General features: G+C 43.2%; 1 protein-coding gene across 1 annotated transcript; it reads left to right on the forward strand.

Annotated features, from left to right (window-relative positions):
* Window positions 1–26,460: 26,460 nt before the first annotated feature.
* On the forward strand, window positions 26,461–100,587 carry LOC126214929 (alpha-protein kinase 1-like). Its single transcript, XM_049941568.1, has 6 exons — window positions 26,461–26,711; window positions 49,240–49,853; window positions 88,437–88,868; window positions 90,069–90,289; window positions 96,855–96,995; window positions 100,192–100,587. Exons 1-6 carry the CDS (start codon window positions 26,461–26,463, stop codon window positions 100,585–100,587), a joined length of 2,055 nt encoding a protein of 684 aa, XP_049797525.1.
* The last annotated feature ends 43,592 nt before the right edge of the window (window positions 100,588–144,179 follow it).

Here is a 144,179-nt window from a genome sequence, read left to right on the forward strand (position 1 = left end):
AAAAAACCGACACTCGGTTATTTCAGGAACCTGTCATTTTAATCGGTTTTACCAGTCAGGTTAAAGCGACGTTGGAAAAAGAAGAGAAAATGTTGATATAACTGAAAGCCAGTTGTTCAGCGATAAGCGCCATCCTAGCCTGACCTACTGAGGTAGCACTGAAACTGCCTATTTTTATAACAAACATCAAAATGGCTGTGCATGATTTACAAAGTAATCACAGATGAGTGTCACAATCAAGATATTTCAAATAACTTCCGGGAATTCAGCCAGGTAACACTTTCAGCGACCGCCGATATTTCGGCGGGAGAACACCCCGCCATTTTCAAGGCAAACTGCAACGGACAGGCGGCGTACATGCAAATTTAATACCTCGGTTCTCGGACAGAAGCAGGAAAGATAACACACACACACACACTGAACACTAGTGCCACCAAAGATGACCAAAGTCAGAGCCATCGATAGTGAGACTATGAACTCGCAGGTGAGGCAGCATTGACTCTGTCCCTCTGTATTTTGACAAGGGGGAGAGCCGGATTCCAAACAGAGTTTAAACAGAAACCTCCATCCCTGTTAACGAGGTTGCTCGCTAATTTAATCTCAACTGCCTCCCTAATGACACTGTCTCAATAGCTCGACGTGCATGCCAATATCTCGGTGTTATTATATAACATGGGGTGACCAGTATCCAAGCAATGTTCGGCAATAGCAGATCTATTTGGCTGCTGTAATGGTGTGTACCGTTTATGCTCAGTACATCTGTCCTCCACGGTCCTCATAGTTTGACCAATATATGCCATGCCGCAGCTACAAGGAATACGATATACACCCGCCTTACGCAGTCCAAGATCATCCTTAACGGAACTCAAAAGTGCTCTAATTTTAGATGGAGGTCGGAAAACACATTTCACATCGTATTTCCGTAAAATACGACCGATCTTATTGGACGTGTTTCCTACGTAAGGCAAAAAGGCAGTAGACTTAGGTGTTGACTCAGAATTATCATCAATCACCCGATGTACAGTTGGTCGATAGCGCAACGCACGTTCAATCTGTCTATCACTGTAGCCATTTTGACGAAATGTAACTTCAAGATGGGACAGCTCAGCTGGCAAAGTCTCAGCGTCAGAAACGACATGTGCCCTGTGTACCAAGGTACGAAGTGCCCCTTCACGCTGAGCCGAATGGTGACTTAGCTTGTAAGTACAAGTCGGTGTCAGTACGTTTCCTGTAGACTGCATGTCCCAATGATCCATCATCCTTCCTCCTAACCAACACGTCGAGAAAGGGAAGGCAACCATCCTCTTCCACCTCTATCGTAAAACGAATGTTCGGGTGGATCGAGTTCAGATGTTCTAGAAAGACATTCAAATTCTCCCTACCGTGAGGCCAAACAACGAAGGTATCGTCAACGTATCTAAAGAAACAGGCGGGTTTTAAAGGCGCCGACTCCAATGCACGTTCCTCGAAGTCTTCCATAAATAAATTTGCGATCACAGGAGACAACGGACTACCCATCGCAACTCCATCTGTCTGCTCGTAATACTGGTCATTAAATAAAAAGCAAGTGGATGTTAACACATGCCTAAAGAGATTAGTTAAATCAGCACCAAACCTGGCTTCAATTAACCGCAACGAATCAGACAGAGGAACACGAGTGAAGAGAGAAACCACATCGAAACTCACTAAAATATCAGAGTCATTCAGCCTCAGTCCCTCCAAACGACGTATTAACGAGGTATTAAATTTGCATGTACGCCGCCTGTCCGTTGCAGTTTGCCTTGAAAATGGCGGGGTGTTCTCCCGCCGAAATATCGGCGGTCGCTGAAAGTGTTACCTGGCTGAATTCCCGGAAGTTATTTGAAAGTTGTATACGCCAGGAGAAACTCAGGTCTCACACAATCAAGATATGCCTACTTAGCAAGTCGGAATCAAACTGACTTTGGTTCAAATGATGCAAATGGTTCTGATCACTATGGGACTTAACATCTGAGGTCATCAGTCCCCTAGACCTAGAAGTACTGAAAAACTGACATCACACACACAGCCATGCCTGAGGCAGGATTCGAACCTGCGACCGTAGCAGTCACGCGGTTCCGGACTGAAGCGCCTACAGACGCCCGGCCACAGCAGCCGGCGATTGACTTTGGTTCTGACTTGCTAAGTAGGCACATGTTGATTGTGACATCTGCAATTACTTTGTAAGGCACGTACAGTGATTTTGATGTTTGTTATTAACATCAGGCAATTTCAGTGCAGCCTGAGTAGGTCACGCTTGAGGATGAACCAGTTGGTTCGAAACTATTTGCCAAAATATGTACTGCTGCTGTGACAGATTTGTTAATAAATGCTTCACAAAATAACCAATTTATGTTCATTTCAGAAATGCTGTCTGCAAGTACACATCGTGTGTGTGCTTCATCAGTATTAACAAACAGAAACATATTTATAGGTTGCGCATAGATGGATAAGTCATAACTCGCCTCATCTCATTCGATCTCGATTTGTTTGTTGCATTCGTTTTAATTGATCTCTTTATTCATCTGAGCATCATGTACATAGCATAATGTCGTCTAGGTAACGTATACAGAATTGTAAGTGCTTTGTACACCAGAATAATAAACGTAGTATTATCGTAACAGTCTTCTGAAATCGTAAGACAACTGCAAATGCGGAGTATAGTTGTGACTATAGTAGTCAATCTTGCACATGAATTAAAGCAGTATCTAATATCTTCAGATGGTACATTCAGTGCGGTTTTGTAAACTATCGCAGCCTTTTTCTTTTTTGCAAGTGATAACAGGGCAACTTCACACTCGTGATTTATATATGTATTAGGAAAAGTACTTGTTAACAACCTCCCACGATGAGAAGAGTGTGCGGGTTGAGTAAAGTAAACTCTAATTTGCATAGGAGAATTACAACTCACTGCGAGGAAAATGAACATCTTCCCTTGCACTAGAAAGTAACTGAAACAACGAGAAAAAATTCCTGTAGCAGAACCAGAATACGTTTCGACTGGTTATGTACATCAAAGTTGTAGATGTAAAATAACTAGATTTTGTTTTATACTATGTAGACGGCTGAAAAATGTTACCTTTCAATTCTTTTTCAAATGTATCAGTCTTTTCTAAGTTTTTCATTCGCACTGGTACCTAATTTATTTCACCTGTTGATCAACGTGTCGTGAAAGTTTACTGGCATCTGCGTGTTTCAAGCTTCATTTGTTCAAAAATGGTTCAAATGGCTCTAAGCACTATGGGACCTAATATCTGAGGTCATTAGTCCCCTAGACTTAGAACTACTTAAACCTAACTAACATAAGGACATCGCACACATCCATGCCCGCAGCGGGATTCGAACCTGTGACCGTAGCAGCAGCGCGGTTCCGGACTCAAACCCTTAGAACCGCTCGGTCACAGCGGCCGGCCATGGTCCATTTCTGAATTATTGACAATGACAGCTCATTCAAAAATAGTTCAAATGGCTCTGAGCACTATGGGACTTAACTTCTGAGGTCATCAGTCTCCTAGAACTTAGAACTACTTAAACCTAACTAACCTAAGGACATCACACACGTCCATGCCCGAGGCAGGATTCGAACCTACGACCGTAGCGGTAACGCGGTTCCAGACTGTAGCGCCTAGAACCGCTCGGCCACCCCGGCCGGCACAGTTCATTCCTGGGAGGGAACGCATATATGTAGGATGTATCTGAAATGAACGTAAAAATGAGAGGGCTGCTAGAGCGGGTCATAGCAAGTATATTTCACATACGAACCAATGTCCGCACCCCTTGGCGTACGGCGCTAGGCGTCGTTGAACATAGTCGCGCGCCGCCAAGAGGGTAGGCACACAACACGCCATCTGAGCCGTGATGGTAGCAGATTTGTAGGGTAACGTTTCGAACATATTTGTGGCGTCAAGGTAAATGAGACGTCGGTCTGAAGTTCTGTTCCTCTCCTGTGACAGCCTCGTCATCTCAGAGCACCACTTGCAACCTGAGTCCTTAATTATTTACTGGACATAATCGATATACGCTACTGGCCATTATAATTGCTACACCAAGAAGAAATGCAGATGATAAACGGGTATTCATTGGACAAATATATTATACTAGAACTGATTGCAATTTCACGTAGTTTGGGTGCATTGATCCTGAGAAATCACTATCCAGAACAACCACCTCTGGCCGTTATAACGGCCTAGATACGCCTGGGCATTGAGTCAAACAGAGCTTTGGCATTCGTGCACCCAGGTTCGTCGTTGAGTACACCATCGCAGGCGCTCCTGTCTGTGACGCAGCGTCAAGGGTAAGCGCAGCCATGCTGCTGCAAACGTCGTCGAACTGTTCCTGCAGATGGTTGTTGTCTTGCAAACGTCCGCATCTGTTGACCCAGAGATCAAGACTTGGCTGCACGATCCGTTACAGCCATGCGGATAAGATGCCTGTCATCTCGACTGCTAGTGATACGAGGCCGTTGGGATCCAGCACGGCGTTCCGTATTACCCTCCTGAACCAACCGATTCCATATTCTGCTAACAGTCATTGGATCTCGAGCAACGCGAGCAGTAATGTCGCGATACGATAAACCGCAATCGCGATAGGCTACAATTCGACCTTTATCGAAGACGGAAACGTGATGGTACGCATTTCTCCTCCTTACACGAGGCGTCACAACAACGTTTCACCAGGCAACACCGGTCAACTGCTGTTTGTGTATGAGAAATCGGTTGGTAACTTCCCTCATGTCGGCACGTTATAGGTGTCGCCACCGGCGCCAACCTTGAGTGAATGCTCTGAAAAGCTAATCATTTGCATATCACAGCATCTTCTTCTTGTCGGTTAAATTTGGCGTCTGTAGCAGGTCATCTTCGTGGCATAGCAATTTTAACGGATACTCGAAGTGGGACAACATTACGGGTTTTCTGCCTGTTACCGGGACGTGAACGCTTTGCTTTTCGCTGAACTCACCCAGATGTGGGATCTAGGCCATAAGTACCACGCGATCATTTCATTTCCTTCTCATCGCTGACGCACTAACTTCAGCACGTGGTTACATTTACGATAAGCATTTTCCTGACACCTGGTCCATATCTTTCGACTTGTTGGGTCCTTACCGACTCGTACAGGAAACCTCTGCATCATCTGTGTCATATTTTGGTTGTTGTGCTTCCATCTGCAGACCCACAAACATGTCACTAAGCGCTTCTCCGGCCGCGCGGGATTAGCCGAGCGGTCTGGGCGCTGCAGTCATGGACTGTGCGGCTGGTCCCGGCGGAGGTTCGAGTCCTCCCTCGGGCGTGTGTGTGTGTTTCTCCTTAGGATAATTTAGGTTAAGTAGTGTGTAAGCTTAGAGGCTGATGACCTTAGCAGTTAGGTCCCATAAGATTTCACACACATTTGAACATTTTTTTTTTTTTTTTCGTCACCAGACACGGCAAGGCCAACAATGAATGGTCAACGTGCAGACTTTAACACATTTTAAATCTATATTCTGCAAACCGCTATACTGTATGGTGGAGTGTACGTTCCATTGTACCACTTATTAAGGTTTCTTCCCCTACCATTCGCGCAAGGAGCGCAGAAGAACGATTGCTTGAATACCTCTACGCGCGCAGTAATTAATTTTGTCCTCACGAACTCTATGAGAGCGATACATGCAGGGTAGTAATATACTCCTGGATTCATCAATTATAGTACCCCGTTAATCGTGCTCGTTAAGGATCCCAAGCACTTGAACAATATTCTAGGATGGATCGCACGACTGATTTGTAAGCACTTATTGCATTTCCATAGTATTCTACCCATGAATTGTAGTGTGCAACCAGCTTTACCTATCACTATTTGGTCGTTCTATTTCATAGCTCTACAAATTTTTGCACCCTGGTATTTATATGAGCCGACCAAATCTAAGTGTCATAGAACAATAAGTCTTTTCGCATTCTGAAATGCACAATCTACATCTACATCCACATCTACATCTACATAGATACGTGGCGGAGGGTACCATGTAACACTATAGCTATTCCCTTTCCACTCGCAAACAGAGCGAGAGGAAAACGATTGTTATATTCCTGCATATGAGCACTAATTTCTCGTATCTTATTTTGGTGGTCGTTACGCGCAATGTACCTTGGCGGCAGTAGAATCGTTCGGCAGTCAGCTTGAAATGCCGGTTCTCTACATTTTCTCAACAGTGTTCGTCGAAAAGAGCGACGCCTCCCCTCCAGGTATTCCCATTTGATTTCCTGAAGCAGCTCTGTAATATGTGCGTGTTGTTCGAACCTACCGGTAACAAATCTAGCAGCCCGCCTCTGAATTACTTCGATATCTTTCGACCTGATACGGATCCCAAACACTCGTGTGCGGTCTCCTTTATAGGTGAATCACTCGTTCCTAAAATTCTACTATTAAACCGAAGTCTGCCATTAACCTTCCCTACCCATATGCTCGTTCCATCTCATATCGCTTTGTAACGTTATGCCCAAATATTTAAACGACTTGACTACGTCAAGCAGGACACTAGTAACACTGCATCCGAAGATCTACATCTGCACGGATTCTCTACAAATCACATTTACGTGCCTGGGTAACACTGCATCCGAACATTTACATCTACAATTACATCGACAGAGATCCTTTCTTTCGGCAGTGCTAGTTCTGCAAGGTTCGCAGGAGAGCTTCTGTTAAGTTTGGAAGGTAGGAGAAGAGGTACTGGCAGAAGTGAAGCTGTGAGGACGGGGCGTGAGTCGTGCTTGGGTAGCTCAGATGGTAGAGCACTTGCCCATGCCGGCACGGTAGTTCAGCGTGTTCGGTCAGAGGGTTAGCTGCCCTCTGTAATAAAAAAACTGAGTGAATGGATCTATAACGAACTTTAACGGGCGTCAGGTGACGTCCGCCAGGAACAATTGCAACAAACTATAACGAACAAAATGAGATTACAAAAAAAAAAAAGTTGGTAGAGCACTTGCCCGCGAAAGGCAAAGGTCCCGAGTTCGAGTCTCGGTCCGGCACACAGTTATAATCTGCCAGGAAGTTTCAGTTACATGGATACTCTACAAATCACATTTAAGTGCCTCGCAGAGGGTTCATCGAACCACCTTCACAATTCTCTATTATTCCAATCTCGAAAAGCGCGAATTAACACCTATATCTTTCCGTACGAGCTCTTGATTTCCCTTATTTTGTCGTGCTGATCGTTCCTCCCTATGTAGGTCGGTGTTTACAAAATATTTTCGCATTCGGAGGAGAAAGTTGGTGATTGGAATTTCGTGAGAACATTCCATCGCAACGAAAAACGCCTTGCTTTTAATGATGTCCAGCCCAAATCCTGCGTCATTTCAGGACACTCTCTCCCATATTTCGAGATAATACAAAACGTGCTGCCTTACTTTGAACTTTTTCGATGTACTCCGTCAGTCCTATCTGGTAAGGATCCCATATCGCGCAGCAGTATTCTAAAAGAGGATGGACAAGCGTAGTGTAGGCAGTCTCCTTAGTAGGACTGTTGTATTTTCTAAGTATCCTGCCAATAAAACGCAGTCTTTGGTTAGGCTCCCCCCAACATTTTCTATGCGTTCCTTACAATTTAAGTTGTTCGTAATTGTGATACCTGGGTATTTAGTTGGATTAACGGCTTTCAGATTAGACTGACTTATCGTGTAACCGAAGTTTAACAAGTTCCTTTTAGCACTCAGTTGAACGACCTCACTCATTTCGTTATTTAGGGTCAACTGCTACTTTTTGCAGCATACATATATCTTTTCTAAATCGTTTTGCAATTTGTTTTATCTTCTGATGACTTTATTAGTTGATAAACAACAGCGTCATCTGCAAACAACCTATGACTGCTGCTTAGATTGTCTCCCAAATCGTTTATATAGATAAGGAACAGCAAAGGGCCTATAACACTACCTTGGCGAACGCCACAAATCACACATTGCAGGTTTGATCTTCCTAATCATCCTCATTAACTTACATTTTTTTCCACATTTAGGGCTCGTTTCCATTTATTACACGAACCGGAAATTTTGTCTAGTCGTCTTGTATATTCGTTACAGTCACTCACTTTCGGCACTTTACCGTACACCACGGCATCATCAGTAAACAACTACAGATTGCTGCCCACGTTCGCCAAATCATTTATGTATATAGGAACAGGTCCTATAACACTTCCTGGGGTACTCCTGAGAATCTGTCTCTGATGAGTACTTGCCGTCGACGACAAGATACTAGGTTCTATTACTTAAGAAGTCTTCGAGCCACTCACATATCTGTGAACTTATTCCATATGCTCGTACTATCATTAGCACCATGCAGTGGGGCACAGTGACAAATGCTTTCCTAAAATCTAGAAATATGTGATCTGCCAGCTGCCCTTCATCCATAGTTCGCAGAATATCATGTGAGAAAAGGACAAGCTGTGTTTCGCACGAGTGATGCAACCTAAAACCGTGGTGATTCGTGGACATAATTTTCTCAGTCTCAAGAAAATTTATTGTATTCGAACTGAGAATATGTTTAATGTTCTGCAGCAAGCAGAATTTAGGGACACTAGTCTGTAATTTTTCGCGTCCATTCTTGACCCAAGCAACTGGAAAAAGGCGCAGGTGACTCCGCCTTTTTCCATTTGCTTGGGTCATCGTGCTGCGTATGCGAAAAATCTGAGTTGACAGCTAATATGTGTAGCAAGGGTCCCAACACACATTTTCCTGTGGTACATCCGAAGTTATTTCTACGTCTGTCGGTAAATCTCCATCAATGATAACTGTCTGCGTCCTCCCTATCAAATAATCCTCAATACAGTCACAAATTTCGCATGATACCCCATACAATTGCACTTTTGGTACTGAGCGTAGATGTGATACTGCGTCAAAGGCTTTTCGGAAATGGAGAAATACTGAATGTACCTGACTGCGTTGGTCCAATGCTTTCAATATGTCATGAGAGAAAAGTGTGAGTTGGATTTCACATGAACGATGAAACTTCCTGGCAGATTAAAACTGTGTGCCGGACCGAGTATCGAACTCGGGAGCATTGCCTTTCGCGGGCAAGTGCTCTACCAACTGAGTTACCCAAGCACGACTCACGACCCGTCCTCACAGCTTTAATTCCGCCAGTACCTCGTCTCCTACCTTCCAAAGTTCACAGAAGCTCTCCTGCGAACCTTGCAGAACTAGCACTCCTGGAAGAAAGGATATTGCGGAGACATGGCTTTGTCACAGCCTGGGGGATGTTTCCAGAATGAAGCTGTAAGGACGGGTCGTGAGTCGTGTTTGGGTAGCTCAGTTGGTAGAGCACTTGCCCGCGAAACGCAAAGGTCCAGGGTTCTCGGTCCGGCAGACAGTTTTAATCTGCCAGGAAGTTGCAGAGTGAAAACTTCATTCTGGGCACATGAACGATGTTTGGGGAATCCATGCTGGTTTGCATGTTGTGTTCGAGATATCTCATTACGTTTACCCTCGGAATATTTTTCTAGTATTCTACAGCAAATCGACGCCAAGGATACTGGACGGCAATTTTGTGGATTCCTTCTGCTACCCTTCTTGTAGTCAGACATTAGCTATTACCCCCGACTCTCCCGCGCCCTGCTGTCTTTGTTTCCCCCCCCCCCCCTCCCCCTCCCCTACCACTTCATCATCAACTTTGGCTCGTAACTAAACTGTAGAATGAAAGACTTTTTTTGGAACACTTGTATTTTTAAAATGATGAAGGATGAATGATATTTAGTTTGTGTGTGTGTTTCAGAATGAATAACCAAGTGCTAGCCACAACTCATTCTCAGATAAGGAAGCTAACTATCGTCAGTGAAGGCAGACACTTCCTATAAAACACCCCCCCCCCCTCCTGCATTAGTCTCTCCATCGAGGCAACTGCTTGACCTGCACACTGCAACCCCATTTAAAGATAACCAAGTTAAAATGTGTGCCCTATACTTATTGATCGTAAATCACTTGACTGCTGCACTCCTTACTACTGAACTGGCAGAAATTGGAAGACTTCAGGCCGTAATGCTTTTGTGTCTGACCACAGCCTCTAGTAGTAATAATTATACTGTGCACAATGCTGTAGTAGCCCTTATGTAGTTGCCGGCCGCTGTGGCCGAGCGGTTCTATACGCTTCAGTCTGGAACCGCGCTGCTACTACGGTCGCAGGTTCGAATCCTGCCACGGGCATGGATGTGTGAGATGTCCTTAGGTTAGTTAGGTTTAAGTAGCTCTAAGTCTAGGGGACTGATGACCTCAGAAGTTAAGTCCCATAGTGCTCAGAGCCTTATGTAGTTACTGCTGTGTCACGCCGTCAATTAATTTATGTATCTGTTTCGAAGCGGGTAATGATGCAGTTTCTGGACTACTGCAGGTACTATCTACAACTTGGAGAAGACATTTTCTTGGGACATTTAGCTATTGTTACGTATATGTCTCAGTTTTATAGGCAGCGATGTACGGGACAAAGCGCGTCATACGTGTGTAGTGGATGGACTGTGTGAGGAACCTGTAACCTTCATCACTTCAATGCTTCTAAATGAGAAACTAATTATCGATAACTTGTATAATCGATATTAGAAGCTTGCAAAAAATTGATAATACTGACGCAGAATCGAATTATTTAGCTTGTTCCCCTCATAAAATTTCATTTTACCCCTCAGGAGGTAATTGCCACTAGGTTGGGAACCATCGTTATAGGATTCCTCCCTACTATTGGGCATCGTTTTTTCTTCGAAAGATCTGCAGTAGATCATAGTTAAAACAGAGGCTATCTCAGCCGGAAAGTGAGTATAGAAGCTCGTAAGGATTCCAGTGGGCCCGGGAGATTTGTTCAGTTTTAAACATTTCATCTGATTGTCACTGGCACTAATATCCATTTCACTTACATTTTCTGTGATACCCGAACCAAACTGGAGCAATACTCTAAGGTTTTCCTTTGTTAAGGAGAGTTTTAAAACGGAGTTAAGCATTTCTGCATTAGCTCTGCTACTCTTTGTTTGTACCCTCTGTGACGTTTAAAGCGATGATTACCGGTATCCAAATGATCAAATTGTGTCACAGAGGGGCACGAAAGCAATTGCAAATGAATTAAGACCTATAAACACAGCTGAAGGTGTCATTTGTACTACGTAGTGGCTGTCGTCCCATTGTAAGTAGGCTGTTTAGGTTTTTATGTTGGTAACGCCACACAGCGCTCTGTATGAAAATCACTGGCTGTGCTGTGTGCAGTCTGTGGCTGGTTTGCATTGTTGTTCGCTATTGTAGTGTTGGGCAGCTGGATGTTAGAGCGTAGCGTTGTGCAGTTGGAGGTGAGCCGCCAGCCGTGGTGGATGTGCGGAGTGAGATGGCGGAGTTTTGAGAGCGGTTGATCTGGAGAGAGACAGTAAATTTGTAAGACTGGATGTCATGAACTGATATATATGACTTTTGAACACTATTAAGGTAAATACATTGTTTGTTCTCTATCAAAATCTTTCATTTGCTAACTATGCCTATCAATAGTTAGAGACTTCAGTAGTTAGAATCTTTTATTTAGCTGGCAGTAGTGGCGCTCGCTGTATTGCAGTAGTTTGAGTAACGAAGATTTTTGTGAGGTAAGTGATAAATGAAAGGTATAGCTTATTGTTAGTCATGGTCATTGTTTTGTAGGGATTACTGAAAGTCAGATTGCGCTGCGCTAAAAATATTGTGTGTCAGTTTAGTGAATGTCTGAGTACGTTCAGCTTTGCTCAGCTCTTTGAAAATCAAATAACGTAAGATCTTTATCAGCACAGTAATTCATTAATTTTTCTAAGGGGGCGTTACATACCATGATTTATCGGAAGATGCTGTCCAGTGCCGGGCGAAAGATTTCTTCAACTTGATGTTTAGCGAGATTCGACCTATTTTTGACGAAGTACTTTTAACGACGGACCCCGCGCATGGTAGGAAAGCCATTAATTTAATTCTGACTGCTTCATTTTCCTCATTCCTTAAATCCACCTTGGCTTTTAGCCGTAGCGCCCTGCGTATCTATTCTGGAGAACAGCAATTTACTTCAAAAACTCCTTTTCTGTGTAAAAGTTTGTCGTGGGGACTGGAATCGCCAGAAATGGTATTTTCCCTATGAACCAAAGTTATGAGGACGCTTATCGCCTGGGAAGGGTGGTGGCAGGTGTTTGCATGTAAATGTCTGTACCATTTTGTTTGTGGCGTCATAGAACGTAGCTAATCAAATAGCAGTAGGCTATGAAATAAAGAGGAGCACATGGAAGAAAATAATTTCTAGAGAAATTATAGCGGCTCCAACATAGCTACAATTTGCTTTCAAAAATACCATCGGCTTAAAATACGTGCCGGCCGCGGTGGTCTCGCGGTTCTAGGCGCGCAGTCCGGAACCGTGCGACTGCTACGGTCGCAGGTTCGAATCCTGCCTCGGGCATGGATGTGTGTGATGTCCTTAGGTTAGTTAGGTTTAATTAGTTTTAAGTTCTAGGGGACTGATAACCACAGCAGTTGAGTCCCATAATGCTCAGAGCCATTTGAACCATTAAAATAGGTACGTGTTTTCGACGTCCCCGATTACAAATTTCGTGCAGCTGTTTAGCATGAAATATCGTGTACGAGGTCTCACATACGGGAAGATGACTGACTTGCAAATACGTGTCTTTAGTATGTTTCCCTATCAAATCGGAACTATTTGATTCCATATATGTCTAAAGTCAAGTCACCGAAGTGGCGTCACATAGAAAGACTTGCACCTGGCTAACGGTCTACCCGACGGGAGGCCCTAGCCACACGGCATTTATTTACAAGTAGACGAAGTTTAGGTGTTATGCTCCCTAGGTAGCAAAAAATGGTTCAAATGGCTCTGAGCACTATGGGACTCAACTGCTGAGGTCATTAGTCCCCTAGAACTTAGAACTAGTTAAACCTAACTAACCTAAGGACATCACAAATATCCATGCCCGAGGCAGGATTCGAACCTGCGACCGTAGCGGTCTTGCGGTTCCAGACTGCAGCGCCTTTAACCGCACGGCCACTTCGGCCGGCCCTAGGTAGCAAAATGACCCATGATGGACGGAGCAAGGACACCGCACTGGAAAAAAGAATACTCCTGGCCAATAGAAGTCTACTAGTATCAAACGTGGGCTTTAATTAGAGAAAAAAATTTCTGGGGATATATACTTGGAGGACAGCATTGTGTGGTAGTGAAACATGCACTGCGGGAAAACCAGAACAGAAGAGGACAGAAGCATTTGAGATCTGGTGCTAAGAAGAACGTCGAAAATTAGGTGGACTGTTAGGATAAGCAATGAGGAGATTGACTCTCTGCAGGATCGGCGAGGAAAGAAATACAGGGTGGTTCATTGAACGTGACCGGGCCAAATATCTCACGAAATAAGCGTCAAACGAAAAAACTACAAAGAACGAAACTTGTCTGGCTTGAAGGGGGAAACCAGATGGCGCTATGGTTGGCCCGCTAGATGGCGCTTCCATAGATCAAACGGATATCAACTGCGTTTTTCAAAAATAGGAACCCCCATTTTTTTATTACATATGAATGTTGTAGTTGGACCACTTTTTTCGCTCTGTGATAGATGGTGCTGTAATAGTCACATACATATGGCTCACAATTTTAGACGAACAGTTGGTAACAGGTAGGTTTTTTAAATTAAAATACATAACATTTTATTTCGGTTGTTCCAATGTCATACATGTACCTTTGTGATCATTTCTGAGAACGCTGGCTAAAGACTTCCAGTTTCCTTAAATAACGTAGCTATCCGGCGAACGGTCCGGGCACTTGGATGATGTCGTCCAGGATACCGAGCAGCATACATAGCACACGCCCATTGGGCATTTTGATCTCAATAGCCATACATCAACACGATATCGACCTTTTCCGCAATTGGTAAACGGTCGATTTTAACACGGGCAATGTATCACGAAGCAAATACCGTCCGCACTGGCGGAATTTTACGTGATACCACGTACTTATACGTTTGTGACTATTACAGCGCCATCTATCACAAGGCGAAAAAAGTGGTCCAACTAAAACACTCATTATTCTTTACGTACTACACGAATATGTAATAAAAAATGGGGGTTCCTATTTTTTTAAAATGCAGTTGATATCCGTCTGACCTATGGCAGCGCCATCTAGCGGGCCAACTATAGCACCATCTGGTTTCCCCCCTCAAGCTCGACGAGTTTCGTTTATTTATTTATTTATTTTTCCGTGGGACCAAATTAAGGAGAAGTCTCCATGGTCATGGAAATATTCAGACGACAATTCGTAAGTTTAAATAAAGAAAATCAACTATGTAAGACTGGAATTTGCTTAATTTTTCAGCTCTTCCAGGGGCTCCTCGACAGATTAGAAGGAGTGAGCCATGAGGAAACTCTTCAGTTTAGACTTAAAAGTGTTTGGGCTACTGCTAAGATTTTTGAGTTCTTGTGGTAGCTTATTGAAAATGGATGCAGCAGAATACTGCACTCCTTTCTGCACAAGAGTCAAGGAAGTGCATTCCACATGCAGATTTGATTTCTGCCTAGTATTAACTGAGTGAAAGCTGCTAACTCTTGGGAATAAGCTAATATTGCTAACAACAAACGACGTTAAAGAAAACATATACTGTGAAGGCAATGTCAGAATTCCCAGACTATTGAATAGGAGTCGACAAGAGGTTCTCGAACTTACACAACACATACCTCGAAAAGCCGGTTTTTGAGCCAAAAATACCCTTTTTGAATCAGAGGAATTACCCCAAAAAATAATACCATACGACATAAGCGTATGAAAATATGCGAAGTAGACTACTTTTCGTGTCACTTATTTCAGATACTGTTCTAATGGTGAATAAAGCAGCATTTAGTTTCTGAACGAGATCCTGAACATGTGTTCAAAATGGTTCAAATGGCTCTGAGCACTATGGGACTTAACATCTATGGTCATCAGTCCCCTAGAACTTAGAACTACTTAAACCTAACTAACCTAAGGAAATCACACACATCCATGCCCGAAGCAGGATTCGAACCTGCGACCGTAGCGGTCTTGCGGTTCCAGACTGAAGCGGCCACACCGGCCGGCCTGAACATGGGCTTTCCACAACAGCGTACTATCTATCCGTATGCCTAGGAACTTGGAATGTTCCGTCTCGCTTATAATATGCCCATTCTGTCTGCTCAAAATATCGGTTCTTGTTGTATTGTGAGTTAGAAACTGTAAAAACTGAGTCTTACTGTGATTTAGCATCAAATTATTTTCCACATGCCACGAACTTATTTCATGAACTACATTATTTGAAACTGTTTCAATATTACACACAAGATCCTTCACTACCAAGCTGGTGTCATAAGCAAACAGAAATATTTTTGAATCACCTGTAATACTAGAAGGCATATCATTTATATAAATAAGAAACAGCAGTGGCCCCAGCACCGACCCTTAGGGAACGCCCCACTTAACAGTGCCCCATTGGGACTGAACATCACTACCACTCTCAATATTGCGGAGAATTACGTTCTGCTTTCTGTTCTTAAAGAAAGAGGCGAACCAAATGTAAGCTATTTCCCTTACTCCATAATGGTCCAACTTCTGCAGTATTATTTTGTGGTCAACACAGTCAAAAGCCTTCGTTAAATCAAAGAAAACACCTAGCGTTCGCAACCTTTTATTTAATCCGTCCAAAACCTCACAGAGAAAAGTGAATATAGCATTTTCAGTTGTTAAACCATTTCTAAAACCAAACTGTACATTTGACAGCAAATTATGTGAATTTAAATGCTTCAGTAACTTTGTATATACAACCCTCTCGATAACTTTAGCAAACACCGATGGCATAGAAATAGGTCTATAATTGTCAACATTATCCCTGTCTCCCTTATTATAAAGTGGCTTCACTATCGAGTACTTTAATCGGTCAGGAAACCGACCACTCCTAAAGGAAAAGTTACAGATATGGCCAAGTAGTGGGCTGACATACATAGAACAATACTTCAGTATTCTGCTAGATACCCCATCATATCCATGAGAGTTCTTGGTCTTTAGTGATTTAATTATTAACTCAGTCTTCCTCTTGTCAGTGTCATGGAGGAGCGTTTCAGTCTCGGAACACTTTTTTCTACGAGCGCTATATGATTCCCTGTTGGGACTAGGTTTCTATTTAGTTCACCTGCAATATTCAGAAAGTGATTATTAAATTCGTTCTTTGTAGTTTTTTCGTTTGATCCTTATTTCTTAAGATATTTGGCCCTGTCAATGGACCACTCTGTATATGGAAAACATGGGCTAGCAGAAGGGAGTGGCTGGTGGGACATCTGTTAAGACATCAGGGAATAACTTCCATGGTACTAGAGACAGCTATAGAGGGAAAAAAACTGTAGAGGAAGGCAGAGACTGGAATACATCCAGTAAATAATTGAGGACGTGGGTTGCAAGTGCTACTCTGTCTTGATGAGGATCGCACGAATTCGAGGTGGGTCACATCAGACCAGTCAGAAAAGTAATGACTCAAAAAAAGGTGTTCATTTCACCAGTACCTGATCTGCTATTAGGGCACGACCCATATGTGGATGTGCATGCTCAACGTTAAGCCCGTATCCAGCATAGTTTCTTAGAAATAAATTTTTGTAGTCAGTGAAATATTTTATTCTCAAGGTACATGTGCTTCAGAGTTTGGGAGACTGAAGCAGACACCGCTAGCCGCGACTGCTGTCACACGGCACTGGATGTTGCAATCAAGAGGGGGAGTCTCCTGAAAGTACCGTTGGGCGTTCCCGCATCTTCTCAGAACCACTCAGGCCTCAGGCCGCTATCCTATCACCCCTGCTGCTTATAGCGGGTGCTCACACTGCACGTTTCGCAAACATCCCGTCTGCAAAGCGCGCATGTATTCTGCCCACCAGTGGCCAGACAGTGTTTCATTCACTTTCTTTGAGTATATTATTTAAAACCCCGCTTTACGTCGAAGGGCAACGTCGAGTCGGAATGGAAATAATTAGCGAACAGTGTCATTAAAATGCGTCCACCCCGTCAAGCATTATAAAAAAAAGTGAAAAATTGAGTCGTACCATCATCATCATCATCATCATCATCTTCTTCTTCTTCTTCTTTACTTCATGTATTAGCCATTTTTTGATTTATATTATTATAAAGCATGTAGCAACCAGTCGCGGAAACATAATTTATTTATCGTGTTGCAAATCATCGGTGCATTTTTCTAACCGATACATGCCATAATTAGAAGTACTGTCCTTGGCACATTTCTGTCATGAAGTAATCCGCCAGGGACAGTACTTCTAATTATGGTAAGTATCGGCTAGAAAAATGCACCGATGATGGCTGATATCAGTCGAAATCGTTTTGCAACAAGATACAGAAATTATGTTTCCGCGACTGGTTGCTACAATATTTATAATTTTACATACCACGGTGACTGCATAGGAAGGGAACCTTATGGAGCCCAACATTCAAAAATTATTTGATTTGTTTTGATTGTTACATTACCTATCGCTTCCTCGATTTTCCTTGACTTCTGCACCTGAGTGAGTTAAGTCTTCTACTCTTGAGAGGCAATCTTCCTCCGTCCATTCTTTCGAGAGATCCGTTCCTGTTTCTTTTATTTTCTCCTAACTTATTTTGCGTATTAAATATATTCAGTTTTCCTCTAATTTCCGAGTTTCAAAATCCATCGTCTCTTGTGCGGTGCCCCGCCGCGCGATTAGCCGAGCGGTCCTAGGCGCTGCAGTCATGCGGCTGATCCCGGCGGAGGTTCGAGTCCTCCCTGGGGCATGGGTGTGTGTGTTTGTCCTTAGGATAATTTAGGTTAAGTAGTGCGTAAGCTTAGGGACTGATGACCTTAGCAGTTAAGTCCCATAAGATTTCACACACATCTGAACATTTTTTTCTTGCGCGGTCATACTCTTAGAAATATCTCTGTTACTTCGATACGACTTTCTCCGCCTTTATTTAAAACCATCGAATCACTTCAGGAAAAAAAGCTTCCGAACTGCCAGTGTCTCATACAATTTCAGGCTTCTTGATTTCCCCGTTTTATTTTTTAGACATCAGTTTATTTTTCCATATATATTCCCAAATTTTGCTAATTTCCTCTCTATCTCTTCGGTATAATTTTATGTGACGTTGCAACCCTAAATAGCTAAAATGTTTTACCTGTTCTATTATTTCATTATTAATCAATAATATTATTAAAAGGATAGATTCTACTCACCATATAGAGGATATGTCGAGTCGTAGGCAGGCACAACGAAAAGACCGCTATACTTTTAAGACTTTTGTCGGTACAGACTGTTTTCTTTTAAAAGGCACTGATATCTTCTTTTCTGAAATGGTCAAATGGTGCTCATCACAAATCTTACCAATTAATGTCTGTGGCGTCGTCTGCGTATAAAAGGGAATTCAAGCGATCATTCCTGTTTAACCGTAATTCTCCTGTTCGAATTTTTTTCCATTTACTGTCTGCATCATCTAAATAAACGTAAAAAGGTGGGTGAAACGCAGCACCCTTGTCTAACTCTTTTGTTTTTGGCTTGAGACTGTGTCAGAATATCATTTGTATCTAAAATTACGGGCGTGTATTCCTACAGGCTCTTTAAAACTTCTGTTAGGTGTTGTGGATACTCTCTTTTTGTCATAATTCTTCAGTTCCTGTCCATCAACATTACCGAATGTCTTGATAAAATTAATAAACGCTAAATCGATTTTCATATTGTCGTCTTCCTGTCTTCCGATTATTTATTTAATAATAAATACTGCCTCTGTTGTCGACCTGCCTCTCCGAAATCCCATTCGTTCTTCGCCATCTAAACTCTCAACTATGAGTTTCAACATTCTGTTTATTATTCTAGCATACATTTTGTATACAGCATCCAGTAAACTGATTCCTCTACAGCTCTTGCCGTTACTACAGTCTGTTTTCTTTAAACGGTAGTATTACCTTCGCTTTTGACAGTGTGTGCGGAATAGCTTCATTTCTCCAGAACATATAGAATAAATGTAATACATAGTCTCTTTTGTAGTAGGGTGCCTCCATATTTTAGCAGTTCAGCGTTTATGCCATACGTACCACTAGCTTTAATATTATTTGTGTAGTTGTCGCCTTTTCTTAGCCCATCCACACATCATTCATCTACATATCCTTTTTTAATTTCATCTTCTTTATTTTACTGTGGAGTAGGTTTCATCATACTACAAGTTCCTGCAAAAAGAGTGCGAAAACTCCACAATTATCTGTAATTACAAAAAATGGTTCAAATGGTTCTGAGCACTATGGGACTTCTGAGGTCATCAGTCCCCTGGAACTCAGAACTACTTAAACCTAACTAACCTAAGGACATCACACACATCCATGCCCGAGGCAGGATTCGAACCTGCGACCGTAGCGGTCGCACGGTTCAGGACTGTAGCGCCTAGAACCGCTCAGCCACTCTGGCCGGCCTGTAATTACAACTGGAGTTAATTACGTTATGCAAGTACTGTGGACTAGCACAATGCGAGCACATGCGAAGCATAAAGTATTATCTTTCTGGCCCCGGCGTAATGCTTCATCTACGACGTACTCGGAAAAGTACAGGAGGTATCACTGAAATACGGTGTAATCTTTTCCGTCGAGTGTAATGCACCCATGACTGCCTTAGTTGAATGTGTATAAATTCAGTCTTGTCCTAGAATATGTACACCCAGGCTACACCTACATTTATACTCTACGAACCACTGTGAAGTGCATGGCAGAGGTTACGTCCCACTGTACCATTTATTATGGTTTTTCTCCTCCGATTCACGCATGTAGCGCGGGAAGAATGCTTGGTAAATGCCTCTGTGCGTGCTGCATTTAAACTAATCTCGTCCTGACGACCCTTGTGTGAGCGTTATATAGCTAGTTGTAGTTTATTCCTAGAGTCATGATTTAAAGGCGGCTCCTGAAACTTTGTTTGTGGACTTTCTCGGGACAGTGTCCGTCAGTCTTCAAGAGTGTGTCAGTGACCCTTCGTGCTGCCCTTCTCTTGATACTTTCAATATCCGCTGTTAGTCCTATTTGGTGGGATACGGTACTATGTTTCTTTTCGTTTTGTGAAGTGCACAATTTTATATTTCTCTACATTTAAAGCCAGCTGCCAATCTTTGCTCCACTTTGAAATGTTATCAAGACATGACTGAATATTTGTACTGCTTTGTTCGAACTGTACTTGATTCCGACAACTTCATCGTCTGTCTACTATCAATACTGTCTGCAAGGTTATTAATGTATAAGATGAACAGAAAAGGTCGAAACACACTTCCCTACGGACATCCGAAATTTCTTCTACATCTGTCGATGACATACCATCCGAGACAATGTGCTGCGTCTTCCCTACCAAAATATGCCCAATCTAGTCACAAATTTCGCCCGATATTCCATACAATATTACTGATGTGTTACTGTGTCAAATAATTTTCGTAAATTGTGAAATTCTGAATGAATTAGTTTCACATGATTTATGTTTCGAAATTCTGGCTTATTGGCATGGAGGAGGTCGTTCTGTTCGAGATATCTCACTCTGTTTGAGCTCAGAAAATGTTCTAAGATACTAAAAATAACTTTGTCTGACCTTCTGTGCGATGACGCTTAAGATCCCGTGGGCCCATCAGAGCTATGGCTCTTACACTGGCTACATATACGTTTTAAATACGAATTATAGTGTCTGAAGCTAACAAAAACGTCACACAGAGTAAATACAAAGATACTACTACTGGTTTCTTTAAACAATGTTGCTGTTTTTGTGATTTTCAGTCTGAAAACTGGTTTGAGGCAACTCTCCATGCTACTCTATCCTATGCGAGCCTGTTAATCTCCGAATAACTAGTGCAACCTACATACTTCTGAATCTGCTTCCTGTAGTCATCTCTCGGCGTCACTCTACAATTTTTGTCGCTCCCCTCAATACGAAACTGGTGAGCCCTTGAGGTCTCAGAATGTATGCTATCAATCGATCCATTCTTTTGATCAAGCTGTGCCACAAATTTGTTGTCTTACCAGTTCTGTTCAGTACTTCCTCATTAGTTACGTGATCGACCCATCTAATTTTCAGCATTCTTCTGTACCACCACACTTGGAAGACTTCTATTCTCTTCCTATCTAAACTGTTTATCTCCCGTCTTTACCTTCAATACATGGCTGCTACCTACGTTACTTTGTTCAGAACGGTACCTATATTGCTGAATATACTCGAAGAATGGAAAGTCCAGCATCTATCGCATAATTTTAAGCTTCTTTCTGTTTAGTATAGCATGTCGATTTCACTGACAGACTGATCATCTTCAGCGCGAGACTAAGTCCAATGGACTCATATAATTATGCACAAAATACAACTTCAGGCTATCGGTTTTAATCTTACGTACTACTTAGCCTGTTCTTCGCCATGAACACCTATGTTTTAGTTAGGAGAAGGTGAATTTCTTAGCCGAGATCGCTATTAAAAGGTTTATTGTAGATAACCAGCTTCGGTAAAGCTAAGATATCATCTGGAGATCTTTATAGAAGTTATTACAAACATCTTGTCCCATCTCCACACTAAATTTTTCAATTGAATTTCCAGGTACAGAAAACATGAAATGAACGATGAGTTGGCACGTCGAAATTGAAGTTACTGTGTACATCACAATTCGCCAAAATGTCGTGCCCATAACATAACAGGTCAGCCCTACTAGCACGCCACAACACTGTCAGTAGGCAGATCATGAGACTACATTTTGAATTATGTTTTGTACATGGTTCTATGAGTCCATTGGACATAGTCTTACACTGAAGATAATTTCCAATAATAAAATACCAGCAGCCGTTATTTTGGTTTTATTTGTTAGGCATCCAGTTTCGGCATTACATATGCCATCTTCAGGCCTGCATATATGGAATAACCCTCGTGTTAGAAACCAGTGTAGCACTGTCAACTTGTATCGTGAAGATTTTTCCTTCCCACTGGCAGCTGACAACGGTCCATGGAGCCCACATGCCCATGGGGGGAAAAAATCCTCTCGATACCAGTTGACAGTGCTGCATTGGTTTCTAACACGAGGGTTACTCCATATATGCAGGCCTGAAGATGGCATAATGTAATACCGAAACTGGTTGCCTAACAAATGAAACCAAAATAACGGCTGGTGGTATTTTATAATTGGAAATCGACCAGCCGTAGTCCCGCACTCCGGACATAGGATGGAGTTACATTTACTGAAGATAAGTAGTCCGGGACTGAAATCGATGGGCAATTAAAAAAAGAAGTTTAAGATTTATACGTTCAGTGCTGCAGTTTCCCTTGTATGCACTACTTGTTGTATGATCTTCATACATCCATGGTTGAAATGGAAGACAGTGGGACGTCAGCTGGTATAAATTTATATTAAAAATGAAGAAATTCCTCCAGCTGTATTTAAGGTGTCGATTTTATTTTGGCAACTAGTTTCAACATTGTAACAACGTCATCTTCAGGCCCTATAAAATATACCATACATACAACAACCAATGTGACATCAGTAATCTATGAGTTATTATGTAAACAAATACATTATAAACATATGACATAATGGACGAATTCAATAAAATTAATTACATTTTGGCCGTTTTCAATAAATGCAATTATTCTGGAAATTAACAATTTATGTGGTACCAATAAGTACAAATGAAATTATATATACCTGATCGTTTATATTACAGGTCAGGCATTAAATGAAATGGGAGGTGACGGGCCGTTACGCTTACGGATAGTTATCAGTACTAAAAAGGATCTGCATTGCTAATCAGACATATGTAGGATAAGATCCATTATTAAAGAATAGTAAAGGGAGGGAAAGGCAGAAATAATGTTTGCATAGTCGGCCGCTGGTGGCCGAGCGGTTCTGGCGCTACAGTCTGGAACCGCGCGACCGCTACGGTCGCAGGTTCGAATCCTGCCTCGGGCATGGATGTGTGTGTTGTCCTTAGGTTAGTTAGGTTTAAGTAGTTCTAAGTTCTAGGGACTTATGACCTCAGCAGTTGAGTCCCATAGTGCTCAGAGCCATTTGAACCATTTTTTGAATGTTTGCATAAAACAGCATTGTCATTATACTATAGTGGCAATGAAGCAAGTTAGTCAAACAACGTCAATCATAACGCCGCAAAACGAATAATAAGAAACCGGAAAACGAGTATGGGACATGGTTAATGAAAGGTAGTCTGTGGTGTGAAATACATATTAATCTACTCATTCGAATAAAAATGTAAGTTAACATGCCGCTGAAAAACCCTATTTCAACGTCTTTGTCTCATCGACAGCAGTAACATTGGTCACAGGTAGTGTAATTCTAGCATGCTTGCATGGTCAATAGAACTGATGTATATGGATAAGCGAAAAGAATGATTACCCATGGTGTAATGGTGATTTCCGCCGTCCTAATGGGTAGTGATTAAGCATGTCATCGAGTGTAATAACCTAATCAACCTTTGACTAGATCACATTTACAATACGAGTGTTATACGCTGTGTACTTTGCTGTATGTCTTCGTTCTGGTAAGTGTTTATTAGAGGAACAGCAAATATTTTACAGGTGTGACGAGTTGTTTCTACTGTCAATAACTAGTTTCTTCTTTTAGAGTATTGCTATGAACTTGATCGTTCTACTGACCATGTAAGCATAGTCATAGATTACTGGTGCCACAGCCGACCGGTGTGGCCGTGCGGTTCTAGGCGCTTCAGTCTGGAACCGCGTGACCGCTACGGTCGCAGGTTCGAATCCTGCCTCGGGCATGGATGTGTGTGATGTCCTTAGGTTAGTTAGGTTTCAGTAGTTCTAAGTTCTAGGGGACTGATGACCTCAGCAGTTAAGTCCCATAGTGCTCAGAGCCATTTGAACCATTTTTGAACTGATGCCACATTGGTTGTTGTGTGTATGGTATATTTTATAGGGCCTGAAGATGACGTTGTTACAACGTTGAAACTAGTTGTCAAAATAAAATCGACATCTTAAATACAACTGGAGGAATTTCTTCATTTTTAATATAAACTTATTGTGTGGACGCGGCGCACGATAAAAGGTTATTTATTTGCCACACGACCGGATTCGGGCTTGCGCCCACCCTCAGGTGTTTATACATTCATTTACATGTTTATACTGTTGGAGACCACTGTATAAATACTTGGTAAAACTGAAATATGGACGTGAAAATGGCAATAAGTGTGTAACTAAGTGGCAAAACTGTCACAACAAAAAAAAGTGGTTCTGAGCACTATGCGATTTAACTTCTGAGGTCATCAGTCGCCTAGAACTTAGAACCAATTAAACCTAAGGACATCACACACATCCATGCCCGAGGCAGGATTCGAACCTGCGACCATAGCGGTCACTCGGTTCCAGGCTGTAGCGCCTAGAACCGCACGGCCACTCCGGCCGGCACTGTCACAACTGCGTAACTGTAATAATGGTGTCTCATCTATATGTAGGTACGGATATATTTTCGTCAAATACTGCCTTACCACTTACAATTGTCCCACTTGCATCTGTGTAGTCACCAGCAAATAATTTTTTCGTATTTATACAGTGGTCTCCAACAGTATAAACATGTAAATGAATGTATAAACACCTGAGGGTGGGCGCAAGCCCGAAACCGGTCGTGTGGCAAATAAATAACCTTTTATTATGACTGGTAGCGGACATTTTTCTACACCCTAGCCGGCCGTGTGACCGAGCGGTTCTAAGCGCTACAGTCTGGAACCGCTCGACCGCTACAGTCGCGGGTTCAAATCCTGCCTCGGGCATGGATGTGTGTGATGTCCTTAGGTTAGTTAGGTTTAAGTAGTTCTAAGTTCTAGGGGACTGATAACCTCAGCAGTTAAGTCCCATAGTGCTCAGAGCCATTTGAACCATTTTTGAACTGATGCCTGCCACATTGGTTGTTGTGTGTATGGTATATTTTATAGAGCCTGAAGATGACGTTGTTACAACGTTGAAACTAGTTGCCAAAATAAAATCGAGATCTTAAATACGGCTGGAGGAATTTCTTCATTTTTAATACAAAATTATTGTGTGGTCGCGGTGCACAAATTTCGTAATGGAATTCAGTCTCATCATCATCATTTAAGACTGATTATGCCTTTCAGCGTTCAGTCTGGAGCATAGTCACCCTTATAAAATTCCTCCATGATCCCCTATTCAGTGCTAACATTGATGCCTCTTCTGATGTTAAGCCTATTACTTCAAAATCATTCTTAACCGAATCTAGGTACCTTCTCCTTGGTCTACCCCTACTCCTCCTACTCTCTACTGCTGAACCCATGAGTCTTTCGGGTAACCTCGCTTCTCCCATGCGTGTAACATGACCCCACCATCTAAGCCTGTTCGCCCTGACTGCTACATCTATAGAGTTCATTCACAGTTTTTCTTTGATTTCCTCATTGTGGACACCCTCCTGCCATTGTTCCCATCTACTAGTACCTGCAATCATCCTAGCTACTTTCATATCCGTAACCTCAACATTGTTGATAAGGTAACCTGAATCCACCCAGCTTTCGCTCCCATACAACAAAGTTGGTCGAAAGATTGAACGGTGCACAGATAGTCTTGGTACTGACTTCCTTCTTGCAGAAGAGTAGACCGTAGCTGAGTGCTCACTGCATTAGCTTTGCTACACCTCGCTTCCAGTTCTTTCACTATGTTGCCATCCTGTGAGAATAGCATCCTAAGTACTTGAAACCGTCCACCTATTCTAACTTCGTTCTTCCGTTTATATCTCTGTCCCACTGACGTTACTTTCGTTTTGGAGATGCTAATCTGCAAAAAAATGGTTCAAATGGCTCTGAGCACTATGGGACTCAACTGCTGTGGTCATAAGTCCCCTAGAACTTAGAACTACTTAAACCTAACTAACCTAAGGACATCACAAACATCCATGCCCGAGGCAGGATTCGAACCTGCGACCGTAGCAGTCGCACGGTTCCGGACTGCGCGCCTAGAACCGCGAGACCACCGCGGCCGGCGCTAATCTGCATACCATAGTCCTTACATTTCTGATCTAGCTCTGAAATATTACTTTGCAAACTTTCAATCGAATCTGCCATCACAACTAAGTCATCGGCATATGCAAGACTGCTTATTTTGTGTTCACATATCTTAATCTCACCCAGCCAATTCAGTATAAAAAAAAGGTATGAATTTATTGTTATTCACTCATTTAGAAAAGATATGCTTGGCGTCGTTGGTACTGAAGGGGTAGGGTGTTGGAGCAATCGCACGCCGTCCCCTCGCCATCCGAAAGGTGCCTCTGCATCCTTTTACGCTGTGTGGGTCCCTTAGCAACAGCATCCACGCACAAAGGGACTCTAAGACACCCTACCCCCTCCCTTCCGCCGCCCGCGCGCTAGCCTGACATAGATATGACACCACTGTGCAGGGCAAGGGGCGGACGCGGTCAAAGGATTGACCAATCAGCGGCCGGCGACCCAGGTGCCGCGGCTGTGGAATGTCCAGCGACCAGCCGGGCGGCTGTGACCGCCTCACTTCGAGCTCCAGCAGTAGCGCGAGCAACGCCAGCGGGGCCGACGCGGACGTCGACGGGGCAGCCGCCATGGGGAAGCCGCAGACACCGCCGCACGTGCGCGCGGCCGACGCCAAGGGCCAACTCTCTCCGCATGCATCCTCCGCCGGCTACCACTTTTACGCCTACGAGTCGACCCAGCTTCAGCACGCCGACTTTGCTGCGTACGGATACCGGTAAGTCGGCCCCCAACAGCGCCTCGCTGCTTGCCTCGCCAGCCGGCCGCCGCACCCACCACTGTGTCCTCCGAGGACACGCAGGGCTAAATAATTTTTTTGGAAAACTCAGCAGCAGCGAATCATTCTTCCCAAACTACAGTGGTGAGTGGAATTGGGAGAGCAGTTGGTGGTACCAGAAGTACCCTCCGCCACACACCGTAAGGTGTCTTGCGGAGTATAGGTGTAACTGTAAACAGTTCGTCACCAGAAAAAGCTGCTTTAATGTGTAATATCTTATACCTTTCTTTCTAGTCATCGATCTTCTGACTGGTTTGATGGCGGTCCCTCTTTCCTGATCCAAACTCTTCATCTCTAAGTAGCTCTTGCAACCTACGTCTTCCATCATCAGACTGTTCATTGCATTCGTCATGTCCTGCAATTCCCTCTCACGGAGATTGCAATGTGAGTGGTCGTACATTACAATAGCTTTCCTTTGTTCGTGTTTTATTTTTTTTATTTTTTTTTTATTGTGCTAAAGCTGCGCAGCGCTGTTATCAGAAAATATTCTGCCTACTGCTTTGTCAATAGCGTAGTTTATTCGCCAGTGTACTTCATCTTCATGGCTTTATTTGGCTATCGAAGGACGTTGAGTGTGATGTCAGCGCGACACACATAAACCCAACTCCGTTGAGCGTTGGACAAAAATTTACTAATATTCTATCAAAATTTTGTAATGTCCTCCCATATCTTTGCGAATTTCAGTTCAAGTTGTTCCTCCTGTTGCTGCCCCGTGTTGAAATCACCGTGAAAAATCTTTCGACAGTACATTCGATGCCTCAACACCAAGGTGGCCATTTGAAATGCACGACGGCGAATAAAACACACCGTTTGGAAGGCAATACGCATATTCTGTAATTAACCTTTCATTTCAGTGTCTCGGTTTTGCCAAGAGCCACTTTTGCTACAATGAAACGAAAGTTCATTTTCCGTCATGAAAGTTGGCATTTTGTTTTACGTCAGGCGGGGAATCAAAGCTAAACTTCTACCGATTTCCTTCCCAAAGCTAATTGCAACATTAGCTTGTTTGACGGTGCCGTTTTCTTCTCGTACTTCTTGCTGTGTAAAAAGCTCTCGGGAGAGGTGCGTCTTCGTAAAATCGAGACGCCATTTTGGAATGCGACTTTGTGAAGATAAGACGCCATATTTGTTGGTTTCCACATTTAAACTATGATACAACAGCGCATTAATGATCTCTCAAAGACGCATCACTTTTTTTCAACGCCTTGTCAGTCAAAATATGTCGGGTGATGCGACTTGGTCATCTCATAACGCGATGGGAAAAAAATGTCGCTGCGATTGAATTTTCTTTTTGTGAAGGTCCACTGTTTTAAGAGCTATTATGCACATTCGTAGCATTTATATGAACATTACAGATCGTTAATGTAAGTTTAAAGTCTAGATTTGGAGAAACAATGTGTCGGACTTTGTAAGTCGTATGATTTTTGAAATTCAGTACTTCCCCTTCCTGAAGTTGGTGATTGAAAGAATAGCTCAGATTTTGAAAAATACAAAGAAGTTTATGAATTTTATTATTAAGTTATCCTTTCATTTGTATCGGTTTTGCCAAGTATACCACTATGATTGCCTTTTTTTTTTTACTGTCACAATGACGATAATAGCTCCATTGTCTACCGAAATTTTCCAAATTAATTTCTTTCGTGGCAGAATTCTGTTAGTAAGTAGCTGTATTCAGATCAGATACGCTATTCTTTACACCAGCTGCGTGCCAAAGCTTGTTGCTTAATCCTTCCTTTTCATAAACAGCCATATTGTACCAAGACTTCATGCAGGTTAGATGCCATATTTGTTGGTTTCCGTATTTACCTCGAGTGCTCAAAAAATTTTGCTCCTTCGTTACAAAAGAACATTAAACACATCCCAAACACGCATCATTTTTTTCGATCTCTTTGTGATACGAAATTAGCGCACGGAATGTCCATATATCGTAAAGTAACGAAACGTTTAACTATAGCGATCAGATCCTCATTCTTTGAAGACCTGCTCATATAGGTGCCCGTAGCACCAGTATGTAGAATCGAGGTAATTTAAAGTTTCTCAGATTATGAAGAAACAATACGTTTTTATATCGTGACGCGAAATTCAGCACGTACTAGCATCCGTAGTCGGTGATTTAAATAATAGCTCAAATTTATGAAACGATAAAAATAGAAGGGTTTTAGTATCAAGTTCTCTATTCAGTGCACTATATCTTTGGATTCAACACTTAACTTCTAGCACTTGGCACTCTGTCCACATGAAAAGAAGACGCCATATTGCATCAGAGTTGCGTGAAGATAAAGCGCCATCTTTGATGGTTGCTATATTTAAACGTGCTTGCTATAACAATATATAGCTTCGATAGAATAACGCGTTAAGGATAACTCAGTATACAACGCTTTTTGAACGTCTAGTAGAACGAAAATACTGGATAATCCGCCATCAGCTTATCGTAATGCAACGAGCTAATTTATTGTTGTTGTCAAATGTTCTGCCTGTGAAGAGTGCCCAGTTTTAAAGCCTGTTGTACAGGTTAAGAGCATGCGTGGTTGCTTGGAAGTTATTTTTTTTTTTAAGTCATGACATTCAGTACCTACTAGTTCACGGAGTCGGTAATTGAAATGATAGCTCAGAGTTAAGGGTAAATAAAGAAAAGGTAGATGGATTTTGGTATCAGCTTTTCCTTGCTCATTTCACTGTCACGGATTTGCCAAGAATGAAATGAGAGTATTTCTTTTCCTGTCCTGACTTCCATCAGTGTGTCCCATGGAGAATTTTCCCTTGCTTGATAACAACATTAACTTTTTTAATGACGAAATCGAGTTAGTAAATAACCATCTATAGTCCATCTCTATACTCTTTGTATCTACCGGCTAAGTTGCGTCTTCACTGACCGCAGACGCCATATTCCAATACAGATCTGTGAGGATTAAACGCCGTGTTTGTTGGTTTCTGTATGCATACTCCAGTGCTGCGAAACTTTTCGCCTTCGATAGAGTAGCGGGTTAAAGATACCTCAAAAACGCATAAATTTTCGAACAGTTACTGCTACTAAAATATCAACAACGTGACGTTAACGTATAGTAACGTAACGGAAAAAAATGAGTCGTAAGATTTAAGGGGAATTCATTTTATACTAGCTTCTCAAGTCGGTGATTAGGACTAATAGCATAGATTTTGGAAAGTGAAAATTGTTACACTGTGACGCTAATTTTCTAAAAGGTGCCTTAACTTTTCCTGTCGCTCACTGGAAAGAAAAATCGTTGTGAAAGTCCGATTTAAAAAATGTCATTGATCGCTATCTAAACTGGATACCGAACGGCAACAGTCTGAAACTGTCGGCCAAACTTTTTTTACTAGATGGTGCCATTTTGCTTTTTGGCAAGAGTAAAAAAAAAATGGCTCTGAGAACTATGGGACTCAACTGCTGAGGTCATTAGTCCCCTAGAACTTAGAACTAGTTAAACCTAACTAACCTAAGGACATCACAAACATCCATGCCCGAGGCAGGATTCGAACCTGCGACCGTAGCGGTCTTGCGGTTCCAGACTGCAGCGCCTTTAATCGCACGGCCACTTTTTTTTTTTTTAATCTCGTTTTGGTTCTAATTTGTTCGTTTCATGTGTTCGGGGCGGACGTCTCATGACACCCGTTCGGGTTGTTCGTTAATGCGTTCACTCAGTTTTTTTATTGCAGAGGGTAGCTAACCCTCTGACCGAACACGCTGAGCTACCGTGCCGGCAGCCACTTCGGCCGGCGGCAAGAGTAAAAGTTTCATCCGCCGACTTCACGTTGTTTATCACATTTTTACTACAAATCCCTCCAGAAGAGATGCGTTTGGAAGAGAATTTTAACGCAGTGTATCAGTTAAACTGGACATTTTTTGCAGTGTGCCAATATACCTACTCTTTCTCCGTCGAGACAGGCCTCAGAAGGTCTGACGGTTCTGATCGACCGCCGTATCTTCCTCAGCCCTTGGGCGTCACCAGATGCGGATAGAGAGGGGCATGTGGTCAACACACCGCATTCCCGGTTGTTCTCAGTTTTCATGGCCGGAGCCGCTACTTCTCAGTCAAGTAGCTCCTCTATTGGCCTCACAAGGGCTGATAAATGCACCCTGCTTGCCAACAGCGCTCAGCAGACGCAAACGGTCACCCATCCAAGTATTAGCCAAGTCAAAAAGCGCTTAACTTTGGTGATGTGACAAGAACCGGTGTTACCACTGCGGCAAGTATAGCTACAAAAACCACATAATGCCGTGCTTCAGCTTTAGATTCACGAAAATCGAAATAACTCTGCTCCGTTTACTTCCATCAGACAGCCACAGTACAGGACATGTGTCGCCATGTTGGCGGCGGTACAACAGATCACTCAGAATGTTTACTTCAGTATTTCTTCAACATTTATTTTTACTGTTGTGTGACATGAGATTTTTTTGGTAGTGACTTACGTATGCCGCGGTCTAGGTTCGCTTGAAAGAAGATAAATTGGTTGGCGCTCTTCCGCGGAATTTCTACTGCCGTCTTCCCAAGATTTTCGTTTTTCTTGGTGGCTTTCATAAGGTCCGATACCAGTGGTCTAGTTTTCTTGAGGAGGGCTGGTGTCTGAAGATCTTGGAGCAAACTTTTATATGCGTTAAAAACAATTTTTATTGTGAAGTGCTGCAAGTAATAGCAGATATGCAGGTATATCTGCAGAAAATCTAGAAGTCTTATACGAAAGAAGAATCAGTTCCTTGTAACCTGAGTTTGGAGAAAGGAACAAGGTAGTCATTCTGTCGTTACCTGCGGTTTTGTAGCCGCCATAATATATCTGGAAAACCTTCGGGAAACAATTGATATTACAAGTTTCTACTAAGTGCTCTGATCCGACCAACGCTCTTATTGGAAAGCAGAACACGCCAGTTGCTTAAGTTATTTTTTTATGCTGTTAATCTGAATCGTCGGAGGTTAGGTAAAATTGTCTTTAAATCAATGTAGCTTGTACATAAGTCTGGGTTATGGGTACTGTTTATTCCCTTTCTTTGCATTTCTTTATTGGATAATCTTCCGAGTACATTATTTTGTGGTCTGGGAACGAGTCTATACTCGGCAAGCCACCTTGCGGTGTGTGGCGGAGGGTACTTAGTGTGCCGGCCGCGGTGGTCTAGCGGTTCTAGGCGCTCAGTCCGGAGCCGCACGACCGCTACGGTCGCAGGTTCGAATCCTGCCTCGGGCATGGATGTGTGTGATGTCCTTAGGTTAGTTAGGTTTAAGTAGTTCTAAGTTCTAGGGGACTGATGACCACAGATGTTAAGTCCCATAGTGCTCAGAGCCATTTGAACCATTTTTGAACTTAAATCTATATTCGACGTTAACAAATTTTCCTCCCTCAGAAAAATCTTTTCTTTTCATTGCCAGTCTACATTTCATATTCCCTCTGCTTCGTCCAGCATCAGCTATTTTCCTGCTAAAACAACAAGACTCATCTACTAATCCACAGTAATTCTCTCAGTATCACCTAATTTAATTCGTGCACATTCCGTTATCCTTGCTTTGCTTTTGCTGATGTTCGCCTTACACCCTGCTTTCAAGACGCTGTCCATTCCGTTCAACTGCTCTTCAAAGTCCTTTGCTGTCTCTGACAGATTCACAATGTCGTCCGTAAACCTCGACGCTTTTATTTCTTCTCCCTGAACTCTAATTCATACTTCAAATTTTTCTTTTGTTTCCTTTACTGTTTGCTCGTTGTATGGATTGAACAAAATCGGCGGCAGGCTACAACCCTGTCTCACTCCCTGCTCAACCACTGATTGCCTTCAATTCCCCTCGACTCTTACAACTGCAAATGGCTCTAAGCACTAAGGGACTTTACAGCTGAGGTCATTAGTCCCCTAGACTTAGAAATACTTAAACCTAACTGACCTAAGGACATCACACACACATCCATGCCCGAGGCTGGATTCGAACCTGCGACCGTAGCTGCCGCGTGGTTCCGGACTGAAGCGCCTAGAACCGGTCGGCCACATCGGCCGGCTCTTACAACTGTGGTCTGGTTTCTCAGCAAGTTGTAAATATCCTTTCGCTCTCTGTATTTTACCCCTGTTAACTTCACAATTTCGGAGGTATTTGTTGTAAATATCCTTTCGCCCACTGTATTTTAGCCCTGTTAACTTCACAATTTCGGAGAGATTATTAGAGTCAACATTGTCAAAAACTACCTCTAAGTCTACAAATGTTATAAACGTAGGCTTTACGTTTTAATAATTACTCCGAATATTGTTTTGCAAGTTCAGAGCTTTTTGGTACATGATACCACTAGCAAGAACAGCGTGATAAATAAACGAATCTATTTAGCGCTCTAAATTATTTTATTTACGAAACATTCATGCTGATCACGGACTCGTAGCCGGCCGGAGTGGCCGAGCGGTTCTAGGCTCTACGGTCTGGAACCGCGCGACTGCTACGGTCGCAGCTTAGAATCCTGCCTCGGGCATGGATGTGTGTGATGTCCTTAGGTTAGTTAGGTTTAAGTAATTCTAAGTTATAGGGGACTGATGACCTCAGCAGTTAAGTCTCATAGTGCTCAGAGCCATTTGAACCATTTTTGAACGGACTCGTACAAAAATGCATTTCCTTTATTAACAGAAAGGTGGAACAAAACTGAGCACAGAACACTTCGCTTTCGGCAGGAGAGACGTTACAGGGCGCCGAAGACAGGAATGTTAAATTCCTTATCGTGCTGTTTCCTCACTGCTCCATGAGTCACGCGTAACAGCGCCACGAGAATTCAAAGCCACAACAACTTCGTGAGTCATGCCCGGTGTCCACTACCTGCGCAAATCAACATCCTGCGCGCCGTGGATAAGGTTTCTTAAGTACCATGAAACAGTACCTTTCGCCATCGTTGTGGGTGTAAGGTGAAAATTTCTCGGTCAGGCAGCGAAGAACTGCGTTTGATACGCAAGGATGGAATTGGTTTACGACATTGCCCCCTTTCCAGTCCGATGGCAATATGTAAATACCCTCACACAGAGATTCTAAGATGTACTAAATACTAATCCTCTTCTTTTTTTATGGTGAGCCCGTAGGTTGGTTTGCAGAAGTGCGTTTTCCCAACGAGTTCTCTCTTACGAAAGTCTCTTCTGCCTGAATTAGCTACTGCATCCCCTTTTTTTTTTCTTTTTCTTTTTTTTTTCTTTTTATCAGTCAGACCGGCCACGAATTTCTCTCCTGTGCCAGCTTTTCATTTCACAGTAGCACTTGCAACCTACGTCCTCAGCTATTTGCTTGTTATCTTGTCACTGATATATTTCCACACAGAATTTAAATCCCAATGTTGAACCTTTTATTTCCGGAATTGCATTTTCGATATACAGGGTGGTCGATTGATCGTGACCGAGCCAAATATCTCACGAAATAAGCGTCAAACGAAAAAACCACAAAGAACGAAACTTGTCTAGCTTGAAGAGGGAAACCATATGGCGCTATGGTTGGCCCGCTAGATGGCGCTGCCATAGGTCAAACGGATATCAACTGCGTTGTTTTAAGCAGGAACCCCCATTTTTTATTACATATTCATCTAGGACGTAAAGAGATATCAATGTTTTAATTGGACCACTTTTTCCGCTTTATAATAGATGGCGCTGTAATAGTCACAAACATATGGCTCACAATTTTAGACGAACAGTTGGTAACAGGCAGGTTTTTGAAATTAAAATACAGAGGGTAGGTACGTTTGAACATTTTATTTCGGTTGTTCCAATGTCATACATGTCCTTTGTGAACTTATCATTTCTGAGAACGCATGCTGTTACAGCGTGGGTACCTGTAAATACCACATTAATGCAAGATGTCCGTCAACCTCAATGCATTTGGCAATACGTGTAACGACATTCCTCTCAGCAGCGAGTAGTTCGCCTTCCGTAATGTTCGCACGTGCATTGACAATGCGCTGACGCATGTTGTCAGGCGTTGTCGGTGGATCACGATAGCAAATATCCTTCAACTTTCCCCACAGAAAGAAATCCGGGGACGTCAGATCCGGTGAACGTGCGGGCCATGGTATGGTGCTTCGACGACCAATCCACAAGTCATGAAATACGCTATTCATTACCGATTCAACCGCACGAGAGCTATGTGCCGGACATCCATCATGTCGGAAGTACATCGCCATTCTGTCATGTAGTGAAACATCACGTAGTAGCATCGGTAGAACATTACGTAGGAAATCAGCATACATTGCACCATTTAGATTGCCATCGACAAAATGGAGGCCAATTATCCTTCCTCCCATAACGCCGCACCATACATTAATCCGCCAAGGTCGCTGATGTTTCACTTGTCGCAGACATCGTGCATTTTTCGTTGCCCAATAGTACATATTATGCCGGTTTACGTTACCGCTGTTGGTGAATGACGCTTCGTCGCTAAATACAACGCGTGCAAAAAATCTGTCATCGTCCCGTAATTTCTCTTGTGCCCAGTGGCAGAACTGTACACGATGTTCAAAGTCGTCGCCATGCAATTCCTGGTGCATAGAAATATGGTACGGGTGCAATCGATGTTGATGTAGCATTCTCAACACCGACGTTTTTGAGATTCCCGATTCTAGCGCAATTTGTCTGCTAATGATGTGCGTATTAGCCGCGACAGCAGCTAAAACACCTACTTGGGCATCATCATTTGTTGCAGGTCGTGGTTGACGTTTCACATGTGGCTGAACACTTCCTGTCTCCTTAAATAACGTAACTATCTGGCGAACGGTCCGGACACTTGGATGATGTCGTCCAGGATACCGAGCAGCATACACAGCACACGCCCGTTGGGCATTTTGATCGCAATAGCCATACATCAACACTATATCAACCTTTTCCGCAATTGGTAAACGGTCCATTTTAACGCGGGTAATGTATTACGAAGCAAATACCGTCCGCACTGGCATAATGTTACGTGATACCACGTACTTATACGTTTGTGACTATACAGCGCCATCTATCACAGAGCGAAAAAAGTGGTCCAACTAAGGCATTCACATTCCTCTACGTACTACACGAATATGTAAGAAAAAATGGGGGTTCCTATTTAAAAATAAAAAAAACGCAGTTGATATCCGTTTGACCTATGGCAGCGCCATCTAGCGGGCCAACCATAGCGCCATCTGATCTCCCTCTTCAAGCTAGAGGAGTTTCGTTCTTTGTAGTTTTTTTGTTTGATGCTTATTTTGTGAGATATTTGGCCCGGTCACGATCAATGGGCCACCCTGTATATCGTGTGTCTTTGCTAAAAGTAGTCAGGCGCATTTTCTCTGGTGTTTGGCCAGATATGTGCTATTTTGATTTTGTACCGTGTAGCTGTAGTCAGTTCAGACACATAATGCTCTTTTGTACGACGACGCGCGTCAACATGAACCGTCCGTTACTTTCCTGTTACAAACAAAATTATTTTTAAACTGGAATTTTACAGGTCCATTCGACAGTTGGGGCCCCATATTAGTCGAGTGCGTTATTCCTTTTATAGGTGTGTATTAACAGGAACAGTAAAACACGAAGAATAACCAGTACCACAAAAACGCTACTGCAAGGTGTTAACAGCCAGTGCGGGGCAGGGCGCTGCTCTCTCCGCTAGAGTCTTTGTTGTTCTCGTGTTTTCCTGTTTCTGTTAATACATATACACTATGGGATCAAAAGTATCCGGACACCTCGAAAAATATACGTTTTTCATATTAGGTGCATTGTGCTGCCATCTACTGCCGGGTACATATCAGCGACCTCAGTAGTCGAAACTTCCTGGCAGATTAAAACTGTGTGCCCGACCGAGACTCGAACTCGGGACCTTTGCCTTTCGCGGGCAAGTGCTCTACCACCTGAGCTACCGAAGCACGACTCACGCCCGGTCCTCACAGCTTTACTTCTGCCAGTATCTCGTCTCCTACCTTCCAAACTTTACAGAAGCTCTCCTGCGAACCTTGCAGAACTAGCACTCCTGAAAAAAGTATACTGCGGAAGGTAGGAGACGAGATACTGGCAGAAGTAAAGCTGTGAGTACCGGGCGCGAGTCGTGCTTCGGTAGCTCAGATGGTAGAGCACTTGCCCGCGAAAGGCAAAGGTCCCGAGTTCGAGTCTCGGTCGGGCACACAGTTTTAATCTGCCAGGGAGTTTCATATCAGCGTACACTCCGCTGCAGAGTGAAAATCTCATTCTGGATACCTCAGTAGTCATTAGACACCGTGAGAGAGCAGAAAGGGGCGTTCCGCGGAACTCACGGACTCAGAACGTGGTCAGGTGATTGGGTGTCACTTGTGTCATACGTCTGTACGCGAGTTTTCCACACTCTTAAACATCCCTAGGTCCACTGTTTCCGATGTGATAGTGAAGTGGAAACGTGAAGGGACACGTACAGCACAAAAGCGTACAGGCCGACCTCGTCTGGTGACAGAGACCGCCGACAGTTGAAGAGGTTCGTAATGTGTAATAGGCAGACATCTACCCAGACCATCACACACAGGAATTCCAAACTGCATCAGAATCCACTGCAAGTGCTATGACAGTTAGGCGGGAGGTGAGAAAACTTGAATTTCATGGTTAAGTGGCTGCTCATAAGTCACACATCAGGCCGGTAAATGCCAAACGACGCCTCGCTTGGTGCAAGGAGCGTAAACATTGCACGGTTGAACAGTGGAAAAACATTGTGAGGAGTGACAATGTGGCGATCCGATGGCAGGGTGTGGCAAATGCCCGGCGAAGGTCACCCGCCAGCGTGTTTAGTGCCAACAGTAAAATTCGGACACGGTGGCGTTATGGTGTGGTGTTTTTCATGGAGATGGCTTGCACCCCTTGTTGTTTTGCGTGGGACTATCATAACAGGCCTATATTGATGTTTGAAGCACCTTCTTGCTTCCCACTGTTGAAGAGCAATTCGGGGATGACGACTGCATTTTTCAACACGGTCGAACACCTGTTCATGATGCACGGCCTGTGGCGGAGTCGTTTCACAACAATAACATCCCTACAATGGACTGGCCCGTACAGAGTCCTGACCTGAATCCTACAGAACAGCTTTGGGATGTTTTGGAACTCCGACCTCGTGCCAGACCTCACCGACCGACATCGATACTTCTCCTCATTGAAGCACTACGTGAAGAATTCGCAAGGAACCCTCCAGCCCCTGATTGAACGTATGAATTAGAGTGAAAGCTGTCATCAAGGCTAACGTTGGGCCAGCACCATATTGAATTCCAGCATTACCGATGGAGGTCGCCACTAACTTGTAAGTCATTTTCAGCCAGGTGTCCGGATACTTTTGATCACGTAGTGTAGATGAAAGGAATAACGCGCCAGTCTAATTTGGGACCACTCTGTCGAATAGACAGGTGCTATTCAACGTTAAGAATCATTTTCTGGAATCAAAACTCACCTTCCCGTTGCCCTTTGGTTGGCCTTCTACCAGATGTTTCCGTTATTTTGAATAGTTCGTATCAGCAACCACGACATATTAAACTGATTGCTCTGTAGTATTCTCCTCTTAGCGCCTAAATTCTTTGGAATTGGGATTAATACATTCCTCCCGAATTCTGAAGGTACTTCTCTGCCTCATGTAGAACTTAAGACAAAAAAAAAGGAAAAAAATTAGATGACACACAACGAATGGGACGGAAATCGGTAGATGTGATGTAGTAGCACACGTACAGACAAAAAAGATTACAATTTCAGAAAAATAAAATTCAAAGGAAACAGCTTCAAAAACTGAGTATGTCAATGTTGGTACATCTCTGGTCCTCATATAAGCAGTTATTCGGCATTGATTAATAAAATTGTTGTACGTACTCCCGAGGGATATCGTTCCAAATTCCCGATTCGCGGGCTAGTTTGTCAAAATCCCGAGCTGACTGGAGAGCCTTCCTCCTAATACTCGAAACATTCTGAACTGGGAGAGGTCCATCGACCTTACTGGTAAAGGTAGGGTTTGGCAAGCTCGAAGACACGCAGTAGAAATCCTCGCCGTGTGCGTGGGGAATTATCTTGTTGAAATGTTAGTACGGGATGGCCTGCAATGAAGGGCATCAAAACGGAGCGTAGAATATCGTCGATGTACTGCTGTGGTGCTAGGGTGACATGGATGACAACCAAAGGCGTCTTCATACGCGTCATCGGGGCTCAGTTCGAAGCGGGACTCATCATTCAAGACATTTCTCCTCCGGTCAATGAGATTCCAGGCCCAAAATGTGTCACGAGATGCCTCGTACGGTGTGGGATACCAACCTGAGCGTGGCCCTACAACCAGAAGAGTTTCATAGCGGCACCTTTACAGTACAACGGCAAGTCGACGATATTCTACGCCACATTTTGTTGCGCTTCATGGGAAGCAATCTTGATGTGCATTTCAGCAAGATAATGCCCGACCGCGCAAGACGGGAGTCTCTACTACTGACCTGGTTGCCGAATCATAGCTTACCCAGCAAGATCACCGGATATCTCCCAAGTTGTAAGAGGCATTAAGGGCAGGGCCGTACAACCATCGCGGGTTCTGACGATTAAACGCGCCAGTTCGACAGGATATGGTACGATATCCCAGGGAGCACACCAAACGTCTCTACCAGTCAGTGCCAGGCCCAATAACTTCTTGCATAAGGCCCAGAGGTGGACCAGACTTGCTGAGTCTGTGAAGTTCTTTCTCCTGAATAAACCATCAAATTCGTTTCTGAAATTGTAATCACTTGTTTGTCTGTCTGTGTATGTACTTCACATCTGCCGATTTCCGTCCCATTCGCATAATTCCTTCGTGGTGCGTCTTTTTTCCTTAGGGTGTACCTAGCGTAGAAGTTGGAATCACGTCTGTAACAGTTTGCTCTTTGAGTTTTTACAGGGTGTTTCAAAAATGACCGGTATATTTGAAACGGCAATAAAAACTAAACGAGCAGCGATAGAAATACACCGTTTGTTGCAATATGCTTGGGACAACAGTACATTTTCAGGCAGACAAACTTTCGAAATTACAGTAGTTGCAATTTTCAACAACAGATGGCGCTGCAAGTGATGTGAAAGATATAGAAGACAACGCAGTCTGTGGGTGCGCCATTCTGTACGTCGTCTTTCTGCTGTAAGCGTGTGCTGTTCACAACGTGCAAGTGTGCTGTAGACAACATGGTTTATTCCTTAGAACAGAGGATTTTTCTGGTGTTGGAATTCCACCGCCTAGAACACAGTGTTGTTGCAACAAGATGAAGTTTTCAACGGAGGTTTAATGTAACCAAAGGACCGAAAAGCGATACAATAAAGGATCTGTTTGAAAAATTTCAACGGACTGGGAACGTGACGGATGAACGTACTGGAAACGTACGGCAACGCGCAGCTAGTGCAGCAGGTGATCCAACAGCGGCCTCGGGTTTCCGTTCGCCGTGTTGCAGCTGCGGTCCAAATGACGCCAACGTCCACTTATCGTCTCATGCGCCAGAGTTTACACCTCTATCCATACAAAATTCAAATGCGGCAACCCCTCAGCGCCGCTACCATTGCTGCACGAGAGACATTCGCTAACGATATAGTGCACAGGATTGATGACGGCGATAAGCATGTGGGCAGTATTTGGTTTACTGACGAAGCTTATTTTTACCTGGACGGCTTCGTCAATAAACAGAACTGTCGCATATGGGGAACCGAAAAGCCCCATGTTGCAGTCCCATCGTCCCTGCATCCTCAAAAAGTACTGGTCTGGGCCGCCATTTCTTCCAAAGGAATCATTGGCCCATTTTTCAGATCCGAAACGATTACTGCATCACGCTATCTGGACATTCGTCGTGAATTTGTGGCGGTACAAACTGCCTTAGACGACACTGCGAACACCTCGTGGTTTATGCAAGACGGTGCCCGGCCACATCGCACGGCCGACGTCTTTAATTTCCTGAATGAATATTTCGATGATCGTGTGATTGCTTTGGGCTATCCGAAACATACAGGAGGCGGCGTGGATTGGCCTCCCTATTCGCCAGACATGAACCCCTGTGACTTCTCTCTGTGGGGACACTTGAAAGACCAGGTGTACCCCCAGAATCCAGAAACAATTGAACAGCTGAAGCAGTACATCTCATCTGCATGTGAAGCCATTCCGCCAGACACGTTGTCAAAGGTTTCGGGTAATTTCAATCAGAGACTACGCCATATTATTGCTACGCATGGTGGATATGTGGAAAATATCGTACTATAGAGTTTCCCAGACCGCAGCGCCATCTGTTGTTGAAAATTGTAACTACTGTAATTTCGAAAGTTTGTCTGCCTGAAAATGTACTGTTGTCCCAAGCATATTGCAACAAACGGTGTATTTCTATCGCTGCTCGTTTAGTTTTTATTGCCGTTTCAAATATACCGGTCATTTTTGAAATACCCTGTACATGGATACTCTGCAAATCACATTCAAGTGCCTGGCAGAAGGTTCATCGAACCACCTTCACAATTCTCTATTATTCCAATCTCGTTTAGCGCGCGGAAAGAACGAACACCTATATCTTTCCGTACGAGCTCTGATTTCCCTTATTTTATCGTGGAGATCGTTCCTTCCTATGTAGGTCGGTGTCAACAAAATATTTTCGCATTCGGAGGAGAAAGCTGGTGATTGGAATTTCGTGAGAAGATTCCGTCGCAACGAAAAACACCTTTCCTTTAATATCCAGCACAAATCCTATATCATTTCTGTGACACTCTCTCCCATATTTCGCGATAACACAAAACATGCTGCCTTTCTTTAAACTTTTTCGATGTACTCCGTCAGTCCTATCTGGTAAGTATGCCACACCGCGAAGCAGTATTCTAAAAGAGAACGGACAAGCGTAGTGTAGGCGGTTTCCTTAGTTGGTCTGTTACGTTTTCTAAGTGTCATGCCAATAAAACGCAGCCTTTGGTTAGCCTTCCCCACTACATATTCTATGTGTTCCTTCCAATTTAAGTTGTTTGTAATTGTAATACCTAAGTATTTAGTTGAATTTACGGCTTTTAGATTAGACTGAATTGCCCCATAACCGAAGTTTAACGAGTTTCTTTTAGCACTCATGTGGATGAGCTCACACTTTTCGTTATTTAGGGCCAACTGCCACTTTTCGCACCATTCAGATATCTTTTTCGTTTTGACCTTCTGATGACTTTATTAGTCGATAAACGGCAACATCATCTGCAAACAACCGAAGACGGCTGCTCAGATTCTCTCCCAAATCGTTTATATAGATAAGGAACAGCAAGGGGCCTATAACATTACCTTGGGAAACGCCAGAAATCACTTCTGTTTTACTCGATGACTTTCCGTAAATTATTACGAACTGTGACCTCTCTCACAGGAAATCACAAATGCAGTCACATAACTGAGACGATATTCCATAAGCACGCAATTTCAGTCTGAGCCGCCTGTGTGGTACAGTGTCAAAAGCCTTCCGGAAATCCAGAAATACGAAATCGATCTGAAATCCCTTGTCAATAGCGCTCAACACTTCGTGTGAATAAAGAGCTAGTTGTGTTTCAAAGGAACGATGTTTTCTAAACCCATGTTGATTATATGTCAATAGCCAGTTTTCTTCGAAGGAATTCGTAATGTTCGAACAAAATATATGTTCTAAAATAATGCTACATATCGACGTTAGCGGTATGGGCCTGTAATTTAGTGGATTAGTCCTACAACCTATCTTGAATACTGGTGTGATCTGTGCAACTTTCCAGTCTTATATGAGCCCGTAATTTAGTGGATTACTCCTACAACCTGTGTAACTTTCCAGTCTTTGCGTACGGATCTTTCGTCGAGCGAACGATATATGATTGTTAAGTATGGAGCTAATAGCTGGCTGGCTCTGAGCACTATGGGACTCAACTGCTGAGGTCATCAGTCCCCTAGAACTTAGAACTACTTAAACCTAACTAACCTAAGGACAGCACACAACACCCAGCCATCACGAGGCAGAGAAAATCCCTGACACCGCCGGGAATCGAACCCGGGAACCCGGGCGTGGGAAGCGAGAACGCTACCGCACGACCACGAGATGCGGGCATGGAGCTAATACATCACACTCCGAAAGGAATCTAATTGGTATACAGTCTGGACCAGAAGACTTGTTTTTATTAAGTGATTTAAGTTGCTTCACTACTCCGAGGATATATACTTCTACGTTAATCATGTTGACAGCTGTTCTCGATTCGAATTCTGAAATATTTACTTCGTCTTCTTCTGTGACGGCATTTCGGAAGACTGTGTTTAGTAACTCTGCTTTGGCAGCACTGTCTTCGATAGTATCTGCATTGCTATCGTGCAGAGAAGGCATTGATTGTTTCTTCCGTTAACATACTTCACATACGTCCAGAATCTCTTTGGTTTTCTTATTTTCTGATTTCTCACAAAGATCTCAATAATGCTTAGGAAACGGCGTCAACTCCAGGGGTCCTATATCTAAGTAGATCTTCCAGTGCTCCTCTTAGTGTGTTCATTTTTAGACATTTTTAACAATAACTGAGAAGTATAATCAGTCTACAAAGGAGAATGGTTGGAAATCGTGCGACACATTCTACGAGTAGAATATTGCTCAAGAGCGGGGAGTCCGTAGGGCTTGTTAAAACTTGTACACCTGAGGTCAGACGAATAGTGCGTGGTAGAAAAAAAAATGTGAATGGAAGGCGACCCTAACATGTGGTGCAATGCTAATTACCTTATCCCATGCACTACACAGTGCTACGCAAAGTATCTGTGTAGAGAAGTCTCCGTCGACGCATTGCAGGACATGGTAATAAAAAGAAATAAAAAATTAAGTAAAAAACCGGAAGAGTGCGAATATGACTCGCTGGGGAGGGTTTCGTACAAACTCAACTGTGTGGATACACAGGACATCTATAGGTTTTTATGAGTGGATTTCAGAGTATTAAAATATGTGGCATACGTACTCGTTTCTTATGATTGCATAGACGTACAAGCTCAGATATTTTACACCACGCATACCTTAAGATGACGAATAGGAAACATGCCGAATTGTGGCAGCTACACGACACCGCCCTCTGCTGATAACCGAAAATATTTCAGCAACGAAGGTTTTAATTTTATAAAGCAAATATTTACCTTTAATGACTAATGTAAAAATGTAAATATCGTGTGACTAGGGCCTCCAGTCGGGTAGACCGTGCGCCTGGTGCAAGTCTTTCGATTTGACGCCACTTCGGCGACTTGCGCGTCGATGGGGATGAAATGATGATGATTAGGATAACACAACACCCAGTCCCTGAGCGGAGAAAATCTCCGACCCAAGCGGAGAAAATCTCCGACCCAAGCGGAGAAAATCTCCGACCCAGCCGGGAATCGAAACCGGGCCCTTAGGATTAACATTCTGTCGCGCTGACCACTCAGCTACCGGCGGCGGGCTTAATGACTAATAATAAAGTGGCTTTTACTGTTGTGATCCGATATTTTCATAAATGAAACGTATTTCGTCAGCAGGGAAAAAGGCCGTTGCGTTTGATCATTTTAAACTATGATAGCTTTCGGTTTTTGCTTTCAAGTATTGTGACTTTTCCCGAAATCAGTCTCATTACTTTTCTCACATAAAAACTGAAACTGTCAATGTTTAATTCATATATTATTCGAATGTTGTTGACTTGTTAGATGAAACAGAAGGATGTTGTAGTAAAAATTAAAAAAAAACAATAATCATACAAAGCTAAAAAACACCATTTCCCCAACAGAAAGGTAAATTAAGAAAAAACCCGCAAAACAAAAATTATCAAACATCGCTCCGACACTTTGTTGAACGCAGTTGATGAATAGAACTGATGAAAGCAGGTCATAGCAATATATTTGCTGTTAAATACGCCACACTGTATGTTAATGGTTTCTCATTGTGCACAATCTCAACAATGTAATCTATCTTGGATATGTGCTAGTGTTCTGCAAGACGACAACTGGTCTGTAATACCAGAAGCATGTTTTTTTCGACGATGACTTATCAAAGACAGGTCAGACATAATTTCAAATTTCAACATTCACTTGATAATGGGTACAGTGCCGAAATAAGGATTGCGTAAAAGAAATGCACAATTAACAATCAAATGGCAGAAATTTTTTTAAAGAAACATGTCTCTGTTATTCGTAAATATCTTGTGCATTTATCAAATATAACACGTAACTCTTCCCTTTGATCGTGAATGGAGAACGTTCTTTTGAGTGCAGAATAACAATAATTACATACATTTTTAGTGTTTCTGCAAGTAAACTATGCTTCCATCAAAGGCGATTACTTTGGTTACATAAAAGTGCAGAAGTTGGACGATCAGCTTTTTCTTTTTACTTGTAAAATACAATTTATATTGAGTAAGGATATAAATCACACAATGGGGTGCCACTGTATGATGTGTGGCGGGCCGATATTTTCTTCCAGTGCTCTTATTTTCTCTCTTACACACTCTTTTATCGATGGTATTGCAACGAAAACCTCGTAGGTCCACTATATTAAATTTTGCGTCTACATCAAACTCCACAAGCCACCTAATGGTGTGTGGCGGAGGGTACTTTCGGCGCCAGTATCTGATGCCTCCAACCTGTTCCACTCGCGAATAGTGCTTGGGAAGAATGAGTGTCGGCAAGACTCTGTATTGCCTGTAATTTCTCGAATTTTCTCCTCGTGGTTAATACGCTAGATGTATGTGGGTGGAAGTAATATGTTATCCGACTCCTCTTGAAAAGAGCTGTCCCGAAATTTCAATAGTAAATCTCTCCATGATGCACAACGCCTCTCTTGCAACGTCTGCCAGTGGAGTTTGTTTAGCATCTCCATAACGCTCTCTCGCCAGCTAAACGATCCCATGACGAAACGCGCCGCTCTTCGTTGGATCTTCTCTATCTCCTCTATCAGTCCTACCTGATAGGGACACCACATAGATGAACAATACTCAAGAATCGGGCGAACAAGCGCCTCATAAGCCACTTCTTTCGTGGATGAGTTACATTTCCTTAAGATTCTTCCGATGAATCTGAGTCTGGTGTCTGCTTTTCCCACTATCTGTTTTATATGGTCATTCCATTTAAGGTCGCTCTGGATAGTTACGCCTAGATATTTTACGGCATACGCTATCTCCAGCTGCTTGTCATCGATAGTGTAGTGGATTTCTTATCCTACTTATGCGCAATATATTACATTTATTTACGTTCAGGGTCAACTGCCAGAGTCTGTACCATTCATCAGTTCTCTGCAGGTCGTTCTGCAAATTCTTATTGTCAACTGGCGTTGCTACTTTGGTACAAACAACTGCATCATCTGCGAATAGCCTTAAAGAGTATCCGACGCTTTCTGCTAGATCATTTATATACATTGTAAACAGCAACGGTCCTATCACACTTCCCTGTGGTACTACGGATATTACCTTTACTTCTGTCGATTTAGTTCCGTAAAGAGCGACGTGTTGAATTTTGTCTGTAAGAATCCAATCGCAGGTCTGCTCCAATACACCGTAAGCTCGTATTTTTTTCATTAAATGGCTATGCAGGTCGGTGTCAAAAGCCTTACTGAAATCAAAGACCACGGCATCAACCTGAGCGCCGTTGTCCACTGCGCTGTGGATCTCATGGAGGAACAGAGCGAGCTGACAAGGGGAGGCCGCCAATTGTGAAATTCAGATTCGATTCATACTGCGCATAATAAAAGCTCATGGCCAGAGGTGTAATGTGGCAAAGCACCAAGATGCACTTCTCAGCCGTTGTCGAGAAAATCGACAGTTAAAAGAAACCGTTGGGGTGAAATTCTCTCTACGATTTATAATTTCCTACATCGTCGTGGCGCAGCGGTAAGCGCTCGGGTTCGTAATCCGAAGGTCGCCGGATCGAATCTCGCACGATGCAACCTTTTTTTTTAAATATTTGTTTTTTGTAATTCATATATATATATATATATATATATATATATATATATATATATCGTGGGGTCTCTACTCTAATTCGAACGTTTGACCTACACTATACGTATTCGTTTCGGAATATCGTTTCTACGTCTTCCGTTAACGACACGTGTAAACATTATGAAGACAATTAATAACATTTGTGAAATACAACTTTGTTTGCGGAAAACATAATCATGTTCGAAGTCGCCAGTTTTTCCACGACAAACGACTTTCAACAACTTGTTATATGCATAATTGTTGCAACTGATTGCCGGGAATTAATTATATATATATATATATATATATATATATATATATATATATATATATATATATATATGTATATATATATATATTTGAATTACAAAAACAAATACTAAAAAAGAATTTGCATGGCGCGAGGTCCGATCCGGCGACCTTCGGATTACGAACCCGAGCGCTTACCGCTGCGCCACGACGCTGCAGGAAAGTATAAATCGTAGAGAGTATTTCACCGCAACGGTTTCTTTTAACTGTCGATTTTCACGACAACGGCTGAGAAGTGCATCTTGTTGCTTTGCCACATTACACCTCTGGCCATGAGCTTTTATTATGCGCAGTATGAATCGAATCTGAATTTCACAATTGGCGGCCTCCCCTTGTGAGTGTCGCAGGATCTCTGTTTGCGGAATCCATGTTGATTTTTACAGAGGAGCTGTTCATTTTCCAAAAACGTCATAATTATTGAGCATAAAATATGTTCAATACTTCTACAAAAGATTGTCGTTAATGTTATAGGTCTATAATTTAGTGGGTCTGTCATACGACCTTTCTTAAAAACGGAAATGACCTGCGCTTTTCTCCAGTCGTCAGGTACCTTTCGTTGCTCAAGCTGTCTACGATAAATTACTGCTAGAAAGGGAGCAAGCTCTTTCGCATAATCTTTAATAGGTATCTCATCTGGTCGTGAAGCCTTTCCACTACTAAGCGATTGTAGCTGCTTTACAGTTCCGCGATCTCAATATCTGCCATTTCGACTTTCTCATGACGATTGACAGGAGGGACAGTGTTACCATCTTCCGCGGTGAAACAACTTCGGAAGACCGAATTCAGTATTTCGGCCTTCTCTCTGTTACCTTCCGTTTCGGTGCTGGTGTGGTCGCTGAGAGAATGAATAGGTGATTTTGACCCACTTGCTGATTTCACATACGACCAAAATCTCTTAGGGTTTTTACTCTGATCAGTTAACAGCGTCTTAGCTTCGAAATCATTGAACGATTCTCTCATTGCTCTCCTTCGCGCATTTTCGCTTCATCAGCTTTTGTTTGTCAGCAAGGTTTTTACTTCTCTTGAATCTTGGGATTAAGTTCTCTGAAGGCTGGAGTGGCCGCGCGGCTCTAGGCGCTACAGTCTGGAGCCGCGCGGTCGGCCGGCCGGGGTGGCCGACCGGTTCTAGGCGCTACAGTCTGGAACCGCGCGACCGCTACGATCGCAGGTTCGAATCCTGCCTCGGGCATGGATGTGTGTGATGTCCTTAGGTTAGTTAGGTTTAAGTAGTTCTAAGTTCTAGTAGACTGATGACCTCAGAAGTTAAGTCGCATAGTGCTCAGAGCCAGTAGAAGCCTAGTTATTTACGGATTAAAGAAATCCATGTAATTTTAAATCTCTCTTTGATAATGGCATTACTGGTTACTGCAGTTACGAGGTTTTTACTGACAGATGGAGTTATGAGGTTTTCTTTACCTCTCATCGTTATGTTTGTTTCCCTATCATTTCTACCTTTGCTACTGGTAATCTTACTATTTATTACATCGTTGCCGGCCGGATCGGACGAGCGGTTCTAGGCAGTACAGTCTGGAACCGCGCGACCGCTACGGTCGCAGGTTCGAATCCTGCGTCGGGCATGGATGTGTGTGATGTCCTTTGGTTAGTTAGGTTTCAGTAGTTCTAAGTTCTAGGGGACTGATGACCTCAGAAGTTAAATCCCATAGTGCACAGAGCCATTTGAACCTTTTTTTTTTTTTACGTAGCGCTTTTCCAACGTGGCTATTAAACCGTGGTAGATCTTTCCCATACCTTAAAACCTTACTCGGAACATTTTAAAGGAGAAACAACGACGATTTCTGAAAAAAAAGACAAGGTTACGCAGATAATGATGCTTCATGTGAGACTAGATAGTAGAAGCATAGTTATTTACAGATTAGAGAAGTCCATGCAATTTTAAATCTCTCTTGGAGTTACTGGTTACTGCAATTACGAGGTTTTTACTGACAGATGGAGCTATGAGGTTTTCGTTGCCTATAATCGTAATGTTTCTTTCATTATCAATTCTACCAACGCTGCTGGTAATCTTACTATTTACTACATCATTTATGTAGTTCTGGTTGAGCTACTGCCGGCCGGAGTGGCCGAGCGGTTCTAGGCGCTACAGTCTGGAACAGCGCGACCGCTACGGTCGCAGGTTCGCATCCTGACTCGGTCATTGATGTGTGTGATGTCCTTAGGTTAGTAAGGTTAAAGTAGTTCTAAGTTCTAGGGGACTGATGACCTCAGAAGTTGAGTCCCATAGTGCTCAGAGCCATTTGAACCATTTTGAACAACTCTGCTTTTGCTTAAACAATTTCTAACATTGTTCTGTACTTTCAGTGCGAAGCCCAAGCCCTGTAACACTGACTGTATCTTGTGCCATGTCATCAGCCCGAGCGACCAGTTCGAGGGGCAGGCACACGGGCAGTCAGTGGCCATGGTGCAGTCGCAGCAGCAGCATCACCAGCTCAGCCCGCTGGGGCATCACCAGCAACAGTTCAACACACTGGAGCATCACCAGCACCAGCTCAACATACTGGAGACACCACTGCATCACCACCAGCAGCAGCAGCAACACAGCCCACCATCTCCTGCAGAGTCCACCTACCACGCACAGGACTCCTACCAATACAGAGTGAACTTCTCGTCACGTGACTGGCAGTCAGCACCAGATCAGCATCAGCTCTACCAACAGCACCAGCAACAGTATCAACAGCAACAACAGCAGCAGCAGCACGCGCTCATGGCCTCTAGCTCGGCGCGCAGCCCGCTAGCTCCGGGCAACGGCTGCAACAGCGTGAACAACGGCAACAACAGCGATGAAGAAAACAACCCGGTGGCCGCAGCAGACAACGGCAACAGCACCAGCAGCGGCGGCAGCGGCAGCGCAACCGGTGATCGCAACAACCTCGTCTCGGTCGTCGCCTTCGCCGACCTGCAGCAGCGCAACATTGGTGAGTACCACCTGCACGAGGATAAAAGTCCGCGCTCTGCCGAAACGCATTGCTTGCAGTCGCACTGACCCTACAGGGTGATTCGAAAAGTTTGGCACGAGTTGAAGTAGCTGATAGAGGCGCTGAAATAAACAACTTTGGATTGGATTGGATTGGATTGTTTGAGGGAAGAGACCAAACAGCGAGGTCATCGGTCTCGTCGGGTTAGGGAAGGACGGGGAAGGAAGTCGGCCGTGCCCTTTCAAAGGAACCATCCCGGCATTTACCTGGAGCGATTTAGGGTTGGGTTGGGTTGTTTGGGGAAGGAGACCAGACAGCGAGGTCATCGGTCTCATCGGATTAGGGATGGACGGGGAAGGAAGTCGGCCGTGCCCTTTCAAAGGAACCATCCCGGCATTTACCTGGAGCGATTTAGGGAAATCACGGAAAACCTAAATCAGGATGGCCGGACGCGGGATTGAACCGTCGTCCTCCCGAATGCGAGTCCAGTGTGCTAACCACTGCGCCACCTCGCTCAGTAAACAACTTTGGAACTCGTGATCTCGGAAGCAATCTTGAGCCAGTGAAAGCTCTGAAATGTGCAGCATAGATATTGTCTATTTTTTCGTACGTACAACTGCTTGTTATTCAAGCGTGTTCCATCTGTTGGTGTATCAATCGCTCAGTATGTACATCTGCTTTAGATGCATGCGGCCTGAAATTGGAAGTGGAGGTCCACCTGCATGGCCATCTCGCTTCTCTGATCAGACACCTCTTGATTTTTTTAAATTTTTTTATGGGGGGCAAATAAAAAGTCTCGTGCACGAGACAGCAGGTGCCCACAGAGAAATCCGGCCGGTGTGGCCGTGCGGTTCTAGGCGCTTCAGTCTGGAACTGCGCGACCGCTACGGTCGCAGGTTCGAATCCTGCCTCGGGCATGGATGTGTGTGATGTCCTTAGGTTGGTTAGGTTTAAGTAGTTCTACGTTCTAGGGGACTGATGACGTTAGAAGTAAAGTCCCATAGTGCTCAGAGCCATTTGAACCATTTGGACCTAAAAGATACACATCTCGGCAGGATACTTGAGTGTCGAATGGGGTTCGTCTGAAGCCTGGTCTGCTTGGTAGAGTGCAGCAAAATTTTCTGCGAAGGTGTTATGCCTTTACTGGATGTGGTGCTCGTCGTTTTGAACATCTTCGACGAACCTGCGACGCGTGTGCATTGATTGCCTTTGTTGTTCCTGAAATTCCAAAGCTTTCAATGCCTCAGGATTACTTCCAATAACACAAATTCTTCCCCGTCCTCACAGCTTCACTTCCGCCAGTATCTCGTCTCCTACCTTCCAAACTTAACAAAAAGCAAAAATCTTCAAATGTGTGTGAAGTCTTATGGGTCTTAACTGCTAAGGTCATCAGTCCCTAAGCTTACACACTACTTAACCTAAATTATCCTAAGGACAAACACACACACCGATGCCCGAGGGAGGACTCGAACCTCTGCCGGGACCAGCCGCACAGTCCATGGCTGCAGCGCCTAAGACCGCTCGGCTAATCCCGCGCGGCCCAAACTTAACAGAAGCTCCCCTGCGAACGTTGCAGAACTAGCACTCCTGGAAGAAAGGATATTGCGGAGACATGGCTTAGCCACAGCCTGGGGGATGTTTCCAGAATGAGATTTTCACTCTGCAGCGGAGTGTGCGCTGATATGAAACTTGCCGGTAGAGCACTTGCCCGCGAAAGGCAAAGGTCACTAGTTCGAGTCTCGGTCCGGCACACAGTTTTGATCTGCCAGGAAGTTTCGTATCAGCGCACACTCCGCTGCAGAGTGAAAATTTCATTCTGGACACAAATTCCTTTTCCAAAGTTGTTTTATTTCGATGTTCGACTCTTCTATCAGCTCCTTCAGCATGTGCGCTGCCTATTGAACCAATCTGTATCCTTCGGTCAGAATAACAAATTCATCGTAAGGAGTGGGGGGGGGGGGGGGCAGCGGGGATGTGTCGCTTCGCCCTTACGCGCAAGCGCCATGTGGTTCCACTACCAGCAACTGTTCAGATTCGTACTACGTGCGCTGATTCCCCCCTGTGTTTGCTCTCTACGATCCTGGCTCTGAGCACTATGCGACCTAACTTCTGAGGTCATTAGTCGCCTAGAACTTAGAACTAATTAAACCTAACTAACCTAAGGACATCACGCACATCCATGCCCGAGGCAGGATTCGAACCTGCGACCGTAGGGGTCACGCGGTTCCAGACTGAAGCGCCTTTAACCGCACGGCCACACTGGCCGGCTACGATCCTAATAGTCTTATCACTTTCCTAAGTAGTTTCACAGTTAGCTTCACACACACCCCGTAGAAGAAACGCATCGCACTTAGAAATGAAGTATATAGGAACAAATGACACCAGGTATGTTACGTAGTGAAGTTGTCGTCTGTAGACGGCTGGTAGCTGGCAGCTAAGGTTACACGGCGATTTGTCAGCTGTGCACAGGACAGGACGTGCGACCAAAATCGTGCTCACATTGTTTGCTGCTTTAACAATTGTTTATAAACAACAAGCTGTCAGTCACTTAGTCATTCAGCTCCGGATGTGTACCTGCGAATATGCTTGTCCTTTTTCATGTCGTCTCGAAACGTTGCGCCTAGATACTTTACCGACGCAATTGAATGAAGCAGCGTACCATGAATACTATAGTCGAACATTTCACGAATGTTCCTACGTCCACATTCATACTCCGCATGCCACCGTCCGGTGCGAAGCGGAGGATACCTTGCACCAACATTCGCGTTCCATTGGCAGATAGAGAGAGGGAGAAACGGTAGCCGTTATGCCTCCCTCTTTTTTTGTGTGTCATCAGTCATCAGACTGGGTAGATACGGCCCGCCACGAATTCATCTCCTGTGCCAACCTCTCGATCTCACAGTAGTACTTGTAACCTCCGTCCTCAATTATTTTCGGAATGCATTCCAGTCTCTTTTCTTCCTCTGCAGTTTTTACTCCCTACAGCTCCGTCTAGTACCATGGAAGTCACTCCTCGATGTCTTAACAGATGTCCTATCACCCTGTCCCGTCTCAGTGTTTGTCATATATTCCTTTCGTCTCCGATTCTGAGCAGAACGTCTTCATTCCTCAGCTTATCAGTCCACCTAATTTTCAACATTCGTACGTTGCACCACATCTCAAATGCTTCGGATCTCTCTTTCTCCGGTTTTCCCACAGTCCATGTTTCATTACCATACAATGTTGTGCTTCAAACGTACATTCTCAGAAATTTCTTCCTCAAATTAAGATCTGTGTTTGATACTAGCAGACCTTTCTTGGCCAGAAATGTCCTTTTTACCAGTGCTAGTCTGCTTTTTATGTCCTTGCTCCTTCCGTCATTGGGTATTTTACTGCCTAGGTAGCAGAATTTCTTAACTTCGTCCACTTTGTGACCACCTTTTATGACGATAAATTTTTCGCTGTTCTCATTTCCGCAATCTCTCATTACTTTCGTCTATCTTCGATTTATACTCATCAGACTGTTCATTCCATTCAACAAATCTTGTAACTCTTCTTCACTATCTTTGAGGACAGAAATGTCATCGGCGAGTCTTATCATTGATATCCATTGATCTTAAATTTTCATACCAGTCTTGAACCTTTCTTTAATTCCTTCAGTGCTTTATCGATGTACACATTGAACAGTAGGAGCGAAAGACTACATCCCAGCCTTACATCATTTCCAAGCCGAGCAATTCGTTTTTTTGTCTTCCAGTCTTATTGTTACCTCTTGGTTCTTGTACATATTGTGCGCTACAGCTATATTTCTCTAAGTTTCGAACACCTTGCACAATTATACACGGTCAATCGCTTTTTGTCGATCGACAAATCCAGTGAACTTGTCTCGATTTTTCTTGAGTATTGCTTCCGTTATCAATGTCAGAACTACCTATCTGAGTCCTTTACCTTTCTAAAGCCGAAGTTATCCTCATCTAGCACATCCTCAGTTTGTTTCACCATTCTTTTGTGTGTTGTTATTGTCAACAACTTGCATGCATGAGCTTTTAAAGTGATTGTGCATTGAAATTCGTGGCAGATTAAAACTGTGTGCCGGACCGAGACTCGAACGCGGTACCTTTGCCTTTCGCGGGCAAGTGCTCTACCATCTGAGCTACCCAAGCACGACTCACGCCCCATCCTCACAGCTTTTTCTTCCGCCAGTACCTCGTCTCCTACTTTCCAAACTTAACAGAAGCTCTTCTGCGAAGCTTGCAGAATTAACGCTCCTGGAAGAAAGGATATTGCGGAGACATGGCTTAGCCACAGCCTGGGGGATGTTTTCAGAAGAGCTTCTGTTAAGTTTGGAAATCAGGAGACGAGGTACTGGCGGAAGTAAAGCTGTGAGGACGGGTCGTGAGTCGTGCTTGGGTAGCTCAGATGGTAAAGCACTTGCCTGCGAAAGGCAGTCCCGAGTTCGAGTCTCGGTCCGGCACACAGTTTTAATCTGCCAGGAAGTTTCATATCAGTGCAGAATCCGCTGCAGAGTGAAAATCTCATTCTGATTATGCTTTGACTCTCGCATTTTTCAACTCCTGATATCTTCGGAATTGTGTGGATGATGTTTTTTTACGAAAGTTTGAAGGTATATCGCCAGTCTCCTACGCCAACGTGATTAGTCGTCTTGTTGTCACCTCCGCCTTTCAATTTAGAAATTCTGATGGAATGGTATCAATCTATGCCGCCTTGTTCGACCTTAAGTCTTCCAGGGCCCTTTTAAATTCTAATACTGAACCCCCGCCCCCTCACCCTTTCTTCAGTACAAACTCCTGTTTCTTCTTCTTATACGTTATCGGGAAAGTCCTCTACCCCACAGAAGACTTCGATGTACTCTCTCCACCTATCTAAACCTACTGTATAGAAATAAGTGAGCATCCGATGGCACTGTTCTGTTTACTCTGCCACAAAACCCGGTAGAGTCGCTTCTCAATAAAACGTCGCACGTGCACGCGGCGTGACCCCTTCTCAAAAGGAACGGCTGCAGAACAAAGCGCTGTTAAGTAATTCAGCGTCTCGTCCCACGTTCGTGAATGACGTGGCCTTTATCACAGATGTCGTTTCCCAGTTGCCTCCGTCGGGTCATCGATTTGTCATTAGCTGCCGCAGTTTTACATATTTCAGCACCCTGGTGACCCAACCCGCTAAGAGATGTTTTCCGGAATGGGGAGGGTAGACAGAGCCAGTGCCCGAGCTGAGGTGAATGATAGAGGGTAAATTATCCAGGGAGACAGTGGCGTCCTTTTGAGCTAATAAACTTGCGCTGCAGTCATGGACTGTGCGGCTGACCCTGGCGGAGGTTCGCCGGCCAAAGTGGCCGAGCGGTTCTAGGCGCTACAGTCTGGAGCCGCTCGACCGCTACGGTCGCAGGTTCGAATCCTGCATCGGGCATGGATGTGTGTGATGTCCTTAGGTTAGTTAGGTTTAAGTAGTTCTAAGTTCTAGGGGACTACTGACCAAAGAAGTCAAGTCCCATAGTGCTCAGAGCCATTTGAACCGGCGGAGGTTCGAGTCCTCCTTCGGGCATGAGTGTGTGTGTTTGTCCTTAGGATGATTTAGGTTAAATAGTGTGTAAGCTTAGGGACTGATGACCTTAGCAGTTAAGTCCCATAAGATTTAAAAAATAAACTTGCGGGTTATTCTGCACCACGCAGATTAGCTTGCAGAGTTGCTTCAGCCAAGCTCGAGACAGGTTGATGAACATTTTAGGATACGTAACTAGTTTGTGCTGAACGTCTCAAGTATAGAGAGGCAGCACTGAGCTGGCAGGTGGTAGTTCGACATTTCGATTCCCTGTCCAGTCATCGGGATTTGGATTCTCCGTAGTTTATCTGCATCGCGCAAGGTAATGGCCGAGATGGTCCTTTGAGAACATCGCGGACGAAATACTTCCCCATTCCGCGCTTGTGTGTTGTCGACGGGACGCTAAATATATCTTTTTGGGGTTCTGTAAAGACAGTACCCTTATACGATCGCTTTCTTGTCCGTCCTCCTACGAACGGGTAGACGTATAAAGATGAAATTTCCGTCACTTGCAGATACATTGACCCTTGGTGGTATAAGACACAGAAGCTTCTAAGTCAATGCAATCATTTCTGTCGCATATTTTAATGCACCCGAACTCACTTGTGAGTAACTATAGGGTGTTTCCAATATTATGAAAAGGGCAGTTGCTAATCACCATGTAGTGGAGATACTGAGTCGCAGATAGGCACAACAAAAAGACTGTCAGAAAGTGAGCTTTCGGCCAACAAAGTCTTCCTCGAAAACAGAAAAAATACACAGACACACACACACACACACAAACGCAGCTCACACACACATGACCACAGACTCGATCTGGGCTCAGCAGCCAGAGACTGTGGTCATGTGTGTGTGTGTGTGTGTGAGTCTGTGTGTGTGTTGTCGGAGTGCCCGAGCAGTTCTAGGCGCTATAGTCTGGAACCGCGCGACCGCTACGGTCGCAGGTTCGAATCCTGCCTCGGGCATGGATGTGTGTGATGTCCTTAGGGCAGTTAGGTTTAAGTAGTTCTAAGTTATAGGGGACTGATGACCTTTAGAAGTTGTCCCATAGTGCTCAGAGCCATTTGAACCATTTTTGAACTTTACTACTCATAATATTGTTACATTCCATTCTGGAATTCGCATCCTTTGATTTTGTCTATAGAGTATTTCCCGTCGATCTACAATGATGAAATCCGGCAAGAACTAAAATTTCTCAGTACAAGTAAAGGAAAGAAATACGAGAATTGTTAATTTGTAAATATATCATACGAAAAAAGTATATCTTTTCTCGTTTCTTATCCGACGTCAGACTTGAAAGTAAAACAATCAGTAGTTCTGCATTCAGGCTGTGATGGGGTCGCAGTGGTAAAAGTCAAACGTCAGGCAAGCAATAACTGCACTACTCATATGACGCGTTTCGGAATTTATTTATCATCAGATGTCCAACCTGAAGATGGCTTGGTAAACGGCTGAAACTGGCAGCCAAATAAAACAAATTTGGAAACTAGACGGCTGAAAGGTGTTTAATTGGACATTCTTTGTTTTGTGTTGTTGATAATTCTTCCGGGTTATATGGCCGTGGTCCATGGAATTCTTCTATTCCTAAAGTTTCGTCCAATACTACGTTGGACATCTTCAGAGGTATGGCTGGTCCTGCCGGCAGGACTCAGCAGGACCAGCCATACCTCTGAAGATGTCCAACGTAGTATTAGACGAAACTTTAGGAATAGAAGAATTCCATGGACCACGGCCATATAACCCGGAAGAATTATCAACTACAGTACCATCCGGTCGTAAAAGCCTTCATTGTATGAAAGCCTTCATTCTTTGTTGTGTGTTGGTGTTACCTGTGCAAGAGTCCGGTCAGTAGGTTCGGCATAAGGGATATAAATGCCCTGTTTCCTTTTTCGCTATTATTTTTATACCCACTACTTCGGTACAAGCTCTCTTTAACACACACACACACACACACACACACACACACACACACACACACACCACTTCTCGCTGTGTCTCCTCTCTTTTAAGCGATTCCCAGACTCGACAAAAGTCGCGTGGGCACTTTGCATCGCGCAAAGCGCCTCTCGACTGGGCCAAAACCCTGTCCGTTCGCTCGTTTATCACTCTACTGGACGGAGGTGCGCTGGCAGCGCGCGCAATCCCTCACATTCACAGGCAAGATCAAGACTGCGTGTCGCAGCGTCTGCAAAACACTTCTCCGTCTGTATGAGCAGGAGGAGGCGGTCCTGATTAACGAGCGAGGCGTTTAGCCGCGCCGGTCCATCCTGGAAGCTCGAAGCCTGTGACCACCCGTGTGTGTGTAGGCCTGCCGACCCACCACATTGAGTGTCCAGTGCCTTCTCTGAGGACCGGGGCTTTCACGCCCCGGCAAGAAGGGAGCTATGCGCGCGAAATTCGCTGAAGCATCGGGGCTCATCCCCGGAAGGCCACTAGCTAATCTATCACTCGAAATTAGTCCGGCGAGAGGGCGTCGCCGGATTACGTTACACACTCGGTGCGCGGCCTAAACGGCTCGTACTGTTTATAGCAGGTCTTACTGGCCCTCTAAACATGTTTTGCGACATGTCTCGTGGCAGCCATTTAGAAATATGTCTCGTAAGTACGAGCTGTGTTCGAAAAAATAACTATTTTGTTTTTGTTTTTGTTCTTGAGAAATAATTTTACGAGTGCTATTTGGAAAGTAAGGTCGAATCGAGCTTGAAATGGAAACCGTATCCAATGAAGCTGTGTACAGATATACAGAGGGGTCCAAAAAAATGTATCCACTGTTTAAAAGTCCATAACTTACAAACTAATTGACGGTCTCATTTTTGGTGAAAGTGTAGCTTAAAGTCCAGTTTAAAGATATCACTGTAGGTGTTCGAAATGGTCACCGTTAACATCCACACACAAACGATGCCGCCGAACTGCAGCACGAACTACGGACTGCAACGTGTTCAGTTGGATATTTGCACATTAATGTACGATGGATTATCGAAGTTCATCCAATATACGTGGCTTTTGTCGATAAACAACGTCTTTTAGTGTTTCCCACAAGTAAAAGTCCAGAGGAATTAGGTCTGGGGAACGTGGTGGATACTCAACAGCACCTCTACGGCCTATCCATCTTCCTGGTAGATTTTCGGCGAGATACGCCCTAACACGATTTTGGTAGTGGGCTGGGGCACCATCTTGTTGCATTAAACTCTTCCGTCTCCGTACAAGTCTCGGATGGCACGTAAAATGGATGTCTGAAGCTTCTGAAGGTACACATCACCGGTAACTGTGCCGTCAAAGAAGAATGGCCCAATCAAGTCCCGGTAAGACAACCCACACCACACATTTACTCCTGGCAAACTTGACCCACTCACTCTAGTTTCACGGGAACACTGTCTCACAGATTTCTGTGGTGAGCGAGTGAATTGTAACACACGACGGGAGTTAGCTGGACTTGATACTGTTACAGGTTGTCCAGATCGTTGTTTGTGTACATCTTTAACACAGCCTTCTGCTTCAAATTTGTCTCGAATGCGAAGAATCGTTAAAAGTGTCGGTGGCTCTGTTTGATACTCATTTCGCCATTGCCGTTGAACCTCATTAATGCTTTCGTACTTAAAATACCACTTCAAAACTGACACCCTTTCATCGAATGTAAGCCATGCGGCAGCCATGTTTACTCGAGTAACTAGGTGCAACTAAGAACAAAACACTGACTATCTGGCGACTGTCATCTGACAAAACAAAACAACGCAATACAACGCTTGTGTGGCGATTGCCGCAACTACAGACTATTACACTACCAAAGATGAGACAGTTTTGCCAGTTATGGACTTTTAAACAGTGGATACATTTTTTGGAGCCCTCTATAGATTTGTGATGAGGTGGGGATTTATAGCTGTCAAATAATTGAGAAACTTCATGCTATATGACCATCAGCCGTTTGTTTTTATACTCAGAGCAACAAGTTTCGATCAGCAGACCATTGCCAAAGCAAAGCTAACCAGCTTGACAACTTCGATGTAGATAGAAAAATATGTACTGAAGAGCCGAAGAAACTGCTACACCTGCCTAATATCGTGTAGGAACCACGCGAACACGCAGAAGTGCCCAACACGACGTGGCATGGACTCGACTAAAGCCTCAAGTGTTGCCGGAAGGAACTGACAGCATAAATCCTGCAGGGCTGTCCATACAATCGTCCGAGTACGAGGGGGTAGAGATCTCTTCCGCACAGCACGTTGCAAGACTTCCCATATGTGCTCAATAACGTTCATATCTGGGAAATTTGGTGGCCAGCCTGTTTCGACTCAGAATAGTGTTCTTGGAGCCACTCTGTAGCAATTGTGAACGTGTGGGGTGTCGCATTGTTCTGCTGGAATTCCGTCGGAATGCACTTCCGACCAGGCAACATGTTTCCAGTCATCAATAGTCCAGTGACGGTGTATGCGGCTCAGGCGAGGCGTAATACTTTGTGTCGTGCAGTCATCAAGGGTGGGCCTTCGGTTCCGAAAGCCCATATCGATCAACTTTCGTTGAATGGTTCGCACGCTGACACTTGTTGATGTCCCAGCATTCAAATCTGCTGCAATTTGCGGAAGAGTTGCGCTTCTGTCACGCTGAACGATTTTCTTCAGTCGTCGTTGGCCCCGTTCTAGCAAGATCTTTTCCCGGCCGCAGCGATGTCGCAGATTTGATGTTTTACCGGATTCCTGATATTCACGGTACACTCGCGAAACAGTCGTACGGGAAAAGCGCCACTTCAACACTACGACTGAGATGCTGTGTCCCATCGCTCGTGCGCCGACTACGGTTCAAATGGCTCTGAGCACTATGGGACTTCTGAGGTCATCAGTCCCCTAGATTTAGAACTACTTAAACCTAACTGGCCTAAGGGCATCACACACATCCATGCCGGAGGCAAGATTCGAACCTGCTACCGTAGCAGCAGCGCGGTTCTGGACTGAAGCGCCTAGAAACGCTCGGTCTCAGCGGCCGGCGCGCCGACTATAACATCACGCTCAAACTAGCTCAATTCTTGATACCCTGCCATTGTAGCAACAGTAACCCATCTAACAACTGCGCCAGACACTTGTTGTCTTATATAGGCGTTGCCGACCGCAGCTCCGTATTCTGTCTGTTTCCATATCTCTGTATTTGAGTGCACATGCCTATATCAGTTCCTTTGGCGCTTCAGTGTAGCTTCTGTTGCAATAAATAATCTAGAAAAGGCACAGATATGTAGGAGACGCACACAAGACGATCTTACGTCTATTTATTGTACAGAAGCTATATTTTTCTACCTACATCGAAGTTGTTCACTTCGAATGTTGTAGTGACAAGCTGGTTACGCTTTGCTTCGGCTTGTTAATGATCTACCGTTCGAAACCGGTAGCACTGAGCATAAAAATAAACGGCTGATGGTCATCTACAGTGAAGTTTCACAGTTACGTAGATGTCTTATACGGTGTCTCCGTTACGACCATCGACCGTGTTACGTCGCTCTCTTGTTCTGAGTGCACAGTGGGCACGTAAAAACGCCGAGATTTCGCCTGCTGTCATGCAGCCCACAAAACGCAACTGTAATGCGTTTAGCCGGCCGGAGTGGTCGAGTGGTTCTAGGCGCTATAGTCTGTAACCGCGCGACCGATCGTAGGTTCGAATCCTGCCTTGGGCATGGATGTGTGTGATATCCTTAGGTTAGTTAGGTTTAAGTAGTTCTAAGTTCTAGGGAACTGATGACCTCAGAAGTTAAGTCCCATAGTGTTCAGAGCCATTTGGACCATCATACGTTTCCTTGACAAACTGCCTATTGGCTTCTGTCTCGGGTTCTTCGGCCGACGTTCATCTAATGATTTTTCTGACGTTTCGCCAGCACGAGTGGCTGGCATTGCCAAAGCTTCACCCTCCATTGCCGGTGGTGAACGGCAGTTCACCACCGGCAATGGAGGGTGAAGCTTTGGCAATGCCAGCCACTCGTGCTGGCGAAACGTCAGAAAAATCATTAGATGAACGTCGGCCGAAGAACCCGAGACAGAAGCCAATAGGCAGTTTGTCAACAAGTGGCCACGAAAGCCTCAACAATTTTGTATACGTTTCCTTGTTCATGACAATTCTCGCCCGCACTCAGCAGGGGCGGTTACGCCCCTGTAGCGTTTTTGAACGGAAGTGTTTGCTCTCCCACAATACAGCCCGTAATTCTCTCCACAAAACGAGCTGTCGTTATTTCAACTTTTCCAAAGTCTTCTGTCAGTTCTATCTGATAGGGATCCCATACCGCGCAGCAGTACTCCAGAAGGGGATAGATAATCTTAGCGTAGGCCGTCGCTTTAACAGATGTGAACTGCCCATAAAACACAATCTTTGGTTTACCTTTCCCACAACTTTTTCAACGTGGTGGTTACACTTCAAGCTGTTTATCGCCAACTGCGACATGGTCAGTTGTTTATAATTGTAATCCCTAGTATTAATGTAGCTGAATCGACAACTTTTAAATTTGTTTGATTTATTGTGAAGCTTAAATTTAACGGAATGTTTACCGTACTCCTGTGGAGTAGCTCACAAATTTTATTGTTCCGGGTCAACTGCCACCTTTCATAGCATGCAGATATCTTCTGTAAACCGCTTTCTAATTCGTACTGACCTTCTCGCGTGTTTATAAGATGGTAAATGACAACATTATCTGCAAGAGGGCTGCTCAGACTGTCCCCAGAATCATTTACACGGGGTGTCCTAGGAAGAGAGCTCAGTCTTCAGTGATACGGTAACAAAAAATCATTGGAAGTAAAAAATAAAAGTCTAATAAAAATGGGCAGTAAACTGTATACCTTACGAATTATGTGCACGTGTTTATCCTCGATACTGCGAAACAAAATGCTTTCCACTGCAAGCTCTTTGCTTTTCATCTAGTAAACATCGCCTGTACCTGCATACCTTAAGAGCTATGACCAGTTGTTCAGCAGAAGAAATGTGTTCGACAGTAGCCAACATGGAGAAGTGCTCGTACTTCTTAAGATACCGGTATCTTAAGAGACCATGTTTACTGCACATTTTTTTTCTTGTTTTGGTCTGCTGGCCGCTGTGGCCGAGCGGTTCTAGACGCTTCAGTCCGGAACCGCGCTGTTGTTACGGTCGCAGGTTCGAATCCTGTCTCGGGCATGTATGTGTGTGATGTCTTTAGGTTAGTTAGGTTTAAGTAGTTCTCAGTCTACGGGACTGATTACCTCAAATGTCAAGTCCCATAGTGCTTAAAGCCGTTTCACTCTTATTTTGGTCTATACTACCACCTCTCAAAATATGGAAAGCAAAGAGCTTGCAGTAGAACAGAGTTGTTTCTCAGTATCGAAGAAGAAGAAGTGGGCCTACGTTTACTGTCCTTTCTTGCTGCCATATCCCTGAATACTGACGATTCATTCTAGTACATTCTGTAAAGATTAAGAGCAGCAGAGTAAAACATAACGCTAGCTTGGGGGACTGTCGCTTTTGTTTCACTCGATGACTCCCTGTGAATTACAGCAAACTATGACCTTTCTGACATGAAATCACGAGTCCAGTCGCACAGCCGGCCGTAGTGGCCGAGCGGTTCTAGGTGCTACAGTCTGGAACCGTACGACCGCTGCGGTCGCAGGTTCGAATACTGCTTCGGGCATGGATGTGTGTGATGTCCTTAGGTTAGTTAGGTTTAAGTAGTTCTAAGTTCTAGCGGTCTGATGGCCTCAGAAGTTAAGTCCCATAGTGCTCAGAGCCATTTTTGAACCAATCGCACAGCTTAGACGATACTCCATAGGCATTATATCAGGAAGTGAGACGCTAAAATTAATCGACGATGTTTTCTGTTTTGGCACGAAAGTGACGGTGGTAGAAGTTAGCAGGACACAATACGCAGATCGTCAATATCAGGTTAAAGCCTGTTTTTGAAGAAAAAAAGAAGTTAACGTCGAATATAAACACAAATGGTAGAGACTTCCTTTAAGGGCTTATTTCAATTGTGGTACAAGTGCATTTTTGTTCATTCTGAGATACAGAGTACTAAAGTTAAATGAGCGCTGAAAAATCTGCATTTGAGATAACAGAAATATTCAAGTATGTATACTTGAATATTTCCGGTATCTCCACTGCAGATTTTTCAGCGCTCATTTAACTTATGGACTCTGTATCTCAGAATGAACAAAAATGAACAATGTTAAAAAATATATCGGCTCAACCACTTGTTTATAGTGTAAAAAACTAAGATTGACGCGTTTCGGAAGTCAAGCTTCCATCATCAGAATAATAAAAAGTAAAAGAACCTGTTAAAACTCGCTAAAATGGAACATGCACCAGGCACAATAAAATTGATAATAAAATTAAAACATCGTGGCTACTTCCCTTGTGTCTTCCAAGGTGCATCTCCACATAGTCGTCAAAATATAAAAAAAACTCTAAAATGGTGTCGCCTATGGTGTTCAACATCTAACCACATGGCTCTCTATCGTCGTAAACCGTCCGTGCGTCTTCGCCAAACGTGGTGTGTGGTATCAACGAAGATGCACGGGCGGTTTACGACGATAGAGCCATGTGTTTAGATGTTGAACACCATAGGCGACACCATTTTAGAGTTTTTTTTATATTTTGACGACTATATGGAGATGCACCTTGGAAGACACGGCTGCAACAAGGGAAGTAGCCACGATGTTTTAATTTTATTATCAATTTTATTGTGCCTGCTGCATGTTCCATTTTAGCGAGTTTTAACAGGTTCTTTTACTTTTTATTATTCTGATGATGGAAGCTTGACTTCCGAAACGATTCCATCTTAGTGTTTTACTCTATAAAGAAGTGGTTGAGGCGATATATTTATTAACATTGAACATTCACAACCACGACCTCTAATCCAGTATGGATAAAATCAAAACAAAAATGGACTTGTGCCACTATTGAAATAAACCCTTCATATACTGTGAATGTAGAATTAGAACACTGGCGTGTAACGCATGGGCTGTCGTAGTATATAGGCCACGCGGTCAGCAATTAGCGGACCGTATCCGCTAGCTATAGGGGGACATAGGGCGAATTAAAGGCGACACCAGTGCCGACAAAGGGTGAGCGTGGTAACGGCGGACAGCGCACTGTAGACAGATAACGGGCGTAGGCGCCTGCGATGCCCGGACAACAAGTGGCGAAAGCGGAAAAGTTCCAAGGGCGAGCGGTTGGTGCCCCTTGGCTGCGACTTCCCCGGGGTTGTCTCCCTGGCGACGGCCTTGGCTTTGGAAGCCGCTGCTCCATGTGAACTGCGTGTTTTTTTAACAGAACTCAAACATGCAACGAACCGCACTAGAATCAACATGTGTCATAGTATTATTCACTTTCCACTCAGCGCTCGTTGGAACTCGAAGAGATGATATTTCCGGATCGTATTTGTTGCTGCAATTTATAAAGCCGAGAAAAACGTCATTCCGACGTGCTTCTTCACTCCATATTGTGCCGAGCAATTTCATCCGGTATTCCGAACGGCTTTGTGTCAAAAAGTTTTGCTAGGTAAAGTGGCTGCTGTGTTTACCAGCAGTTCCGTAACCCTGTCAATACCGCAAAAAATAAAGAAATAGTATCGGCAGCAATTGAGAGATATATACCAAATAAAGTAACAAACGACGGAGCTGATCCTCCTTGGTACACAAAACGGGTTAGAACACTGTTGCAGAAGCAACGAAACGTGCCAAATATAAACAGACGCGAAGTCCCCAACATTGGCGATCTTTTACAGAAGTTCGAAATTTAGCGCGGACTTCGATGCGAGATGCTTATAACAGTTTCCACAACGAAATGTTGTCTCGAAACCTGGCAGAAAATCCAAAGAGATTCAGGTCATATGTGAAGTATGCTAGCGGCAAGAAACAATCAATGCCTTCTCTGCGCGATAGCAATGGAGATACTATCGAAGACAGTGTGCCAAAGCAGAGTTACTAAACACAGTCTTCCGAAATGCCTTCACAAAAGAAGACGAAGTAAATATTCCAGAAATCGAATCAAGAACAGCTGCCAACATGAGTAACGTGGAAGTAAATATCGTCAGAGTAGTGAAGCAACTCAAATCACTTAATAAAAGCAAGTCTTCTGGTCCAGACTGTATACCAATTAGGTTCCTTTCGGAGTATGCTGATGCTAATAGCTCCATACTTAACAATCATATACAACCGTTCGCTCGACGGAAGATCCGTACCCAAAGACTGGAAAGTTGCACAGGTCACACCAATATTCAAGAAAGGTACTAGGAGTAAACCATTAAATTACAGGCCCATATCGTTAACGTCGATATGTAGCATTATTTTAGAACATATATTGTGTTCGAACATTACGAATTACCTCGAATAAAACTGGCTATTGACATATAGTCAACATGGGTTTAGAAAACATAGTTCCTGTGAAACAAACTAGCTCTTTATTCACGTGAAGTGTTGAGTGCTATTGACAAGGGATTTCAGGTCGATTCCGTATTTCTAGATTTCCGGAACGCTTTTGACACTGTACCACACCAGCGGCTCGTATTGAAATTGCGTGCGTATGGAATATGGTCTCAGTTATGTGATTTGTTCAAAAGGTTCAAATGGCTCAGAGCACTATGGGACTCAACTTCTGAGGTCATTAGTCCCCTAGAACTTAGAACTAGTTAAACCTAACTAACCTAAGGACATCACACACGTCCATGCCCGAGGCAGGATTCGAACCTGCGACCGTAGCAGTCTCGCGGTTCCAGACTGCAGCGCTTAGAACCGCACGGCTATGTGATTGGATTTGTGATTTCCCGTCAGAGAGGTCACAGTTCGTAGTAACTGACGGAAAGTCATCGTGTAAAACAGAAGAGATTTCTGGCGTTCCTTATCTGTATAAACGATTTGGGAGAAGACGTGAAGTCAACTAAATACCTAAGTATTACAATTACGAACAACTTAAATTGGAAGGAACACATAGAAAATGTTGTATACAAGGCTAACCAAAGACTGCGTTTTATTGACGGGACACTTAGAAAATGTAACAGACCTCCTAAGGAGACTGCCTGCACCACGCTTGTCCGTCCTCTTTTAGAATACTGCTGCGCGGTGTCGGATCCTTACCTGGTAGGACTGACGGAGTATATCGAAAAGTTCAAAGAAAGGCAGCACGTTTTGTATCATCGCGAAATATGAGAGAGAGTGTCACAGAAATGATACAGGGTTTGGGCTGGAAATCATTAAAAGAAAGGCGTTTTTCGTTGCGACGGAATCTTCTCACGAAATTCCGATCACCAACTTTCTCCTCCGAATGCGAAAATATTTTGTTGACGCCGACCAACATAGGGTGGAACGATCACCACGATAAAATAAGGGAAATCAGAGCTCATACGGAAAGATATAGGTGTTCATTCTTTCCTCGCACTATACGAGATTGGAATAATAGAGAATTGTGAAGGTGGTTCGATGAACCCTCTGCGAGGCACTTAAATGTGATTTGCAGAGTATCCATGTAGATGTAGATGTTGCATCTGTATTGCCATAGGGTCTACTCTTCACACGACGTGTCCCACAAACACCTGGAGTCTTTAAATCCGTACACGAACTCTGTCCGTTTAAAGTTTCGTCTGCCTCGCACCCTGCGTGTCTATTAGAAAAGCATTTAATCCCGCGCACAGTGACAACATTTTTATTGGGGGAGATGTACGACGGTGCTAAACAAGACACAGTTTATCGGGTGAAGTGGTGAGGGGTCGGTTCTCTAAGCCGGCCGGAGTGGCCGAGCGGTTCTAGGCCCTACAGTCTGGAACCGCGCGAGCGCCACGGTCGCAGGTTCGAATCCTGCCTCTGGCATGGATGTGTGTGATGCCCTTAGGTTAGTCAGGTTTAAGTAGTTCTAAGTTCTAGGGGACTGATGACCTCAGATGTTAAGTCCCACAGTGCTCAGAGCCATTTGAACCATTTTTCGGTTCTCTAATGGTCCTACCCGCCCGACATCCCGGCAATGAAAGTTTGTTGGTCGGTCGGTCGGTCAAAACAAACGTCCAGTTTGTCGGTCGGTTGGTTGGTGCGTGTGTAGGTAGGGTAGCTGATTCACATAAAGAAACTCGACCTTGGCGGCGTGGTCAACTGGGCTCTGCTATCCCTTGTCGTCTGTTGCGATTGGTCGCTCACAGAGAGTAGTGGAGGTTCTGCGCGACGTGTGTGCTTTGCTTCTGTTGTTGCCTGAGTGAGTGTGTAGTTTACAACGGCGTGTGCGTTTACCTCCGGTGCTGGAAGGTGTTTGCTGCCGGAAGAAGCGGTGTTCACATAACAAAATTACCTTCTTTTAGAAAATGACGGAGGTGGAACTGCTTCCCGCGGCGATATACGGTAAGAGTGCGCTTCTTGTAAAATGTTGCACCGTAACTACTATCCTCGGGAGACATTTGAAGACAACAATTGGGTGATAACAACGTTGGTTACGTATATTAAATAAACGCGTTAATCTCTGTCTACGATATTATAGGCTTCTATTTCAGTGCTTGGTACCTGTATTTATATCTAGCTTGTGATGACTTGTGTTCGTGGAGTAATGATCGTACGCGAGGTAACTTGGTAGCAAGAAATACGGACGCGGTGATTGGTTTATGATTAATAATTTGTTTAAAGGTTGTTGGTAAAAGTTACGTAGTTGCCCCTCCCCTCTTCCATTTCTCGTAGTTTGTGTATGATATATGTAAACAACATGCGTCAAAATACGCACCGGATGCTTGTGCTTTACCTAACATACGTTTCCTACATTTAATTTGCAATTTTAGTTTTTATGCTGAAAAGTGAGTAAAATGTGGCCAAATGCGTTTACTTATGGCGCGAACGTTAACATTAGGCAACGCTATATGTTAATCGTTTACTACGACCGCTATTTAACATTAGTTGGCTTAGAACCGAACTGTAGGTTACCAGTAATAACACCACAGTAAAATTTTGGCTAGTTCATGTACCAATTGCACAATACCACATCGATATCTTGGGTTGTTGACGAGGCGTGTTGTAAGCCCATTGTATTGAGCGTACCGTGTGCGGAAGATGCAGTTGTCAGTATATATATATATATATATATATATATATATATATATATATATATATATATATATATATATATATATATATTTCTCCTAGTTCACAAAATAAATTTATAGGTGGTTATTGTATGTTTCGGCTCATGTCTTCGAACTTGCGTAGAGCTCAGAATAATGGAGAACGTGAATAATGAATAATCGGCACTTATCGAGTTTAGGGGGACAAAATTTTCCAAAATATTTTTCTCTCTTTTTGATCTGTTAGACTGTTGATCCCGAAGATGTTATTTGTTTGGAAATACGGAAGCGGCCGATTCCGCCCGTCTGCTTTGACCCAAGACGTCACAAGTATGGCGGAAACGACCATAAACCAATATGGCGCATATAAAGTCGTTCCGTACACATTATGAGGTCGAAAATACATCGAAAAACAAAGACACACACGTTCCACAAAAAGCCTAATGACACTAACGGGGCAAGCGTGGGAAATAGGGGGTTTTTGGGTGGGGACAAACTAAATATAAACAAATTTAGACACCCACCCCCTTACAAAACCACGCAAAACGACAAAAAAACCGACATCACAAAACTCCCCAAATACCACTAAACACAATATCATCTGGAATCGGACACTTCTCTTGACCTATGTAGCTCAACAGCAGCTCCCGATCCCATAAATTAGGATCTAACACTTCCCTTGACCTGTGCAAGCTTCTTCATCTCCCAGTACTTACTGCAACCTACATCCTTCTGAATCTGCTTAGTGTATTCATCTCTTGGTCTCCCTCTACGATTTTTAACCTCCACGCTGCTCTCCAATGCTAAATTTGTGATCCCTTGATGCCTCACAACATGTCCTACCAACTGGTCCCATCTTCTTGTCAAGTTGTGCCACAAACTCCTCCCCAATTCTGTTCAATACCTCCTCATTAGTTATGTGATCTACCCATCTTCCCTTGATCTATATAGCTCAAAAACATCTCCAGATACCAATACCAACAGCCACACATTGGGATCGAACACTTCCCTTGACCTGTTATCCTTACGACATTTCCACATACAGCTGTCCCTGGTCCGAGACACCGGAACTTTAAGTAAGCCTCATTTCTTCACGGCATACTGAACACTTCACGACTTCATCAAAACGAATAGTTGAAGAAATTTTATTAGAGGCAACGCACTGTCCCCCATCATAGCCGACAACCGAAAACTGTTGACCCTGTCAGTCATATCCATACCTACCAAAGAAATGAAAAAATAAATGTCCGAAAATTCACACACGACGCCACACTCGCAAACTAAACCAAAAACATCACGTAACACACCACCAGACAGCACCACCGATCGCATGAAAACGACACCTACAAACACATCACTCTCACAAACTACACTCCTGGAAATTGAAATACGAACACCGTGAATTCATTGTCCCAGGAAGGGGAAACTTTATTGACACATTCCTGGGGTCAGATACATCACATGATCACACTGACAGAACCACAGGCACATAGACACAGGCAACAGAGCATGCACAATGTCGGCACTAGTACAGTGTATATCCACCTTTCGCAGCAATGCAGGCTGCTATTCTCCCATGGAGACGATCGTAGAGATGCTGGATGTAGTCCTGTGGAACGGCTTGCCATGCCATTTCTACCTGGCGCCTCAGTTGGACCAGCGTTCGTGCTGGACGTGCAGACCGCGTGAGACGACGCTTCATCCAGTCCCAAACATGCTCAATGGGGGACAGATCCGGAGATCTTGCTAGCCAGGGTAGTTGACTTACACCTTCTAGAGCACGTTGGGTGGCACGGGATACATGCGGACGTGCATTGTCCTGTTGGAACAGCAAGTTCCCTTGCCGGTCTAGGAATGGTAGAACGATGGGTTCGATGACGGTTTGGATGTACCGTGCACTATTCAGTGTCCCCTCGACGATCACCAGTGGTGTACGGCCAGTGTAGGAGATCGCTCCCCACACCATGATGCCGGGTGTTGGCCCTGTGTGCCTCGGTCGTATGCAGTCCTGATTGTGGCGCTCACCTTCACGGCGCCAAACACGCATACGACCATCATTGGCACCAAGGCAGAAGCGACTCTCATAGCTGAAGACGACACGTCTCCATTCGTCCCTCCATTCACGCCTGTCGCGACATCACTGGAGGCGGGCTGCACGATGTTGGGGCGTGAGCGGAAGACGGCCTAACGGTGTGCGGGACCGTAGCCCAGCTTCATGGAGACGGTTGCGAATGGTCCTCGCCGATACCCCAGGAGCAACAGTGTCCCTAATTTGCTGGGAAGTGGCGGTGCGGTCCCCTACGGCACTGCGTAGGATCCTACGGTCTTGGCGTGCATCCGTGCGTCGCTGCGGTCCGGTCCCAGGTCGACGGGCACGTGCACCTTCCGCCGACCACTGGCGACAACATCGGTGTACTGTGGAGACCTCACGCCCCACGTGTTGAGCAATTCGGCGGTACGTCCACCCGGCCTCCCGCATGCCCACTATACGCCCTCGCTCAAAGTCCGTCAACTGCACATACGGTTCACGTCCACGCTGTCGCGGCATGCTACCAGTGTTAAAGACTGCGATGGAGCTCCGTATGCCACGGCAAACTGGCTGACACTGACGGCGGCGGTGCACAAATGCTGCGCAGCTAGCGCCATTCGACGGCCAACACCGCGGTTCCTGGTGTGTCCGCTGTGCCGTGCGTGTGATCATTGCTTGTACAGCCCTCTCGCAGTGTCCGGAGCAAGTATGGTGGGTCTGACACACCGGTGTCAATGTGTTCTTTTTTCCATTTCCAGGAGTGTAAATTCCGCGCCGTCGTGACGTCACACACCACAACAGCGTTATGTCACGGGTCAAAGCCGACGGGTGGGATTGGACGCTTCGGTCGACCCATTTATTTTCATTCCCGATAAAAACTTTTTAATATATCGAGAGAAAAAAATTTTTAATGAAAAATATTTTTTTCTCACTTTTTGACCGGACCAAGAATATGTTACTTGCTAACATCATTCAAGCTAAATCGTAGCCCATCAAAGCACTCGGATAAAATCGCCTCATTCAGTTTACACTAAAGTTAAATAACAGTGTAGTTAAGTGTTAGTTCGGTGTTTGTACTGTGCGTTTGTTCTACTAACTGGTAATAACTAGAATTTTCCCTTATTTGACCGATTTTAGTATGATAAATTTATTCGACGTTTGCCGTGACAGTGGTTTAGCTATTGAATGGGCTGAAAAAGAGATGAAAAATGTCATATTCGTGATCAGCATAGTCAAATTGACGGTAATCGGTAAAAAATCAAAGATTTCATGGGTGTCCCCCTAAACTCGATAAATGCCGAACAATCTCTACGAATGTTTATTATTGATATTGTCACTCGTTTATCTGTGAGCGTTTGAGGTCAACGGAACGAGTCGAACATACTATGACCACAAATTTATTTTTCTATCTAGGTGGGAGTACTCTTTAATACAAATAACGATCGGAGATCCGTATAAGTTTTTCCTTGATTACAAAGACATAATTAGTTATTACGTATTGAAAATTCTGGGGTCTGTGTATAGATGGTCGACAAAGCTGGCAACTCTCATAAACATTTGCTCTGTAAATGCGTGTTATGCAGTGTGTGAGCGTATATCTGTAAACAAGGATGTTTCATTTTTCATGGAACCTGCCTTCAAAAACGGTTTAATATACAGAAACATTTTCGCCAGATGATAGAAGTATTTAGGTTGACTGTTTAAAACTCAATGATGCGTTTTCGTGAGTTTTCCAGAGTTGACAAAGCAAACGAATGTGAATATTCGGTAAAATGATTTGTACACTGCCGTTAGTAATGTCGGTGTGAAGTTGCTGCGACCAACGTACGCTCCCGTACGCCACTAATTTTTCTTCATAAGTAACCGAAAATGCAAAGTAAATTCAGAAACACATTATTACATCAGGCGGATCTGGAACGAATATTTTGGTACATACTATGTGCATATTTCGTGGATCAAACATGTAAAAATGGAAGGAGCACAAAACGTAACTCACAGTGGACGGAAAAATTAAATCGAAGCTGGATGTAACAGAAATTGTTCAGAGTATGAAAATGAATACTGAAAAGTTCTGGTCGTATCATTGCCACTTAGTTTTGTGGTCCGTACTGCCCAACCTCTTGTTCTCGTAGTTAATGCTAGATGTTTGTGCGTATTATGCACGAAACTACGCGATGGAATTTGTTTAACTAGTCGGTAAGTTTCCAGCAATTACCTTGTAGTCCTAGCTTGAATTAGGAAAGGTGCGTTAAATATGCACATTCGTTGACTTCGCACTCATAGTCAATCTGTCGCCTTCCGACTCGACCTGGACTTCGGTCTAAATTACATATAGAACTCTCAGTAATATCAAGATTTCAGGATACCACACAACGTCATCAGTATTTTAATGTGACACACAACCCGATGTGAAAGAACCAAGTGGTAATTTTTTCCCCTTAGTATTAATGGACGACCGATTCCATCGGTACAACCACTCACCTCCCAACTTGACCTAGACCTTCTGTTACGCTAGAGATCAGTCATTTAACAGAGTCAAAATTTCAGGGAGCCACTATCAGACACTAGCCCATATTTTTAGCGTTATAAATCGACCGATGTGAGTCTTCATATGTTTTTGTTGTTGTCATCAGTCCGCCAGTCGAAGTGGCCGAGCGGTTCTAGGCGCTTCAATCTGGATCCGCGCGAACGCTACGGTCGCAGGTTCGAATCCTGCCTCGGGCATGGATGTGTGAGATTAGGTTAGTTAGGTTTAAGTAGTTCTAAGACCTCAGATGTTAAGTCCCATAATGCTTAGAGCCATTTGAACCATTTTGTCTTCAGTCGAGAGACTGGTTTGATGCTGCTCTCCATCTTCTTTATCTCCCAGTGCCTACTGCAACCTACATTCTTCTGAATCTGCTTAGTGTATTCATCTCTTGGTCTCCCTCTACGATTTTTACCATCCACGCTGCCCTCCAATGCTAAATTTGTGATCCATTGATGCCTCAGAACATGTCCTACCAACCGCTCCATTCTTCTAGCCGAGTTGTGTCACAAATTTCTCTTCTCTCCAATTCTATTCAATACCTCCTCATTAGTTACGTGATCTACCCATCTAATCTCGAATATTCTTCTGTAGCACCACATTTCGAAAGCTTCTATTCTCTTCTTGTCCAAACTAGTTATCGTCCATGTTGCACTTCCATACATGGCTACACTCCATACAAATACTTTCAGAAACCACTTCCTGACACTCAAATCTATACTCTATGTTAACAAATTTCTCTTCTTCAGAAACAATTTCCTTGCCATTGCCAGTCTACATTTTATATCCTCTCTACTTCGACCATCATCAGTTATTTTGCTCCCCAAATAGCAAAAGTCATTTACTACTCTAAGCGTCTCTTTTCCTAATCTAATCCCCTCAGCATCACCCAATTTAATTCAACTACATTCCATTATCCTCGTTTTGCTTTTGTTGATGTTCATCTTATATCCTCCTTTCAAGACACTGTCCATTCCATTCAACTGCTCTTCCAAGTCCTTTGCTGTTTCTGACAGAATTACAATGTCATCGGCGAACCTCAGTTTTTATTTCTTCTCCATGGATTTTAATTCCTACTCCGAATTTCTCTTTTGTTTCCTTTACTGCTTGCTCAATATACAGATTGAGTAACGTCGGGGAGAGGCTACAACCCTGTCTCACTCCCTTCCAAACCACTGCTTCTCTTTCCTGCCCCTCGACTATTATAACTGCCATCTGGTGTCTTCATATGTTACGTTAGTTTAATAGCGGAAAGACTTGACAAGTTATTTGTACATTAAAATATATGTAAAGTGGGAAGACGAATCTAAGGTTCGAAGTTCTGCTCTCACGCGGTTTAAGGAAATGTTTTAGCAATTTGCAGTTACTGCCGCGCTTGGTGATGGTTTCTTTACGTGAAAAATGGCAAGCTAGACGGCAGTTTGGATTCAACGATAAACTGTTGGTTCACGTAGTGACATTATTTTACGACACTATCATTAATATCATTTTGTAATTTTTAGGGTTATGTACCTCGCGCTCATACACGTATATTCATATAACTTTTCGATTTATCGACTTGTTTTTTCAAAAGACATGACAGTGCGATTTATCGCAAAATTCGATTTATCTAGGTTTGGTTTCGTAAATGTCTGTATAAGTTAATCCATGTAAATGGCTGAGGAAGTTAGTTCAAGGCCTTGTAATGTACCGCACTTACCCTGGCTGCGACACAACTCCTTCGGTTTACTTTCGTAGTTTTATGTAGTACTTCCGTTTTAGCTTTCAATCTTAGCTGTCTTTCGCCATCGATTATGAGGGTACTCGAGAAATTTTCATTGTGTCGACGTTTCATTTACAGTTATGTGGGTGTTACATAGTGAGACACAAACTTACGTGTCTCCACGTCTGTAAGTCGCATTGGAAAGGTGTGATGTATTCGTTTGGAACTGCCTTGTTTCTGCCGAGGGGCTTTTGCAGCCGCGAAGCCGTCATAAAAACAGATCGCGCCATTGTAGCGGATGGCAAGTGGCCACATGTAACCACCAGAGCGTCCGCTGGGCCACGTTACGGAAGGGTGCTGCCACCTGTTGCCTGGCCTCCGAAACAGATGGCACCGAGCGGCTCGGCCTAGCAGATTTAGGTAGACTTATCTCATTTACCCATCTAACACACTGCACGCACCATTTCAATTGCTTCCATTCTCTTCTTGTCTGTCGTCCGCGTTTCACAATGTCTAGAGCCCATACAATTTCTGGAAAGAGATTTTGACTCTTCAATTTATGGACAATGTTGATACATTTGTCTTTAAGAAAAGCTTTCCTTAGTACTGCTAGAGTACACACTTACAACCTCTTCACTTCTGGCATGGCTAGTTATTTTGCTGTCCAAGTAGCACATTTTCTAATATAGTTCCTGCAGTATCGGGTGATTTGATTCGGCTGCATTGCATGTCCCGTTTAAACTTTCTTGTTATTCATTTTATAACCTCTGTTCAACTGACTCTCAAATCCTTTTCACATTATCGCGCGGAACTTTATCAGCAACAAACTTTTTTTTTTCTTTTTAATTTCTTCTCCGTGGACGTTCGTTCTGACTCCATACACATCTTTATTTTGTTTCTGTTTGCTTGATGATCGTATTAACATGGTGATCGGCTACAGCCTTAGCTCGCTCACTTCTGAGCTACTGCTCCCCTTTCATGTCCCTCTTCCCCTAGAGATCGCAGTCTGGTTTCATAGATTATCAATTGAAGACGTAAAATCTGTAAACGAGTCCGCGATGATATTGTGGCACTGTATTTGTAAAGGATCTTGACAAATAAAATTCAGTACACACAATACTTTCCGCTGTATGTATTTCATCCCTGGTAAATTTGGTATTCCGAGCAGTGAACTCCATGCAAGGTCCTTTGAAAGCTACGTGTTTTATTTGTAGATTGAAAACAATGTCACTTTGAATCAGTGCATCATCTGCACCACGGTTCGTTATTACTTTATGAGCCTAATTTCATTCAGTGCGTATATTCGACTGGCCAGGTTCGGCCTGACAGGCAGTTTCTAGTGTTACCCAGAAAGTAAGGAAACAGTCTGATTATGAAACATCCTGGTTGATTAAATCTGGGTGCCGGACCGAGACTCTAACTCGGGACCTTTAGTAGAGTATATGCCTGCGGAAGGCAAAGGTCCAGTGTTCGAGTCTCGCTCCGGCACAGACTTTTAATCTGCCAGGAAGTTTCATATCAGCGCACACTCCGCTGCAGAGCAAGAGTCCTATTTTGCTTGTGTTTGGAGCATAAAATGTTACAGTGCCTGTGTTATTCAGACGGCGAATACAGCCTTACGAAATACATTAAAGTTATTCGCAGTTGCGAATACAGACAACTTCCAAATGTAGAAGGTGACGACGATAATGAAAATTTGTCCCGGACCGAGACGCGAACCCGGATTTCCTGCATATAGGTAGCGGTCACATAAACATTAGGCCACCCGACCAGGTCTGACGGCCAGACCGAAACTGTCGAACAATATCGTATTTATCCGCCGACGCTGGGCAAGCGATTAGCAACTGAAATGTCTCCCCTGCATGGGAAGACATATAATCGACGAACAAATGCCGGCCGTAGACACATGGTTGACGGCATACGCAAGATGTGGTTCTACAGAACAAAAGCCACTGCCGCCTGATGAACGAAATACGAATTCCGGAAATATTGTATGACTGGATTGAGGAATTTGTAGCAAACAGAACGCTGCATGTCATTCTCAATGCAGCCTTCAGGCGTAAAAGTGACTTCGGGCCTAGACGAAGCGAGTGTTACAGGTCCATTACTTTTCATAATACAGAGGGGTCCAATAAATGTATCCACTACTTAAGAGTCCATAACTTGCAAACTAATTCACGGTCTCATTTTTGGTGAAAGTATAGCTTAAAGTCCAATTTAAAGATATCAGTGTAGGTGTTCGAAATGGTCACCATTAACATCCACACACAAACGATGCCGCCGAACTGCAGCACGAACTACTGACTGCAACGAGTTCAGTTGCATATTTGCAAATGAATGTACGATGGAGCGAAGTTCATCCAATGTGCGTGGCCTTTTTCGATAAACGACGTCCTTTAGTGTTCCCCTCAGGTGAAAGTCCAGAGGAGTTAGGTCTGGGGAACGTGGTGGATACTCCACAGCACCTCTACGGCCTATCCATCATCCTGGTAAATTTTCGTTGAGATAAACCCTAACACGATTCTGGTAGTGGGCTGGGGCACCATCTTGTTGAAAGTAAACTCTTCCGTCTCCATACAAGTCTCGGATGGCAGGTAAAATGGATGTCTGAAGCTTCTGAAGGTACACATAACCGGTAGCTGTGCCGTCAAAGAAGAATGGCCCAATCGAGCCCCGGTAAGACAACCCACACCACACATTTACTCCTGGTAAATTCACGGCTTTGTCTACATGGACGTTCGGATTTTCGGCGGCCCAGTAGATGCAGTTTTGGCGATTTACTGTACCATTGAGTTTGAACTGTGCCTCATCAGACCACACAATCATGTCTGCAAACTCTTCATCGTTGCGCACCATGTTAGTAAACCACTCGCAGTACTCCATTCTACGATCTGGGTCGTCCTCGTTCATTGCGTGTAGAAATCGTGGAATGTAGCACTTCCACTTTGCTGTCTTCAAAATTCGCCGAACACTTTGAGCGGCTCACTCCAGTTTCACGGGCACACTGTCTCACAGACTTCTGTGGTGAGCGAGTGAATTGTTCACACGATGGGAGTTAGCTGGACTGGTTACTGTTACAGGTCGTCCAGCTCGTTTTTTGTGTACACCTTTAACACAGCCTTCGGCTACAAATTTGTCTCGAATGCGACGAATCGTTAAACTTGTCGGTGGCTCTATTTGATACTCATTTCACCATTGCCGTCGAACCTCATTAATGTTTCCGTGCTTAAAATACCACTTAAAAACTGACTTCCGTTCATCGAATGTAAGCCTTGCGCCAGCCATGGTTTACTCGAGTAACTATGTGCAACTAACAAGGCAACCTCCCCATCACACCCTCCTCAGATTTAGTTATAGGTTGGCACATTCGATAGGCCTTGAAAAACTAAACACAGATCAATCGAGAAAACAGGAAGAAGTTGTGTGGAACTATGAAAACATAAGCAAAATATACAAACTGAGTAGTCCATGTGCAAGGTATGTAACATCAAGGGTAGGGCGAGCTCAGGAGCGCCGTGGTCTCGTGGTTAGCGTGAGCAGCTGCGGAATGAGAGATCCTTGGTTCAAGTCTACACTCGGATGAAAATTTTTACTTTCTTTATTTTCGCAAAGTTATGATCTGTCCGTTCGTTCATTGACGTCTCCGTTCACTGTAATAAGTTTAGTGTCTGTGTTTTGCGACTGCACCGCAAAACCGTGCGATTAGTAGACGAAAGGACGTGCCTCTCCAATGGGAACCGAAAACATTTGATCGCAAGGTCATAGGAAAACCGATTCCTCCACAGGAAAACACTTCTGATATATTCTATACGACACTGGCGACGGCATGTGCGTCGTATGACAGGAATATGTTGTCGACTCACCTAACTTGTACTGTTGGCGAATGGGTAAAAAGATTCTTCTACCTTGCCCGATTTAGGTTTTCTTGTGGATGTGATAATCACTCCCAAAAAAGTGATGAAAACATAAGCGTTTGTCACATGATGAAAACATAAGCGTTTGTCACATAAACTGAAAATTAAAAATTTAATCTTTACACCCGAGGGAAGGCTTGAACCAAGGACCTCTCGTTCCGCAGCTGCTCACGCTAACCACGGGACCACGACACTCCTGAGCTCACACTATCCTTGATGTTGCCTATGTTGCACATGGACTACTCAGTTTGTATATTTTGCTTATTTTTTAATAGTTCCGCACAACTTCTTCCATTTTTCTCGAGTGATCTGTGTTCAGTTTTTCAAGGCCTATCCACTGTGCCAACTTATAACTAAATCTGAGGGGGGTGCGATTGGGAGGTTCCCTTGTAAGAACAAAACACTATCTGGCGACAGTCATCTGATAAAATAAAACAACGCAATACAACGCTTGTGTGGCGATTGCCGGAACTACAAACTATTACACTACCAAAGATGAGACAACTCCGTCAATTAGTTTGCCAGTTATGGACTTTTAAACAGTGGATTCATTTTTTTGGTCCCCTATGTATGTGTAAATGATATAGTAGACAACATAGGAAGTTCCATGTGAGTTCTCGCTAATGATGCGGTTTTATACAGCTAACTAAGTTGGAAATTGGGTGTAGAATCTGATACGGATTCCATCGGTAGAACTAGAATTTATACTTCATGAAGGTTCCAATAATCTATTCGAAAAGGCAGTGAAGCGACATGAAATCAAGTTACAGGGAAGGTAAGAGGCAGACATGCTGTAATCATAGTTCGTTGTATCAGGTGACCAGTGAAATTCAACATCGTAGGAAGAACCATCCACCAGGCTGTGTTAGGCTTCCCGTGACCAAGTCATGGGAATGACCGTTATTGCTATTAAACTGAAGTGACACAGGTTGTGGAATGACACACATTCGAATTTCTCAAAATCTCTTGACTTTATTGTCTGTGTCCACTCGCCATTCGTTTAGAAGCCGCATTAAGGTACCATCGTATGTCGATTTAGGGCTTAATAAGCGTAACCACCAAAGCGTCGCAGTACTGGAAAGGCTGGCAACTTTGTCTAACTGGTTCCCCCCAACTTCGGTTTCTTCTCTGGTGCCGCAGCTGGCGTGATCTGTGGCGCAAGCTACTGGCCAGCTACACCTAACTCTTCTTGCATCCTCCGTCACCCTTCAGCGTAAAGCCCCCGTAACAGCAGGGCGAGCACCCCTGCACCAACATCCCACCCTTCTCTTCCGATCGCATAAAATATTCTTCACGTATTTATATATATTTTCGTCCCTGCTCCAGTTCTTCCTCTTTTTCCCTTCGCGCGTCTCCTTTATCCCTTAGCCTCTGCAACGTCGTGGGTGCTCCACGCGGTACTGTTCTCTCCGTGTTTAGCCCTTTTGTTTTATTCATAAAGCAGTCTCTTCTTTTTTTTTGCGCGCGCATCGCTTTCACCGTTTTTTTTTTTTCCCCTTCAGTTCCTTCTAAAAGCTTCGAACAGCGGTTCTTGTGAAAGTCCAACCTCCTCCACGCACAATGCACCTCGCATCTGCTACCTACTTTGCAGAAGTCCTGCCGTGCGACAGTGTTGAAGGGGAAATTCCTGCCGGCCGAAGTGGCCGTGCGGTTAAAGGCGCTGCAGTCTGGAACCGCAAGACCGCTACGGTCGCAGGTTCGAATCCTGCCTCGGGCATGGATGTTTGTGATGTCCTTAGGTTAGTTAGGTTTAACTAGTTCTAAGTTCTAGGGGACGAATGACCTCAGCAGTTGAGTTCCATAGTGCTCAGAGCCATTTGAACCATTTTTTTGAGGGGGAAATTCCCTCCCTCCCATCGTCCGTACCTCCCTCCTTAAATGCAGCGACTATGATGGTGGGTGTTCATAGAAACTGTTGTGACCAGATGAAACTAGTTTGCTCTGCGTTCTTCGACTGTTCCTAGAGAAGCCTCATCAAACACGTGAAATTTCCATGGAACGTATCCCCAGTTCCGAATATAGTCAACAATCAGCTGTATAATGGACAGACGACAATAAAAATTTGTGCAGGACCGGGAGTCAAACCTAGAATTTCCGTTTATCGCGAGTGGTCGCCTTAACATTGGGCTATACGAGCGCGACTCACGGCGAAACCCAAACTTCCATATGTTGTCAAACATGTGTGTACAACTTGCACTTGTACAGTCATCATCTGTACTGAGCCCCCTGAACATTATGACCACCTACCTCTAGCGAGTATCTTGGGCACCGGTAACAGCAGTGACGCATCGTGACATGGAAGCAAAACGGGGACTTGCTAACTTGCTGGAGGGAGTTGGCACAATATATCCACACACAAATCACCTAATTCCCATAAATATTGCAGAGGGGCAGGTTCAATCACATCCCAGATGGGTTTGATCACGTTTAGATCTGGCAAGTTGGGCAGCCAGCACGTGTTCCTAGAAACAGTCCAACATACTCCTGGCTTTGTGACAGGGTGCATTATCTTGTTGAAAACTGCCAATACCGTCGGGAAATACGATCGTCATGAAGAGGTGCAACCAGTGTACGGTACTCCTTGGCTATCATGGTGCCTTGAACTGGACCCATGGATGTCCACTTCAGTGTTCCCCAGAGTGTAATGGAGCAGCCAACACCTTGTCTCCATCCTGTAGTACAGGTGTCAAGGAGTTGTTCTCTTGGAAGATGACGTATTTGCACCCTCTCATTGGCATGATGGTGGTGGTGTCAGGACTCATCAGACCATGCAACGCTCTACCACTGCACCAATGTTCAATGTCGATGGTCAGGTGCCTATTTCAGTCGTAGATGCTGATGTGGTGGTGTAAACAATGGTACATGCATGCGTCGTCGGCTGCAAAGGCTTATTGTTGGGGGTGTTCAGTGCACTTTTTCTCTGCCCAGCATTAAAGTCAGATGTTAGTTCCACCAAAGTTCGCCACCTGTCCTGTTTTACCAGTCTGCCCAGCCTATGACATCAAACACCTATAATGAATGATGGCCACCCAACCCCACGACGTTGGGATGTGGTTTCACCACATGTTGAAGACACTCGCCACGAGAAGTCGCAAATACCTGATGTGTCATGCATTTTCTGAAATGCTCTTGCCGAGCCATCACAGTCAACTGTCGGCCAAACTAATATCTCGTACCCTCTCCATTCCACACATGGACAGCATGTTCACAATACTATATGAACCGTACTTGTGTCTGACTAGCATTCATTCCTCGCCATGTGATGCTGTTATTGCCTTGATGAGTTCATAGTGATAATAGGTCAGAGGTCATAAATTTCTGGCTGATAGGTATATATTCCTTTACAGGGGAGGTACTTTAATTAAGTCACTTGCCACATTTCAGCAGAGAAATAAGATATTGTGGTGTCTGTGTTATTCAGAAGTGCGGTGCAAAGTTCGTTGTGACACACAGGCTGTAACTTGACAAGTGTCTTCTTTTCCATATGTTTCGGTCAAGAATTGGCACAGGGTTGGCATGGTGAATAAACAGGTTTAGTGTGATTAAGTTGGATAACCCTCCTGTCGCTGACCTGTTACCTCTCAACAGGGATTATCTGTACCCCAAATATCTGCATGGAGTGAAATTCATGTGAAGTTTTCTTAAAATTTACAAATTGTGTAACTGGGACAGAACCTGGGTGCCAACCTATTACGCACCTATTTGGGTGTGGGAAACTGTCTAAACACCACATCCAGACTGGCTGACACACAGACTCTTGCCATTAATTGACTGGGTGGATTCAATCGAGAGCCAGTGCACCTCTGTGCTTTGGAAGAAGTGCTTAACATGCACGGTTACCTAGGGGGTCATAAAATTGATATATATCCTCACGCTGTATATTTAAATGTAGATTACAATTATATCTAAATAGGAGTTCTTATTTCATCATTATGTCGTCATCTGCTAACTTAATAATTTCATGTTATTAACATTGATACAAGTGGCAGTCCTGGTCTAGTGGATGGAACACTCGACTGGTCCTGGGTTCAATCACAGATTGGGATGTGGTGTTTTTCTCATTTCATTTCCTCCAAAATGGCTTCAGGTCCACTCAGTGTGCTATCAAATGAGTGTTAGGAATCTGTCCGATGGGGAACAGGCAACTGGGGCCCAGGGTTTACCACCCACACCTCCTTTTCCCCAGAGTGAAGAAAGACTGCACACTACCTACAGTGAGGTCAATAGCTTGGTCATGGGCTTCTGACACACGTTGTACCTCTACTTTTCCTTTAATGTGTATACACATGCCACTGTCTTGATTCACCACTCAGAAATTACTTTCTCCATATGGTTAAACCCACACTATGTAGTGAGTTATTCACAAAATATTTTTACCATACGCCATCAACATTAGAGATTCACTGAAAATTGTGTAGGGTTAACTAAAATGATCTTCTGAAAAAAAATTGTTGTTGTAGTTAATTTTGGCATTGGTGATTTCATAATTGATTTTGGTTCTGCTGGTTTCAAACTTCAATTTGAGGTAGCAAGGGTTAATTGTTTCATGTGTGTGAAGCCTCTTACCATGTAAGTAGTAATGTAATCACTGTTTTTAACAAATAATTTTGTTTCTCTATTTGGCAAGTTGGAATACTCTTGCTATAGGCAAGCTGTTGACAGTTGTTAAATGCAGCTGCAAGGAAAAATAGACAAGGACAAAACTAAATAAGTTGTTTACTAACTGAAGAATAAACATTAACATAGACCTCGTGAAGTATCGGTTGATCTCGTCAGGATATTTGGAGCGTATGTAAACTATGTTCATGTATCATACAAATTCATCTCTGCAATGTTTGCCATCTGTAGTCACTTTATAGTGTGATTGAAATGCTCATTCTAAAAGATATTTTCTTACGACCAGATGTTTTCTTAAATGGTTTTCTGAGATGTTTAACTAAACTAGTAGTATGTGGTATTTGTAGCCAGACTTTGTGCTCTTTCTTCATATCAGTTAAACACTAAATCCACTTTATTATTTTACGTGTGAGTCATTTCTGATATCAATGATAAACTGAAAATAGGAGGTACCTTCAGTTTATCAAGAGAGGTGCACTGCTGAACATCTGTGGAAGCTATGGAGGAAGGGTAAGAGTTTAACAACAGTTAATCTTGTATTTGGGAGACAAGAATAGGTTCTCAGGGTCAACAAACAGATTTAAATCTGAAAAGGGTTTTGTGAAGTGGAGTGGGCACAGCCCAAGCTTTTCTAGCTATCGCTGACCTGCCTGGTGGCGGGGCATTCAAAAATATTTACTTATTTCACAAATGTCATAGCAGGAGATCTGGAAATACAGGGTAAATGAAATCAGCTTGTGACTTAGACTAGACAGGAAATTCACTACAGACAAGCATTCGCTCACAGTTCCTGACTGGACGTAATTTTAAGTTTCTTCCCAACATTAGTCAGAAAGTTTTGTTGCAGTTTCTTAGCATAATCACTGTGTCTTGTTTCCATATTTACTATTCATTAGTCATCAGTGCTTCATCAATCAGTACAAACCATTAACTTTTCTTTCTGATGCTTTCAAAATTTATTAACTGATCTAATTGCGTTCAGTATTCATGTTGTTCTAACAAGGGAACCTCCCCATCGCACCCCCCTCAGATTTAGTTATAAGTTGGCACAGGGATAGGCCTTGAAAAACTGAACACAGATCAATCGAGAAAACAGGAAGAAGTTGTGTGGAACTATGAAAAAAATAAGCAAAATATACAAACTGCGTAGTCCATGCGCAAGGTAGGCAACAACAAGGAGTGTGTTAGCTTATGAGTGCCGTGGTCCCTTGGTTAGCGTGAGCAGCTGTGAAACGACAGGTCCTTGGTTCAAATCTTCTCTCGGATGAAAATTTTAATTTTTTATTTTCAGATAATTATCAAAGTTCAGGCACTCACACATAATCAACTTCGCTTTCCAAAATTCCAGGACATGTTCAAATTTGCTTGGACATATACAGAAATTGACGGTCTACGCACGGAAACATTTAAAAACGTAAAAAAACATATGTTTTGACAGAGCACAGGGAAAACTGTGCGACTCTGAAACTGTTGCATTCATTTGATGCATTTTATGTGACAAACTCTTATGTTTTCATCACTTTTTTGGAGTGATTATCACATCCACAAGAAAACCTAAATCGGGCAAGGTAGAATAATCTTTTTACCCATTCACCAAGTGTGCAAGTTAGGTGGGTCGACAACATATTCCTGTCATGTGACGCACATGCCGTCACCAGTGTCGTAAAGAATATATCAGACGTGTTTTCCTGTGGAGGAATCGGTTGACCTATGACCTTGCGATCAAATGTTTTCGGTTCCTATTGGAGAGGCACGTCCTTTCGTCTACTAATCGCACGGTTTTGCGGTGCGGTCGCAAAACACAGACACTACACTTATTACAGTGAACAGAGATGGCCAATGAATGAACGGACAGATCGTAACTTTGCGAAAATAAAGAAAGTAAAATTTTCACTCAAGGGAGGACTCGAACCAAGGACCTTTCATTCTGCAGTTGCTCACTCTAACTACGAGACCACGGCACTCATCAGCTAATATTGTCCTTTATGTTGCCTATGTTGCACATGGAATACTCAGTTTGTATTTTTTGCTTATTTTTTCATAGTTCCACACAACTTCTTCCTGTTTTCTCGATTGATCTGTGTTCAGTTTTTCAAGGCCTATCCACTGTGTCAATTTATAACTAAATCTGAGGGGGGTGCGATGGGGAGGTTCCCTTGTAAGAATGAAGTCTCAGATGAACAAGGGATTGAAACTAGTAATTTCATATTTTCACCCTGCTGTTTTTCATTATATACATTAAGAATACACCTGCATTACTGAAGGTACAATGATTCTAAATAGGCTTACAACAAGAGCACTTAAATGGCCAAAATATCATGACAGTAAACATCACATGTGAGAAAGATATGCAGGAAATTAGAGGAAACATATGCATAAACATATTGCATTTATGAAAAAAGTGAAGCATGTCTGTCACTTTGATATTTTATTACCTGTTTGTTAGACTTTAAAGCTGTAAGATATATTTATTAATATTATGTAATTCAGTTTCCATTAGCTATTGGAGCTAATGAGTAAAGTGACAAGAAATATTGTGTATAATTTTCTGAATATATCAAGTCCTAAATTTTTGAAAGGAAAAGTAATTCATACTAGCATCATTACTTCTAAGAATGCTAAGATTTAAAAGCTTATGGTATGAATATAAACTGTAGGTTTCTATAGAAGACTAGTTACCTATATTAGAACCACTTGTGCTGCACTGTTTATTTACTGTAGAATAACGCGAAATTTTTGAATCGTCAAATGACAGCATTCTAATGGTTCATCAAACACTCAAGTTAACATAATTTAATTAGCTATTAACTTAAGTTAATTACCTATTAAGAACTAATATAATGCAACAATATTTACTGCTTTTGAAACAGTGTATTATAGATAAATTAAGTGGTAGTAATTACACAAGTGAAAAAAATTTGCATGTAAAAACAAACAGATTTTTATGTTTTGGGAAGGTTGTTGCAGCAGAAAAATTAATGATCTCAGCATTCAGTAACCTATATTTAATAGTGTGCTTCAGCAACATCATTCAAATTATTATTATTATTTCTTTTCTTTCTCAGACGTTATGTCTGGTTAAAAATGGAAAGTTATGCGGATCTTGATCAAGCGTGACTTCCTTTTAACTGTACACTATATGTTACATTGCATTCAGGGACTTTTAGGTAATTGAACAAGTATCAATAATTACAGATTTCTGTAGTCATATATATACGTTTGGATGTAGCTGTATTGTGTTGATGTGCTGGTGGATATTGTGTGGTATGACTCCTGTTGTTGATAGAATAATCGGTATAATGTCAACTTTATCCTGATGCCACATGTCCTTTACTTCCTCAGCCAGTTGGATGTATTTTTCAATTTTTTTCTCTTGTTTTCTTCTGTATATATGTTGTATTGGGTATGGATATTTCGATTAATTGTGTTAATTTCTTCTTTTTATTGGTGAGTATGATGCCAGGTTTGTTATGTGTTGTTGTTTTATCTGTTATAATGGTTCTGTTCCAGTATAATTTGTATTCAACATTTTCCAGTACATTTTGTTGTGCATACTTGTATGTGGGAACGTGTTGCTTTATCATTATTATTATCTTCTTTCCTTTCTCAGACCGTAGGTCTGATTAAAAATGGAAAGTGACGCGGACCTTGATCAAGCGTGACTTCCTTTTAACTGTACGGTATATGTTACATTGCATTTAGGAACTTTCGGGTGATTGAACATGTATCAATAATTACGGATTTCTGTAGTCATATATATACGTTTGGATGTAGCTGTATTGTGTTGATGTGCTGGTGGATATTGTGTGGTATGACTCCTGTCGTTGATAGAATAATCGGTATAATGTCAACTTTATCCTGATGCCACATGTCCTTTACTTCCTCAGCCAGTTGGATGTATTTTTCAATTTTTTCTCCTGTTTTCTTCTGTATATATGTTGTATTGGGTATGGATATTTCTATTAATTGTGTTAATTTCTTCTTTTTATTGGTGAGTATGATGTCATGTTTGTTATGTGGTGTTGTTTTATCTGTTATAATGGTTCTGTTTCAGTATATTATTATTATTATTATTATTATTACTATTATTATTACTATAATTATTATTATTATGATTATTATTTTTAATTTACTGAAATTATGTCGCAATATCTTGGTTGGTACAAGTAGTTAAAGGTAGTATAGATATTAACAATGGGAGTAATGAGATTTTGACAACAGCACGAGTCCCATTACTTTCCATGGTTTGGATTAAGTACTGGCTGGAACACAACTGAAATAACATAATAGGTGTGGCATCAGTCAGGAAAAGAATGAAGGATTCTCTGATGTCGATCTCAAAGTGAGAAGTAGCTGTCGGAATGTTCTCTTATATGAGCTGTTTATTCATATTTGTGATTCGAAAAAAATCGGGAAATAATTTTGCAGAGCAACAGTTGAATGCTTACATTAATCACCACGCCGGTAACACCAGTCTGCTGTCCATCGGGCCTGGCTGGGGAAATGCAGTCTCTACTGCTATTTCAGGAGGAGCGTCTCATCGTAATGACCAAGTGAATTTTATCACAACTCAGGGTAACGGCAATGTCTTCCTATATTAGTAGCAGTAGCGGTAGTACTTGTTGCTGTAGTTGTCATTGTAGTGGTAGCTGTTGTAGTAGCATTTGTAGTAGCATTTGTGGTGGGAGGAATGAGGGATTTTTAGAATGCTGTTGATCCCATTATGTTGTACGGTTTTGATTTAGTACTGATGTAATGTAACCAGAACGTTGTAATGGTTACTGCATCAGTCACTGAAATAATGAAGGCATCTCTGATGCAGATAAAGAGATGTTGCATTCAGAATGTTTACTTACACAAGCTGTGAATTCAAAATGTTTACTTACACAAGCTGTGAATTGATCTTTGTGGTTATAAAAAAATTAGGAAATAATTTTGCAGAGCAACAGTGGAATAAATATATTAGTCATCGAGCCGGTAACACCAGTCTGCCACCCTGTGATTCTATTTGGGTAAACGCCATCAGTAGTGCTGTAACAGAAGCAGCTTACCATCACGGTTTGGGAAATGCAGTCAACAGTGCTATCTCAGCAGGAGCTTCTCATCATAAGTACCAAGCAAATTTTACTACAGCTCAGGGTAACGACAATGTCTCTCTATAGCATTAACATCTCAAATATTGAAATGGTGTGTGACAGTTTACCTAGAGGAGGAAAAACTTTTTCTGTGCAGATTATTCCAACCAGCTACCGGCTGCTTTACAACAGACGTGCTCCATTGCGGCATCAGTGGGCCACGCCTCCTTGGCACCCAGCAGCTACGTTAACACACATTCCGTGGGACCTCCGAAGCCTCCACTGCCAGTTATCGCTTCCAGCAGTCCTGCTGTCACAGCAGGTGCCAAACCGGTGTCAGTTTCGGCCTCGTCGAGCCCGACGAGGCCCTCGACCGGTTCGGGACCGACAGTCGGCAAGCGGGCCCGCACGGCGTACACTTCGCAGCAGCTGATCGAACTGGAGAAGGAGTTCAGCGTCAACCGCTACCTCTGCCGCCCGCGGCGCATTGAGCTGGCAGCTCAGCTGGGTTTGACTGAGCGCCAGATCAAAATCTGGTTCCAGAACCGTCGAATGAAGTACAAGAAGGAGAAGAAGGCCAAGGAAGCAAGTAAGGGACCTTTTGAATCACTATTACCAAGCGTGGTGTGCCAGCTCAAATGGCTAATATCATATAAAATTGATTTTCAAGCATAAAAATATCTACTTTCTACCCATAGTGATCATTTATTTGTAAAACTCTGCATTTGTGTACTGCTGATGCTTAAATGATTTGCAATCATATATCCCAGAAAACAGAATCTTAATTTGGCGACGGTTAAAGTATTATAATCATGCCAGACAAGTAATAAAACTTTCTTAAAAGTTAACAACTGGTTTTCTGGGAATGGGCTGTAACTTCCTGCATGATTGATGATGATGATGATGATGATGATGATGATGATGATGATGATCATATATCAATTTGAGGTAAGGGTCCTAAGTCTGGAAATGACAGGGTTCAGAGTTAAAGTGAAAATCATTCCGATACCCCAGACAGTGGAATGAAAGTACAGGTACTGTTCCCAGAATGAAATTTTCACTCTCCAATGGAGTGTGCACTAGTACTTCGTCTCCTACTTTCCAAACTTGCTTTGGCAGCTCAGTTGGTAGAATAATTGCCTGTGAAAGGCAAAGGTCCGGAGATAAAGTCTCGGTCTGGCGTACAGTTCTAATCTACCAGTTAAGTTGCATATGGTACTGTTGTTGGTAAGATTGTAAAATAGGCAACTTTCAGAGGTGGTATTGGGCCGAAACAAAAAATAAAAGATCTAGCAAACAATGTCTAAAATGCATAGCCTAGGAGCCATGAGCATCTGTCCAGTGTAAGAGTACTGAAGATGAAAAAGTACTCACAGCTTGTACGATACGTGTTTAACACCGTAATGTGCTATTGGTCCATACTATAACCTCTGAAAATTGCCCACCCTACAATCATTGCAGCAAGCAATACCAGTACATGTATTCCACTCTGAAGTATTACAAAGATGTTCACTTACAACTTTCAACTTGGTCATTTCCAGATAAGGATTCCTTACCACAGACAGATACAGTTGCTCTTTCCCAATATCCATGAAAGCCTGTAACATCATCACAGAAACATCCTGTATCAAATTTAGGTCTGCACAAGGCCTGACAACACAGAAGTTTTATACATAGGTAAATCAATAAATGGAACAGAATGTTATAATTTTGTTTGGGTTTCATGTTCAGAAACATAGCTTGCTAAAACACTAAAGCTCTGCAACACTTGTGGCCTATTCTCTTGCAGTGGAAGCTGCAGAGGCAGCAGGCAGTGACCAGGAGCTCTCCGCCCACCGTCGTCAATCGTCAGCACGCAGCACACATTCTCAGCAGAAGAGCACGTCATCTCCTCCACCACTGAAGGGCCTGGCCAACCCTGGGCCATCAGCTGCCATATGTGCTACCATGCCAACAGCAGCAGCAACAGCAGTTGGAGGTGGTGGGGGATGTACACTTGACGGGTATCAGGTGAGCTGTCTTTTCCGTTTTGTGTGTCGCAACATACCACCTCCCGACCTTATAACCTGTACTGTATTAAGTCATTTATGCTAGCTTACTAAATATATTTCACACAATAGAGAACATGCTTCAGAATCAGCCCACCTATGGAATATATTCTCAATGTAATGCCTTCAAAACTGGATGTCTGGTAATTGTTACATCTTTGATCACCGGGATTCTGTGAACCAATGCATGATGGCAGTAGTCATTCCACACAAACAGTTACTTTTATAGCCTAACTATGCATGTATTAGCTGTGGAGAGAAAACTTAAGTGCAAAAATTGAAATGAGCTACTTAATTGTATAGTGAGGAACTGATTTTAAAATAGCTAGGAATCAAATAATGGTACTGAGAAGAGTCATATGAAACATAAACTGTATTTGTCTTAGGAGTTTGTCACATCACAATGTCCGAATAATCTCTCCTCCATTTTCAAGCCGTGTCAATTCTAATAAAATTCTTAAGTTTTTGATGGCAATCTCCACAGTGGTCATCAGGAGTAAAAACCAATGAGTACTGGGGCTGACAAAGTTTTCCAGTTACGCAGGCAAGATTGCAGCATCTGGCACCAATGAGAGAGGGCCGAAATGACATATATGCAGAAGGTGAGTTGGGCAGCTCATAGCAGCTCCGGCCTACCCCGGGAAGAAAAGATGTATGCTTGACACTTGCAGTGATGAAGGTGTGGCAGTTTTAAATGTCTGTTTGCTCTGGTGCCACTTCACATCAGCCAGTCATGCAGTGTGCCAGAGTTGCTATGAGGCTGCCCAACTAACCTTCCATACATGTTCCATTTTGGCCTTCTCTGATCAGTACCAAATGCTGCAGTCGTGACTACACACAGAGGTGACAAACACTGTAGGATACCTCCTAATACCAGACCAGTCCTTGTCTACATCTACATCTACATCTACATTCATACTCCGCAAGCCACCCAACGGTGTGTGGCGGAGGGCACTTTACGTGCCACTGTCATTACCTCCCTTTCCTGTTCCAGTCGCGTATGGTTCGCAGGAAGAACGACTGTCTGAAAGCCTCCGTGCGCGCTCTAATCTCTCTAATTTTACATTCGTGATCTCCTCGGGAGGTATAAGTAGGGGGAAGCAATATACTCGATACCTCATCCAGAAATGCATCCTCTCGAAACCTGGCGAGCAAGCTACACCGCGATGCAGAGCGCCTCTCTTGCAGAGGCTGGCACTTGAGTTTATTAAACATCTCCGTAACGCTATCACGGTTACCAAATAACCCTGTGACGAAACGCGCCGCTCTTCTTTGGATCTTCTCTATCTCCTCCGTCAACCCGATCTGGTACGGATCCCACACTGATGAGCAATACTCAAGTATAGGTCGAACGAGTGTTTTGTAAGCCACCTCCTTTCTTGATGGACTACATTTTCTAAGCACTCTCCCAATGAATCTCAACCTGGTACCCGCCTTACCAACAATTAATTTTATATGATCATTCCAGTTCAAATCGTTCCGCACGCATACTCCCAGATATTTTACAGAAGTAACTGCTACCAGTGTTTGTTCCGCTATCATATAATCATACAATAAAGGATCCTTCTTTCTATGTATTCGCAATACATTACATTTGTCTATGTTAAGGGACAGTTGCCACTCCCTGCACCAAGTGCCTATCCGTTGCAGATCTTCCTGCATTTCGCTACAATTTTCTAATGCTGCAACTTCTCTGTATACTACAGCATCATCCGCGAAAAGCCGCATGGAACTTCCGACACTATCTACTAGGTCATTTATATATATTGTACCTGGCATAATACAGCAACCTGACATGCCATGGGCTCAACAAATCATTGGAACTCCCCTGCAGAAGTATTGAGCCATCCTGCTCCTGTAGCCATCCATTGTGAAAGGGTTGACAGTTCAGGATTTCGTGCATGAACTGAAAACTTCATTGTGTCCCATAAATTTTCAATAGGATTCCTGTTGGGGGATATGGGTGGCCAAATCATTTGCTGGAACTGTCTAAAATATTCTTCAAACCAGTCGCAAACAGCTGCGGCTCTTTGACATGGCATCATTGTCTGGGAATATGAAGTCATGAATGGTGGCTATAGTAGCCGATACTAACCATTTCCTATCAATGATTGGTTCAGTTTGACCAGAAGACCCAGTCCATTCCATGCCCACACAGCCCATACCATTATGGAGCCACCAGCAGCGTGTACAGTGCGTTCTTGACAGCCTGTGCCATGGCTTCATGGGGTCTGTGCCCCACTTTATCCAGCTTCTGCCAACTGAAATTGGGACTAATCTGATCAACCAGTCATCTAAGGTCCAACCAATATGGTCACAAGCCCGGCAGAAATGCTGCAGGCGGTGACATGCTGTTAGTGAAGGCACCCGTGCAGGTCATCTGCTGCAATGGCCCATAACACCAAATTTCACCATACTGCCATAACAGATATGTTAATCATAGGTCCTCATTGATATCTATGATTATTGCTTGTCTGTTAGCACTGACATGCTAAGCAAATGCCGCCATCTGTGTCATTAACTGAAGGCTGTCGGCCACTAAATTGTCTTGTCCATTATAATTATCCGGGCTGTTATGCCGTGGTCGGTTGAAGAATTGTGTGTCGATTCCCAACGTTTCGTCTCCGACTGCGGGAGACATCTTCAAGGGGGTCCGTAGCTTGATGGAAGGTCCAACACACCCACTGGCTCGCTACTGACTGCTGCTAAATTCCGTGTCCACGCGCTCCCATGCCGCGGCGTGACGTCACGTGTTTTGAAAACGTCAGTGCAATTGGCCGCTGTCCGTCGCCGTCGATCGCCGTTGCCATCACCCAGTAGTGGACGGGTGGTACACATCTTCTTCAACACCGGCATCCATATACCGTTTAATTTGACGCCCTCCTCCTTTCGGTTGAAATTATTTGGGTGTTTAGCGATTTCGATTGCCTCCCTGTAGAGCCTTTCGTAATATCCGCTTGTGGCCGCTAGTACTTGCGTCTCCTTGAAACGAATATTGTGGTTCCCTGGCTGGAAAGCATGCTCCGCAACAGCTGATCGTTCCGCTTCTCCTCTTCTACAATTTCCCTTGTGCTCTTCCAAACGTTTAGAAACAGTTCTTTTAGTGGTACCCACATAAACATCACCACAGCTGCATGGGATCCTATACACTCCAGCTTTTTCCAATGGTTTGCGAGCATCCTTGGCAGGCTTAAGGTATTCCTGTATCTTCCTGGTGGGCTTGTAAATTACGGTAATATTCCGCTTTGTCAAGATCCTAAAATCATCTGTGGTAAAAGGTAATGCCTGATATTTGGAATTCTTGGCACACTCTTCACAGTGTTGGTCTCAGAATATTGAATTTCCTAATGATTTACAAACTGAAACATCCCGTGCATCCAGCTCTCAATTACCCTTTTGCATTCAGAGTCCCTTCGTGCCTGTCATGTGGTCACAATAATGTTGTAAAACTGATACAAATGGCAGCTGCCCAATCATCATCTCCTGTTCCCTCAGTCTGTCGTCCATCTCCCAGAACTCCGGCCCCGGTCGGGTTGTACGATCGCAGTTCGCATCAGAGAGCTTCTCTCCGGGCTTTGGGTTTTCCCTCTTCCACTTCTTTTCCGGGCCCCTCTGCGTACACCCCCGTGGTGTGTGCCCCGCCCATGCCTTCGGCTCGAATTGGCACAGGGCCCGAGGGTCTCGGTCCCTCCTGAGGCCTTCCGCTGTCGCTTTCTTTCCATCCTTGCCACGTATCAGGGCTCTGGCATTGTCTACACTGATGGTTCGATGGTTGCTGGTGGTGTCGGTTATGCTCTCACTTGGGGACCGTTACAAACAATACTCATTGCTGGCTGGCTGCAGCATTTTCACTGCTGAGCTGGTCACCATTTCTCGTGCCCTAGAGTATATCCATTCCTGCTCGGCCGAGTCCTTCATTATCTGTAGCGACTCCCTGAGCGGTTTACGAGCTATCGACCAGTGTTTCCCTCGCTCTCGTCTGGTGACGGCTATCCAGGAGTCCCTCAATACTCTTGCCCGTTGCGGCTGCTCTGTGTCTTTGTGTGGACCCCGGTCATGTCGGCATCCCGGGCAATGAACATGTTCACATGGTGGCCAAACAGGCTGTCGGTGCACCAGCCTTACCGATTGGGCTTTCAGAGAGCCACCTCAGAGCAGTTTTGTGGCAGAATCACACCTGGGGTGAAGAATGGCGCACCCTGCCTCCACCAGACAAACTTCGGACTATCAAGGAGGCTACCGGTGTGTGGCACTCCTCCTTGCGAGTCTCTCGCAAGGAGTCTGTTGTCCTGTGCCGGCTGCGCATTGGGCGCACCCGGATGATGCACAGCCACTTATTTTGCCGTGAGGACCCACCTCTATGTCGCTGCGGATCCGCTTTGACGGTGGTCCACATTTAGTTGGCCTGTCCCCTTTTAGCTGTGCTCAGGCAGACATTTGTGCTGCCTGATACGCTCCCTGCACTTCTAACAGATGACTCTGCCGTGGCTGGCTTAGTTTTGTGTTTTATTCGGGCGGGGGGCTTTTAGCCTTTAATCTGAGTTTTTGTCATTTTTTTTGTTTTGAGTCTGGCCTTTGGCCTACAATTTTAGACTGGGTTATTTTATTAGTGTGTTTCTAGGTGGTTGGCTTTTCCTTTTTTGTCTGTATGGTCGGCCAACCACTGTCACACTCTGTGTGATTTTAATTCCTTTTGTCTGGTCTCTGTCTGAGTCTTGGGGTGCACAAGTCATCAGTAAGCAACCTCCTTTGTAGACTGACTGCATTTTTCTGTTATTCTACCAATAAACCTGTCTTCCACCTGTTTTAGCAACAACTGAGTCCATGTAATCACTCCACTTCATAACTCTACAAAGTGTTAGGCCCAGTTATTTGTATCAGTTGGCCAATTCCATTTGTGACTCCTTGGTATTATAGTCAATGGATCCACATTTTTTGTTTTTTTGAAATGCACTGTTCTACATTTCTGAACATTTAAATCAAGTTGCCAATCCTCGCACCATTTTGAATCGTACAAAGGTCTGATGGAATATTTTTCTTAAGCACTAATTAGCATGCTTATGTTGATGAAGATGTGCCTCTGTAGGGAATGGCATAACATTTATCAGCATGAAATAAATGTAAATTGTGGAAACAGCTCAATGATACGGATGTTTTCACATAATCCTCTGCAGTAAATTCCTTTGAATCACATAGTCACTTCTGTATGTAACTGAGCACTTGGGTCAACTGAATCTACAAGCACCAGATGGCCACTTTGCACCATAATGTAATGATGTGGCATGTGAGACCATACAGTAACAGAATACTAACAACTCTTGGAGTCTACATTAGTTTCTGGAGTGTAGGTTGATGAAACATGTTAATCTGAATTGTACCTCAAGGTCTAGGTTAGGTTGGAGGAGAAATGGAGGAGGATCTAGTTTCAAATTTCTGTCGATGTTGATGTTACAAGAGACTGAGCACAATTTCACATTGTTTCAAAGAATGGGGAATGAAATCAGTATTTCCCGTTGACAAGAACCATCCAAGTATTCAGGAAAACTTAAATCTGGATGTCAAGGTGCAGATTTCAGCCATCATCATCTTGAATGAGAGTCCATTTTATTAACCGTTGTGCTATCTTTCTCAGTTAGTCGGGCTGGAAGGTGACAGTTAGGATGTGAGTTGGAGAGTTAATTCAGCTTCCCTGTCTATGTTGATAGTGGGCCGAGCTTGACCCACACTGCATTTGTGAATCTGATGAGTGGCTAGTGCCTGGCTTATCAGTCAGAAAGTCTGTTAGTATTCTGCATTCACTCGTGTAGTTTAGAATAGGAGTCTTATTCATTACTAACCTTTTGCTGGGTTGTGATGAAGATTTGCCGAAGATGTCACAGTGGACATGTACATTTTATCTGCTGTGTACGAAGGATTATTTAAAGGACTGTGCACCACATATTACACCAAATCTACACATACTACAGATGTAATTTTAGAGGCTTGTTAGCGCGTGGTGGTCAGACCATAATCCAGCAATCTGGTGTTCAATCCCAGGACAGAGAACCTTGTCATTTACTGCTTGTGACCTGTGTAAATAATTTATTAAAAAAAGGTCAGTTTAAGATTAGTGGAAGGAAATAGCATACCATATCAAACACAACCATGCCTAGGAAAGAACTAGTGTTCTGGTTTATGACAGCTGCTAATTTGCTGCTGTTTTAATTGATTTGGGAGTGGAAAAATGCCATCACTTTCGAAACCAGTGTTCGAAATTTACACTTTAACATGTAAATTAATTTGATGTATGAATTTCTTTCTCAATCACTTCCATTGTGCAGTGTGGTCATGTGGTGCATAACTGAGCCATTTAAATACACTGGCTATAGATAAGGGGTTGGTTTTGTGTGTGTGTGTGTGTGTGTGTGTGTGTGTGTGTGTGTGTGTGTGTGTGTGTGTGTGTGTGTGTGTGTGTGTGTGTGTGTGTGTGTACGATGAGTATTGTAGCTGCAAGGAATGATGTTGACTAATGAGGTTGTATTTTACAGAACCCAGGTCCAGACTTCAATGAGTTGCTTGTGACACACAAGCCGGTCCAGCAGACTCCACACGTATCACCTCCAGTACAGATAAATCCAAACTTCACACCAACTGAGGCTTATGACAGCTCAAATTATTTCTCACAACAGGTGAGTGGTAAAATATGTAAAATAGGTTCTTTATACACTACTGGCCATTAAAATTGCTACACCAAGAAGAAGTGCAGATGATAAATGGGTATTCATTGGACAATTATATTATATTAGAACTGACATGTGATTACATTTTCACGCAATTTTGGTGCGTAGATCCTCAGAAATCAGTACCCAGAACAACCACCTCTGGCCATAATAACGGCCTTGATATGCCTAGGCATTGAGTCAAACAGAGTTTGGATGGCGTGTACAGGTACAGCTGTCCGTGCAGCTTCAACACAATACCACAGTTCATCGAGAATAGTGACTGGCGTATTGTGAAAAGCCAGTTGCTCGGCCACCATTGACCAAATGTTTTCAATTGGTGAGAGATCTGGAGAATGTGCTGGCCAGGGCAGCAGTCGAACATTTTCTGTATCCAGAAAGGCCCGTACAGGACCTGCAACATGCGGTCGTGCATTATCCTGGTAAAATGTAGGTTTTTGCAGGAATCGAATGAAGGGTAGAGCCACGGTTCGTAACACATCTGAAATGTAATGTCCACTGTTCAAAATGCCATCAATGTGAACGAGAGGTGACCGAGACGTGTAACCAGTGGCACCCCATACCATAACACCGGGTGATACGCCAGTATGGCGATGACGAATACACGCTTCCAATGTGCGTTCACTGCGATGTCGCCAAACACAGATGCGACCATCATGATGCTGTAAACAGAACCTGGATTCTTCTGAAAAATGAAGTTTTGCCATTCGTACACCCACGTTCGTCGTTGAGTACACCATCGCAGGCGCTCCTGTCTGTGGTGCAGCGTCAAGGTAACCGCAGCCATGGTCTTTGAGCTGATAGTCCATGCTGCTGCAAACATTGTCGAACTGTTCATGCATATGGTTGTTGTCTTGCAAACGCCCCATCTGTTGGCTCAGGAATCAAGAAGTTACTGCATGATCCATTACAGCCATGCGGATAAAATGCCTGTCATCTCGACTGCTAGTGATACGAGGCCGTTGGCACCCATCATGGCGTTCCGTATTACCCTCCTGAACCCTCCGATTCTATATTCTGCTAACAGTCATTGGATCTTGACCAACGCTAGCAGCAAGGTGGCGATATGATTAACCGCAATCGCGATAGGCTACAATCCGACCTTTATCAACGTCTCCTCCTTACACGAGGCATCACAACAACATTTCACCAGGCAACGCCGGTCAACTGCTGTTTGTGTATGAGAAATCTGGTTGGAAACTTTCCACATGTCAGCATGTTGTAGGTGTCGCCACTGGCGCCAACCTGGTGTGAATGCTCTGAAAAGCTAATCATTTGCATATCACAGTGTCTCCTTCCTGTCGGTTAAATTTTGTGTATGTAGCATGTCATCTTTGTGGTGTAGCAATTTTAATGGCCAGTAGTGTATTTTACAATTGGAATGTGATCTGTGTTTTGTAGGTATTTGACTTTAAAAGTAAATTGCCTTCGTGTGATTCTTTATTTTATCCCAGCATATTATACATCAAATTAATCCTCAGGTGTAGGTGTACTGCCAGTTGTTAATGGACAGAGTATGCAACATATCTTAGTTTGATCCTGTCACAGTTCTAAAGTGCACTGTTGAACTGACTGCCCACTGGTTAGGTAGGGTGATTACTTCTTTGACACCCATTGCTGCACTACTTCTGAGTGTTCGGTCCATGGAGGTTCATCTATGGATTATTTTGTCACTACCTTCATACTTCAATATCTTATGTTCTAAAATTAAACAACTTAAATCTTCATCCGCAAACTGTAAAAAAATTGCTGTTACTGGGTGAGACACTGTAAAACATACATAAGTTTTCAACATAAAGGAAGACTGATTGGAATAGTTGGCTTAAGGTTGATATTCACAACTGTGGTCCTTAAAATGGTTATATATGCCATTAATTTGTTTTCCCATTGCAGCAACAGCATGTTGTCTGTTTGTCTGTTTACATCAGTCTGTTACCGCAGCAAGGTTAAGAGATAATATGCAATAATTAGGAAATGAAAAATTTCTATAGATCAGTTCATTAGTTCAGAAATGTACATTTACACACTTGGTAAACCGGAATATTGTAATCCTGTGGCTAAAATATGACTGACTCACAACTAGAATTAGTCATACAAATATGTAGGTGTGTCAATAGGTGGAGAATAAGAAAGTTTAAACTTCCTGGCAGATTAAAACTGTGTGCCGGACCGAGACTCAAACTTGGGACCTTTGCCTTTTGCGGGCAAGTGCTCTACCAACTGAGCTACCCAAGCATGACTCGCGCCCTTGCCCGCGAAAGGCAAAGGTCCCGAGTTCGAGTCTCGGTCCAGCACACAGTTTTAATCTGCCAGGAAGTTTCATATCAGCGCACATTCCGCTGTAGAGTGAAAATTTTATTCTAGAATAAGAAAGTTGGTTGCAGGTAAAGCAAGTGTCAGATTCCAGTTAACGCTCTAGGTATACAAAGAAAATTATTTGCAAAACAGTTTTATGATATGTCTAGTGGTGTAGGGTGCACATACTAAACAGAACTGTAGATATTGAACATACATAATAAAAAGAGCAGGAATGGACTGATCTGTGTGACCCCAGAGAGAACCTCATAGAACTGACATAACATTTGAATTGGTAGACACTTCAAGATATCAACTATATCAAAAAATTGTGCTTAAAAAGTTTGAATAACCAATATCAAGTTGGGAATCTGAAAATGTACTATAGCGCCCTAGGTATCAGTGCTGTAAGGACTGCTAATAAAAACTCCATTAATTACAGTGCCCAAAGTTGCATGGAACAGATCATTTCCAATGCTACATATGTGACTGAAAGCAACCAAGTGATGTAGGGTAATGGGGACTTCCATCTGCTACACTTTTCAGCATGTTGTATGAATATTGACACAACTTTCTATTTTCATTTATTTTTTACTGAGCCTGATGAACTAATAATTTTAGTTTATTGATGACACCTTCTGGTCTTATTAAAAATGTTGTCTCATTATTTCTGCAATGCCATTAATGCATTAACTGATCTTAAATTTGCAACCATCATTTATTGATAAATTTTCTTCAAATTTACTGCAGCAAGTACTGTTTATAATCAGTGCCTAATTTTTAATCTGATCAATTTTCATATGTGAAACAGTTGTTGATTGTTGAATGTTGGATTGTCTTCTGTTTCCAGATGCAATATGACTACTTACAACCAAATGTTTCTGAGGATAGACTACAGCATTACCAAATGCATGTTCCACCACAAGTATATCAGCCAACATTTCAGTCAATGTTGCCTGCAGGCTTTCCACAGCCAGATGACCTTCTGTCGGTGCTACCTGGCTCTTCCACGGACATAAAGCCACCGGTAATTCAAAAAATGGAGCATATGGATACATACCAGGAACCTCTGCAGGCAGGTTTGGTACCTGCATACAAGCAGGAGATTTTTTGGGACCACCAGGATCAGCAACAGCAACAACAACAACAACAACACCCACCACCCGCATATCCGGACAACTATGCTGAGAATAACAGCAGTGCCAGCTACTCCACTGTGTCTCCGCCGAGCTTGACAGAACTTTAATATCGGAGTTTGGATGCATTACCAAATGCATGTTCTACCACAAGTATATCGGCCAATGTTCCAGTCAGTGTTGCGCGCCGGCTTTCCACAGCCAGATGACCTTTTGTCGGCGCTACCTGGTTCTTCGATGTGCATCGAGCCACCGATAATTCAGAAAATGGAGCGTATGGATACAGACCAGAAACCTGTGCAACCAGGTTTGGTATCCACACACAAGCAGGAGATTTTCTGGGACCACCAGGATCTGCAACAATGCCAACTGCCTGCCTATCTAGACAACTATGCTGAAAATAACAGCAGTGACAGCTACTCCACTGTGTCGCCACTGAGCTTGACAGGACCTTAATATCAGTGGTTTGGATGCATTACCAAATGCATGTTCCACCACAAGTATATCAGCCAGTGTTCCAGTCAGTATTGCCTGCAGGCTTTCCACAGCCAGATGACCTTCTGTCAGTGCTACCTGGCTCTTCCATGGACATCAAGCCATGGATAATTCAAAAAAATGGAGCATATGGATACATACCAATGTTTGGTACCTGCATAGAAGCAGGAGATTTTCTGGGACCACCAGGATCAGCAACAGCAACAACGTCTGCCACCCACGTATCTGGACAACTATGCTGAGAATGACAGCAGTGCCACCTACTCCACTGTGTCACCACCGAGCTAGAACGAACTTTAAAATCAGTGGTTTGGATTACAAAATTTTATTTCAGAACATTGCACTGTATCCCATATTCATGTAACTTGTACATCCAGTGCTTTTTATATTTTTCAGTAATGGTATTGACTATATTCAGAATGTTTTTTTTTTCCTTATTGGAATTGAAAGTGATTAATTATAATAATTTAAATTTTTGTGAAAAAGTTTTGGATCTGGTTTGCTGCTACTTTCTCTGTTATTGCACCCCAGCAAGCAGAGTTATTATGTTTTGATAATGATATGTTAATTTGTACTTGAGATATACTCAACTTCTTGGTACAACCCAAAGTGTTTACTTTGCTTTGATACTCCTCTACATCAACATCATGACTTTGTCACAGTCATGAAGAATTTATTAAAACACTTTGGTATTTGAGCTTGGTAATAAGGCTATCATCCACTTTAATCTTAGATAATTTGTGATTAGTAATTACTGTCTAAACAAAATTCAATAGGCATGACATGTTAAGTAATAAAACAGAACTGATCTACAGAAGTGAAGACTAAAATTTTTGTACCTTGTAACCACGGTAAATGTAAAAGTAGATTCGTAAGTGAAAAATAAACGTGTTTATTAAACGAGCAGTATATGTTCTTCTTTACACTTTGTTTCCTTGTCCCTTTTAAACAATACTGACAACAAAGACAACTTTAATGCCTATCAAATGATAGCAACTAGTTACCCAACTTACAGAAATAACAGGATGATGACAGAAGCAGAAATAATAAAAAAAAAAATAATAATTTCATCAGTTCATTTGCTTTCCATGTTGCTGAAACTACCATGCCATGTTGCATATAAGGCAGTAGAGTTAACTGTCAACTTAAGACATACAGTCTAGTACAGTTACATTTCCAGTAACAATTTGATTATTGTTTTTGCTGGATTTGGGTGCTCAAAATTTCTTGAAATTCATAAGAAACATTGTTCTACACAATGGACCCTTATAAACTATTTTTTAAATAGAAAACTTTGACTCCATAATTGTTTTGAGATATTTCTTTGATTGCAGAAATTTTTCCATTGGTCCTGAAAGGCACTATTCACATGCTCATTTATTTTTTAAATTAATTTAATGTGAGAGCTATGTTTACAAAGTGGCATATTGGTTTTGACATACATAAATGAGGACAATATGATTTCTGAACTTTAAAGAAGTGAGCTGTAGCTCATGAATGTTGAAAATACCTACAAAAAAGAAACATAAGGACTGTAGATACTATGGAGCAGTTAGTATTGCTGTCTCTCCCTTTCTGCTGGGAAAACAGCAGAAGAAACAAAGAAACACAATAATTTCTACACATCTCATTGTATTATTTAATACATTGTGCAATTTTACATTCTTAATTTTTTGCAACTGTATATAGAGGTTTTTAATGCAAATGTTGGAATCATCACTTCCATCTTAGCAAATACTGCAAGCTGTAACTGGTTTCAATACGATGAATCACTGAATGTAAGTGTACTAAAAAAAATTTATGCTAAGCAAACAGATGAGACAGTCAAAATAGGGATAAGTTGTCATTTCTGAAGGAACAAAAAATTCACCATACTACAAAATTGTATGTTTGCAGTGGATACAATATACTGTTAAGGGCTGTTGTGGTCCGAACAGCTTTTGACAAAATTGTTACAATCCGGTCACATAACTGTGACATTCACATACATGGGGATATAAGTGCAGACCTAACATTTCTCATCAGCAGAACATACAGAAGGTACAGATAGAAAAGCTCACCCGGAAAACTGTTGTTAAATGTATGACTGCATGCTTACCACAGGGGCTTAGTGTTGTCATCACTGATAAATACATACACAATTATACACTTATTGCTAACCAAATGAGCAGCAGTCCATAGATACTCCAACAGACTGAAGTTTCAAATGGACGCCACCAAATTTTGCAGCATGAAGCAAGCAAGAAAGAAATGCAGATCAGCAGCAACAAGATATCTTTGCAAAAATACTATGGAGACAAACTCTTGAGTAGCAATCTATCCTTTCCACATACTGTTATAGTTCCATTCTTGACTGCACATAATTTCACATTCAGCAGTTTTGACTAAAGAACTTAGCACACAGACAGCAAATACAAAACACTGCAAATGGCAAAATCGCTTTACTTTCACCATTCCTGATTATTGCTGACCCGAGCAGTGGTACAAATATCCTTATAAATTGTCAGTGGTAGGCAGCATCATTTGGGTTTCTGTTATCAAAAACGATTGACAAAAATCTTCAGGTCTTTGAAAATAAAGTAGTCAGTAGTATTTTAAATAAGTGATGGTGCAGTATATTGACTAGATATCCCACTACACACACGATCCACATTTGGAGCCACAGTGGTTAGCACGCTGGACTAACATTCGACACGACAGTGGCTCAAATCCACGTCCTACCATACTGTATCAGGTTTTCTGTGACTTCCCTCAAATAGCTAAGACAAATGCCAGAATGTTTCCTTCCCCATCCTAGCAACAATCCACCCTTGTGCATGAGCTCCAAATGACCTTGATATTGATGGATGTTATAACCTAATCTTCATTTTTATACAAAGAATGAATATCACAAGAAACTACACCTTATTAAGGAGGTCAGTTGTGAATATTCCTCAGTTTTGAGGAAAACATGATTCACACCAGTGGCAAAAAGCAATTCTAAAAAAAAAAAAAATTAAAAAAAATTATAGCTTCTTAATATTTACACAAATCATGCAGACATGAGATACCTCACAGTGAGAAATGGTAATATCACATAAGTTAAGCACTTACACCTACCAAGCTCCTCATCCCGGCCCTGATGGCACAAGTGGTGTCGACTGGCTGCCGTATCATGTTCTGCCAAACAGTCTTACGCAAATGTGGTATGGAGCAACTTGTGGCTAGCAAACTGCTCTCCAGTCCATTTTGCTGACTTTCCAGGCATTGAAGCTGTTACTTCTCAACCACTTAGCTTCTCTATTGACATCCCGAGGCTGAGAACTACTCACATGAAATAGTGGTGAACACTGGTACTATAACTCTTGTGTACCATTTTTATATCAACATGATCATGTGCAATGTCTACAACAAGAAATCCCATTCCACCAAAGTCCAGCTTTTGTCGCTGCCAGTTATTCTCACAGAAATACCTCACCAGTGTGCGATTTGCAGGGGGGGATGGGGAGATTTCCCCCCCCCCCCCCCCTCTGCATCAGACCATCCCCTCCTCTGGTTTTAGTTTATGCATCCCAACCTGGGATGTTTATTTCCCATGCACTGGAGTAAAACTTTACATATAATTTAAATTTGTGGAGCCGAGCACTGAAAGGTTTTAATACAGTCTTACTATTAATACTATGATTATGCTCGGTTATTAATTTTGAAAAAGTGTTATGTAGTAGGTAAACATTTGAAAACATTTAGAACTAAATGACAAGACGACGCACGCCACATTTCCGTAGCATGCCACAATGATGCAAGACGTCGCCCCAGCGTAAACGAGGCTTTCTAAGCCACGTCTGTATTGCATGGTGGATGTGATGTGTTGCGTACGAAACTAAAACCTGCAATCAGATCCAAACGATGTGGAAAACTGTGAAGAGGTGTCATCCTTCAGCAAGATAATGCTCGCCCACATTCTGCCAAACGGACAGCCGACGCAATAAAGGAGTTGAGATTCGAGGTGCTGGAACACCCACCATACAGTCCAGACCTGGCTCCAAGCGATTTTCACATGTTTGGACCCTTAACGGAAGCACTACAGGGAATAAGATTTGAAAGTGATAAAGACGTCATTGCTGCGGTGCAAAATTGGTTACAGATGCAACTGATGAACGTATTTTCTGATGAAATAAAAAAAACTCGTAAAACGTCGGGAAAACTGCATTGAAGTCCAGGGAGGTTACGTAGAAAAATAACGCATGTTTCAGTTTTCTATCATCAGAATAAGTACAGCTTTTCACAAATGTGCCTTTACTTTTTGAATTCCCCTCGTATACCTGTATGCCGATGATTTTGTAAATAAGCTTCACCTATAATGTACTTTTAAAGATATAACAAGGGATGGCTTTTCTGATAGTGCATACGCGTGAATAGTGAGTTTCGGCATTAACATCTATTTATAAATAACTGTTTAACCATGGGTAATGCCATGGTCAAAGCTAGTAACGTATATAATTTTATTAACCACTTAAGACATCCCCCCCACTGGTAAAAGCACAAATCGCACACTGTACCTCACAGTTGAGTCATTATCCATTACTGCCTGTGGGACTGAGAAAATGGAGTGATAGATATTGAAGAAAACATTCAGTGTCCAATATGTAAAAGTTTACTTAGTTACATGTTCCATAGATGATTCGAATAATTTTGTTTATCAAAATGATGTGGAATGATTGAGTTTACATGATATGTATACGTGATTAGTTTAACAATTAATGAACATATTATTTTTCAGTCCTAAAGGAAAGTACTAAAGTGCAGATGATCTATGTGCCCTGAAAAAATAATTTAGTTCTATAACACATTAAAAACATGTGAAATTTTGGACATAAAGCATGAATAGACAACTCATATTTAACCAAGAAAGACCTTCCATGTCATAAATGGTACCTGCAAATCAAAGTTACTGGCACAGACTGCATACAGACAGACATAGGTGTTCCTTAAAAGGACAAATGGAAAAAGAAAGTGGGTGAAATACTTGCTACTCATCGGTTATCATCTCTTGGCTAACTACAAACAGCTGGCAGTTAAAATGGGGAGTACATTTCACAAAATCCAAATATTTCTATATACTTTTTATAGAATTGTTTGTGTGTTCATAGAAATAGTTTGCTTTTATCTAGGTTGAAAACGACCTGACTCTCCTGCCCATAATGCTGAACATATGACCTTACACAGTAAAGAATGGACAAATATTACGCAATAACTTTAGTTTCTTAACAGGAGTCTAGGAAAAAATTGTGACAACATTTCTTTTTAACAACGTATGGAAATTCATTTCACCTATAGGCCCTTGACATGCCTCTTTGCCCATCTGCGCCATTCCCCCCCCCCCCCCCCCTGTCCACCCCAAGTAACTTCAAAAAAAGGTAAAGCAGAAAATACATTCTGGGGATATCAATTTTCCGTGCTTCACAGAACATATTTCATTATGTACATCACGATACATTCTTCAAAATGCAGAAATTTAAATTGATTGATAGTGTTTAAACAATTTGTCTGACTACTACTTAACAAACAGAATGCAAAAAGTGGTTATGATTAATTCAAACAATACTAGGGGAAGAGAAATCTGTGGTGACTGGGGACAGATCATGACTGGATTCTGACAGGTTTCACTCATTTGCCTATAACCTTACACACGAGGTAGAACCAATTGGACCAGTGCTGTTTCTAATGTTAGAATTAATGGTATTCAAGAACAGAAAATAGCAGACATTGTTAATGATGATGGTAAAACACTTATTAAGTGATTATTTGCAAATAGATTCTCCCTTACTTTAGAGATAAATAGAAATGGAATATTGAGCTAAGTGCAATGATTAACACAGTGCACAAAAAAAGAAAGTTCAAGATATTTTGGATATATATTGGTGAAGATTTGAACTAGCAAACTATGTTTCAGGTAGGTACAGCAGGTTTTGCTGTTGACACAGTTCGTAATACGGGAAAGAAAAACTATGGAAATAAAAGTGACTAGTGTTGTAAATAAAGTATATTAGTAGTAATTTTTTCCCTGCTCCATATCCACCTGGAATAGATCAGAAATTGGTACTACTTACATAAAGTTAAGAATAGGTCCAGAGTCAAATAAAAGACATTAACATATGTTACAATCATAAGGATGGTGCCGGGATGTAATTAAGAAGTACACTTCTTAATATAAATCATAAAAATTGAGATTCAGTTTATGGGAAAATAAATTATATAGAAATAGTACAGAATAGCGGTTGTCAATAACAGATGTTGGTGGATTTGTACAAAGTGGCAGAACCAATTTGAAAAGTTTGTTTGTATAAGTCATCGTGTCATTGATTGTATGAAAATATGAGTTAGCATTATGAAATAGTGTTGTTATGAATGCTGTCATGTTAAACAGAATGATTTTTAAAACTTAAATTTAATTTAATTTAAGAAGAAAAGGTGGAAAAATGGAAAAAAATACATGAACTTTCTGTTATTGCTGTGACATGAAATGCCATCAAGACCTGAATTACCTGCTAATGAATTAAAGTATGTATATTCAACAGAATTCATATGCTCTATATTCAACAGTTTACAATATGTTAAATATAGCTATTTAATGTTTGCATGTTCCCTTGCCTCCAAACATTTCTTGTTAACATCAAAACAAAAAAAAATGTTGTTGAGAATGGAAGAGCAGCAGTTTTTTGTATGAGGTAGTATCTTCTTAGGACCTTCGGTTAGTGTGGCAGTGTATAGCAGTCATTTCATGACTTGGATCAGACATTGACTGGACACAAATTAGACAACTGCTCATTTCACATGATAATAGAAAGGAATGACACAACATAATCAGTTCTTAAGAACTGAAATTTTAAGTATATTGAAATTGCAGCACATTAAAATGAAATATATTATGAAGGGGATTTATAGGGACATATGCAGCTACACAAGGAAGTTTAAACAACACAACAGAATAAACATAGCCATATTTGCATCAAAGAATATTGAGAACTCAGAAATAAATATGCATGGTAATCTGACAGCTAGTGAATATGTAAGTAACTGACACTCTGTAACCTTTGACTATTACACCATAAAATGATTTACATTCTAATGTGTAACCTTCTGTCATCACAGTACATTGAGTTGGAAAACACGGTGACATGCCTGTGATTTAAAAAGCTGCAATAATGTGAATGCTAGGGTCAAAAATTTTGTGACACAACATCATTACTAAAGCTGTTGATTGAATGTTTAAAATGTGCTCCCAGAAATATCAGTGGCTGTAAACACAGTAACATAAAAGTTTGGCATCCACCAAAAGGTCTACATAAATTCAACCTCAGATTGTTTGTTCTGGAGAACTCCAATTATTCTCATGGACTTTTAAGTAAAAAGTGGTCATGTAAGGGAGAGTGGGGGAAATACACGCACCTAAGGAAAAATCGATGTGAACCATTTGTTACGTCATTAAAGCCTACGAAAATAAGTACATACCATACAATGGACATTTCTCCACATATTCCAATTGTCTATAAATAGTTATAAACAGTACCTTAATTTTGAACATTAAAATAAAAAAAGTGCAAATGTGTGGTATTACCCACCCCTGAGGGTAATGACACGCAAAGTATTGGGTAATAACAGGTAAAACAAACAAACCATAGAAATGTACAATACTTGCTATTTTTATTTGCTTATTAGTTACTACAAATAGTAAACAGTATATTTAAGAACGAAATAATGTAATTTTCGATTTTTTACATTTTTTTAATGTGAAAAGAGTTCATTTTCTCATACAGCAAAGATCGCACTTTTGGAGTGTTCCAGCTGCTACACTCTTCATGACTCCATCTTGAATACATCGGTACCATAGTTCTCCATCTTTCCCAAACTCTCTACAAACTAAACAGACATCTTCTGAAATCGCCACATTTTTACCCCTTTTCCAAGACGTGGCCCCACCTGTTTGTTTAACACCTTTATGAGCCAAAATTCGCTCGGGCTTTTGTACAGTATTTATGCCCGTTTCATCGACGTTGAACACTCGCCCCTCTTTAAATTTATATTTATCAACACATGTTCTAAGTTTTTAAAATATGCATTAACCTCTTCTTCATTAAATGCCTGTATTCTGTTAATGCTAGTTACTTCAGGTTTTCTCATGCTAATACTTGGGTTTCTTTTTAAAAATAGAGCTAGCCAATCATTTCCAACTAACCTAAATGACTTATCAAAATCGTTTGCAATTTTGTTAGTCTCTGCACACTCAAATGCAATCTTTTGCAGCTGGATGCATGTAATGCCATAGAACAGCTTGGCCATTGTAATAACATGATCCCCAATCTCATTTCCCAGTTCTGTCGAAAATGATGGGTTTCTTCCAAGTTTTGGACCCTCGGTATTTTTAACGTTCATTCTCGCTCGCAGAGTAGATTCATGAATCCCGAAAGCTCTTGATACTTCTCTTATTTTTCTTCCAGATTTGATGGCATCAAGAACCTTACAAAGTTCCTCTTGTGTCCATTTTACTTTCTGGGTTTTTCTTTTATTATATCTACCCATCTGAAATAAAAAAAAAAAAAAACTCGTTAGTATTGAAAATATAACCTGCAAGGGGGAATACCACGCACTTCAACAGCCGCATGGCATTACCCCACTGTACGTTCGATGACTAACCTAAGCATAACTCGGCACCTAATTCAAATAGCGGGACAAATCTACAATTAAATTAAAGGTTTCATCTAGGGTTAGTAGTTGATATGCAAGAATCACATTAAAGCAACTTATAGTAGCACTTACCTTGCAAAATACAACTGACCAAAATTACACGAGACACACCGAAAATAAACAATACTTCACTGCTCCAACAATGCCACTGGAAAATGGCTGACATAAGCTGCGTAGTAGTTGTTACTCCTGCCGGTAGGGTGTAGCACCAACTGGGAACAGCTTACGCCATTCAAACTGCGTAAATCAGCCTGCGTGGGATTACCCACATGCGTGTAATTCCCCCACCTTCCCCTATCTAAAAGAAAAATATTTTTTGTATTTATTAAATTGAAGTACAATTTAGCAGTAACATGAAAAGTATGAAAGCTAATGGCCTTGCCACAGTGGTAACAAGAGTCCCCATCACATTACCAAAGTTATGTCGGGCTTGGCTAACACTTGGATGGGTCACCTTCTGGGTCTGCCAAGTGCTGTTGGCAAGTGGAGCGCACTCAGCCCTTGTGATGCCAGTTGAGGAGCTACTTGATCAAGAAGTAGTGGCGCAAGTCACGAAAACTGGCAATGGGAGTAGAACAGTGTGCTGACCTCATGTCCTTCCATATCCACATCTGGTTATGTCTAAGGATTGAGGAAGACACGGCAGTCTGTCGTTACCGTTGGATCTTGAAGGCATGTTCGGACGGTGTATTTTTATGAGTAGTACCGACAAGTAACATACTCACTTTCATTGAAATGAAGCTACTGTGCTGTGTCATAATCTGTATATGGAATACATTGTGCCATGCAGACGGACAACGTACGAGGGCAGTTCAATAAGTAATGCAACACATTTTTTTTCTCGGCCAATTTTGGTTGAAAAAACCGGAAATTTCTTGTGGAATATTTTCAAACATTCCCGCTTCGTCTCGTATAGTTTCATTGACTTCCGACAGGTGGCAGCGCTGTACGGAGCTGTTAAAATGGCGTCTGTAACGGATGTGCGTTGCAAACAACGGGCAGTGATCGAGTTTCTTTTGGCGGAAAACCAGGGCATCTCAGATATTCATAGGCGCTTGCAGAATGTCTACGGTGATCTGGCAGTGGACAAAAGCATGGTGAGTCGTTGGGCAAAGTGCGTGTCATCATCGCCGCAAGGTCAAGCGAGACTGATCTCCCGCGTGCGGGCCGGCCGTGCACAGCTGTGACTCCTGCAATGGCGGAGCGTGCAAACACACTCGTTCGAGATGATCGACGGATCACCATCAAACAACTCAGTGCTCAACTTGACATCTCTGTTGGTAGTGCTGTCACAATTGTTCACCAGTTGGGATATTCAAAGGTTTGTTCCCGCTGGGTCCCTCGTTGTCTAACCGAACACCATAAAGAGCAAAGGAGAACCATCTGTGCGGAATTGCTTGCTCGTCATGTGGCTGAGGGTGCCAATTTCTTGTCAAAGATTGTTACACGCGATGAAACATGGGTTCATCACTTCGAACCTGAAACAAAACGGCAATCAATGGAGTGGCGCCACACCCACTCCCCTACCAAGAAAAAGTTTAAAGCCATACCCTCAGCCGGTAAAGTCACGGTTACAGTCTTCTGGGACGCTGAAGGGGTTATTCTGTTCGATGTCCTTCCCCATGGTCAAACGATCAACTCTGAAGTGTATTGTGCTACTCTTCAGAAATTGAAGAAACGACTTCAGTGTGTTCGTAGGCACAAAAATCAGAACGAACTTCTCCTTCTTCATGACAACGCAAGACCTCACACAAGTCTTCGCACCCAAGAGGAGCTCACAAAACTTCAGTGGACTGTTCTTCCTCATGCACCCTACAGCCCCGATCTCGCACCGTCGGATTTCCATATGTTTGGCCCAATGAAGGACGCAATCCGTGGGAGGCACTACGCGGATGATGAAGAAGTTATTGATGCAGTACGACGTTGGCTCCGACATCGACCAGTGGAATGGTACCGTGCAGGCATACAGGCCCTCATTTCAAGGTGGCGTAAGGCCGTAGCATTGAATGGAGATTACGTTGAAAAATAGTGTTGTGTAGCTAAAAGATTGGGGAATAACCTGGTGTATTTCAATGCTGAATAAAACAACCCCTGTTTCAGAAAAAAATGTGTTGCATTACTTATTGAACTGCCCTCGTATATACACTGACGAACCAAAAAATTGTGACCACATGCTTATTAGTATTTTGGATCATCTTTGGAATGCTATATAGTTGAGATTCTGCTTGCCATGGATTTGACTTGTCCTTGGTAGGTTTACAGAGAGGTATGGCATCACATGTCTATGTGCAGGTCATGCAATTGCTGTAAATTATGCACGAGTAATTTGTAGGCACAGAGGTGGTTCCCAACAGCGTGCTAAATGAGTTACATAGTGTGCAGATCTAGAAAAGTGGCACCCAGTGTTCAGTTGCTAATGTGCTACAGTACATTGCAAATATGTGCCTAAAACCATGGCCGGCCTTTGTGGCAGTGCGGTTCTAGGCGCTACAGTCTGGAGCCGAGCGACCACAACTGTCGCAGGTTCGAATCCTGCCTCGGGCAAGGATGCGTGTAACGTCCTTAGGTTAGTTAGGTTTAAGTTCTAATTTCTAGGGGACTGATGACCTCAGATGTTAAGTCCCATAGTGCTCAGCGCCATTTGAACCTAAAATCATGTCACTTCTCTTTGAATGCGAGCCGGAAATTGCACTAAAATTACACCATTTCTCTTCGAATGCGTGCAGGTTTTCAAATATAATGGACGGAAACGTGTTCTGTCTGCCAGTTTCGAGTGCTGAAGTGGTTGTCAGCGATACTGCTTTAACCCAGAGTTGGGACACATTGGACTGTTTTTGACCGTGTATGCTCTAATGTGATGGCTTTTTCAGTGTAACATTTAAACATAATATTTGACCATGAAAACATCTTTTCATTGCAGTGTCTATCTCTTATGCTACGGGTGATGTGGTGCATGCTGAAAATCGCAAAACTACCCTGTTTTTTCAAGTCAAAAACGGACTTCATTGCGATCTGCTTATAACTATTTCCACAACGAAACTTTGTCTCGAAACCTGACAGAAAAACAGAAAATCCAAAGAGATTCTGGTCGTATGCGAAGTATGCTAGCGGCAAGACATAATCAATGCCTTCTCTTCACGATAGCAATGGAGATACTATCGAAGACAGTGTTATTAAACAGAGTTATTAAACACAGCCTTCCGAAATGCCTTCACAAATGAAGACGAAGTAAATATTCCAGATTCGAATCAAGAACAACTGCCAACATGAGTAGATATTCTCGGAGTAGTGTAACAACTTAAATCACTTAATGAAAGCAAGTCTTCTGGTCCAAACTGTATACCAATTAGGTTCCTTTCAGAGTATTCTGATACAATAGCGCCACGCTTAACAATCGTATACAACCGTTCGCTCGACAAAGATCCGTACCCAAAGACTGGAAAGTTGCACAGGTAACACCGATATTCAAGAAAGGCTGTACGAGTAACCCACTAAATTACAGCCTCTTATCATTAACGTTGATATACAGCAGGATTTTGGAACATATATTGTGGTCGAACATTATGAATTACCTCGAACAGAACGGTCTTCTGACACACAGTCAACATGGATTTAGAAAACATCGTACTCGTGAAACAACTAGCTCTTTACACACACGAAGTGTTGAGTGCTGTTGACGAGGGATTTCAAATTCATTCCACATTTCTGGATTTCCGGTAGGCCTTTGACAGTGTACCACACAAGCGGCTTGTAGTGAAATTGCGTGCTTACGAAATATGTGACCGGATTCGTGATTTCCTGTCAGAGAATTCACAGTTCGAAGTAACTAACGCAAAGTCATCGAGTAAAACAGAAGTAATTTCTGGCGTTCCCAAAGGTCGTGTTATAGGCCCTTTGCTGTTCCTTATCTATATGAACGATTTGGGAGACAATCTGAGCAGCCGTCTTAGGTTGTTTGCAGATGATGCTGTCGATTATCGACTAGTAAAGTCAACATAAGGTCACAACTAACTACAAAACGATTTAGAAAAGTTACGTATATGGTGCGAAAACTGGCAATTGACCTTGAATAACGAAAAGTGTAATGTCATCCACATGAGTGCTAAAAGAAATCCGTGAAAACTTCGGTTATACGATAAATCAGTGAAATTTAAAGGCAGGAGAGCTTATGTGAAGTTTGGAAGGTAGGAGGCGAGGCACTGATGGAATTAAAGCTGTGAGGACGGATTGTCACTCGTGTTTGGGTAGCTCACACGCAAAAGGCAAAGGTTCCGAGTTCGATTCTCGGTCGGGCACACAGTTTTAATCTGCCAGGAAGTATCAAATTTAAAGGCCGTAAATTCAACTAAATACCTAGAAATTACAATTACGAAAAACTTAAATTGGAAGGAACATACAGAAAATATTGTGGGGAAGCATAATCAAAGACTGCGATTTTTTGGCAGGACACATACGAAATGTAACATATATACTAAGGAGATTGCCTACATTACGCTTGTCCGTCCTCTTTTAGAATACTGCTGCGCGGTGTGAAATCCTTACCAAATAGGTTTGACGGAGTACATCGGAAAAGTTCAAAGAAGGGCAGCACGTTTTGTATTATCGCGAAATAGGGGACAGAGTGTCACTGAAATGATACAGGATCTGGGATGGACATCATTAAAACAGAGGCGTTTTTCGTTGCGGAGGAACCTTCTCACGAAAAAATCAACTTTCTCTTCTGAATGTGAAAATATCTTGTTGATGCCGACGTACATAGGGAGAAACGATCACCATGATAAAATAAGGGAAATCAGTGCTCGTACGGAAAGGTATACGTGTTTGCTCTTTCCCCGCGCGCTATACGAGATTGGAATAATAGAGAATTGTGAAGGTAGTTCGATGAACCCTCTGCCAGGCACTTACATATGATTTGCAGAATATCCATATATATATATATATATATATATATATATATATATATAATTAAACTTTCAAAACGCTGTATAAATAACATCTCTGGTCAGAATGACGTCTAATTGCAACAGAATATTATCGGAAGGGGGAAAATAGTGTGAAAATTTATCGATAGATGGCGCTGTATGTGTCAGAATACGTAAAGGAAAACACCTGTCGTGTGCACGACCTATTGAACTTGGTATAAACATGTCGGGTATACGGCTTTTCGCGTCTGCGACGTTCGCCATGTCTGCCTCAATGCAGGATCGCGCTCTGCTTGTAAAACCGTATTACAAGAATGATGATTGTGCTCACGTCGCTCTGCTGAAGTTCCGCACACTGAAGGGTTTGAAAAAAGTAATTGGTCCGACGACTACCGTAGGTCTCGAGAAAATGATTCGGAAATTCGAAAAGACGGGTTCTTTTGGCGTGCGACCTGGTAGAGAGACGAAACGAATTGATTCGACGTCGGTGGAAGCAGTGGCCACAGCAATGCAGAAGGAGACGAGTGGTGGTGTGCAAACGTGTAGTGCACGGAGAATTTCCCGAACATTGGACATACCCGTGAGCACGGTGAGTAAAATCTTATTAAATATCCTTCTTTGCCATCCATTCAAAATTGCCCATGTGCACGAGTTGCTTCGTGTTGACCTGCCAGCAAGAGAGACAATTGCTTTAGAATTTCTTGCTCTCACGGAAGTGAACAATGATTACCCGCGGGAGATTTTGTGGACAGACGAATCCCACTTCCATCTGACAGGATATGTCAATACACGGAATTGTCGAATATGGGGGACGGAAAATCCACACGCAAATCAACCAGTACCACTTCCGGCCGTGTTACCTGTACCGTCACTGGTAAGCGCTGTGAGTGTCTTTTGGGCAACCACGTCATTCCAGCTCTCCAACAGCTTCGATGTGTGAATGGCGTCATTTTTATGCAAGAAGGCGTACCCCCGCACATTGCAAGTCCAGTTAAGCAGCTGCTGAAGCGCCATTTCGGAAATGCTAGAATTATCAGCCGCCATTTCCTTACAGTCTCGCCGTCCCGATCACCTGAACTTAATCCGTGTGACTTCTGGCCGTGGGGCTATCTGAAAGATGTTGTGTTCAGTGTTCCGATTGCGAACTTAGCTGCACTGAAGGCACGCATTGCGCAACAGATTCTGAAAGTGATCCCGGAAACACTTCGATCAGTTGTGGAACATGCTGTTTCTCGATTTCAACTTGCAGAAAACGGTGGACAGCATATCGAACATGTTTTGCGCCAGTCACACGGACGTTAATAATCCGATTTGATTTTGACTGATGCTTTTTCTGCCGTTTATAGCCTCAGGAGAATTAAAAACCGATTCTTCCTATCCGATGTGACATGACATTCCCGTGGTGGATGGGCTTACGTAAATAACAGTACATCATCTGTACACCCACGCACACTGAGTAGTACAGTTTGTTTACCGTCAAACGTACACCTTAGGCGTTGTTGTATGATTCATTTGTCATTTGTAGTCGAACACTATTAAATTATGATGCTTACAGCGCCATCTATTGCTACATTTTGTAACTATTTGTTTTTCTTCTGCTATACGTTTTCCCCCTTCTCCGATAATATTCCGTTGCAGTTTGACGTCATTCTGATCAGTGGTGCTATTTCTACTGTGGTTTGAAAGCTTAACTTAATTTATAAACACCCTGTATAAACACATTTTGGTTAGAAATATGTTACGGGGTTTAAAAAAATGGTATGAAGTGTTAACAACAGTTTTTTGATATCTTATTGATAATTTTTAGTTCACTGGTTTAGATAACTATTTTATTTACTCACAGTTGAAAACATTGAAACAAAGACATATAATCCATTTATCTTCAGGTAATGCACTCAATACATGTTAGTGAAATATTAATTCATAAACAAAAGGATAATTTGCCACTTTAGTTCATTTCGTTTTCATTGTATTTTCTCTGCCACAATCGACACAAAACATTTTATAAATTGTGCAATCTTCATGTAACGAAAACTTACATGTTACGCAACATAATTTTTTTCGCATCTTCAGGTTTAATTCTCCGGAATGCTTATACATTTTTTTGTGTCGTCATCTGAGTCGTCGGGATCTGAAACGTTGTGCATGCCAAGTCGTTGGAATGAAAATACAAATAAAATAGAAATGTTTTCTCTTATTTAAAAACTGTTACTTGATTTGTACGGCAATAATTCCTAGCGAAAAATGTGCGTCATATGTATCGTGTTTTACTGCTGCGTGTATCCCGTTCTGTAGAGAGCGATACGCCACACCTTATAAATTCATGGCCTTGTTAGCCAAGATAGCTGCAATGTAATCAAACACGACCAATGCAGCGTGCTGTTAATACAGCTCAAACATTTTGAAATACCTGATTGTTCAGCATACACCAAGGACTAGTCGTGACGCTGAAAACGGTTTTGAAGGGGTATTTATAGACTTAGCTCAGTTGTTCCCCATGTTGTTGTTGTTGTGGTCTTCAGTCCTGAGACTGGTTTGATGCAGCTCTCCATGCTACTCTATCCTGTGCAAGCTTTTTCATCTCCCAGTACCTACTGCAACCTACATCCTTCTGAATCTGCTTAGTGTATTCATCTCTTGGTCTCCCTCTACGATTTTTACCCTCCACGCTGCCCTCCAATACTAAATTGGTGATCCCTTGATGCCTCAGAACATGTCCTATCAAACCGATCCCTTCTTCTGGTCAAGTTGTGCCACAAACTTCTCTTCTCCCCAATCCTATTCAATACCTCCTCATTAGTTACGTGATCTACCCACCTAATCTTCAGCATTCTTCTGTAGCACCACATTTCGAAAGCTTCTATTCTCTTCTTGTCCAAACTATTTATTGTCCATGTTTCACTTCCATGCATGGCTACACTCCATACAAATACTTTCAGAAACGACTTCCTGACACTTAAATCTATACTCGAAGTTAACAAATTTCTCTTCTTCAGAAACGCTTTGCTTGCCATTGCCAATCTACATTTTATATCCTCTCTACTGCTACCATCATCAGTTATTTTGCTCCCCAAATAGCAAAACTCCTTTACTACTTTAAGTGTCTCATTTCCTAATCTAATTACGTCATAATCACCCGACTTAATTAGACTACACTCCATTATCCTTCTTTTGCTTTTGTTGATGTGCATCTTATATCCTCCTTTCAAGACACTGTCCATTCCATTCAGCTGCTCTTCCAAGTCCTTTGCTGTCCTTGTTCCCCATAGGCTATGCAAAACTTGCTCCATCGAAAATGAACACTTTTATTATGGGCTTGTGTACACTGAACAACTGCAGCGCCGATATGCGCATACCAAATTTGTGTTTTCCGAAGCTACGATATGTGCGCTGTTTATACGGAATGCGGAGCCTCTCCCGGATTTACGCTAGGTTTAATGATGAAGCGTTGGCCGATATGCAATGGAAGATTGGTACAACATCGCTATGCGAGGTTCCGCAAAGGAAACCACACAAAGACTAAAACAAAATTTTAGAAACAACAACAGTTACAGCCAGCGGTATCAGAAATGCAGCAAAACATACGAATGTCGGGTGTCGATTCAGCTTAGGAGAGAACGATCACACAAAACCATGACGCGAGGGAGACAAGAACGCAATGAATAATTAGTGTTGAGATATTATCCACCTCTCCTTCTGGAAAAGTATACGTCTCGTCAGGTGCTCCAGAAAGAGATTAGGTTAAACCAATGACTAAATTGTAAGTAGGCTGTTTAGGTTTTTATGTTGGTGACGCCACGTAGTGCTCTGTATGAAAATCGCTGACTGCGCTGCGTGCAGTCTGTGGCTGGTTGGACTCATTGTTGGAATATTCGCTATTGTAGTGTTGGGCAGTTGGATGGGAACCGCCAGCAGTGGAGGATGTGGAGAGAGAGATTCCAGAGTTTTGAGAGGTTACTATAAGCGGACGATCTAGACGAAAAAAGGAAATTTGTAAAGATGGAGTTCATGAATTTATATACGAGGGCCGTTCAGAAAGTAACCTCCGGTTGATTTAAAAAAATACACCAAGTTAAATAAAAATATTTTAATATATACATCTTACAACTACATCTTTGCACTATTTTTCTACATAGTCTCCATAGCGATTGAGGCACTTTTCGTATCTCTTCACAAGCTTTGAAATTCCTTCTGCATAAAAATCACCCGCTTGTGCCTGGAGCCAGCCTGTGACCGCATCTTTGAGCTCTTCGTCGTCATCAAACCGCTGTGACCCGAGCCATTTCTTCAAATGCATGAAGAGGTGATAATCACTTGGCGCCAGGTCTGGGCTGTAAGGTGGATGGTTGATAACGTCCCACTTGAAGGACTCAAGAAGGGCCGTTGTTCTGCGAGCAGAGTGAGGACGGGCGTTATCGTGCAAAAAAACGATACCGGAAGTCAGCATACCACGGCGTTTGTTCTGTATAGCCCGTCGTAACTTTTTTATTGTTTCACAGTACACGTCTTGATTAATGGTCGTACCACGTTCCATGAATTCAACCAACAACACCCCTTTGGCATCCCAAAACACCGTTGCCATCAGCTTTCTGGCAGAAAAATCTTGCGAGGCTTTTCTTGGTTTGGTAGGCGAATTTGAATGTGCCCACATCTTTGATTGTTCTTTTGTCTCAGGGTTCACGTACTTAATCCAGGTTTCGTCACCGGTCACGATTCTGTTTAACAATGGTTCTCCTTCGTCCTCATAACGTGACAGAAAGTCTAATGCAGAGGCCATTCTTTGAGTTTTGTGGTGGTCGGTAAGAATTTTGGGCACCCATCGTGCACAGAACTTACGGTAACCCAATCTTGCTGTCACTATCTCGTACAAGAGAGTCTTAGAAATCTGTGGAAAACCAGTAGACAACTCCGACATTGAGAAACGTCGATTTTCACGAACTTTTGCATCAACTGTCTGAACGAGTTCGTCAGTCACCAATGATGGTCTACCACTCCTCTCTTCATCATGAACGTTTTCTCGTCCACTTTTAAATAAACGTACCCATTCACGGACAACTCCTTCACTCATAACTCTTGGTCCGTACACGGCACAAAGCTCACGATGAATAGCTGCTGCAGAATATCCTTTGGCTGTAAAAAACCTTATGACAGCACGCACTTCACATTTGGCGGGGTTTTCTATTGCAGCACACATTTCAAACTGCCACAAAAACTAAACTAGCGCAGGTACGACGTTCACTCGACCACGGCTTGATGCCGACTGACCTGCCCCCCACAACCCGCACTGTGACCAATCGGAGGTTACTTTCTGAACCGCCCTCGTATATATATATATATATATATATATATATATATATATATATATATATATATATACTGGGTGATCAAAAAGTCAGTATAAATTTGAAATCTGAATACATCACGGAATAATGTAGTTAGAGAGGTACAAATTGACACACATGCTTGGAACGACATGGGGTTTTATTAGAACCAAAAAAATACAAACGTTCAAAAAATGTCCGACAGAGGCGCTTCATTTGATCAGAATAGCAATAATTTCTATAGCAAAGTAAGACAAAGCAAATGTGATGTTCTTAACAGGAAATGCTCAATATGTCCACCATCATTCCTCAACAATAGCTGTAGTCGAAGAATAATGTTGTGAACAGCACTGTAAAGCATGTCCGGAGTTATGGTGAGGCATTGGCGTCGGATGTTGTTTTTCAGCATCCCTAGAGATGTCGGTCCAAGCATGACGAAAGTTGCGGCTGAGCTCACGATCATCACCAAACGACGCGCGCAAGAGATCTTTCACGCGTCTAGAAATATTTTGCTTTATTTTTGGTTCTAATAAAACCCCATGTCATTCTAAGCATGTGTGTTAATTTTTACCTCTCTATCTACATTATTCCGTGGTTTATTCAGTTTTCAAATTTATACTGAGTTTTTGGTCACCCGGTATATATGATGACTTTTGAACATTGTTAAGGTAAATACATTGTTTGTTCTCTACCAAAATCTTTCATTTGCTAACTATGCCTATCAGTAGTTAGTGCCTTCAGTAGTTAGAATCTTTTATTTAGCTGGCAGTATTGGCGCTCGCTGTATTGCAGTAGTTGGAGTAACGAAGATTTTTGTGAGGTAAGTGATTCGTGAAAGGTACAGGTTATTGTTAGTCAGGGCCATTCTTTTGTAGGGATTATTGAAAGATTGAATTACGCTAAAAAGTTATTGTGTGTCAGTTTAGTGATGATCAGAATAAGTAAAGAGAGAAATGTCTGAGTACGTTCAGTTTTGCTCAGCTGTTTGAAAATCAAATAACGTAAGAGGTTTTCCAGCACTGTCATTTTTAATTTTTTCTGACGTCTCAAAATTTAACACAGGAGAAGATAGTGCATACGAAGTAACACGAAGTGCCAGAAAATTTAAGTAGGCTCGTTCAGACTGCTTTTAAAACCGAGCGATCACTGTCCAGGATAAACGCGCTACTACACGACTGGTTAAGCTGCACTTCGGTCTTCCCTCCAGAGGAGCAAGTTACAAAATAAAGCGGCACAAAGCAAGAAGGTCCGCTCGATTTCACAGTATAAGGTACACGAATACAACAGGACAATCTGTGGTGTCGCCGCAAGGCACCACACTGGCTAGGCTGTAGGCTTCAAATCGGCCGCGGTCCGTCAGCACACATCGGACCCGCGAGTCGCCACTGTCGACGCTAGGAGACCGAGCGCCGCCACTCGGCTGGTCTTACGAGACAAGCTAGCGCACTGGCCAGTTCTACAGCCGACTTTAATTGGAATGGTTCACTTGTTATCGCTTCAGAGATCTCATTTGCAGAGACGCTAGTTAGCATAGCCTTCAGTTAAGTCAGTAGCTACGACCTAGCTAGGCGCCACGTACAGTTTATGCATTGACAGCTGGTCTGTATGTGTGAAGGAATCACAATTGTGAAGAAGTATGCGCAGTTCAGTCTGTAACTGCACTTGTAAATATTATTGTACAAAGTCAAGACCGACGTTCACCGCCGATGCTGAATTAAAGCTAAGTATTTAATTGTAGACCTGTGTACTAACTTTCTAATCACCTAAGATGTTCCAGATACATCCCGTCAAGTATTGATCCTCACGTCAGCCTACGTGATCAACACGTGCAATTAATGGCCACATCTCGTGATCAGACTAAGAGTCAAATTGCGTGACTCAGCCGGGTCACCCGTTTTTCATGAGGCCTATAGTTCCACCTCATACATAACACAATCAACATCCTCACCACTGACGTCTTTAACAGGCAATAATCAGCAACATCAATAAAAGCGGGGTTAACAGGTTACACCTAATGTGATTGTTTAAGTTTTCCCGGCGTACTGAGTATTCTATGAAGTTTCGGGATTGCGGCCGGATCATGTTGACGTCTTGCCACAAGATTTCGGCTGGCAGCCGTACAGCCATCTTCAGGTGAATGTTTGCCATTGTCAGTGGCGAACACTTACAAGAAGATCGCCGGACTGTTGCCAGCCCAAAAAATTGTGGCGAGATGTCAACGTGATCTGGCTGCAGTCCCGAAACGTGATAGTACGAGGCGTGTTTTTTAAGTAAGTACCGTTTTGAAATTAAAAAAAGACGTGCTAAGATATCTCAATAATTTTATTTTTAAATGAAAGCCTGTACGTTAATCTACGCACTGACGCCATTACAGTCTGATTCTTCCTTGTTTACGTTGTGTACTGACAAGGGAACCTCCCCATCGCACCCCCCTCAGATTTAAAGTTGGCACAGTGGATAGGCCTTGATAAACTGAACACAGATCAATTGAGAAAACAGGAAGAAGTTGTGTGGAACTGTGAAAAAATAAGCAAAATATACAAACTGTGTAGTCCATGGACCACATAGGCAACATCATGGAGAACATGAGCTCAGGAGCGCCGTGGTCCCGTGGTAGCGTGAGCATTTCAAGTCTTCTCTCGAGTGAAAATTTTACTTTCTTTATTTTTGCATAGTTATTATCTGTCCGTTCGTTCATTGACGTCTCTGTTCACTGTAATAAGTTTAGTGTCTGTGTTTTGCGACCGCATCGCAAAACCGTGCGATTAGTAGACGAAAGGACGTGGTTCTCCAATGGGAACCGAAAACATTTGATCGCAAGGTCATAGGTCAACCGATTCCTCCACAGGAAAACACATCTGATATATTCTATACGACACTGGTGACGGCATGTGCGTCACATGACAGGAATATGTTGTCGACCCACCTAACTTGTACACTTGGCGAATGGGTAAAAAGATTCTTCTACCTTGCCCGATTTAGGTTTTCTTGTGGATGTGATAACCACTCCCAAAAAAGTGATGAAAACATAAGAGTTTGTCACATAAACTGAAAATAAAAAGTTAAAATTTTTCATTCCGCAGCTGCCCACGTTACCACGAGACCACGGCGCTCCTGCGTTCCTGGTGTCCTTGATGTTACATATCTTGACATGAATTACTCAGTTTGTATATTTTGCTTATTTTTTCACAGTTCCACACAACTTCTTCCTGTTTTCTCAATTGATCTGTGTTCAGTTTTTCAAGGCCTATCCACTGTGCCAACTTATAACTAAATCTGAGGGGGGTGCGATGGGGAGGTTCCCTTGTGATTGTTTAAGATGCCTCCGAGAATCGTGTCCCGCCGACTGTGAAGTACGGGCTGTTATAAGATTTGTTAGTGATAAAGGCCTAAAAGCAATCGATGTTCATCGTGAGATCTGTTCAGTTTACGGAGGAAACATTGTGAGTGATGGGATGGTAAGAAAGTGGGTGAGAGCATTTAAAGATCGCCGCACGAATGTGCATGATGAACAACGGAGTTGGCGTCCTTCGGTCGTTAATGAAAGTTTGGTGCAGGAAGTGGACAATAAAGTGAGAGACCTTTACGATTTCCTCCTTGCGGGATGACTTTCCTGATGTTTCTCGTTTGTATGGCGTTGTGACCGAGCACTTGAATTACCGAAAATTGTGCGCACGTTGGGTACCGAAAATGTTGACGGATGCCGGCCGGTGTGGCCGTGCGGTTCTAGGCGCTTCAGTCTGGAACCGCGAGACCGCTACGGTCGCAGGTTCGAATCCTGCATCGGGCATGGATGTGTGTAATGTCGTTAGGTTAGTTAGGTTTAAGTAGTTCTAAGTTCTAGGGGACTGATGACCTCAGAAGTTAAGTCCCGTAGTGCTTAGAGCCATTTAAACAATTTGTCCGGGTCATTTTGTATCAAGCTACAGGCATGTATCTTCGACACCTTCCCGTACCTCAGCATCATCAGCGAACAACCGCAGATTTCTTGTCCACCCTGTCCGCCAGATCATTTTTGTATATAGAAAATATCAGCGATCCTATCATACTTCATTGGGGCACTCCTGATGTTATCCCTGTCTCTGATGAACACTCGCCGTCGTGAACAACAGACTAGATTCTACCACTTACGAAGTTATCGGGACAGTCACTTTCCTTGGAGCCTATTCCGTGTGCACGTACCTTCGTTAAGCAGTCGGGTAACGTGTCGAATGCTTTTCGGAAATCTAGAAATATGGAATCTCCCTGTTGCCCTTCATCCATAGTTCGCAATATATGAGAAAAGAGCAAGCTGGGTTTCGCAGAAGCGATGCTTTCTAAAGACGTGCTGATATGTGGACATGACCATTTTAAGTCCCTAGGAAATTTAAAACACACATCAAAAAGAGTTTTGCATCATCCCAGTTCACAGAACTTCTGAAGATTGACTTTGACTACAGATATTGTATCACAGACACACGCCCTTTGGCTGTTCAGAGATGTCACTAAACCCTCCCAAAGACGTAAACAACAATGCATGAACAGCGCCTGTTAGACGGATGGGGTCCGACAGACGATCAGTTCCAGTCCACCAAGAAGGAGGTACAAGGCTCTTGTTGTCTGCAGTTCAACCATGCCTAGACGGTCAATACCACGCTTCGATCGCGTCCGCATTGTTACTTTGTGCCAGGAAGGGCTCTCAACAAGGGAAGTGTCCAGCGGTCACGGTGGGAACAAAAGCGAAGTTGTTCGGACATGGAAGAGATACAGAAGGACAGGAACTGTCGATAACATGCCTCGCTCAGGCCGCCCAAGTGCTACTACTGCAGTGGATGACCGCCCAATAGGCTGCATGATGTGCTACTTCATTCCCGACGCCCGTGGTCCATCTTTGCAACCACGACCCCAAGCAGCGCTGTACAGATGGACCCAACAAGGATGCCGAATGGACCGCGCAGGATTGGCATCACGTTCTCTTCACCGATGAGTGTCGCATATGCCTTCAACCAGACAATCGGCGGAGACGTGTTAGGAGGCAACCCGGTCAGGCTGAACGCCTTAGACACACTGTCCAGCGATTGGAGCAAAGTGGAGGTTCCCTACTGTTTTGGGGTGGCATTAGGTGGGGCCGACGTACGCCGCTGGTGGTCATCGAAGACGCCGTAATGACTGTAGGACACATGAATGCCATCCTCTAACCAATAGTGCAACCATATCGGCAGCATGTTGGTGAGGAATTCGTCTTCATGGACGCCAATTCGCGCCCCCATCGTGCACATCTCGTCCCTCAGGATAACGACATCGCTCGACTAGAGTGGCCAGCTTGTTCTCCAGACCTTAACCCTATCGAACGTGCCTGGGATGGATTGAAAAGGGCTGTTTATGGACGACGTGACCCACCAACCACTCTAAAGGATCTACGCCGAATCGCCGTTGAGGAGTGGAGCAATCTGGACCAACAGTGCCTTGATGAACTTGAGGACAATATGCCACGACGAATACAGGGATGCATCAATGCAAGAGGACGTGCCACGGGGTATTAGAGGTACCGGTGTGTACAGGAATCTGGACCACCACCTCTGAACGTCTCGCTGTTTGGTTGTACAACATACAATGTTTGGTTTTCATGCGGAATAAAAACGGCGGAAATGAAGTTTACGTTGATCTCTAATCCAATTTTCTGTACAGGTTCCGGAACTCTCGGAACCGAGGTGATGCAAAACTTTTTTGATGTGTGTATATTAGAACTCAGAACATGTTCTAGGATTCTGCAGCAAACCGATGTTAAGGGGCTCCGGAAAGGCTCAAAATCATGAAAAGTTCAATTTTTACTTTTTTGCGTTTTCTAAATCTGCAGACTATTAACTTTTAATAGATATATAATTTATTCAATTCCGAAGACTACAACTATTTTTAAATTTTTTTTTTGAAATGTGTTCTACATGGGCGTGACCCACTGTGGCGCTGTTAAACTGCTGTCAAATGGTGTTATTATTAACGTCCGTGTTCATCAGGTACATTTTAGTGATGTGAGATAAAGTATGTGTTGTGGCTAACCTGTGATGGTTCAATATATATCGCTGGTGTGATTGTCGATTGTTTCATGTTTATTTACAGCCCGCATCTCGTGGTCGTGCGGTAGCGTTCTCGCTTCCCACGCCCGGGTTCCCGGGTTCGATTCCCGGCGGGTTCAGGGATTTTCTCTGCCTCGTGATGGCTGGATGTTGTGTGATGTCCTTAGGTTAGTTAGGTTTAAGTAGTTCTAAGTTCTAGGGGACTGATGACCATAGATGTTAAGTCCCATAGTGCTCAGAGCCATTTGAACCATTTTTTGTTTATTTACTCTGTCGTTATCTCGAAAATATTCGTAATTAATTCTGTTTCTTGAGTCTCGGTTTTGTTGAAGTATAATAATGAGTAAAAGTAAAGTTATTAGAAATCCTCTGAAGGCTTTTAAGAAAAGGAGAAATGTTGGAAAGCCAAAGGTATGTGTTATTACTGTAAACAATAAAGACGATAACCAAGTGAGTGAACCTAACGTCTCAAGTACACCTGCCCATAGCAGTCAAAGTGGGAAAGAAAATACTTCACAGAAGAAGCTTGGTTCAATGAGTGAAAACTATGAATGTTTTATGGGCGAATCGGATGTGAATGAAATATTTGATATGTCTGTTCTCAAAGGAATTTTTTCAAACTGCACTAAAAAGTTAATCCAAAACTTTTATTTTCTCATACTAATTACATGTTTTCTAAGGATCTTCCAAACATTTGTTTTGAACTTTCAGTAAATGTTACACAGTACCTTCTGCATAATTTAACACAGCCTTTTTCCAAAAAAACTGTATATTTTTGAATATATACATAAAAAATTGCAAAAAAATGTTGTGAATTTTCATTACAATTGAAAAAAAATCATCTTTAATAACTGAACTAAAATTTTGTAAAATCACTGTGTTAAGTTGTAGCCCATATTCCAATAAATAATCTGTAAAAAGTTCAACTTCCTACCTCAAATACTTTGTGAGGAAAGATGTAATTTATAAGCGTTATTTTAACATTGCAAGTATAGGGCGTTCCGGAGCCCCTTAAGGATATTGGTCTGTAACTCTGCGGGTCCGCTCTTTTAGTCTTCTTATGTACAGGAGTCACTTGCGCTTTTTTCTAGTTGCTTGGCACTTTCCGCTGGTCGAGAGATTCGCGATAGATGCAAACTAGGTAAGGAACCAATGACGTAGAGTAGAGAATAGGGATTCCATCCGGACCGGGCAGGCAAGCTATCAAAATCTGTCGTACATAGAATAGCCTTGTATGAACAGCAGGGCTTTTAATCAGAGAACACTTACTGTACAGGAAGGCAGAGCAGTATTGCGCTGTAGAGCCTAGTTAAATATCAGCTACCGTCTGTACAGCTGGCGACCGTTATGATTCTTGTAGGATTCTGGCAGGATCTGTTACAGCGGAGCCATTGACTGACCGTCGGATTAACCTGCCACTTAAAAGCCCCACGGAAACTGAACTGTGGTTCGAATGATTGGTACCCCTTGACTGTGAGGTCGCAGATTCAATCTTTAGCAAACTCATTTGAAAATGTTGTGTTAATAATTATGACAGGAAAAATATTATCTGCTAATGATCCACCATGTGCATCAGGAGGGCGACAGAAAATGAGTGTCCGGGAGCTGCTGACATCAACCTTGTATGTGGTGTATGTATTACGCTTCCACAAAATTGACATCGCCGACATTCAAGAACTGTTCGGAACAATCCATTAACTTGCACCACGAACTCCGAATAAAAATGACGAGCCACAGAGATCACGAAGGGTCACACCATCAAGATCGAAGGTGAGTTACTGTTAGTTACAAACCGTGCGTGACGTTCAGTTATGTATCCCCTCTTAAAGAATGCAAATAGAATCATATTGGTGAAACGAGGTGATGCGAACTGACGGAATGTGATGGCATGCAGCCGTATAGCCATGTAGTGATACTGGCTATACTTTAAGGTTTCGCTGCAGATAATGCGGTAATATGTTTTATAGGCACGGAAAAAGCAAACATCCAGAACCTGAAGTTATCCAGTGGTTCCAGGTGGTATGAATTGCAATCTCACACGCTTTTAAGGAGGGATAGTTTTCTTTACAGCAGTGTGATTTTTATACGCAGACCAAGAACTAAGCACAAGCAATTTATTTTGACCGGCTATTGGCCAAAAGCAGTTCTCTTACCACAGCTGTAGTTCTTTTACTCCCATTTTTCCACTCTTTCTTACTGTGACGTAAATATTCCCTACTGCTACATCTACATCTGCATCTACATCTATACTGCGCAAGCCACCTGACGGTATGTGTCGGAGGGTACCTTGAGTACCTCTATCGGTTCACCCTTCTATTCCAGTCTCGTATTGTTCGTGGAAAGAAGGACTGTCGGTATGCCTCTGTGTGGGCTCTAATCTCTCTGATTTTATTCTCATGGTCTCTTCGCAAGATGTACGTTGGAGGGAGCAGTATACTGCTTGACTCCTCGGTGAAGGTGTGTTCTCGAAACTTCAACAAAAGCCCGTACTCAGGTACTGAGCGTCTCTCCTGCAGAGTCTTCCACTGGAGTTTATCTATCATCTCCGTTACGCTTTCGCGATTACTAATTGATCCTGTAACGAAGCGCGCTGCTCTCCGTTGGATCTTCTCTACTATGAAACGTATCTGGTACGGATCCCACACCGGTGAGCAGTATTCAAGCAGTGGGCGAACATGTGTACTGTAACCTGCTTCCTCTGTTTTCGGATTGTTCCAGTGAATCTCAGTCTGGCATCTGCTTTACCGACTGTTAATTTTATATGGTCATTCCATCACTCCTAATGCCTACTCCCAGACAATTTATTAAATTAAGTGTTTCCAGTTGCTGACCTGCTATATTGTAGCTAAATGATATGGAGTCTTTCTTTCTATGTATTCGGAGCACATTACACTTGTCCACATTGAGATTGAATTGCCATTCCCTGCACCATGCGTCAATTCGTTGCAGATCCTCCTACATTTCAGTACAATTTTCCATTCTTACAACCTCTCGATATACTACAGCATCATCCGCAAAAAGCCTCAGTGAACTTCCGATGTTATCCACAAGGTCATTTACATATATTGTGAATAGCAACGGTCCTACGACACTCCCCTGCGGCACACCTGAAATCACTCTTACTTCGGAAGACTTCTCTCCATTGAGAATAACATGCTGCGGTCTGTTATCTAGGAACTCTTCAATCCAATCACACAATTGGTCTGATAGTCCATATGCTCTTACTTTGTTCGTTAAACAACTGTGGGGAACTGTATCGAACGCCTTGCGGAAGTCAAGAAACACGGCATCTACCTGGGAACCCGTGTCCCTGACTCTCTGAGTCTCGTGGACGAATAGCGCGAGCTGGGTTTCACACGATCGTCTTTTTCGAAACCCATGCTGATTCCTACAGAGTAGATTTCTAGTCTCCAGAAAAGTCATTATACTCGAACATTATAAGTGTTCCAAAATTCTACAATTGATCGACGTTAGAGATGTAGTAGTTCTATAGTTCTGCACATCTGTTCGACGTCCCTTCATGAAAACGGGGATGACCTGTGACCTTTTCCAAACCTTTGGAACGCTACGCTCTTCTAGAGACCTGCTCGCGGAAGATCACGCACACGAGAAAGAATAGCAGGAGCAGAACATCAACTTATAGCAGGGACAATAAATAACTTCCCAGCGAATTTATCATCCAGATTAAAAATTGGCATAATTGTATACGAAAGGCATTGATGTTAGCTGCCGGCCGGTGTGGCCGTGCGGTTCTAGGCGCTTCAGTCTGGAACCGCGTGACCGCTACGGTCGCAGGTTCGAATCCTGCCTCGGGCATGGATGTGTGTGATGTCCTTAGGTTAGGTTAGGTTTAAATAGTTCTAAGTTCTAGGGGACTGATGACCACAGATGTTAAGTCCCATAGTGCTCAGAGCCATTTGAACCATTTGATGTTAGCTGATCTTGAGACAACTCCCTTGGTAGCTCCAATTCACAGGGTTCGTTTCATATCGAGTTCCTCTTCAAACCCAGATTGGTCGGAGTTAAAAACAAATTCCTCACTGAACGACGAGATAAGTTTGTTTACCTCATCTACAAATTTTCGGGCTGATTCCGCAGTTTGCCGTGCATCGTCAGGTTGACGCTTTGTTTGAAATTTCGTTATCTTCCAATTCTGTTGCACTGCTTGCAGTTATGCAACCATCCACTGCTTCCTTTCAAATCACTGTAATCTCGGTTGCCCGCAGTTTGGTGTGCATACGTAGTTGGTCATTATCAGTACGTCCTGTAAATACACTCCTGGAAATGGAAAAAAGAACACATTGACACCGGTGTGTCAGACCCACCATACTTGCTCCGGACACTGCGAGAGGGCTGTACAAGCAATGATCACACGCACGGCACAGCGGACACACCAGGAACCGCGGTGTTGGCCGTCGAATGGCGCTAGCTGCGCAGCATTTGTGCACCGCCGCCGTCAGTGTCAGCCAGTTTGCCGTGGCATACGGAGCTCCATCGCAGTCTTTAACACTGGTAGCATGCCGCGACAGCGTGGACGTGAACCGTATGTGCAGTTGACGGACTTTGAGCGAGGGCGTATAGTGGGCATGCGGGAGGCCGGGTGGACGTACCGCCGAATTGCTCAACACGTGGGGCGTGAGGTCTCCACAGTACATCGATGTTGTCGCCAGTGGTCGGCGGAAGGTGCACGTGCCCGTCGACCTGGGACCGGACCGCAGCGACGCACGGATGCACGCCAAGACCGTAGGATCCTACGCAGTGCCGTAGGGGACCGCACCGCCACTTCCCAGCAAATTAGGGACACTGTTGCTCCTGGGGTATCGGCGAGGACCATTCGCAACCGTCTCCATGAAGCTGGGCTACGGTCCCGCACACCGTTAGGCCGTCTTCCGCTCACGCCCCAACATCGTGCAGCCCGCCTCCAGTGGTGTCGCGACAGGCGTGAATGGAGGGACGAATGGAGACGTGTCGTCTTCAGCGATGAGAGTCGCTTCTGCCTTGGTGCCAATGATGGTCGTATGCGTGTTTGGCGCCGTGCAGGTGAGCGCCACAATCAGGACTGCATACGACCGAGGCACACAGGGCCAACACCCGGCATCATGGTGTGGGGAGCGATCTCCTACACTGGCCGTACGCCACTGGTGATCGTCGAGGGGACACTGAATAGTGCACGGTACATCCAAACCGTCATCGAACCCATCGTTCTACCATTCCTAGACCGGCAAGGGAACTTGCTGTTCCAACAGGACAATGCACGTCCGCATGTATCCCGTGCCACCCAACGTGCTCTAGAAGGTGTAAGTCAACTACCCTGGCCAGCAAGATCTCCGGATCTGTCCCCCATTGAGCATGTTTGGGACTGGATGAAGCGTCGTCTCACGCGGTCTGCACGTCCGGCACGAACGCTGGTCCAACTGAGGCGCCAGGTGGAAATGGCATGGCAAGCCGTTCCACAGGACTACATCCAGCATCTCTACGATCGTCTCCATGGGAGAATAGCAGCCTGCATTGCTGCGAAAGGTGGATATACACTGTACTAGTGCCGACATTGTGCATGCTCTGTTGCCTGTGTCTATGTGCCTGTGGTTCTGTCAGTGTGATCATGTGATGTATCTGACCCCAGGAATGTGTCAATAAAGTTTCCCCTTCCTGGGACAATGAATTCACGGTGTTCTTATTTCAATTTCCAGGAGTGTAGTATCGTGCATTCTCGAAACGCGCAAACAGCAGTTTTTGTAAGAAGTGCGCCATGTCATCCCTTGAATACCAGTAGTTTTTGTTATGCATCAGGGGAACAGATCGTTGACACCTTTACTGCGGGACGGAGACCAGCTGGCGGCGGTTCCATTACTCTCTGGGAAACATTCACGTGGGCATGCAAGGGACCCCTGCAGCTCTCGCAAGTATAGCATCGCTTGTTGAAAAAAGTAAAATAGGTGAGTACAGTGGAGCCACTGTACGTGCGCAGAGAATTGTAATTACTATTATCTCTGTACTGTAGTATATAAGAAAAGATTTCATTCTCTTTTCTGTCTTCTTCTTCTTCATTGTCTGCCCTGCCTGGTTGGTTCTGATGTTGCATTTGCATTACGGTATGTAAAGAATTATTTCTACTGTATGTAGTGACTTTAGAATTTCTGCTAAATATATACACTACTGGCCATTAAAATTGCTACAATACGAAGATGACGTGCTACAGATGCGAAATTTTACCTACAGGAAGATGATGCTCTGATATTCAAATGATTAGCTTTTCAGAGCATTCACACAAGGTTAGCGCCGGTGGCGACACCTACAACGTGCTGACATGTGGAAACTTTCCAACCGATTTCTCATAACAGCAGTTGACCGGCGTTGGCAGGTGAAACGTTGTTGTGATGCCTCGTGTAATGAGGAGAAATGCGTACCATCACGTTTCCGACTTTGATACAGGACGGATTGTAGCCTTTCGCGATTGCGGTTTATCGTATCGCGACATTGCTGCTCGCGTTGGTCGAGATCCAATGCCTGTTAGCGGAATATGGAATCGGTTGGTTCAGGAGGGTAATACGGAACGCCGTGCTGGATCCCAACGGCCTCGTATCACTAGCAGTCTCTGACAGAATAACAATGTTATTGGCGAACCCCAAAGCTTTTATTTCTTCTCCATGGATTTTAATACTTACTCCGAATTTTTCTTTTGTTTCCTTTACCGCTTGCTCAATTCACAGATTGAATAACATCGGGGAGAGGCTACAACCCTGTCTCACTCCCTTCCCAACCACTGCTTCCCTTTCATACCCCTCAACTCTTATAACTGCCATCTGGTTACTGTACAAATTGTAAATAGCCTTTTGGTCCCTGTATTTTACCCCTGCCACCTTCAGAATTTGAAAGAAAGTATTCTAATCAACATTGTCAAAAGCTTTCTCTAAGTCTACAAATGCTAGAAACGTAGGTTTGCCTTTCCTTAATCTTTCTGCTACGATAAGTCGTAGGGTCAGTATTGCCTCACGTGTTCCAACATTTCTACGGAATCCAAACTGATCTTCCCCACGGTCTGCTTGTATCAGTTTTTCCATTCGTCTGTAAAGAATTCGCGTTAGTGCTTTGGAGCTGTGACATATTAAACTGATAGTTCGGTAATTTTCACATCTGTCAACAGCTGCTTTCTTTGGGATTGGAATTATTATATTCTTCTTGAAGTCTGAGGGTATCTCGCCAGTCTCATACATCTTGCTCACCAGATGGTAGAGTTTTGTTAGGCCTGTCTCTCCCAAGGCCATCAGTAGTTCTAATGGAATGTTGTCTACTCCCAGGGCCTTGTTTCGACTCAGGTCTTTCAGTGCTCTGTCAAACTCTTCACGCAGTATCTTATCTCCCATTTCATCTTCATCTACATCCTCTTCCATTTCCATAATATTGTCCTCAAGTACATCGCCCTCGTATAAACCCTCTATATACTCCTTCCACCTTTCTGCCTTCACTTCTTTGCTTAGAACTGGGTTGCCATCTAAGCTCTTGATATTTATACAAGTTGTTCTCTTCTCTCCAAAGGTGTCTTTAATTTTCCTGTAGGCAGTATTTATCTTACCCCTCGTGAGATAAGCCTCTACATCTTTACATTTGTCATCTAGCCATCTCTGCTTAGCTATTTTGCACTTCCTGTCGATCTCATGTTTGAGACGTTTGTATTCCTTTTTTACCGGCTTCATTTACTGCATTTTTATATTTTCTCCTTTCATCAATTAAATTCAGTATTTCTTCTGTTACCCGAGGGTTTCTACTAGCCCTCGTCTTTTTACCTATTCGATGTTCTGCTGCCTTCACCACTTCATCCTTCAAAGCTACCCATTCCTCTTCTACTGTATTTCTTTCCCCCATTCCTGTCAATTGTTCCCTTATGCTCTCCCTCAAACCTTGTACGACCTCTGGTTCTTTCAGTTTATCCAGGTCCCATCTCCTTAAATTCCCACCTTTCCGCAGTTTCTTCAATTTTAATCTACAGTTCATAACCAATAGATTGTGGTCAGAGTCCACATCTGCCCCTGGGAATGTCTTACAATTTAAAACCTGGTTCCTAAATCTCTGTCTTACCATTATATAATACGCGGGATAAAAAACATTTTGTCGTTTACAGGGTTAACAGAGCTGAGAGTAAGAAATGTCAAGTGTCTATTTTAGAAATATAGCACGGAGATTTAGCAAACTGTTGTTGTATGATGCGACGCCGCAGTTAGACATGAGACGGAGGTGTACACTGGAGAGATAATAAGCCATGAATGAATGTGAGAGGAGGATTCGGCTAGGGTCGTTACGCACCGTGCGTTCTTCGCAGCCGGCGAATGGCGGCGTTGCATAGGGGAGCGTTTGTCTGGGGCTGTGTTGGTGGGAAAGGCTGGGTGGGGGGGGGGGGGGGCAGACAGCGACGCTCAGCTGTTGGCCGTGACGTCACACAAGATGGATGGTCGCTTCCCCGTGCCGCTGCCCTGTTCTGTCCCGCTAATGGCAACAGCCGGCGACGCGGCGTCCATCTGCGCAGCCTTCGCCGTGACGAAACAGGTCTGTGTCGTCACGAGCTGATGACGCGATCTGACTATGAACATTTTATTTGTGATGTTTGTTTGCGCACCGCGATTTCTGCTCAAAATAAAGCGGCGTATGAATGTCGAATGTGGACCTCGGCTGCAAACGGTGGTAAGCAGAGTCTCAGCTCGCTCACCGATAGATCTGTACCTGCAGACTGGAAAATTGCGCAGGTCGCACCAGTGTTCAAGAAGAGTAGTAGGAGTAATCCATCGAACTACAGACCTATATCACTGACGTCGGTTTGCAGTAAGGTTTTGGAGTATACAGGGTGTTACAAAAAGGTACGGCGAAACTTTCAGGAAACATTCCTCACAGACAAAGAAAGAAAATATGTTATGTGGACATGTGTCCGGAAACGCTTACTTTCCATGTTAGAGCTCATTTTATTACTTCTCTTCAAATCACATTAATCATGGAATGGAAACACACAGCAACAGAACGTACCAGCGTGACTTCAAGCACTTTGCTACAGGAAATGTTCAAAATGTCCTCCGTTAGCGAGGATACATACATCCACCCTCCGTCGCATGGAATCCCTGATGCGCTGATGCAGCCCTGGAGAATGGCGCATTGCATCACAGCCGTCCACAATACGAACACGATGAGTCTCTACATTTGGTACCGGGGTTGCGTAAACAAGAGCTTTCAAATGCCCCCATAAATGAAAGTCAAGAGGGTTGAGGTCAGGAGAGCGTGGAGGCCATGGAATTGGTCCGCCTCTACCAATCCATAGGTCACCGAATCAGTTGTTGAGAAGCGTACGAACACTTCGACTGAAATGTGCAGGAGCTCCATCGTGCATAAACCACATGTTGTGTCGTACTTGTAAAGGCACATGTTCTAACAGCACAGGTAGAGTATCCCGTATGAAATCATGGCGGTGAATCGAGGAAGTGCAGTACATACTGACTAAAATAAAATGAGCTCTAACATGGAAATTAAGCGTTTCCGGACATATGTCCACATAACATCTTTTATTTATTTGTGTGTGAGGAATGTTTCCTGAAAGTTTGGCCGTACCTTTTTGTAACACCCTGTATATTGCATTCAAACATTATGAATCACGTCGAAGGGAACGCTCTATTGATACGTAGTCAGCATGGTTTCAGAAAACATCGTTCTTGTGCAACGCAGCTAACTAGCTCTTTATTCGCACGTAGTAATGGCCGCTATCGACAGGGGATCTCAAGTTGATTCAGTATTTCTAGATTTCCGGAAAGCTTTTGACACCGTTCCTCACAGGCGACTTCTAATCAAGCTGCGGGCCTATGGGGTATCGTCTCAGTTGTGCGACTGGATTCGTGCTTTCCTGTCAGGAAGGTCGCAGTTCGTAGTAATAGACGGCAAATCATCGTGTAAAACTGAAGTGATATCAGGTGTTCCCCGGGGAAGCGTCCTGGGACCTCTGCTGTTCCTGATCTATATAAATGACCTGGGTGACAATCTGAGCAGTTCTCTTAGGTTGTTCGCAGATGATGCTGTAATTTACCGTCTAGTAAGGTCATCCGAAGACCAGTATCAGTTGCAAAGCGATTTAGAAAAGATTGCTGTATGGTGTGGCAGGTGGCAGTTGACGCTAAATAACGAAAAGTGTGAGGTGATCCACATGAGTTCCAAAAGAAATCCGTTGGAATTCGATTACTCGATAAAAAGTACAATTCTCAAGGTTGTCAACTCAACTAAGTAGCTGGGTGTTAAAATTATGAACAACTTCAGTTGGAAAGACCACATAGATATTATTGTGGGGAAAGCGAGCTAAATATTGCGTTTCACTGGCAGGACACTTAGAAGATGCAACAAGTCCACTAAAGAGACAGCTTACGCTACACTCGTTCGTCCTCTGTTAGAATATTGCTGCGCGGTGTGGGATCCTTACCAGGTGAGATTGACAGAGTACTTAGAAAGGGTGCAAAAAAGGGCAGCTCGTTTTGTATTATCACGTAATAGGGGAGAGAGTGTGCCAGATATGATACGCGAGTTGGGATGGAAGTCATTAAAGCAAAGACGTTTTTCGTCGCGGTGAGATCTTCAAAAATGTTCAAATGTGTGTGAAATCTTATGGGACTTAACTGCTAATGTCATCAGTCCCTAAGCTCACACACGACTTAACCTAAATTATCCTAAGGACAAACACACACACACCCATGCCCGAGGGAGGACTCGAACCTCCGCCGGGACCAGCCGCACAGTCCATGACTGCAGCGCCCAAGACCGCTCGGCTAATCCATCGCGGCGCGGTGACATCTATTTACGAAACTTCAGTCACCAACTTTCACTTCCGAATGTGAAAATATTTTCTTGAGCCCAACCTACATATGTAGGAATGATCATCAAAATAAAATAAGAGAAATCAGAGCTTGAACAGAAAGGTGTAGGTGTTCGTTTTTCCCGCGCTCTGTTCGGGAGTGGAATGGTAGAGAGATAGTATGATTGTGGTTCGATGAACCCTCTGCCAAGCACTTAAATGTGAATTGCAGAGTAATCATGTAGATGTAGATGTAGAAGAGACTGTTTGTCAGCAGGCTTTGGTGGCCGTTGTCACTGAAGTTAAAATCTTCTGGGTTATTAGGCCGCGTCATGTTCCTTCCCAAATGATCGACGTTTCGACCCCTCTGATGGGATCTTCCTCAGGATCTTTGGTGTCCACTATTGCTACAACAGTTTGTTGTTTCCAAACATTGCGCGGTATATGAGGGTTGCCCAGAATGTAAATGTTTTCAACAATTCTTTATTGAACATAATAAGAATTACACACGCGAAAGAATGGTGTTTTATCTTCCTCAGGATCTTTGGTGTCCACTGTTGCTACAACAGTTTGTTGTTTCCAAAAATTGCGCGGTATATGAGGGTTGCCAAGAATGTAAATGCAAACACCCTGTTTTTCCACGTAATCTTCATCCCGTTCTATGGCCTTTCTCCAGCGCGAAACAAGGGCGTGTCTGCCCTGACGGTACCAATATTTGTCCTAGAGGCGGAGCCAGTGCTTCACTGTGTGAATCACCTCCTCATCGTCCTCGAAATGTCTTCCACGAATGGCATCCTTTAATGGCCCAAACAAGGTTTAGTCCGAGGTAGCTAGGTCAGGTGTGTAAGGTTTGACAGCCGTGGATGGTCTGCCCGAAGGCTGCAAATCGTGGAGCTCCGCCGAACCATCTTCTGATGACCTCACCCTCCGTGCACAGCGACTAACTGTACTTCTGTCGACAGCAGATGGCCCATAGACTTCGCACAAGCAATTGAGAATATTACCCAAGGTTTCTTTCTCTGCAGTGAGAAATTCAATGACGGCACGTCGCTTGTAACTTACATCACCTACAGAAGCCATTTCGAAACTGTCGTGCCGTTACAGTATCTGTCGGAAGTGACGAAAACTTGGTGCGCTCACTCAGGAAGCTTCAAATAATACATACATTGTTGTTGTTGTGGTCTTCAGTCCTGAGACTGGTTTCATGTAGCTCTCCATGCTACTCTATCCTGTGCAAGCTTATCTCCCAGTACCTACTGCAACCTACATCCTTCTGTATCTGTTTAGTGTATTCATCTCTTGGTCTCCCTCTACGATTTCTATCCTCCACGCTGCCCTCCAATACTAAATTGGAGATCCCTTGATGCCTCAGGACATCTCCTACCAACCGTTCCCTTTTCTAGTCAAGTTGTGCCACAAACTCCTCTTCTCCCCAATTCTATTCTATACCTCCTCATTAGTTATGTGATCTACCCATCTAATCTTCAGCATTCTTCTGTAGCACCACATTCCGAAAGCTTCTATTCTCTTCTTGTCCAAACTATTTATCGGCCATGTTTCATTCCATACATGGCTACACTCTATACAAATACTTTCAGAAACGACTTCCTGTCACTTGCATCTATACTCGATGTTAACAAATTTCCCTTCTTCAGAAACGCTTTCCTTGCCATTGCCAGTCTACATTTTATATCCTCTCTACTTCGACCATCATGAGTTATTTTGCTCCCCGAATAGCAAAACTCGTTTACTACTTTAAGCGTCTCACTTCCTAATCTAATTCCTGCAGCACCACCCGATTTAATTCGACTACATTCCATTATCCTCGTTTTGCTTTTGTCGTTGTTCATCTTATATCCTCCTTTCAAGACACTGTCCATTCCGTTCAACTGCTCTTCCAAGTCCTTTGCTGTCTTTGACAGAATGACAATGTCATCGGCAAACCTCAAAGCTTTTATTTCTTCTCCATGGATTTTAATACCTCCTCCGAATTTTTCTTTTGTTTCCTTTATTGCTTGCTAAATATACAGGTTGAATAACTTCGTAACTTTTCGCATTCTTAGCATTGTTTTAGGCAAGCCTCGTAGTTTCAGTAAGATATTCAAAGTAAAAGTACATGCAATGTGCTTTTCATTGACATAAGTCATTGTTTTCAAATATGTTCACAGTAACGACATACACGGACGGAGAAAGAAATTCCAACAGCATTTGACATAAGACATTGTTTTCAAATATGTCTACAGTAACGCCGCGTGGGGTGTCCGCGCGGTCTGGGCGCTTTGTCACGGTTCGCGCGGCTTTCCCCCGTCGGAGGTTCGAGTTCCCCACTCAGGCATGGGTGTGTGTGTTGTCCTTACAAGGGGAGGCCGCCAATTGTGAAATTCAGATTCGATTCACACTGCGCATAATAAAAGCTCATGGCCAGAGGTGTAATGTGGCAAAGCACCAAGATGCACTTCTCAGCCGTTGTCGAGAAAATCGACAGTTAAAAGAAACCGTTCCGGTGAAATACTCTCTACGATTAATAATTTTCTACAGCGTCATAGCGCAGCGGTAAGCGCTGGGGTTCGTAATCCGAAGGTCACCGGATCGAATCTCGCGCCATGCCATATTTTTTATTATTAGTTTTTTGCAATTCAAATATATACTATTAATGAATTGCTTATGCATGCTGGTGAAGGCGGATCGCTCTCCAATTGTACCGCCTCCATTTTTCCGTTTGTTTAACAGGGTGTACCAAAGCTGTCCCGTCCGCACTGAATTTCGACGATGTTGTAAGTTGCGCTAGGGACCGCATCTACCTTCTTTCGAAGTTAGCAGGCATCTACGCTGTTATGGGGCGGCTCGTTTCGGCCCATTCAACATCTGTCCTTCAAGTGTAACGAGCGAGTAACGGAGTTTATATTTCATACCTGCCACAGAAAGTTTGTGTTCGTGGGGTCTCTATTCTAATTCGAACGTTTGACTTACGCTATACGTATTCGTTTCTACGTCTTCCGTTAACTATACGTGGTTAACATTATGAAGACAATTAATAACATTTGTGAAATACAACTTTGTTTGCGGAAAACATAATGATGTTCGAAGTCGCCAGTTTTTCCACACCAAACGACTTTCAACAACTTATTATATGCATAATTCTTGCAACTGATTGCCGGGAATTTTATATATATATATATATATATATATATATATATATATATATATATATATATATATTACAAAAAACTAAAAAAAAGTTGCATGGAGTGAGATTCGATCCGGCGACCTTCGGATTACGAACCCGAGCGCTTACCGCTGCACCACCACGCTGTAGAAAATTACTAATCGTAGAGAGTATTTCACCGCAACGGTTTCTTTTAAATGTCGATTTTCTCGACAACGGCTGAGAAGTGCATCTTGGTGCTTTGCCACATTACACCTCTGGCCATGAGCTTTTATTATGCGCAGTATGAATCGAATCTGAATTTCACAATTGGCGGCCTCCCCTTGTTAGTGTAAGTTAGTATAACTTAGATTAAGTAGTGCGTAAGCTTAGGGACCCGTGACTTCCGCAGTTAGGTCCCATAAGACCTTACCACAAATTTCCAAAAAATTTCTACAGTAACGACATACACGGACGGAAAAAGAAATCCCAACACCAAGGAGTTATACGAGATAAACGAAAGTTGTTAGGCTTGTTTCTCCGTCTGGTAGATGACGTGTATTATCATTTCCCACCAATAGCGTAAGAGTGGTGCTGATAGTGCCACCATGAGGATGCAAGTAAAGTTTGCTTTAAATACGCTCTGTAACGATTGTGAGCGTTAGTTACCTTTGACACTAACGCAGTAATTTGTTGTTGGTCAAGAATGCTTTTAAGGCGACAAAGACGCCATTACGAAAAGCACAACGACTTTGAACAAGGCCGTGTAACAGGGCTACGAGAAGCTGGATGTTGCTTCTGCGATACTGCAGAAAGACTTGGTAGGAAGGTATCCATTGTACCTGAAAACTCCTGGCAGTTTACAACTGAGCGCCTGACCATGACTCAAACTCGGGACCATTGCCTTTCGCGGGCAAGTGCTCTACCATCTGAGCAACCCTAGCACGACTCACACCCCGTCCTCACAGCTTTACTTCCGCCAGTACCTCGTCTCCTACTTTCCAAACTTCACAGAAGCTCTCCTGCGAACCTTGCAGAACTGACACTCCTGGAAGAAAGGATATTGCGGAGACATGGCTTAGCCACTGCCTGGGGGACGTTTCCAGAATGAGATTTTCACTCTGCAGCGGAGTGTACGCTGATATGAAACTTCCTGGCAGATTAAAACTGTGTGCCAGACCGAGACTCAAACTCGGGACCATTGCCTTTCGCGGGCAAGTGCTCTACCATCTGAGCAACCCTAGCACGACTCACACCCCGTCCTCACAGCTTTACTTCGGCCAGTACCTCGTCTGCTACCTTCCAAACTTCTCAGAAGCTCTCCTGCGAACCTTGCAGAGCTGACACTCCTGGAAGAAAGGATACTGCGGAGACATGGCTTAGCCACAGCCTGGGGGACGTTTCCAGAATGAGATTTTCACTCTGCAGCGGAGTGTGCGCTGATATGAAACTTCCTGGCAGATTAAAACTGTGTGCCGGACCGAGACTCGAACTCGGGACCTTTGCCGCCGGCGACGTTGGCCCAGCGTTTCTAGGCGCTTCAGTCCGGAACCGCGCACTGCTACGGTCGCAGGTTCGAATCTTGCCTCGGGCATGGATGTGTGTGATGTCTTTAGGTTAGTTATGTTTAAGTAGTTCTAAGTTCCATGGGGCTGATGACTTCAGATGTTAAGTCCGATAGTGCTCGGAGCCGTTTGAACCATTTTTTGAACCTTTGCCTTTCGGAGACAAGTGATCTACCATCTGAGCTACCCAAGCACGACTCACGCCCCGTCCTCACAGCTTTACTTCCGCCAGTACCTCGTCTCCTACTTTCCAAACTTTCCGAGCTGTAAGAAGTCGTGCTTGGGTAGCTCAGATGGTAGAGCACTGGCCCGCGTAAGGCAAAGGTCCCGCGTTCGAGTCTCGGTCCGCGCACAGTTTTAATATGCCAGGAAGTTTCATATCAGCGCACACTCCGCTGCCGAGTGAAAATCTTATTCTGGATTCATTGCACATGACTGTTAGCGGCGGTAGTGACTAGAAGGTTCGGATGCAAGAAGACTGGGCCACTTGGCGCTACCGAGAGGGAAGGCCATCGTGTTCAGCATATGGCTCTGGACCATGGTACTGTATCTGCAGCAGCAGTTCGAATAGCAATTGGCACCGCAGCGACACAACGAACTGTTACAAATCGGTTATTTCTAGGACAGTTCCGAGTCAGACGCCCTGTAATGTGTGATCCAAAACCACCGCCGAATGGGACTTCAGTGGTGTCTAGCGAGAGTTCACTGGAGGGGAGCGTTGAGGTCTGTTGTGTTTCCTGATGAAAGCTGATTGTGCCTCAATGCCAGTGATGGCCGTGTGTTGGTTCTACATCTACATCTACATGGTTACTCTGCAATTCACACTCAGGTGCAGGGCAGAGGGTTCATCGAACCCTTTTCATACTACTTCTCTACCATTCCACTCTCGAACGGCGCGTGGGGAAAAGGAGCACGTAAATCTTTCCGTTTGTAACCTTCCCACAGAATTTTGAAAATGACAATAATTGAATATAATGGGAATAGAGCTAAACGTAACCTCCCAGCAAAAATAAAAGAAAACTCAGTGATAATGGAAACGTGCCAAAAGTTAGTTCCCCACAAGATTACTGAATAATAACGACCCAAATGTTGTCGAACTCCCACAAAACATCGTTAAATTGAAATAAAAGCGACTGTACCTTCCCTACAAAAATATTGAAAAATAATGGCGCAATCTAAACTTGACACAAAAATTGAGAAATGAACATTAATCATTAAACCCACAATAATAAAGCAGCATCGCTGACCTTAGGCCCTGTGCAATAATTAATCTGATAAATTGATTCTGGGAGGAAATGCATAGGAAATATTGTTTCAATTCGAATGATTCTTTTCTTAAAAACGATTGCTTTGAAAACAAAATTATTATTGGGGCATTTCTTGAACAAATTAATTACAATTAACATACATTACATTATCAGATGTGCGCAATGCTGCTTCATTACCTTATTTAACAATATACCTCGTCCCGAATCTTGACCAGAGACCCATGTCGACGCCCGCCGACTCCTCACACTATTTCCGACCGAGTCCAACTCGCAACTGTTCCTGAACTCTCGCGCAGTCAAGCGCAGACTACCAACGATAAATAACTCTCTGGTCAGAGATTCTGTCATGCCTCGCCATCGCTGTCAATGAATACACTGAATACATACGTGCTTCACGTTCGAGGTCTGATTTCTCTTATTTTACTATGATGATCATTTCTCCCTACGTGGGTGGGTGTCAACAAAATATTTACACATTCGGAAGAGAAAGTTGGTGATTGAAATTTCGTAAATAGATCTCGCCGCAAAGAAAACCGCCTGACTGCTACCCCAACTCGCGTATCATATCAGTGACACTCTCACCCCTATTGCGCGATAACACGGTACGAGCTGCCCTTCTTTGCGCTTTTTCGATGTCCTCCGTCAATCCTACCTGGTGAGGATCCCACGCCGCGCAGCAATATTCCAGCAGAGGACGGACAAGTGTAATGTAGGCTGTCTCTTAAGTGGGTTTGTCGCATCTTCTGAGTGCTCTGCCAACAAAGTGCAGTCTTTGTTTCGTCTTCCCCACAGTATTATCTATGTGGTCCTTCCAATTTAAGTTGCTCGTAATTGTAATTCCTAGGTATTTAGTCGAATTGACAGCCCTTAGATTTGTACGATTTATTGTATACCCAAAATTTATAGGATTTCTTTTAGTACCCATGTGGATGACCTCGCACTTTTCTTTGTTTAGTGCTAATTGCCACTTTTCGCACCATACAGTAATTCTCTCTAGATCATTTTGTAATTGGAATTGATCGTCTGATGATTTTACTAGACAGTAAATTACAGCGTCATATGCAAACAATCCAAGGGGGCTGCTCAGATTATCACCTAGATCATTTATGTAAATCAGGAACAGCAGAGGGCCTATGACACTACCTTGCGGAACGCCAGATATCACTTCTCTTCTACTCGATGAGAGGCCAGTTGAGTAACTTCAACCAAAACTGTCTTCGTGCTAGACACTCTTAACCTAAGCTTAGAATTATGCTCTGGGATGCGATTTCGTATGACATCGTGAGCCCTTTCGTGGTTATCCCACGCACTCTCACTGCAAATTTCTGTGTCAGTCTCGTGATTCGACCTGTTGAGCTGTCCTTCAATGAACAGCATTCGACGAGGTGTTTTCAAC

This window comes from Schistocerca nitens, chromosome 12 (assembly GCF_023898315.1).
Source record: "Schistocerca nitens isolate TAMUIC-IGC-003100 chromosome 12, iqSchNite1.1, whole genome shotgun sequence".
Taxonomy (NCBI): Eukaryota; Metazoa; Arthropoda; class Insecta; order Orthoptera; family Acrididae; genus Schistocerca; species Schistocerca nitens.

Excerpts from the sequence above, each read along its gene's own strand:
- LOC126214929 (XM_049941568.1), top strand. The coding sequence starts at position 26,461 with ATGTCCAGCGACCAGCCGGGCGGCTGTGACCGCCTCACTTCGAGCTCC. Across the intron at positions 26,712-49,239 it reads TTTGCTGCGTACGGATACCG|TGCGAAGCCCAAGCCCTGTA; the intron begins GTAAGTCGGCCC and ends CTGTACTTTCAG. Across the intron at positions 88,869-90,068 it reads GAAGAAGGCCAAGGAAGCAA|TGGAAGCTGCAGAGGCAGCA; the intron begins GTAAGGGACCTT and ends ATTCTCTTGCAG.